Source organism: Perissodus microlepis, chromosome 3 (genome assembly GCF_051167445.1).
Source record: "Perissodus microlepis isolate ML-2025 ecotype Zambia chromosome 3, ASM5116744v1, whole genome shotgun sequence".
NCBI lineage: Eukaryota > Metazoa > Chordata > Actinopteri > Cichliformes > Cichlidae > Perissodus > Perissodus microlepis.
The window spans coordinates 26,920,599-27,052,688 of record NC_140463.1 but is presented as its reverse complement, the minus strand read 5'-3'; the positions used below and the strand labels follow the sequence as shown (position 1 = coordinate 27,052,688).

Genomic DNA, 132,090 nt, shown 5'->3' with positions numbered 1-132,090 from the left:
CATTAAAAAAAAACAATAATTGCTAAAAAAAAAAAAATATATATATATATATATGTATATATATATATATATATATATATGTATATATATATATATATATGTATATATATATATATATATATATATATTTGTAGTTCTAAACATATTCTAAATGCTTTTGGGTGTTTTTTACTCACTTTATGTCTCTTCCACAATGTTATTTCTCTCTCCTACAGTGTCTGTTACAATTACCTGCGCATGACCAATTATGCAAATTAGGCGATTACGTCATTTAGCGAGTTCTAGCGACTTTTAGGACAGCCAATAGCATTTTTCTTACTGAGGAGTTGGCAACACTACAGCTATCACTTCCAACATAAATGAAGACAGAACTAAACAGCAGTGACGTTTGTAGGGTTACTTAAGTTGGACTAGCTGGTATATAATGATGTGCTATGTGATCGCTAGTGACACAGCTGTGTTAGCATAACAAACAGGTGAAGCTGGAGGATGAACCTAACTTTTTTCCACTCAATAAAAGTTAACGTGAAGGTTCCCGATGGTTAGGGACAAATGCAATCGCAGGTCAGGATGCTGTAAAAAGACCAAACTTCAGTCAGAAGAGCAACTGAAATAATCAACACGAGGTTAGTCATTAATATATTGCAACAACATGGGAATAGAGCAGCTGCGAGAGAATTCAACATTAATGAATCAATGGTACGGAAGTGGAGGAAGCAAGAATATTTATTCACTGGATATGAAAGGTGATCTCTTCAAAAAGGAAAGTCACAACAAGCTCTCCTCAAGGTAGGTACGACTTTTTTAACTTTCATCACTAAGCACCCCGACCTAATGAAGCACACAGGAAAAATCAACAGAAACCGAATCTTATGTCAGACACCAAAATCTGCAGGGAGCTATGGAGCCTGTTTGCCCAGAGCTTAATGAATAAGCCTCAATGCTGCTTCCTTGTTAATATATGTCACACAGCTTGGAGAACTTAAAGCTCTGTGATAAATGGAGGAACGTGAAGCCGGCAGGGATAAAGAGGAGGAACAACTATTCAATAAGCGCCGGGCCTTGTGGTGAAGGGTGAATAATGGGGAGGGTATGGCAGACAAGCAGGGTGAGACTGATAATGATAGTATAGATGATGGATGGATGGATGGATGGATGGATGCACAGGTCACAGACGAGTGGAGACAGATGGAAGAGGCGCTAACAGATGGAGAGATGACAGGAAGAGCGGAAGAGATTCTGTGGCGTGCACAGAGAGGGAAGGGGACGGGAAAATGTGATAGTGGTCTAACAGTTAAACAGTTAAAGTGAGTGATTGCAGAGTGGTTTGAGCTCGGAAGGTCCTGAAACACTGCTGCACAGGATGGAAGATGGAAAACATTACTTTTTTATATCGGAGGCTTAAAGTTTTTCTGAAACTGTACTTCCGGGCCTCCGTTTAGATAATCGACTGAAGAGAATATCAAACAGTCCCATTACCCAGCAGGTAACACTGTTGCCCTTGTGTTCTCTGCAACAAATGACAGCATTTTCAAGGAAGCTGCGTCACTCACCGCTGCAGCTGCGACAATGAGTTGATCATCAATGCGTTTTTGAATGCCCACTCTCTGTTCGCATGCATGCACCACACCCTGTCTTCAAATCAGTTAAAAATTGAGGTTAAAGCATGAACTCGCATGACTTGAGTACCGTTAACATGCTGTTATGTTATAGATGCCTTGAAAGCACTTCAAATTGGTGCAGTGAAGGTGAGTATGTCTAATAACACACGAGGTTCCCGACAATACCTGAAATTGTGTTAAATGAAGCAGTTCAGGTGACGATGTCCGTGTGCACGACCTCGCCCGCATACTGTCTGGGCACGCGCCACACTGTATGACTGTAACTAAGTGAGCATGAATGAAATTAAAGTGGTGACATTGCAGTGGGTTGTTAACACTCTACAGAGGTGTGAGCTCTATTATCTGGGGAACATTTCCCAGCCCAGCAGACTTGGTGGGCCTGCAGCACAGAAGAGCTTCTTCACAAGCAGCCGCAGTTGTTCTCACTTTCTGGTTTTGTCATTTACGAACATAGTCCGCAAAGACTTCACGTGTTTAGATCGTTGTCCTTCACACATTTGGGTGGCACTTTGTGAAAACACACTTACTTCACTTTGAGTTCCTAAAATCTTTCTGCAATGCCGTTTATGACTGATTTTCTTACATCAGCTCATTTTTATGCGGTTCAAATACAGTGGAACCCCGACTTACGAATACCCCATTTAACGAAAAATTCAAGTTACGAAGGCACTTAACGGCAATATTTCTGCCCATGTTACGGCAAAATGCCCGCGTAACGAAATCTGCTGGCTCTGATTGGCTAAGCCCAGAATGCCCACAATGCCTTCCGAGTCATGTGACAACCTCTTGGCTTTCGTACTTCGCTGTTTCACTTGAACAACGTATTGTTGTTGCAGTTAGCAATTACCCTATAACCTATCGTTCACTCAAAAGGCGCGATAGGTGCTTCGACTTACGAAAATTTTCGACTTACAAAAGACCCTCGGGAACGAATTAATTTCGTAAGTCGGGGTTCCACTGTATTTGAATGCGCACATGGTTAATGGTACAGTTGCAGGAAAAACTGGACACCATCGCACAGCCATAATTACGGCGTCTGTGGGTGATGAACTTGAGATTCAAAGACAGATCTGCAACCGTTAACGTCAACTGCCGTCTTCAAAGCAACTCTGATGACGATAAAACAGCAGTAATATAAATTCAGCCTGCTATGGGTTTGCAGTGAATTGGATCAAGTTAGTTGCATGCAATCTGTTTGAGCAAATGCGTCAATTAGCCATGAAAAATCAGCAAAATATTGCAGCTCAATCGCAGATTCAATTTTTTTCTTTTTCCAAACAAAGGGAATTAAAATAAAGAGTAAACATGTACTGCTTCATGACCTTAGTAAACCATGTGCACTAGGTCGCAGGTTTGATTCCGGCCCATCCAGAAAGAAGTCTCAACACCAAAGCAACAGCTAAATGAGTAGCAGCCTTGTTCTCAATTTAACTCTACTGAAGCATTTAGTGCCTGATAGTTCATTAAAAATGTACCTCTGCTTTAAACCATTAAGTCACTGTATCCTGTGACTGTACTGAGAACAATACTGCAGACAAGTCACCAGAAAAACAGCCATAAATCATTGTTGTAGTGGTCATTGTGTCACGTACAACAGGAAAGGTGTTAACAGTGTTCATAAAAGGCTGTAGTGCTTTCAGGTGTGCCAGCTGAGCCCACCTAGAACAACCTGAACCAGCTTTCACAACTAAACTGTGGCCAAGCGATCCATCTTTCTTTTAGCATTGCTTATGCACATGTTTTGTGTTATGCAGTCATGCACAGTCATGCACATATGTAAATATCGCTGTAACCATTGGCCGAGCCAGTAGCATTGGAGTTTTTTGGGTGAGATTTACAGATTAAAGGGGCTCTGGAAGTCATCCTGAAACTCTGCGGCAGTTTGGGTTGGGTGTAAAAACCTAACAGAGACATTCTCCAGTGGGAAAAGAGAATCTGCAACAATTCAAAAGGAAATAAAAGTGACACAGGTATGAAAAAGGAAAAGACTGAGGGTGAGCGAGGGAAGGGAGATAAAACCAAAGAAATAATTTGAGCCACCGAGAGGTCGTGTGGAGAGATGGGAAGGATGAGAAGGTTGAGGAAAGAGAAGACAGAGGAGAGAGATGAACACGAGCGGCATTGCAGGACTGCACAGAGGTCGTGAGGCAAGGAGAGGTGGGGAGGGGGAGGAAAGGAGGTACAGGGATGGAGCTGTAAGTCTCCAAGGAGATTTCTGTGTCACTGGGAGCTCTGTGTGTGAGCATAAAAGTATCTGAGCCGGTGTGAGTCTCAGAAAATCACACCAGGCTGTTCATAATGTGTGAGCTTATTTTTTCTTTTTTTTGAATATGTGAGTGTGTGTGTGTGTGAGAGAGAGAGATAGTGGGGAATAGATAATGTGTCAGGAAAACAGAATGAAATACAAGTTAAACATCAGGAGAGGAAAGTTCACTGCCTGTGGGTGTATTTCACTTCGGTTTCAAGAAAAACAGCTAGCTTTACGTGTGTGTGTGTGTGTGTGTGTGTGTGTGTGTGTAAAACAGGCACCAGTAGCACAGTGGAAACTGTTTTAATTGTCTGATTTACACGTAATTCCCCATCCATTAGATGCAGTAATAACTGATGCACTAACGATCATCAAGGCTCTACACTGTAAAAACCTCCTGCCCTGAAAATATTCTCATTCTGCTTTCAGTTTTGGCTTTTCAAACTAAGAAAATGTGTCCATATTTGACCTGCTTCCTCTGAAAAAACACCAAATGTACCCCCCACCCCCGCACCCCGTCCTTCAGAGATTCTCTAAAGTAAATTAATCTTTTTTTCTTCTCTTTTTGTTTAAATTCAAGTCAAGGTGTCCCTATTTTAAATACGCTGCTTCTAAAGGGCAGATTTCTCCACCTCCAGGCTCAGTCTTGTGAGCATAGTCAGTGACCTTGAAGCACATCTGGCATAGAAGATGTAGCTATATAAGGCCAGATACGCTGCCACATGTGCCTTAAAATTTATAGATAGTAATAGGTTGCGAAAAGCTCGTCGTCATTGTGAACAACCAGGATAAAAAGTCCTCATAAATTTATTGTAATGTCCCAGGTCTTTGGCAACAGCCTAAAGACCTGTCTAAAGAAACAGTCCCACCCACAGTGTAGGAGACTAGCTCTGGCCTTCAGTGGGATTAAGGACAGAAACAACAATTTAACCAGTCCACATTTTGGATGTTCAGATTTCCCGCTGACTCAGTCTGACTTGCTTTGGCCCAGATCTATGTGGGGTTAATTGGAATTGGTATGGATGTGAGTGTGAATGGTTGTCTGTTTCTCTGTGTTAGCCTATGATGGATTGGTGACCTGTCCAGGGTGCAGCCTGCCTTTCCGCAAACATTGGCTGGGGAAACCTACAGCCAGCAATCCTGTTTGGTTAATTAATTCATTAAAAAAAACTGATAGATGGATGCAATAAATTACATTGAGCTACCTTCCTTGTTTCTGCTTTTGCTCCTGATGGAGAAATAGTAATTCCTGCCTTAGTAAGATGGATTAAAAGTAAATGTATAGTGCTGTGCAAATGTTTAATCTCTTTATATCTTGGTAGGATAATTAGGAAATAGGTGCATTGGCTTATTGAAACATGCATACAAATATTTGGAAATGCACTGTATAGCCTCCTGAGAACCAGCCTATTCATTTGTGTCCTCTGTGATGGACATTTGTTTTTGGTCTATACCTTTGACTTATTTGAGCTATTCTTATAAGTCCTTATGTACTAAATAGAGAACATTATGGGCTTTCCATTGTTATCCCATGTTTGGGTGGCCTCTTTTAACTCCAAAAAAGTTCAGTGGAAAGATTTTTTCCTCGGTTCTCATAAGGTTAAGGCAAAAACTGTTTTTATCATTCTAATGAGCTTGAAAGTCACTATTGGTATGCCCACCTCTATTCTTTAGCACAAGGTTTCTTGTAATTTCTTTAAGTAGTCTTAAGGAATAGTACTCCAGGCTTCTTGAAAGACATTCAAAGCTTCTCTTTGGATGTTGGCTGCCTTTAGATGATCCCGCACTGCACACAGTGTGTTGAGGTCTGGGCTCTGGGGAGGCCAATCCACGACTGATGGTGTTTCACTGTGTGTTTTTCTATCCAGGTATGATTTTACTGCACTGGCAGTGTGTTTGGGATCACTGTCATGCTGAAAAATAAAACTACTGCCAATCAGATACTTTATCAATGATATTTTATGGTGGATCAAATCTGATGGTACTTTTCTGTGTTCAGAATACAATCAGTTTTGACAAGATACCAAGTTTTACCATTGGCTGCCACTGATTTTCAGTTCAGGTCTTGTGTTTTTCCCTTTATTCTGGCTTCTTCACCGCCAACCGAGACCATTCCTGACGAGGCCTCGGTGAACAGTAGATGGATCAACTATTGGTCCAGATACATTTCTTGGGTTCTGTCTCAGATCTTTGCTGGATTTCTTAAGAGATGGACAGTTTTTTGTTGTTGTTGTTGTTTTAGGCCTGTCACTACTACTTTTGTGTCATTTGTTGGCAGAGGCAACATATTCTGTCCATTTTTCCTTGAGAAAATGACAGTTTCTCACTACTACCTTCTGGGAACAGAGCTTTGAGCAGGCAGGTGAGTGCCACATTCAGGCTGATTGAAACTGATTGCTGGCAGTGAAATGTGTTCAAGACTAAATGTGAGTCGGCTCTAGCCTCGTGGTTCTGGAGTCTGCTATGATTTAATCACACCAGAGAACTGGCACCACCTGAGCCTGCACTATTTATGACTGAGAGGTTTTTTCTCCAAGGAGGCATTATGAAGTCCCACGACCTTGAAATGACATCTCCCGAAGACAGAGAGATTTATTGAAAAATAACTGAACAAAGATATTGATTTTTACTATTACTGACATTTTGCAAACTTAAATAATTAATCTGTTGTTATTTTCTAATATTTTGAACCAAAAAAAGAAGAATACTACTTTGAGTTTGTTTTTTTCCTTCAGTTCAAGTGGCTGCACTTGGTTGCCCTAAATTTAGCTTTACAAAGAAGATTCCAACCGTGTATTTGTGCGTATTCATGTGAGTTTGTGTGTGTGTTTGGAAAAGTAGTATTGTGTGGTGATTGCCCCCTGTGACTAGCCCCCTAGCTGCTGTGAATATAAATGAGAGAGAAAAGGGAGGTTCCCATTGGACACAAATCGGAGGGAGAGAAGAGGAAGAGGAGGAACTGTTGCTTTGAGCTTATTGGCCTCCATTTTAGCAGGAAAACTTGGATTGTTTTCCTCCTCCCATTTCTTTTCTTTCCCAGAGTGTCCCTCTTTCTGTTTTCCTGATGTGTGCAAGCTTCTCTAATTACTACTATCCCCCTGTCTTTATGCTCTTGCCCTACATCTCTCCCTAATCCTTACCCTTTTTATTTCCACCACACTTCATCGCTTTCCTTCCATCCTTCTGTCCAATCTGTAAATCATTAAAGACTCTCCCTCTCTTTTCCCTCTATCCTTCCTTCCCTCTCACCCTCTCACTGTTGACTGATCTGACTGTAGCCTCAGATTAGATACGACCCTGCAGGAATAATCAGCTGCCAGCTTTCCTGCTCCTCGCAGATAATCTGCTTGTGTTCAGGAACACAAAAATCTGCCGATAAATCTGTTTTCCACTGTAATACATTTATACATGTACACCACACTGATGCTACTGCTAGCGGCAGAGAGCACCGAGTGGAAAATACACCATCCTACTTTGCTGAGGTAAAACTAGCAGCATCGCAGTATTGAAACACTGTAACACACATTCTCCATTTTCAACCTCAGTGAAGGGAATAATTCAGCTTGTTGCGAAACATGCTTCTTTGCTTTCTTGCAAGTTAGTTAAATGAGATAACCGACACCACTCTGATGTCTGGAACTGCAGCTATGGGATATTTCTTGACTGGGCAAGAAACGTCCTGCAGTAAAACATCAAACATTATTTTACAGCTTCCTATTATTACATTTGAACATAGACAACATACCTGTCCTCTTCTGGTTTTGGGATAGCAGAGTGCTGAAGTGCAAAATGCGTAAACGTCTACAACACTCTGCTGACTAATAACTTCAAAGCTCCAACCTCCTTTGACATTTACATCAGCAAAAAAAACAACAAAAAAACTGCACCCATGGGATCGGTTTCAGTGGCCAAGCAGCTCATGTAGGTGTAATGTGTAAGGACCAGAGATGGGCAGTAACGCGTTACTGTAATCCGATTACTTTTTTCAAGTAACGAGTAAAGTAAGGGATTACTATTGCAAAAACGGTAATTAGATTACCGTTACTTTCCCGTAGGAACGCTGCGTTACTGCGTTTCTAAAACCGTGATTTTTTTCGAGAATGTCTCATGACAGTGACGTAAGCGAGTGCGACGTTCGTGACAACAGCTGTGTGCAGATCAACAATGGATAATATATTGAGTGCGGGAGAGAGTATGAGCATGCAGCGTTTAAAGCGTGGAAGTACTGACCTTACTTTAAGTTTGATTCCATAAAAAGTGACAAAAACATTAGTGTCTGTTGTGCGTGGGAAGAAAACTTCTTTTTACAGCGAAAAAAAACCCCCCTAAACTTCCAAGCAAGCACCGAGTGCGCAACGAAATTCACAGAGAAACTCGCGGATTCTTCCACTGACCGCTGCAGCACACCTGCACCCGGGTAAACCTCCGCCTACCCTACTCCTGCTTTACAGGTGAAAATAGAGCAAAAGGACCGCTAGTCTGTGACTTTATTTATTTTCTGCTGTGTTTTACTTGCATCTATTTGAAAGAGTGAGTGTAAACACACAAAAAAACAATTATTTTATGTGCTGGAATGTGCAGAAAATAGGTTTAAATGTTAAACAATTTCTCCCAGTCAGAGAATGTTGCATATAATTAAATTTTTGCTTGATGCATAAAGTTAAAAGATTAAAACTAATAAAACAAGTTTTAAAAAGGGACTTTTCTATTTGATTACATTTTGTATGATGGATTATGCAGAAAAAGTAGAATTGGGCTGAAAGATCTATCGCTTTATTACCTATTCAGGTTGTAAATCGTGTTTTTAAAAAGTAACTAAGTAATTAATTACTTTTGAAAATAAGTAATCAGTAAAGTAACGGGATTACTTTTTGGGGGAAGTAATCAGTAATTAGTTACTGATTACTTTTTTCAAGTAACTTGACCAACACTGGTAAGGACTTCAATATCTTTGTCTCTATACTGTATTCTCTTTACAGGCCTACACGTAGAAGCTGTAACTAATTTGTTTCACTGCTTTTAACATGATGAAGGATTCCTGGTTTAAATTAGGCTAAAGTTGACTGAAAAAGTATCCTTTTTACTTTTAAGAAGCTTTTAAGCAGATTCATTGTTATTTAACTTAGATATTCATATACACAGTAAACAACCTCTAACCTTAAAACCAATAGTATATCGAAGACAACTTTTGAATGCAAGTAAATGCAGCTACTTAGTAGCTTCTTATGTCTGTTTGTTCCAGCAAAAATTGTATGAATGACACACCAAGTTCTTGGAGTAAATTATGTTTACTGTCTGTCATTATATACACACACATATGTGTGTGTGTGTGTGTGTGTGTGTGTGTGTGTGTGAGTGCGTGTGTGTTTGATTCTAGAATACTTTGGTATAAAGAGGAGTTCATGGTCAATTCAGTGCCCGCAAGGTGCCCAGGTCCTTTGACTCCAAAGCAAGTCCAAATTATCACCCTTGCACCACTGTGTTTGACAGCTGGAATAAGGTGTTTGTATTTAGATAAATTTTTACAAAATGAATAAGAGAAGAGTCTTTCTCCTGGCAACACTTCCAAGTAAGATATAATTGTTTAGTCTTTTTCTAATTATGCTGTCATGAACTTTAAGTTTTCGATGTCCATAACAATCACAATGAGTCTCTCTCTCTCTCACGTTTTTTGCAGTTTCTGAGAATTGCATGGTTTGACTTTGCTAGGACATCCATCCCCGTGGGAGTCCTGTGAAAACGTTATGATCCTATTGTATAAAATATAATGGGGTCATAAATGAGCCCATCCTGTCTTTCAAACCTGGTCACTTATAGGGTGAGATTAATAGTCTCTCATACTGTGACAGTAATTAACTGTACAGTAGTGAAAACCTTTTGACCTAACCTGGGCTGCTTTTGTCATCCAGATGTCAACCAAATGCTAAGACACATCTGACATGCTAAATGTGGCCCATTGGAGAAATGCAGATGTGCAGATGTAACGTTTAGGGCAAACATGCAGTGCATTCTGGTCCCTGGAATATAACTATATATAAATAAATATAAATATTTTGTAAATCTATTGCTTTTACTGTGCTGGATTAGAATATTCAACCTCACTAAAATCGTTGCACAACCACAGCATCCCCCCCCCCCCGCACCCCCGGTTATATAAAACCATCACTCCAAAACAGGGTTTTGAGGTCCCACAGTGCCTTTCTGTCCATATGGTGGAATCTTGCCGCCTCGTTTTGTCACGTCATCGGGGCCAACGCTGCTTTCCAACACATTAAAATTCATCAGTATAGCTTTAATCTCCAGATATTGGGTTATTGGCAACACAGGACTACTCTCATCTCTCCTCTGTGTCTCATTTTGCTGATGAACTCTTCTCCCGTGTGTTTGCCTCTGCATAATTACAGAAAGGCTGGGAAAAAAGTAATAAATAAGGACCAGAAAGATGTGAATGAAGGAGCCAAGATGGTAAGAGACAGAGAGAAAGGGGTTGTATAACAGACGGGGTATAGGGGACAATGGATAAAAAAAGAGACAGACTGAAAGAGACAGCTGTGATGTCATGGCCACTTTAAGTAGGTCAGGCACGGAGTTGTGATGTCACTCACGCTGGAATCAACCCACTGGGCCAATGGCGTGCGGGGACACACCCCCTTTTTCCAACACCGCTGCCACCAGGATAATAAAATGCACCCCCCTCCTCTTCGCCCCTTCTTTTCTGCAGCTGTCTCAAATCACACATATGCACACACCCAGTAACACACACGCATACATTCCTGCAGCTATAAACACCACTGCTGACTGTAACAGTACACTACTGTAATTCTCAAGATGCAGCAGCTTCTATTTGTCTCATCTTTTCTTAGTCTTTTTTCTTTCTTTTTGTACTTGCCCCCTTTCCAAAAATGAAAAGCCTTTTCACTCAGTCAGACGAGACTGAAGGAGGCATCTGTGCTGCATGTAACAGTGGAGCCGCTTCTGATGTTCTTTTGACTTTTAGCATCAAACAAATCCACTTCCCCTTCATCAAGACTTGATAGCAGATTCTCACATTCTGTTGTATAAGTGTGTGTGTGTGTGTGTTAGATTCATACCAACCCCGAGGCTGAGGCACATTATTTGTGACAGAAGATAAAAACTTGCCAGTGTAAAAGCCTAATTTGACAATAGCTTTATATTCCCCAAGAAATCTATACAACATTTGACAGAACGAAAAAGATTACAATAAAATAAATAAAAACAGATAATAACTTGGGAAGGATTCTGGTGTAAGCTCCATTAGCGGAGGTCAGACAGGCAGGAAAGCAGTGTGCGGTATTCTCAAACAACATAATGAGACAGTGACACTAACATGATCCTAATTATCACTAAAAATGCACGGCTGAGCTGATTGGTTTTCCCTGTATAAATGTCCTCATTTTCACCTCCTGCGCTCAAGAAAATGAATCACAAAAAAGTTGCTTGATTGATTGCTTGTGTTTCTTGTTCTTTAAAATTAAAATGTTGTTTACAAGGCTTCCAGTCGGAAAGATTTTTCTTTTGTCATTCTAGTGAGGAAGCTACACTTGGCTGAACTGTAAATCAATCGGGAATAATGGAGAATAGAGTAAGCAGAAAGATTCAGATGTAAACGGTAGGGCTGGGCCAAATTATACTGTTCAAATGAAATATCGCAATAGAATATGGGTAAAACGCGCATGCGCAGTGCCTTTGCATGACGGAGAATGAGAATGGTGAAAGCGGATCGTTGAATGAATCGGATGAACCAGAATTGGTTTGTAAAAATGCTGCAACTTCAGTGGTGTGGAACTGGTTTAGCTTTCGTCCATTAGATACCCAACAAAGCACTATTTTTGGTAGAGCATGCTAGCGGGCTGTCGTTATTACCGTGTTGTTTGGAAAATACAGCACACTTAAAATCAATCCTTTGATTTTTCTGAAAATCAACAGTGCCCCTTATAATCCCATGTGCCTTATGTATGAATTCTGGTTGTGTTTACTGACCTCGAAATGATTTTATGTGGTACACGGCGCTCGAAAATCTGTCAAATGTTTTAGTACAACTTTGCTAAGCTACAAACCCGGACCGCTTGATGGATTGTCGGAGCATTACGGCTATCGTAGTCAGGAGCCTCGCGGAGTGATACGTACTGTGCTTCGACATAATATTATATTGTGTGTGTATGACCTCTTTGTAAGTTTTGTGGATATTATACATGGTTATGCTGAGGATATGTCGGCCAATTTCCTCTGGAAATGCCTTTTGGTTCATCTGTCAGCAAGGAATTTGCATTTGCACTGATACATTTTTATATAACTTTAATGCACATAAAAAACAGCTGCTTGTTTAAGTGAAAATACATTGATGTTTGTTTTTGTTTTTTGCACAAATAAAGTTCTAGAGTTGTAAAGTATTTTGTCTAGTGTCATATCGTCAGTTATATCGTTATCGCAAATTTTCAAATGTATATCGTGATAAATATTTTTGGTCATATTGCCTTGCTCTATTTAAATGTCTTCGTTAGTACTTCATACTTTATCATTACTGTTCTTTTCTGATTCCGGTGTTGATTTAAAAAAAGAACAAAAAAAAGAAATTTAACAACCTATGGAAGTTTGTTAGCGTCACTGAAAAGCCCATCCGTAATCATGATTTACTGAAAAGTTTGAGTTAGTATTTTGAAATCTTGAGGTAATAACTCAACATTTCAACTTAGCTCTGCTTGACATGTTTTTACCCAGTCACAGAAACAAGCTTCTATAATAACCTAAAAAAAGAAGCCAACTTTAAACTGCCTTGATTAAAGATCGAAAAGCCTGCTAAAGCAGAAACAATTATGTTGAAATGCTAACTGTTTTCTGTGCTTTAACATCCGTAATTTGAGTCGCAACTGGGCATCTCGACAGTGTTTGGGGTGTTGTCCCATTTTTAAGCTTTTTAATGCAATTATCTGACAAATGACATTCTTTGCTGTGTGGTTAAGCATACTCACTTTTCTTTTTCTTTTTTCTTTTAGCACGAAAGCACCTTGCTAACCTAGCTAGCTAGCTCAATCTAATAACATAGCTAGTTAATGGTGAGACCGCACCCATTGGCTAACAACTTGTCAGCCGCAAAGTGTTAGGCCAGCAGTCCCAATCCCCGGGCCACAGACCGAGAGTTGAGGCTTTATGGTTTATGGTTTTATGGTTTTTATCGTTTATTTAATCATTTTTATCATTAACTTGGTTTCCCTGGGTCTTTTCCTGTGTGTTATGAATAAATCTTCTTTCTGTTTTTTTATTTGGTACCAGTACTGGTTTTATTTTATTTTATCTTACCTGTTTTATTAACAAGTGACTAAACTCCTCAATTCAGCAGATAGGTGTTTACTGCCATCATTGCAAAGGGTCATTTTTACATAATTTCATATAGGACTGGATGTCTTGTTGCAGCCTTTAATGGTGGTCATTAAATAGCAGACAGCTTTAAGATGGTTCACTTTTTAGGCACAGAACTTGACAGCCAAAATTTTACTATCTATTGTAGCATAGCGCTCTACGCTCTTGTCATGAGTGGTGCCTGGTGCCGTCGGTGATGGACGTCACTGTGACAATGTTAATCGTTTTATTAAAAGTTGAAATTTAGGGAAAGGTAATCAGACATTCTCTGTGTTTGAGTACATGCTTTAAAAGGGTCTCAATTTCAGTAATAATATTAAAATGAATGAGGTCTTCATTGTGCATTATTTACAAGCGAGATCAAATGTGTGCTACAACATGGCCCGAACCACTGGACTGGACATATGATATGAAATGTGCAGACACACAGCACTGCGTGGGCGCATATTTCTGTAAGTGAAAACAAGGTGAGCATTTCACAAACAGAAAAACTCAATTATATTATTAAGGTCACATGAGTAATTCACACAGTTATATAAGGATGCAGTTTCTGCATCTGTGGACATTCGCCTTAACGGCAGGGATCTATTTTTTTTTTTGTTTAAAATCCTTATAAAACATTCCAGTTTGTTTTTGCCCTGATAGATTAAAATTTTCACCCTTTACACTGTTTTATATCCTTTATCCTGCACTATTTGGAGAAGAAAATCCTCCACCTGAGTTTCAAGCATTCATGCAGACCAGATGGTGTCCTTAACATTGTAGGGTTATAACACATAGAGAGAAGTCTGTAGCCCTGACCAGTGTCCCTGTCTTATTACAGACAGGTCACATGACTCAGTCAGGGAACAGGACAAGGTTTCCATCAGAGGAGTAGTATGTTCCAATTGTCCTTGAGGAAGAAACTGAGTATCTGCATTGTCAGGTCTGGTGTCTGCAACTATTTGAATTTTATTTACAAGGCGAGTACAGTGTAATGCAAAAACAGTGTACTGTACGTTTTTGCAATTACTTTCACACCGGCTAAGAACGTAATCTTACCAACATGACAAGAGTATGATGTGACAATGGGCGAGGCACACATGAATGTGTATTTGTAAAAGAGGGCAATATAAATCATTCTGGATACGCATGCAAGAAAATCAAATGTTATTTTGGAGAAAAGTCTCTATTGTGGGTGTTGATGGGAAGAGATGGGATTTAAAATTGTAGTTTAATAAAATTGTTTAACGTTTTATTCATTAATGCATCTTTTGTATCTGTCAAGAACCGTACTTGCGGGATCCAAAAGCAGGAATACGCTTAATGCGAGCAAGTACAGATTTTATTGAAAAAGGTGACCCGGAACAACCAAGGAAGCAAAATCGCGGAACTGAAGGAACTGGGAAGACAAATTACACGGGGAAGCCGTAATCGGCATCGTGGGAGGCTGCAACAGAAAGGGGAGAAAATTACTAGTGAGCAGGAAAATTGAGGGACACAACTAAACAGGGCTATAGTAATTTGGCTTACAATCTGAGCCGGACCGTGGGGCTCGGAAGGGGGGAAGCGTGTCCGTGGGAAGCGAATCCGAGGAGGCAGGGATGAGGACAGATGGTGCAGTTAGAGATCCGAGCAGGCCATCAGGGTGTACACCTCACCCCTGGCATCGTTGCCCAGCTCTCAATTTTAAATAAATGTAGACATTGAGGGCTATCAGGAGGGGCTATGCGCTTACCTGCTGCTCTCTGGCAGGTAGCTCCATGTCCTCCTGGGTTTTAAAAGCATGAGGATGGGAATGGATGTTCGTATCTGTGTGTGCCTGCATGTCTGTGTCTATATGTCAGGTTGGGTATCAGACGCCACCTCTCTGGGGACATCTCAGGCCCTCCAAGGTATGGAGGCCTATCTCCCCCCACCACTTCCCCTGCCAGTGGCAGACGCCCTCAGACATCGGTGCGTTGGTGGTTCTTTGTGTCCGGGGATGGGCGTCCAGGTACACACCGGCTCACTCCTTGGTGGCAGCTTGTCGGGGCCTGGAGCCTGGGGCTCGCTCGGGCGACTTTGGGGGTGGGGTGCCCTCAGCCTCTCGGCCTGAGGCTTGGTCACTCTGGCACAGCTGGCTGCCGGCGGAGCTCACGGGCACGTCACTGCAACCCCCCCTGGCTTCTGCTCCGCGGCTGCTGAGTGAGCCCTCATCTGGGACTCTCCTCAGCTCTTTCTGGGATAGTGGCGCAGCTGCCCCTCTGTTGGTCTTCCTTGGTCTCTTGTGTTCTGAGGGCCTCTGGATGTCTGGAGTTTTGATCTCCTCCATACCTGCTTCACGCCCTGGAGGACGAGGCTATGGCTCCCCACACCCTCTAGCAGATCATTACATGAAGGAACCTTTTAAATACAAGCGTGCTCATGCTCACAGGTGTACACACGGGTGCTCACACACACAAACTACACCCTTTTTGGCTCCTACCTCAAAGCACACTGTGCGCTGTCCATCTTACGTGCTGCACAATAATGTTTAATATTTAGTATTTACTGTTATATTCCCATATATCATCGTGATGTTGTTTATTATATTGCGCTCTTTTTTTTTCTTCTGCTTGTTTTCTCTTTTTTCTTTCTCAACAGGTGATCCAGGTGATTGATATATGTATTTTTTGTCTGCTTATTTTGTTGGTTTTTGTTTTTTGCCCTTTATCCTCGTCCCTCTTCCCCGATGTTTTTCTTTCCCTCTTTCTTTCTCCCCTTTCTTTTCCCCAGTCAAATCTGTTCCGTATTTACAGGTGAAAATAAAATAAAATAAACAATAAAAGGTGAATCAAATAGACCATTACGACAAGGCTGGGAGTAAATCCGTTGGGCATCTTTCTTCACCTTTAGACAATAATTCTGATGGCAAAAGAGCCAAACGGGACAGGCAAAAAAAAAAAGAAAAAAAAAGATCAGAGCAGGCAGGAGGACAGGCAGGTGGCAGACACAGAAACGCCGGATAGTAACCTGGGCACACGGAGGCAGAATTAACACAGTTGATGTAACACTTACATATATACAAAGCTTTGCGGGGAGCCTAGTTACCACTGAGGGGTGATTAACGGACTGGTGTGGAGCGTCCGTCAGCGCCGGGTTAAACAGTCCTCCTGGCCATTGCCTGGAATGGGATGCAGGTGTGATGGCCCAGCCCGGGGGTGTGGCCACCGGGGCATCCCACACACTCCTCAGATACAGAGCCACGGACCATGACAGTATCACTGTACACAATAGATGGATGCATCTTTGGGGTCGGAGAGTGAACCTACTGTGAAGGTGTGTTCTTTCTAATGGCCAGCAGTGGGCGACTCCACTGGTTGTGAAACAAGTCAGTATGAATGGAAATCTATGAGAAAATGACCCTACTTCTCACTTGTAATATATACGTAAGCGAGGACTTTCCTTTAGCAATTGTGGTCTCAGCTGCTAGCATAATGCAGCCCCATTTCCAGCATAATAGAAAATAGAGCAACTTATGGTCATAACACAACTTCAGATCCTAATGGGAAATGTTGCATTAGCTGTGTCCATCTTACATGTACAGTCTATAATTGGGCAACAAATAACAGGAACAAGTGTTAAGACTAAGTGCAAAAACATGAAAACTAAATTTTTTTTAAAAAAAAAACTGCTCTCTGTCTAATGCAAAAATGTTTTTTCTGTGGAAAACGTTGCATTGTTCAAGGCATATGCAAGGCATAATAAAAAAAAAAAGCCTGGCTGTTCCAGGGTCATTAACAATGACAATTTTTGTCCATTTTTATTTTCTTCTCCTTCCATCAGCATTAACCAGGCAGACTGCAGTCAGCAGGAGGCTGACCTTGGAGGGTAAAATAGGGAGGATGTATTTATGAGGCTATATGGGAGAATGTGTGTGAGTGTGCACAGGGAGAAGACGGGGTCACAAGGTCAATTGCAGTGATTAAAAGGAGCACGGTTTAGCCGATGAGGACCACCAACTGAAGCTGCAGCACATTTTGTAGTTGTACTTGAAATCTCAGAGTGGAAGAGACAACTGATCAAAGTAACTTTATTCACAAAGAATCATTTTTTCCCACAAAACAAGGGTAGAGGAAGAACAAAAGGAAAACGAAGCTGCTGTAGAGTAGCTGAAATGGAGGAGATGAAAGTTTAAATCTCCAATTCTGGGTTAGCATCCCCCACAGGAGAGCCAAAAGGCCCATAGCCAGTTAAAATGTGGGACTAACAAGGAACGATGCAGATGTTTGATCAGCTGTTTTTTGTAAGTCAATTCAAAGGGATCAAAGGCCTCTATATTGCTGATACTCTGAAAACATTTTTAAAAAGTAAATGCAATGAGGCCAATCTGTCAGTTAATCTTCTTTGAGTTTGTAATTGTTAACCTGGAAGGACACGGAGCAGTGGACGAGAGTATGCAGAAAAACTGATGATGGTAATGAAGGCCAGCGTCAGGCTGAGGGAGTTGCTGATTGTGGCGCAGAACATGAGCTCATTCATTTTAAACTGACAGCGATTATGTGAAGAAATGTTACATTTCAGGAATAATGACACATACCTTGATGTGAATACAGCAGTAATTTCAACACGAGCCACTACATTAACGAAGAGTATTCTTATTCAAATACACATCAAGTAGTACAGCGCCATATTTGAAAATGCTTCAGTTCCTGGTATATTTTCTCTTCGATGATCACTTGGAAGCACCTACAGCACATCCATCTATAATTTAACATCCATCTCAGGAGGAGAAGAGAAACATTGCAATCATAATTATCATCATTGCAACAGCTGTAGTTCAAAGAAGGCAGTATACCCACACATGCATATACCCACACTCACAGAATACCCACATATCTTTATTAGTCACTGTGAAAAAAAGGCTCTGAAATCAGGGATGCCACAGTCAATAGATTAGATGTTAGAGGGGGAAAAAAGAATCCGATATAATTACATAATTCTGTTTCTGGAGGAGGCTAAACTCCAGCTAAAAGGACAGTGGATGTTGGAATTGATTAGGTGGGAGGCCACATCAGCTTCCTGGAGGTTGCTGGCTCCGCTAACTACTAGCCCAACTGTAGTAAAACTTCAAAAAGTCTTGACAGTGCAGCAGACAGCATTTTTCAAAAGGTACAATTTTAGCTTTGAAGACAAAAATAGTCCATAATTTTAATTCAAACACTTATGCTAACAATTGCACGTAGGTTTTTGCCAACCAGTTGGAGTTATAAATGTTTTCCTTAGCAACAGGTGGTTACCAGGGGTCTCTAAACCTGTGAGGCTGGGGCTATTGTAACAAATTTCCCAACAACTGCCAGCAACCTCCAGCAACCATGGTCAGAGAATACTTTATTCTCCCCTCATCACCAGTGCTTAAAAGATGGTTGCAGACTGGTCTCTAGGTCTGTGTCTCTAGGATCTTATTCACCTGATCTTATATTGTCACCATTATTGTCACGCATCCAAACAGTAGGCATGTTGATGTCATATAGTTATTGGTCACATCTGCAAAACCTAAACAGGCTTCTCCTTCTGCTTTAGCAGACAGTTACCGTGTCTCTGCAAGCTGCTTTGCAACCCTACACCTCATTTCATGGTATTTCTGACTTCATCACGTCTGTCTTCCCTGAAGTCTTTATTATTCTGTGCAGGAGTGCATGCAAGGACAGTGACGTCTGATTTCTAGACCTTTTGTATTCTTTGTATGTGCCCTTGATGGTTTGCTGTACCCAGAACTGCCAAATATAAATTACTGCAGATGGAAACATCAATCTTCTTTTGACTACAATGGTCTTGATTGAATTAAAGTTGCTGTGGCACTCTATTTACTATACACTACACCAGGCTGTTATGCAGTTCACATGCCTTTGTATGTACATCAGGAATTAAAGTGCATTCTCAGTATCTTAAATTTCATCTGGCTTTAATTTGGAAAGTAGTTCGCCCCATGACTTATCAAAAACAGGCCCAACTGCACTGACGCAGCTACACGGGCTGTGTTTTTTTCCACTGGTAAGCTAATAGTACTTGGCCTTGTGCTTCAGTTAACACCAATAGTCACTGACCTTTCTTGAATTCCAGGAGGTTTTTTTTCCTCTTCAGTGTTTGGTCACACTGGACAGATTACGTTTACACCTGGCTGTAAACTCCAAGTGTAGTCTGGCTGATGTGACATGAACCAGAATACTTCTAAAAACAGAATTTGGGAACACGACTGAACCGACTGAGTGGCAAACGAGTTGCTGGAAGTGTAAAAAATCTCGGACCCAACCACAGCTAGATTTGTGTTGATGCTCAAACATGTGACAAATACTTTCCTGCCCATGACCGGCTACCCAGACCTACTGTGGCTGCAGTTTAATCATGATAAAGCTCAAATCTCATTATTTTAAAAGCACTAGAGTGAATAAGACCACACAGGCAAATATTTAATTGGAGCTGTGGGTGAACATGATTATAATGGAAGCCTGTGCCTTCTGCTTCATCAGCAGTCCAAATGAGAAATAACCTATTTTTCAAATTGCCTGAAATCCACTCACAATTCAGAATTAATTGTTAAATTAAATTATCCTTAATTTTAAATGTTTTTGAATGCAATACTGCATGCAGTGTCAGATTGTGCTCAACATGTAGCTGCTGGCGTGTCCTTGTAGCTCAGCAGTCAGTGTTTTATCAGAAAACAAACAAAACTAGTTCCAGGCTGATTGTTCTCTCTGTGTCGTGTAACACGCTGTGCGTCAAACTTTTTTTTAATGTAGAGAGTTACTGTACACTGGAATAATTCAGTCCTCTCACTAGCCTTTTTACTGGCAGTAGTACAAAAACAAAGTTCCCCGCAATGACATGTTTACACCAGAAGGTATCTGTTTGTTACAGTGTTGACCGGCTCCAAGGGTGCCAGAAATCCCCACAGACCACACACATACACACACGTATTTTATCCTCAGGACCGGTATATGTAATAGATGCCGAGAAGGAGAAGATTTTTCATGGGCCAATCAACCTGCCATGACCTCAGTGACTCACTATTGTTTGGTGGAGCGAGGCTGCTCAATCACTGGCTCCTGCTGTGCTTTAGTGATTGCAGACACAGTAGATTTGGCCTGATTTAAAGTTCGAGTTCATTTCAGGTCACACAGAGGTCGGGACAAGATGGAGAGAACGTCTCACATGCTGTTTCAGCCCGTGGTGCAAATAAGCTGACCTGGGACAGCTTTGAAAAACACATCTGGAAATGACTGCTGACACCTATACATTTAGTTGGAAGACAGAAAACATGCACCAGTTTAATACTGGCTGTCCAATTCAATCCAACACCAGCCGAGTAGTTGGCTGAGATAGGCAAACAAATTCAATATCCATCCATCCAGCCAGCCAGCCAAGTTTTACATAGCTATGCACATGTATGATGTAATCTGAATCTGCATGCAGGTATAAATCATCCATCTGCCTCCCACTCAAACTAATCTGCTTCTCTAATCTATAGACCTGGAACTATTACTATTAGTTTTCAGTGGAATGTGCTGTATGTAAGCATAGTGACATGATAAGAGTACCATAAATACTGTAGTAAGTTTAGAATAAATCAAAAAAGTTGTTCTTTTATCATTTGTTGCATGACGATCTGAACTTGTCGGACTCTTACAAATAAATCTTTTCTGTCAGCATAATAAGTTCAGGAATTCTGTTATATCTACACGAGGTTAATTAACACGTTGTGATAAGTTGTGAACTCCAACGCATGAGCTCATGAGTTTGAGCCACTGGAGCGTTTATTTTTTAATTCTTATTCTTCTACTGAGAAACTTTTTTAATTGGAAAAAAATTCTAGAAATGTAGAATAGAGTTGTTAAAGAAACACTTTTTTTTTGTTAAAAGTCTAACATGAACATCCATTAATTTAAATTCATTAATTTAAGTTCACTTTTATTTGTTGTCATCTTTTGTACCAGATTGTAACAATAGTTGGCCTCCTCAATAGTTGCCTCAAGGCCTCAATAATCACTTTCAGCAGCAAAGACCTGCAAGCACTTGGCAACAAGAGAAACAAAGAACTCTATTTAACATAAAGAGTACAGCAGCAGAATCAGGCAGAGCAAGGGGCAGCCCTCTACTTTGAAAGTTTGGAAGGGGCACAAAAAAGACACACACGCAGACAATAACGATTTACGCTGCATAGACTCTTAGTTTACTGTTTGTATGCAGAGAAAATCATTTTATCCAAAACTGAGGACATTGATTCGTGTTATGTTTGCAGCAACAAATATTATCAGACGTCATTGGGCCTCTAGTGAGTCCACCACAGGGTGTGTTATGTCACCTGACAGCCCTTTAATCCAGCCTGTCTGCACAGCTGGTGGGTCAAGATAAGCAGTGGCCACGGATATATAAGTGAGGCAATTGTAGCAGTTGCGACAGTGCGTGTCTTGAGTTCTTTCCATCTCAGTTTTAAATGGAGCAAATGCTGTGTCAGCTCACTAGAGTGAGCCTATCTGACTTCTGTAACGGAGAGTTTGAACATATGATAAAATGAGTCAGATTTTCTTTACACAGTGAAGTATGAGGGCATTCGTATTGTATTTGCCGACTTGGACTGAATTCACAGCGACACTGTAACTTGTTTAAATGGGCGTCAGTGTGTTCTGGTGGAACAAATATCTGGCTTACAACAGCATGGCAGAAGCACAGGCTGGAGGATCATTATGTAATAGGGTGCATTTAGAGCTGTGAAGAGATTTTTAAACCGCCAACTATGATGCACAGAACATATTGATGAAGTTTTATGCCAAATCTATCCAAAGAGCACAATGTTTGAATGGATTTGGGGAAAAAAAATCATAATACCACTACAACATGCAGCATTTAGACAACTTGTCTAAAAATTCCCTCATGCAGCACCATTTAGTTAGGATAATTATCTTTGAAGGATAATAATCATACAGCTACAATATTTATAGGAACTCCTTTACATTTTAGAGGTGGAAAAATAAGGCCATAGTATGGAACCACACATTCCGTATGAAATCCCACCGGAATAGTTCAGTCATTCACTTTGACTGTCGCTGTGGAAAACACATGAGGAAATAATGTAATTGAGTGGCAATATAAGTCTTTGTATGTGTCCCACTTGGGGAAACTCTAACCTGACTTACACAACCACAGAGCCGATGAGCGACGCTCTGGTTCTCAGTAGTTGGGTGTAGCTTACAGTACAGTTTTAGCTGGAACTGCATGTGTCATATTTATTTTTCCTTCCGTGGGTGAAAGAGCCCACTATGAGTTCTAGCGCAGAACACAGAACTATGCAACTGGACTAAATTGTAGCTAAATGCCATTAAAAGATGTGTATATATACAGAAACATTTACATGTCAACAAGACACCGCTATACAACTTTAGTTTGCCGAAAGGATATAAAGACTGCATCACATAGCTACATAACCAAATCAGTTAATCTGCCTTTAAGTTAACAAACAGGGTCTAAGTACAAAGTTAACGTTCAGTGCAGTCATGCAAAATTTATTTAAGCTTTTGCCAAAGTGGGACTGCTAACTGCTTTGATAACCTATGCTAACCTTTTCAACCTATCCACACCTCAGTTGCAATTTGTTGGACCTATATAGGCTAGATGTCGATTATCAAAGACATGAGATCCAACAGGATAGAAGGTAGGAGGAGAGGCCCGGACTACCTCAATGTCAGGAGGGCTCTTCCACATTAAACAAAAATTAAATGTGTTATGGTAAAGTGGGCCGACGGTATGAGTTCCACTAATATGTTTACGTCATAATTCTACCTTGTGAAACCAAAGCCTAACTTTTTATTTATAAAGCATACGTTATACAGTTTCCTCAAGAACTGAATTCCAGCTATGCAAATATTTACTCTGTCATTTTACACTCCACGGATCATAATCGGCACCTTTTCTGAAAATCTTTGATGGTGTAGAGGCACGCTGTACTTCCTGACCATGCTCTCTGTCATTTGTGGATGATGACCAAAACGCAATTGAAACTGATTCTGTTCATCTGGACGTCGCGTTTTCAGTGGGAGAAATGTTTCATCACTTGTCCAGTCTCGGCTAACTGATGGAGATGTTTCTCACACTGACAACGCAACATCCACAGGAACAGAATCAGCTTTCTAGGATTTTTTTTTTTTACCTGGAATATCGAGCATGCATCAATTAGTTTTTCACAAAGTGTCTTATAGATTAGTTCATGGGCACAGTGGCATCTGTTTAAAAGTCTCAAGTGCTTAAAAATGGATGAAGAGAAGAGAGTATTGTGAGTATATTGCCAGGAGTTTGGATTTGAGCAGTGCTGTCAATGACTTTGCTGGGTGCAAGATGAAGTTCTGATATGCCCGTAGTTTGTGTTTGTTGAAAATATGCATTCATACTGAACAGTGTGCGTGTGATATATGTACCTGGTCCACTGGAAATGATTGTTGAATGAGGAATTGTAGAAATAAGTGGTTTGTTTGTGAGGATCTGTGGTTAATAAGCTTGTCTCATTTGTTCTGTGCTTTTAGACATTACAGCTTTCTTCGTTACTTCAGCATGACAATTAAATCTGTTTTGGGTTTGTGGTAATATGTCTGAAGATGTTCACATGAATTCATACACCTATATAAATTTGTACATTTGCCAATCTCTCACTGTGGTTGTTGTTTATGGAGCTGATAAAAAGCCAGCCAAAAATATTATTGGATTATTTAGATATGCAGAATAAAAAACAAAAAGAAAATGTGCCCAGGGGCCTGTCACAGAGTTGTTTTTACTCTACGCTTCACTCTCTTACTATCACTACTGGGATGTTGTTGGCAAATAAATGGAGCAAGGTATCTAATTTTTCTACTTGAATTTTTTTAATTATTAATAATTTTTATTATTGTTATTATTATGAATCAGTACAGAATTCACAGAAATTACTGTCAATAATTTGTGCAAAGTGGGTGATTTAAAGATCTTACACTTTGCTGAATCTCTCATCCATGCACTGGCACTTACATGTAAAATCTGCATTTTTAAAATTACTCTAATTAAAAAGTAATTTGTTATTACTATTTTGATTTTGCACTGATTAAACTATTAAACTGATTTTGTAGTGTAATTTTATAGTGTTGGGTCTTTAAATGCTGCTAATTTTGATTAACTTCTTTGCAGATTCAATAAAACCAGTTAAGAGTATGATTTCAGAGTTATTTCTGTATAGGGTGTGTTTATTTACCTGCTGGCTCGAGCCCAGGCGGGAATGCTCGGCTCCATTCCACAAGCCCGGTGAGGGTGGGCCGTACCACTGTGGCGTCAAAACAGAGGGGTGAGCCAGAAAATAGAAGCCCGCTGTTTTTTTTCTCGACGTCTCGTCAGCTTTTATCACATCCACACCGTAGCTGTCACCATCTTTCTATACATTACCCTTTGTCTGAATGAAAACAGCCCACTTCACCGAGACCCGCTGTTGACTTACCGGCAGATGACTTTAAAAACACCCCTAAAACCTCAATGGCTCCATCTTGCCTTTTGAGTGACCGCTGAGTATTTTTCTCTCCCCGTGTGTTGAATGTTCCTCCTGCTGGAGAAAAGGAGAAAAAAACCCCAACGCCAGTGGACACACAGAGAAGGAAGGCGCAGCGGAAAAATAAAGGAGGTGGAGGAAAAGTGAAGTAACAGGAGATTAGCGGGAAGCTTGGAGGGACAGGCTGGGAAGAGAGCGAGGAGAAAATTACGGAGAGCGAGACTTGTCGTACAGATACAAATATATTTTCTACAAGTCCCACAATTTTGCTCGAAGATTTTTTTGTATTCCCCACTTGCTGAATAAACGGTGAGTTTATTTATATACATTATTTTCTTCTATATTAATAAATGAGTTATTGCCGTAATTAATTATTTAAAAAAATCTCTTTGTGTCCTCCTGGAGAAAGTCTGGGAGTAGCCTTTGTGGTTAGTCAGTGTTCATTAAACACCAGTGCAACAACAAAAACAAAAACAAACAAAAAAAAAACGAAGAAGAAGAAGAGAAAAAGGGTGGTGGGATTCGGGGGTATTGTTTTGTGTTGGTGGACTCGGTGCCAAAAATGCACAGAGATGCAAGGATGTAGTCCGCACCGTTCAACAACAATACAGCAACCGAACAAAAACTCAACAAACGTTACGCCTCTGGGCCAGATATGTGCTCACTTAATAAGACGAGTGCTAATAAACGCCAACAGTATGCTTTAAGTTGTAGTTTGGTGAGAGTGAGCCCGTGACAGAGGGAGTGCAGTGCGCGTTATTGACACGCACATGTGGCATAGCCAGCGGGTCTTTGTTGCCCCCCCCTTCTCTCCCCCCCCAGACATGACTGCTCAGTGGCACGGCTCGAATCTCCCGTACACAGAATTAAGGCCACTATTGACATGTTCATATACATACCCCCTACCCCGCCCCCCACCTTTTTATTTTTGTCTACGCCTTTCAGCAGAGAAGCATCAACGCTCTTTCTTTGTGGTGTTTTCCAGTTAGGTGTCCTTACTGGGCAGCAGCAGTGGGAATTTCGGGGCTCATACTTTTTTTTCTTAGATGGAAAGCTTTGGGCTTGTCTGTGTGAACAGGGGGATTTGGGCTTTTGTGGAGTAGTAATCTGCTGATAAGAGGGGAGCGAGGAGGGTGTTGTGGTTCTTTGGAGAGGGTGTGTAATATGTGTCAATGTCAAATGGAGGTGTGTCTCTTGTGAGTGTGTGTGTTCACGGGCCGTGTCATTGCGCGAGTAAAACATCAGGAAAAAAAGGAGTAAAATTGAGAAATTGAGTGAAAATGTGCGCTTTGCATTCCTTTTACTGAATATCTTCGAGCGCGAGTGGAAATGTTTTGCTTTAGTGTGTCGTGCCCAAACCAAGGACACGCACACACACACACACACACACACACACACACACACTGTTCTGTCTACACACTGCTCCAGAGACAGTTCTTTTCTGTCTTTACTCTGCCGCGAGCTACACGAACGCACGCACGCGCCCAAGCAGGCTCGCGCGCAGATTCTGTGAGTCATACCGCATTTGGAGACTCGCGGCCTCGCTGCTCTTTGAGTGAAGTGGAGCCCCCTGCTGATAACGCGCGCGCGCAGACAGGCTCATCTTCTGGGGGGAAAAAAAAGTGAACGTTCGTTCCAGAACTGTTCAGGCTCTGAGACGTGGACATGCAGCGTTACGCAAGCGCACCCCGACTCTGCACGTATGGGGTGCGCGGAGATGCACATAGCCAAGAAACACGGCAGGAGTGTATTGTTTCTCTTTTGCTGGTGGGTGTGGTGTTACCAGGAGCCAAGTCCAAATTTGTGTCGCTGTATTCAAATAAAACTAAAAGAGAAATGATGGTAATGATGGCAATACCGATAATCAGCGTTGCAAAAAAAGTTACTTCCTCCTTTTTTCTGTTTTAGAGTATTTTAAACGGTTAGTTCACCCAAATGTCAGAGTTTTGGTCTTATCTGCTGATGCTTTGTGTTTGTGTATATATATATGTGTGTGTGTGTATATGCCTCTTGGGGGTTGGGTGGTATATGTGTGTTTGTCTTTTTAAAAACGAGCCCTTTAATGCATTTGATCTGTTATTTTCTGTGGGTCTTTTATTATTTTGTGGAAGAGTTTTATCGTTATTAATGAAAAGCGTTATGACGCCACATGTCAGCACTCTGAGTGGCCTCATCCACAACAACAGCACTCCACACCAACTGTTGTGCTGGTGTGGAGGAGGGCAGACACAAAATGATATATCAGAAGTGTAGCAGATGAAAGCTGAACAGTGTGCGTGCCCAGATAACACTCTGCCTCAGCAACTCCAAATTGATGGAATTTCATACTGTTTGCATTTCCCATATTGACCATTCACCTACAGTCAGAACTGACACATTTGTGAGAGCTGCAGAAAACAAAATCCTGGCGCGTCCTTTCAGGACTTTGAGCATGAAATAGTTGTATTTGAAGGAGGAGATTTTAAAATACAGAACGATTGTGATATCTGAACATCTGTAACATGCTAAAAAAACAAGTCAGTGTTTGTATTTTGATAATATTCTAGAAGTTCAGTGTGCTAGGAATAAAACAAGCATTTCCTGCATTTTTACTGCACTAAAGATAGCAGCTGTGCACTTGTCATTCATGTTTAGGCTTAAAAATTAAATTGCAAATCATACACTGTAAGCTCATGAAACAGGCGCGGGTCCAAGCTACATGTGAATATACATATATACACACACACACACACACACACACACACATATATATATATATATGCGCACAAACACACACACATGCATACATATATATATATTTATATTTATTTAGAGAGAGAGAGAGAGAGAGAGATAGGGAGAGAGAGTGGTGAGCTGACTGGAGCATTAAACATTGACCTACCCGGTAATAAATCAACACTAAAACATCACTAATGAAGTGCTGTTTTGATTCTGCAGCTTACTTACTTCAAATGATTTCATTATGTTTCTTTATGTGTCTGACGTTGAATAGACTTATAGATCCATGCTGGTGTGTCTGAGAGCAGAGTGCTGTGTTGGAAGACTTGCTTATTGACTTCAAAGTGTTTCTGGTGCTCTAATCTGTTCAGCGTCAGAACATTATAAAACACTGGTTATTTATAGAGGACATGAGAACAAATTGTTCCGCTGTACATCTTTTTATATTGATATAGGTTCCACAGCTGATGAGCTGCAGACACTGTGACTGTGAGACACCAGTAACATCTATTCTCATTATATATTCTATATATATTTGGTAACATTTCTCTCAGACTATGTTAAATGTCAGCCTCGTGATCCGCTCAGTTAAGCAGCAGGATGGTGTTACTATGAATGAGCGGGGCTGTTGACTTTTCACAGCGGACATTTATTAATTTTTTTTTTTTTTGGAAGCTGTGTCAAACACATCTGTCAGGGCCAAAAATAAACCCTTCAGCTGGAACGGCTGCCCTTTGATCTGATGGTACAAGAGTATTTGTGTTCTGGACACACAAGTAATCCAAGGAGATAAACTTGTTGACATCATTAAACTGTGGTGAACAGTGACAGTCTGTGTTGCACACACTTTATTTTGCTCAGTGTTGCTCTTCTGTAGCTTGCAAGATGCTCGCCACTGTAAAAACTACACATGGTGACTATTTTTCCTGCACCAGCAAACCTGTTGGCTACTGAACAACTTGACGTCATTATAGATTAGTTATTCTGTGGGGTTTACATGGATTGTCAATAACAATTTGACTTTTTGCCCTTCTGGGAAGTCAGCTTAAACATGCTCAATGTTTTATTAGTTTACTGTTTTTAGTTTATTATTATTTAAGTTTATTGTAGATGGAAGGCGTTAGACAGGGATCAGCATTTGGACAAATAGAGCTGGTAGTTTTTGAGGGTGAGTTTTTTCTGAATTTTGTGTATTTTGAAATTTTAGCAGTGTTGTGCAGTAGGGCTGGGCCATATCATACCGTTCAAGGTAATACCGGTATAATGTAGGTCAACAATAAGAAAATGAAATATCGCTATAGAACATGAGTAAAACGCCCTTTGTTTTCATACGCACATGACGGAAAAAGCTTGGCGGTGACGGAGAATGACAAGGGCGGAAGCAGATCGTTGAATGAAATAGATGAACCAGAATTGGTTTGTAAAAATGGTGCAACTTCAGTGGTGTGGAACTGGTTTGGTTTTCGTCCATCAGATACACACCAAAGCACAATTTTTGGAAGAACATGCAAGTGGGCCGAATAACCTGCACCGCGTCAATGCGTTAGTGCCGTCCAGCCCCACATCTCTGTTAACTCGCTAACGGAGATTTGCCGCGTTACCGCCATAACCGCGTTAACGTCATTTTAACGAAGTTAACGCTGTCAGCACTAGTTTTAATACGACTTTGGGAAGTTACGAAGCCGCACTGCTTGATGGATTATCGGAGCATTATGGCTATCGTAGGCAGGAGCCTCGCGGAGTGATACGTACTGTGCTTCAACATAATATTACCGTATTGTGTGTGTATAACCTCTTTTTAACTTTTGTGGATATTATACATGGCATCAAGTGCACAAAGCACCGACAAGCCTACCCCCGACAGGGAACTAATCCCCACCCGGGATTACTCCGAAAATAATAAAGGCAAAATAAAAAATGAGTGCCTGAAGGAGGAGCTTACGCTCAGCTAGACACCCCCCTTTTCTAACTGGAGAGAGCGCAGCAGATACAATACAACTAAACAGGCCACCGGCAAACAACTCACTAAAACTCAATTGCTGTTCCTTCCATTCATATCCCGGACGAGCCCCCACATTCTTACGTCCCCCCGAAGGGGTCTAGGCATGCAAGTGAGGGGACCAGTAACAAATGAGTCCAGAACAGAATGAAAGGAAAACAGACAGGTGTTTTTAGTAAATAAAATAGTCTTTATTATAGATAATCATAACATAAGGAGCCGGCAATGCCGTATTACCAATAACACGTCGAAAAAGGGAAAAAAAGGTTGCAACAACAAAGAACACAACAACCAAACAAAAACTCCACACCACGAGGAGGCACTTCCAGGGGCCCACAAGCTCACCCTGTCACTAGCAGCAGCTAACTTTACTGCTGCCGAAACCCACACTACTCACGTAAAGCAGCTATACTATTTCCACAACTCCACACTTCAGGCAGGATAACTACACACCAAGAACACCTCACCCTGCTCACAGCTCATCCCCAGCTTATATGACCTCAGAGAGGTGATTGCTGACTGGACCCAGGTGGTAAATGAGTCCAATGAGCAGCAGCTGTGTCCTGGGGAGAGAGAAGAGCAAGAGAGAGACAGAGGGGTGGAGCAAGAGAGGAGGAGGAGGAGAAAAGCACCACGCCCACACAAGGGCAGTATCAGGAGGCCCAGCTAGGGCCGTAACAGTTATGCTGAGGATATATCGGCCAATTTCCACTAGAAATGCCTTTTGGTTAAACTGTCAGCAGGGAATTCGCATTTGCACTGTTAAATATTTATATAGCTTTAATGCACATAAAAACAGCTGCTTCTTCAAGTGAAAATACATTGATGTTTTTTTTTTGCACTAATAAAGTTGTGGAGTTGTAAAGTGTTTTGTCTTGTGTCAATTATATCATCAGTTAAATTGTTATTGCAAATTTTCAAACATATATCGTGATAAATATTTTTGGCCATAGTGCCCTGCCCTGTTGCACAGTGACTTTTACAAAATGACAAACATAAACGGTGACCACCCCTTTTAGAAAAAGAAAAGAAATCTGACACATGTCAACAATACAAACTGTCAGTTGACAGCATGCCATTTTATGATTTTGTTCTGTCTTTCATTATTTTATGATTGTTTTTCATGATTTCATCTTTGTGCCTCTTGCTGTACTGTTCGTGGGCATCTCTCTCTGCAGTACTTCCTAGCCGAAGAATTGGAAAATATTATTACATTTATCATTAGTATCAATACAGCATTATAAAATACATACTTACACATAAAACTTTGAATTATTCTCAAATTGTATATAAAGTATTAAAAATAAAAGTAATTACTCTGCTAAGAAAATGTTTCCCATCACTATTAAATGAATCAATAATACTGCTGCACATGTTGAGCTCAAATAATTGGCATTCTGCTTAATCTACAGTAATGCATCATACTGTATAAAGTCAAAAGGGCAAGTACAAGAAATATTTTAAAAGAACAATGTATAACAATATAAGCCAAACTAACTAGTATGTGAGATATATTTGACAGTTTAACTGCCAAAATCTAGCAGTAAAAAGAAGAAAAGACAAATTAAGGTGGTGTATTAGCGAAAAAGTTTAGTTCATATTCTTAACCAACTGATCTATTTTACATGCTAATGGGAAAATGCTGGTGCATCTTGCACCTGTTTACCTTTTCTGTTTTATTAAACCAGACACGGCAGGAGTTGTGTCTACCATCAAAGCTTCCTTACTAACGTGCCAAAGGAGTTTTTAAAAAGCACACAGAGCATGTTTTTATTGGATACAGACACACCCTTGAAAATGACAGAAACTACAGATCCCAGTGGCTCCTACTCAAGCAGAGACAAGCCTGCTTTTAGAGACAATACCCAACTGATAGCAGTAATTTACTGGATAAAAGCAAAGGAGATGGAAGGAGAAGCTTCGGTACATGTTAACAACAATGGATGTCTGTTGTTAGATTTCGCAGGGCAAGCACTGCTTGATACCTTGCATGCCCTGAAGGAATAGCACTGCTATTTAGTAGTTTGCCTCCACTCAGGAGGTATCACCAGGTGCTGGAGTGATGGTAACCAGTTGGAACGTTTTACCCAACATTTTGAAATTCAACACTAGTGTTGTGCAAATTTTTATTATTAATAACTACAAGAAGAAATGTGAAGATGTAGATAATAGAACTAGAAATAGAACACACTTACGAAGTTTTGTAATACACAACATTGAATATTGCATAAATTAAATTTGCTTTATAACAAATAGTCTTCCTGAGCTATCGGTGAAAACTCGGTCAAGCATATTTAGACTGTCACCTTACCTGTTTACTCTACCAATATTAACATTTACTCTTGCGGTGTTTGAGAGTCTATCAGTGCTGACCGCTGGGAATGATGATATGCCTGAACTGTCAGAGTTGGAAGACAGACCATTGTTTATTTCTTACCTTGAATACTGCAGAAAATTGATTCATATCTGGAAATTTCAGAACTTATTTTCAAACTTGACACCACTTCATTAAAACAAATATAAAATGATTTGTTTTTCATCAATTTGATTTAAAAAGAAAGGTGTTGAAGATACTCGAAGTCATGTTATGATTTAAACTGAGGGACACTGAAATCGTCACCAAATACCCTACATGTTTCATCATCTTAAATTGTATGTCCCTAAGGACTCATGCGTGTTTCCAAATAACTAGCACTGATAATGCTGGAACGGGGATGAATGTGTGTATGTGCAGCAATGTGGGGCAGTAAACAGCTATAATTGGACTCTGAGTATTGCTTCAGAGGTGCATTCATGTCCCAGAATATCAGGAAAGTAAATGCTCTTGTCATCTCCACTGCTCAGAAATAGCCTTTATCCTTATGTTGAGTCGTTGACAACACTGAAATGATCTCCGCTAAAGTACATGCCAGCTGTTGGGTGAATACAGTCTTTCTGTAAGAGTGTAGCTGTGTTACTAATGCTTAAAATTTAGGTGTCATTGCAGCAATGGACTGTGTTCTTGTGTTTGATGATGTTTCAATGCTGATATGGAGCTGATGTTTACATCTGTGGGTGTAACTGCCTGTTAAGTCTACGAGTTTTATTTTACTGTGGAGTTTGTGGATCACTCTTTGTTTATAGCAGAGTTGCCAAAAAGTGTTGGATGGCTTATAGCCAGTTGAATCTCTTTGCCACTCGAACAAAAACATAAACATTGTAGATCATTTTTAAATAAGTGAGAAGGAAATCAATATCCATAACAGAAAAGCCACAAAGGCAGTTCTCACTTTACACTGCAAATGTCAAAAGTTCTACAATTGCTAAGAAGGAAAAAGCTGCTCAGCTTTTAAGAAAATGCTAACAATTGTATTGGCTAGTCGGTGAATATATTGTAGATATTTCATCCACGAGTGGAGATAAGGAGTAAATTATAAAAGCAGTCTAAATATAGGACTGGCACATGGGTTAGCAGATAGCTGGCAAATACCAGTATATTGTGCAATGTGTGATGTGTTTCTCATGTGTTTCGAGTTGTTTTTAAAGGGAAAATTGGCAGTCTGATGAACAACACGGTGCAGCATCTGCATGGGAAAAAATCTGGGGATAACATACTGAATTAAATTATACAGGTGCACTTTCAGTGTGTAGGGAGCTAGTGAACGGTTAGCAGAACTGGGATAGCTTGTTAGAGAATTTAATTTTACAACTGCCAAATGGTATATCCATCCATCCATCCGCTACCGCTTATCCTTTTCAGGGTCGCGGGGGGTGCTGGAGCCAATCCCAGCTGTCATAGGGCGAGAGGTGGGGTACACCCTGGACAGGTTGTCAGTCTGTTGCAGGGCTAACACACAAGGACAGACAACCATTCGCACTCACATTCGCTTACACATTCACACCTAGTGGCAATTTGGATTATCCAATTAACCTATCCCCACAAGCTGCATGTCTTTGGATGGTGGGGGGAAGCCGGAGTACCTGGAGGGAACCCACGCAGACACGGGAAGAACATGCAAACTCCACACAGAAAGACCCCGGCCTGATGGTCGAATTGAACTCAGGACCTTCTTGCTGTGCGGCAACAGTGTTAACCACCGTGCCACCGTGCTGCCCCAAATGGTATAATTAATGTAAAATCTTCAATCACAAAATAATTCTTAATGACCTCATAAACATGAAGCAATATTTTGAGTCAACTGAAATAGCTTCAAATAGATTCAAAGGATTATTCATTAAAATTATTAAGGAAAATACAAATGAACTAAATTTAATTTCACGAGATTCCATTAAATGTAATGTTTTACATTGTACTTATATAAGAAATTTACATGAAAAATGTAATGTAAGTAATGTAATCAAATTACATAGAGTAATAAAGTAGAATTTAATGTCAAAAATTGTTGTGTTTTTAGCTTGGGATGCATCCATGTGATCAAAAATATCATGAAGAGAAGTCTTAGTGGAACTACTGTATGTTGATCACTTAGTAAAATACTTAATAGATAAGCAATCACAACTTTAGAGACCAGTTGTATAATTACAGAAAAGATTGGATTGTTATTTAACAACAATGATTAATTTCAGATTGAGATTTGAGATTATGTTGAACATAGTGAAGAAAATACAGTTTGTAATAACAAGACAGAGCTACTTTTTTAAAAGAGAGAAATTAATGTGTTACAAGAAGAAAACCCTTCCTAGCCTTTATATACAGAGTATGGCCCAGCTGAGTGCAGCTTCTGCCTTTTGGCACCAGCAGAAACATTGATTCTTCTGTGTTGACAGATTCATCTGTGTGTTAAAACCCAGCCAGCGTTACATGAAAGACAAAAATACAAAATAAATATTGAATTTTTGCTCACAGGCTGCTAATTTTTTTATTTTTATTTTTTAAATTAATCAATTTATTTATTTTGGATGGTAACCAAATTGCGCTGAGCGCAGCTAAAATGATTTCCTTACTCAGACCTGTATTTTTGGCTGCGTACTGGGATTATTTTTATTTTTATGATTATTATCCGTTTATAGCTCTTAAAGAAGAAGGGAAACCAACAGCAGAGCATTTCATAGTTTCCTGAACAGCATAATGACAGCCTATCCATAAGCATAATGACAGCCAAAAGCACATAAAAAAAGAACAGAGATTTTTTTATTGAATCTTTTTAAATGTGTTTTTACAGAAAGCCGAAATCTTCATCTACCACCATTTCAGATTAATTTCTACAAACTGTGAGATTCATTGTCTGCTTAAATTTTAAAATCACACGGGGCTATCAAAGCACTTCTGTTTTTAACATTGCCTGTGCAACTGCAGATGGGCCGGTTACTGCTATAGCTGTTTGGCAGTAGTGCACACTAGTACGGGCATTAGTAATATGAGCTTAGTTGTATTTTTACCGAACTGCCTGGAACGACACAGAGCGACGCTTAACTTCTGGGAATTTAACATCAGGCAAGTGAGATTAAATTGGGACAATGCGAGTGGCACTTTGTTTATAATAACAATTGTTATTGGCCGATGTTGGCATCTAGGGCAGATGAGTATGTGTAGAAATATGGATTTGTATTTTTTATATCCTGTGTAGGTGTAAACGAACGTAACAGTCTCGGCATCTGGGTCAGCGTGTATGGATTTTATATGTGTAGGTGGGTGAGATTACAGCAGCCTGCATATAGAAGCATCTAGGCCAGAGTATGTGTGTTTGTTTGTATCAGGGCAGCTCAGTCCTTAGCCTGATGGTTAGAGTCCTGATACAGATAGGCCAGGCAGCACAATGCCCTGTCTGTTCCCACAAGTCCAAACAGGCCTTCACAACACCCTATTTATAGACAAGCGCCCTGCCTGAGCTCATTCATATTTCTTCAGTTGGACGTTGGGAGTAGAGCGTGCTCAGATGTATGTTTTTTTTCCCCCTCAGCTGAACTCTGTGGTGAAAATTTTAAGCCTCAACCTAAATATGTCAAAAAGTGCGTCTGGTGCTGTCAGAGGCGTGTTACATAATCTGGGATGTTTGTCAATAGCTCCTCAGGCAGAGGAAGAGCTGAGCTGGGCAGAAAATGAACGGCACAAACATGGCATCAGGGGTAACGCTCTACCCTCTTGGTATGCACAGTTTCCATGTGAGGGAACGAGCACTACAACATAAATCTTATTTAGAAGGGAATCATTTAGCATGGTAGCAGCATTTACTGATTTGTACTTATTCCAGTGTAACCGTTTACAGGAGATGCTAATCAATGAAAATTTGACACCTGCTGTAATAATAGCTCCAAATCAGTCATTCCTCATCATGTCAATTTTCTCCAATATGCTCTGTGACAAACAGACATGGTAACAGGGATGAGAAGCTTTTTGGCATACATTTGGCTTCTCAGGCGCACATCCAATCTATTATTAACTTAGTCATATTTCATTTAACTTCATAGTCAACCACAAACATGGTAATGCCCTCATTAAATGTTCATATCTGAGATGATAATGCTGACTGACTGATGTCATTTCATAATCTTTCTGTGCAGCCATTACGGTTCAATAATCTCGATTATTTGACGATATTTATTTAACAATAACAATGTATTGAATAATGACTTTAAAGATTGTCAAAAAATAATATAAAATAGTGTGCAAATACTGATAACAGCGCAAATGTTTGCAATATAAAATATAAATGAAAAATGTAAACATCTACAGGGAGTGCAGAATTATTAGGCAAATGAGTATTTTGTCCACATCATCCTCTTCATGCATGTTGTCTTACTCCAAGCTGTATAGGCTCGAAAGCCTACTACCAATTAAGCATATTAGGTGATGTGCATCTCTGTAATGAGAAGGGGTGTGGTCTAATGACATCAACACCCTATATCAGGTGTGCATAATTATTAGGCAACTTCCTTTCCTTTGGCAAAATGGGTCAAAAGAAGGACTTGACAGGCTCAGAAAAGTCAAAAATAGTGAGATATCTTGCAGAGGGATGCAGCAGTCTCAAAATTGCAAAGCTTCTGAAGCGTGATCATCGAACAATCAAGCGTTTCATTCAAAATAGTCAACAGGGTCGCAAGAAGCGTGTGGAAAAACCAAGGTGCAAAATAACTGCCCATGAACTGAGAAAAGTCAAGCGTGCAGCTGCCAACATGCCACTTGTCACCAGTTTGGCCATATTTCAGAGCTGCAACATCACTGGAGTGCCCAAAAGCACAAGGTGTGCAATACTCAGAGACATGGCCAAGGTAAGAAAGGCTGAAAGACGACCACCACTGAACAAGACACACAAGCTGAAACGTCAAGACTGGGCCAAGAAATATCTCAAGACTGATTTTTCTAAGGTCTTATGGACTGATGAAATGAGAGTGAGTCTTGATGGGCCAGATGGATGGGCCCGTGGCTGGATTGGTAAAGGCCAGAGAGCTCCAGTCCGACTCAGACGCCAGCAAGGTGGAGGTGGAGTACTGGTTTGGGCTGGTATCATCAAAGATGAGCTTGTGGGGCCTTTTCGGGTTGAGGATGGAGTCAAGCTCAACTCCCAGTCCTACTGCCAGTTTCTGGAAGACACCTTCTTCAAGCAGTGGTACAGGAAGAAGTCTGCATCCTTCAAGAAAAACATGATTTTCATGCAGGACAATGCTCCATCACACGCGTCCAACTACTCCACAGCGTGGCTGGCAAGAAAGGGTATAAAAGAAGAAAAACTAATGACATGGCCTCCTTGTTCACCTGATCTGAACCCCATTGAGAACCTGTGGTCCATCATCAAATGTGAGATTTACAAGGAGGGAAAACAGTACACCTCTCTGAACAGTGTCTGGGAGGCTGTGGTTGCTGCTGCACGCAATGTTGATGGTGAACAGATCAAAACACTGACAGAATCCATGGATGGCAGGCTTTTGAGTGTCCTTGCAAAGAAAGGTGGCTATATTGGTCGCTGATTTGTTTTTGTTTTGTTTTTGAATGTCAGAAATGTATATTTGTGAATGTGGAGATGTTATATTGGTTTCACTGGTAAAAATAAATAATTGAAATGGGTATATATTTGTTTTTTGTTAAGTTGCCTAATAATTATGCACAGTAATAGTCACCTGCACACACAGATATCCCCCTAAAATAGCTAAAACTAAAAACAAACTAAAAACTACTTCCAAAAACATTCAGCTTTGATATTAATGAGTTTTTTGGGTTCATTGAGAACATGGTTGTTGTTCAATAATAAAATTATTCCTCAAAAATACAACTTGCCTAATAATTCTGCACTCCCTGTATGTTTAGTGAACTTTGCAGTGTTGCTCTGTGGTGCAGCTACGACACCGCAGCAAAGTTTACACACTATGCCTACTTGATCCACGTCTGACTCCGCGAACCCATAATGTTTCCACACCACTGAAGTTTTTTTTACCTCTCTTTTCAACCAACGGCAGTCACTCTCCTCTCCAAATAACTTCTGCTCAGCTTTCCGAGCTTCCCTCGGGTCCTCTTAATTGTTGTGACGCGTGTTCGAAACGCAGAGAGGTGCGCTCGATTTGTTACACGGAGCAGCGTGAGAGTAAAGCACGAGGGAGGTGCTAATAATCGGCTCAGTCATTTTTAATGATCGTTGAAAGCCCAGATCGTAATTTAGATCAAAATTCGATTAATTGAGCAGCCCTAGTTCTTAGAGGTGGGAATCACCATACATCCCACGATACGATATTATCACAATACTTAACACACGATACGATATTATTGCAATTTTTTAAAATATTTTGCGATATTCAGATTCTGTACATAAAGGTAAACTTGATCAATATTCATTTTATCTAATATCAAAGTCTCGCACTCAGTCTTTCTCTCATTTCAGTCAGTTTTATTGTTGACAAACTGAACGGTTTGTATTACAGTCTAGTCCAACTTAACTGAATGCAACCATCTGGTACAATTATAGCTATTCTGAACTATGCAATTTATGAAAACTATGCAGCCCATTCAGCAACTGAAGAATTTGAAAGTAAATTAAAACAAAATATAATTTTACATTAAATAAAAAAGTTTTAAACTTAATTAAAATAAAACATGTCTTAAATTAAAATAAGTAAACTGTCATGTTTATTGCTGCCAAAAAAAAGTTAAACACATTTGGACAGTGAAGGAATGTCAGGATTCTTGCTCAGAAAAAGGATCAACATGCTCTGAAGTCAGAGCACAAAAACTTTTTTGTAACAAAATATCGATTTCTGCTGTCCCTGTATCGATACATTATTAGCAAACAAAATATCACGATACTACACAGTATCGATTTTTTCCCCCACCCCTACTAGTTCTACTCTTGGTTAAAGGTTTTGTAGTCCATATCTGAGATGATAAGGATGATAAGACGACAGGATTTTAATGAATAAATCCAAAAACATGTTCAGAGTCTTTGAGCGAAATTATGTTGAATGTACTGGAGTAGTGTTTTAGTCACATTTTTGTCTGTTCATTGTTTTGAACAAAGCCGAGTGATGTAAGTCACGTTTGATGTCCACATTCCTTTTTTTAAAATTATATATTAGAGACTGGTGATCTGACATGCTTCCATAGTAGGCAGATTGTCAGATTTTCAAATGAATACCTTTTACTTTGAAGGCTCAGCTGCTGCTAATCAACAAACTCTGTCCCATCATGTTTTCTTACCTGCAGGCTAGCTGTGCCACTGTTGTTGTGCTCTATGATGTCATTCAGATCTAGTCATTGTCACATCCTGTAGATAGGTTCCATTGTCTTGGACGGCAGTTGGCGATGGTAGTCCCTGTTCTGCTCTCCAAGCTCTGTGGGCGTAGGAACACATGAAGAAGTCCTCCACTTGGTGGTGGTTGTAGCTGGAGTGGCCCACCATTTTGCCAGATATCTCTCAGAGAGGATTAACCCAGGGGATAAGTGATTTACTGGAGAGGTAGCTGAATGATTCCAAGGACATAATACAAGATGGCTACGAGTTTGCTTTTTAGCAGCTTTTAAATGATGAAAAATAAATACAACATCTCATGAACAAGTATCGAGGCTGTTCAAACCTTTCTTTTTAACCAAAACAAGCAAAAGTGTGATTGGCTGCAAAATGATTTGTAAACAGAAGACCAAAATTAAAGATTCGTATCAGTTTAAAACATGATTAGAGATGTGTGTTCGACATTTATTCTTGAGATAAGGTGATGCATTTTTTTTTTAAATTGAGGCAACTGTGGTTTAAATTTTGCAGGGAGAACTGTAGTTAGATGATTATTCTACCAAAAGAAAAACAATTGTGATGTGATCGTTTGGTAAGATTATCTTCCACTGTTTAAAGAAAGAAGCATGAATCCAGAGTTTAAAAAGTGTGTAGAGTAAATATCCTTCAGTCAGCCTTTGAGCAAGGCACTGAATGGCTCCTTGAACAGACGTCGGAGGCCACTTTAGGGGTCTGAGCTTACGAAACGCTCCTCTGTGTGTATCTGCTACAGAAATCCGCTAACCATCACCAGGCTATTTATCTCCATCAGCTCTCAGCCAATTGGTCCAACATATCAATTTACCCTAGCTTGAAGGTCAATTATTTTGAGTGTGTGCCTGATTGCATGGTTCTCTGTGTGTCACGGGCTTGTCTGCTTCCTGGATCAAAACAATTGATTCTGCCCAGTCTTTTTTTTTAAAATGCTGCTGAAATACACTCACAGACCGGACCTTCAGAAGATGAAATGCTGTCTGTTCTATAGTCACATCATTATTCAAGCTAATTACTGGTTTGCTTCATTTTTCACTTTCATACTTTCTCACAACTATTGAGTGAGCAAACTAAAAGCCTTTCAGTGGACTTCGAGCGCTCTCTGAGGGGTGAACAAAAAGATAAGCAATTCTGAATTTCACAGAAGAGAAAGAAAAGATGAAATGTGTAGTCTCCACTCACATCAATAAAGCCATTAGCGCTTATGTTCAGTGCATTAGACGTCTTTGAAGTTGTTCTTCATTTTGGCCATAAATTAGCCAAAAACATTTTTGCAGTTACTGATAAATGGTATTGACAATATTATTGATATTTGAAAGGTGACATTTTCAAATATTAGCCACTGTACATAAATGAACACCTTTTTTATTTTCAGCCCAAATAGCAGTGCTGATGTGATGGACCATTTAGAGTTGCGTGACTGGGTTTGCAGAAGTCAGTTTTTGAGGGCCTCTAGAGTAATACGATGATTTGCCTTGGTTGATAACTACATGCACCGTTTGACCAGCCAGGGACCAGAATCAGATGACTTACAGTGTTCTTGGCCTTGACCGGTGACCCACCAGTCAGCCTCCCATATGACCAGTTATTAGCTGGTCCACACAGTGGAGCAGGCATACACACTGTTAACATGGAAGTCAGTGAAACACAAGGTTTGCTAGAGTAAACTGCAGAGGAACTGAAACGTTTGTAGCAATAAACCTAGTCAGATGTTTAAACGTGAACATTTTAAAGAAACTAACAAAGGAAAAGTGGCTAAAGCTAAAGCTGTCCACAGCTACAAGCCAGTGGGAGCCTCGGTATGAGCAAAGGAACAAAACAGTTCTGAATTATCTAATCAAAAGACAAAGCTTTTATAAAGTTATGAACATATTGGAAAATGCTATAATCACCTGACATTTATTATGTTGCACCTGCTTTTGTTTGTTAAGGTGAAATATTTTAGGTAAAGGTGGGAATAAAATTGGCAGAGCACTTTGTTTACAGACATTTAACTTACTGCAGTTTATGGGAAAATTGTCAAATCTACTAAGTTCTTTATTATGAAAATAATATTTTTCTTTCAAGTAAAGTTTATTTTTCTTTGTATATGCTGTTAGTTATAGTTGCAGTTTGTAGAAAGACATCAGAATCCACATAAACAGTGTGAGCAGATCACACTTAAGAGAAAAATGAAAAACTGGAATGAGGCAAGCTCTCTATTAGAGCTGAACAACAGTTTAGAAGGAACGTCAGAGGTCAGGAAAACTCCTGTTTCACCAAAAGTATTAAACAGTTATAAATGTTAGCTGTTTAATTATTAGCAATTACCTGAAAGCTACATTAGCTACCTGTTATCATTAACCTAGCAAATACAGGATTGCTGTTGGATAAAAGATTATTGCAGGCTGCATGCGTACATAAGGAGGCTTAGGTAACTGCTGCAGTGGCTGTCTGGCCTAGATTTTGTCACAAAACATTTTCTTCCTATGAATTTGATAACAATACAACAAATCAATGATTATTTGTTATGTTTTCTATTCATCCAGTTATTAATAATAATGACCGAAATTCAAAGAAACATATACGACTTTAACAATGATCTCTCTGAGGATGTGATCTGTGGTGAATATCCTTTTGTCAGAGTGTTTAATTACCTCCCAGGACAGATATACAGAGACTGGATGTCTGCGTGGAGGTGAGATCATGATGGAGTGAATAATAGGTGTCCTGAAAATGAAAAGAAGAAACTGAGCTGAGCCGCTGAGTGATGGACGAACGAGAATTTGAAGAGACAAGGGCCCAAAGTGGTCTGCTGAGAGACAGCGAGAGAAAACAGGCTTTTCACATGGGATGAGAACGAGCAAAGGCTTGGCTCAGCAAGGAGACGAGGGGAGCTTTGGCTCCTCTCCGAGTCTCCATGGTGGCTGCTGTTGGGCTTCCTTTCTCAGCAGACAGTCGTCGCTCATTTTTTCCTCTTTTTTCTGCTGTTGAACTGCTTCTGGTCCAGCAGACTTAGCAACAGACCCCCTACAAAACATCTAAATAGTTTAACTGACTGCATGAAAGTGGCCCTGCTTTAAATGAGCAGAAGTCACAGAATGTTTACAATCTAATTCTCCCTCATTGATAAAGTGAACTTTGATTCTTGTGGTTTCAAAGCACAAATTGAATTATTTCCCAATCAGTTACTCAGACCTCTCTTAGAAGCCCCTCAGGTGCACATATAACATCATGCTGAAATGTCTGCAGTGTGTAGTAAAAGGACGATCTAATGGATCCTCATGCATTTTTTCCATGTAGGTATTAGGTTAATGCAGCTTTAAAACTAACTGAATAAGAAATTGTTCTTTTTTTGTACTTGCATGCATGTTTGAGGATAGAAAGAAAGTTTCAGAGTGACAACAAAACTCCTGAAAGTCACTGTGTCCGGCCAGAAAAAAAAGTCCCTAAAATAGCCCTCGCCTCCCATCATTTCCACACATCAGGTTTTCTAGGCTATCACTAAGAAAACAGAACTCAATCTCCAGATCTAAGTGTCATTATAAATCAGGAACTTCACCTCCCTGGAGCACGTCAACTCATTTGTTATTTTGTGTTGCGTAATAAAGGCAGTAAAGCCAAGAAAAGTAAAAACTTTCCAAAGCAAACCTTCCAAGTTATGTCAGCATTAGCTAAAATTCTTTGCTGTAAGGCTGTCAGATTTGGGGCATTAACATGCGTATTCATGTTATAAGCAAAAATTTACATAAAAATATTTCATAGTGGCTCCCAAAACGTGATCTTCATATTTTAAATGGACTCCTAAAGCTGGTCCCTCCATGTGTTTACCTTTGATATACGAGTGTGCAGAATTATATAAGAAAAAAGGGATCCAAGCACACCCGAGGTAGAGCAGTGTGTCACTCTGCATACATAAAACTGGAAAAGTGGTACCCAGGTGTGACAGCAGTGAAGTACTGCACACTAACGTGATTTGTTTCAGGACAGAGGACAGATTTGGTCCTGAGAGTGTTTATGTCCTCGGCACCTGGGTCTCCTCGCTGTGCAGATTTGTGTTAGCAGGGTGATAAATGTGTGGGATTGCATTTTTTGTGCATGTCACATGAAAACTGCAAATCTCCAGTGACTTAAGTTTGGAATTGCAAAAAAAAAATGGGGCAAAATGTGCTTTACTGCATTCAACTTCTTTTTATTTCTTGTGAGATAGTTTACTTTTACTCCCTATGACTTTTTTCTGTGTAAGGAAGAGTCTGCCATTGTACATGTTTTATATCAACAATGCACCACAGACTGTATATAAAAGATTGATGTAGCTTTTTGACCTGAAAAATTAAACCAAGGGTGAGTTCCATTCTTCCCAGGAGACCTACTGCTTACTGCCTGAGTCGGTTACTTCAGGGAACCGACTGAGTTGACTGTGGAGGGTTTTTGAGTACAGTGAACTCATTGCTATGTTCAAGAAACCAGTTTGAGACAATCTGAGCTTTGTGACATGGCGTGTATCCTGTAGCCATCAGATGATGGGTACACTGTGGTCTTAAATAGAGAGACATGGGTGGGTGATATAGCTTTATTTAGCCTTGCAGCTTGCAGGCAGCATCATTTATTAGTGCAAGTAAATGAAGGGCATTTTCATCCTTCTTTTCCAATGAGCTGCTCTTATTAGTGACACACTTGTTAATTTGAAGAGAGACTCTATTGAAAAGAGGTTCCAGCAGCAGCAGTATTACAGCACGACAGCCTGCACAAACGATTACTTTGATAGTCGACTAGTCACCGATTATTTTTGCGATTAGTCGACTAATCAGATCATGCATCCATTGGACGTACAGCGTACAGCTTATTGCACCAGCATGCATCTGCTCTTATATAACTATCATTAGCTTACAGCTTTAAGTGTTTAAGGTATGTGCTAACTAAAAATAAAGACAAGATGATAGTTTATTAAATTTTAATTAAATTTGCAGATTGTTTCGGTGAAGTTTAATAAACTCCTTGCTATCTAAAATATAACAGGACACCGGAGTATATTCTCGAGCATCTCACACTTCTGATAATCAGTTGTCTGCTTGACGTTTATTCAGCTGTGTAAAAACTATAACTTTAATCTCAGCCAAACCGATTTACTCAGGAACAAATAAAATACTACAAAAAGCCAAACAATAACACTTTTAAGTTATCTAAGTGACTTATATATGTTTAACCTGAGTAGCGAAAGACGGCGGTGGGTTTGAAAACGCTTTGCCGGGAGTCCGGTGTTCTCACGGGCTCTAGCGAGCCTTGCCCCCGGCTAGCTATCGAGCTAGTGGGTAACAGACGTCTCCGAAAACGTCGGAGCGCTTTTTAAAATATGTGGTGTCTTGATAAACTGAGCAGATATTTGAGGTTTAAACAGTTACATTCTCGCCTGAAAATATGTTAAACGTTTATTTTGTGACCCAGAAAGAATAATAAGAGTAATATTAAAACTAACTAGCTGCCGCCATTGTTGGAAACTGAGCTGGGCCGCGCTATGAATTCTGGGACAGAGCTACTTCTTCTTCTTCGGGGTTTAACGGCAGCTGACATCCTTGTACATGCTGTGCTGCCATCTTCTGTTTCCGTCCGTTATTACACTCTTAAATCCTACTACTTATTCCTGCGTCTTTTGTGATCTTACAAAGCTTAAAACGACGCGTTGACTATTAAATCAGTCGTCAACGATTCTGATAGTCGACTAATCGTGACAGCCCTACCACAAACCTACACTGTTATAGCAAAGCAGGGTGGATCTATGCTTTCATGTCATTCCACATACTGACCTTACAGTAAAACAGGGTAAAACAAACTCCCAGTGACTGAATTATAATTTTATTTGAGTTATTCATTTGACTGGTAGATTATTTTCGGCAGTTAAAAAAAAGGGTTTTAAAATCCTACATGAGTTTGAGCACATGTATTATGCTGTTCCTGAGTCATATTTCCCCAAACAGCTGTCTTTTTTAAAAATGTCACGAACTGTGAAGAGACAAATATTAATCCCTCAACCTCCTGCCACTCATCACCCTCTCATGTTTTCATCTCCTCGATAGCGACGCCTTCACACATTGAAGCGGCCGCGCATGTCCGCCAGATACCACTGGTTTAACCTTTCAGAATTTCAACCTTCAGCCTACATTCCCAATATAGGTCACCTTAATGCTCAGCGCCCTACTTTCAGTGTTTATGTGTCTGGGTGCGTGTGCGAATTTGAGTGTCTGGTCGCCCCTTTTTGTTCAGAACTGCAAACACTGGTGGCAGCAGAGTGAGAGCAAATGAAAGAAAAGAGGGTGCCAGAGGAAACGTTTTTTAAACTTTCCCACTTGCTGTTGGGTGGTGAAAGAGACAGAAAGAGGATGGGAGAAATGAGACAAAGACCTGCAGTGACACAGAACGGGGAGCGATGATTGGAGATGATTGGAGATTAGAGTGATGGAGAAGAGTATAGAACTGTGAGAAAGAGAGAGTTTAAATTAAGAGAAGAAAGAAAGAGGGCAGCTGGAGCGAGGGAAACTTTCCCTGTTGGTCAGCAACTTGGTTTGCCAGCTCAGCAAACAAAATTTGACGGTTGATGATTGATCAAAGCAAAAAAATCTGCTTTTTTATTTGTCTTTTTTTATGTGGATGCTTTTACTCTATAAGATTCTCTTTTGTGTTTATGATATAAGAAAAATCCACCAAATTGCTTGTTCTGATGGCATGAGTACAAGCTTCTGTGTCTCTAACTTTGCTGGCAGCTGAGTCTGTTGGCAAAAGCTTTTTACTCTTGCAGCGCCGCAAACTCCATTTATAAATACGCATCGCTGTTGGCTGACCTTGTTCTCATGATATTTTAATGTTTTCTTTAAGTCAAAACATTGAGAAGACGTGATTTACTTCTAACTAGCTGTGTGTAAAGGTGTCAGTATAACCCAGACTACACCTTGTAGTCTTCTAAAGGAAATAAGAAAAGCAGTAGGGATTGAAAATGATGCTGACAGAAAACAGTTCAGTGGATATATAGACAGTGCACTGTAAACTTACCAGTATTTCTTGAACATCATTGTCAGAAGGGGTGTTTTTATTTGCCTCGCTATCAGCAGGCTTGGGAGGTTTTATGTATTGTGGAGGTGTTTCACAAGTTTTTTGCAGGCCAGCCTTTGTAGACACTAAAGTGTGCATACAAGCTAGTAGCACATGCAGCTGCACTGGAGTAGGAATATGATGAAGTTTCATAGTGCCTAACAATGTTAGCATCAGGTGCATACAGCTAGAGGACGCTTGAAGTACTCTGGTTTGTACTTTGCATGATTATGTTGTTTTTTGTTCAAGTGCTGGCAGTTTGTTTGGTACTAATGCAAAAGTTGAGTAGGTGGAAAAAGATGAGGACGGGCTGTAGATATTAGAGTTGGTGCATGCCAAACTTAAAAAATGTAAGTTTGCCAGCATTTTCTCTGATAATGTTTGTTCCAGAAAACTTTTACCATGCCAGGATATTTATCACCATTATCTCCGGGGAAGAAGGTTATTGTTATTCCTTTAGCCCACATTCAAGTCCATTTAAAGCTCTTATTTGGCTGTTGGCTCCCTTTAGATGATCCCACTTTGCTTTAGTGATGTTGAGGTCCGAGCTCTGGGAAGGCCAATCCATGACTGATTGTGTTCCACTGGATGTTGTTTGGGATCATTGTCATGTTGAAGCCAATCAGATGCTTTGCAAATGGTATTCCATTAAAATCTGATGGTACTTTTCTGTGTTCATAATTCCATCCATTTTGACGAGATCTCAACACCATTGACTGAAATGCAGCCCGGAGCAATGACAAAGCCTCCACCGTGTTTTACAGAAGGCTATAGACATTTGCTGTTGTACCTCTCTCCAATTTAGAAACCAGTACTGATCCATTACAAACCCACTGATCTCTGATCTCTGCTTGCAAAATTCAGAAACTCTAATTTTTTACTTCAGGTCTCTTTTTTTGGTCGTTTATGTAACCTTCCCAAATCCCAAAGTGGTCACAAAGGCTTTTCAGTGAAACCTCACTGGTGTTATGTAGCTGCAATCAACCTTTGCTGGCAGCCTCAATCTGAAGTCACCGCGTGGTGACATTGCATTGTGCTGAAGGACGAAGAGATGGAGTCAGTGTGACAGAGCAGGATGAGGAAAAGAAGGGGGGAAGGGAGCAGGAATGACAGCAAGGATTGACAGAAACCCAACGTGACACACTGGACTGAGTGGGCCCGCTAACGGTAAACAAGTGAGCTGCCATCGCGCTGCATGATTAGGAATGTGTATAAAACAAGGTTGGATTCATTTAGTTGAAGCAATTATGTGACACAACCTGATTAGACAATGAACCTGTTCTGAGCAACAACCAAACAGCTGTTCTCTGATAGCTGCTGGGTGGAAGCAGAGTAGAGGCAAATGAAAGGCAAGCTTACCACGTTCCCTCACTTCTTACTCTTCATGCAAATCTGTCTGTTTCTCTCCATCTTTCTCTTTCTATGGTGACAGACGCTGCCTCCTGTGCAGTTTAGCAGTTATCACACGCTCTAAAACACAATGAACACACTGACTCGGAGAGGCACAGATAAAGAAAGATGGATGATAGTAGAGCGTCGGGAAGCTGTATATAAAAAGTGTGTGTATGTAAGTGAGATCAGATTAAATGTAAAAGTGAGTTACATGAGACATAATGTCCATTTTTACTGATGCACAAGGTCGTCATGTGACTGCTGTTTTTGGCAGCTTGTATTCCTGAAGATCATTTAGATTCCTCTACTACTGGCTGCTGAGCACTATGTGATGTTTCAGCAGTATTCAGCCACAGCGGTCTTTATGCATACAGTGCTAAATATATTATCTTTAATTGCTCCCACGGTGCGTAATTAAAGGCTCCAAATACCAGATTTTTGATCATTTTGGACAAATATAGTAGCAGACAACTACTTGCTGATATAGAGCGGAGCAGCGGCGTGCTTAATGGAGAATGAAGGTCTCTCTAAGTGTGTTGTAATCAGAGTGTCTCTGTTATATGCTGTGGTAGCTGTTGTTGCTGTGTGACCAATCAGGCCTTTGCATATTTATAAAATGACAGCTTGCAGTCCAAAGTGTTAAGATGAGATTTTGCTCCAGTGAAGAAAAAAAAAAACTCAGTCTTTGATTGCAAAGATCTCCAACTAAGTGAACAGCCATTGGTTTGGGAATCTTCCCCAAAAATAAAAATAAAAAAACCCCAAAGCAAAACAAAAAACAGTACTTACCAGCTTTTGAATTTACTCTTTTGTCATAGCAAGCATGGAAGACCTGTCACCACACTGATGTCCTAAATGTGTTCTGTGCTTATTTGATTCATTATTCAACTGATTAATGTTTGACATTGAGCTTGATGACTCTTTTAAAGCTGTACTAATCTACATATTTGCATCAACAATGGAAAAACGACTGCATGAAATATGAAAGACATTTCCAGAAATGACAAGCCAACAGAGAATTAATTATCAGCCCAATGTAGTGAGCAGTGGAGAGAAAAAGAAAAAGGAGCCAAAGGCTTCCACATATAAAGAAATCTGATACACATTTTTTAGCTAATCAACATTTCAGACTTGTATTAATAGACAGCAATATTCTTTGCCATGTCTTTGCATGACGCTGCTGTAAATCACAGAATTACATGGGGTCATTTTCTGTGTGTGTGCAGATCATTAATCGAGTGTTTTAGTGCTAGGAACTCTGTGTTAGAGCTCGTCTGATTTATCATGCCAGTATCGGTTGATATTAGCCATTTGCTGATCGATCAATAAGATTTATAACAAAGGCAAATATAAAAGGTAAAAAAGAAATTTAGAAAACACCCTTCAGCCAAGTCTGGAAAAAAATATGTCAGTATCTATATCGGAATATGGAATTTAAAAGTACCAAGTGTTGTCGGTCTAATCCGATAATGCCCTATAATATTCCTATATAGTAGGGCTGTTCGATATAACGATATATATCGGATGACGATATAAAAACGTCTATCGTTTCATTTTACGCTATCGTTTGTTTCGTGGTGTCGCAAAATAAACTGTTTACGGCAATATTTTTTCATCGTTTTGATGGTCAATGTAGTGGCTATATTAATTTCTTAAAGTTCTCTCTTTCTCTTATATGTAATATAACCACACGTGCAAAGCGCCTGTTTTTATGCGTTGTCGTTAGCAACAGCGATGGTAACACCTTCACGTGTCCGCTTGTTTATGTTCCACATAAACCTTTCACAATAAAGCTCAAGATCCTGTTTAGACTTTTCAAAATAAACTGAATCACGTGAAAGAGCAGATTATTTACGGATGAGAAGTAAAAAAGAGCCGCCAGGTGCTAAAAAATAGACCTTAGACTCAAACGTTAGAACAGGCTTTTCCCCGCAGCACGCCGTGTAATAAATACTCACAAAGAAAACGGCGGCCGTTACAACTTATGTCTAAAAATGTATCGTTTCATGTATCGCTTAAAACACTCGACTCCAGCTACATGACGCGCAGCTGGAAACACTTCACGCAAGTCGAGCTGCCCGAGATTCACAGAATTTACAGAAAATGTTACATTTTTGTGATTTCTATCGTTATCGGGACGATAGAATTCTTATATCGGGATATGAGATTTTGGTCATATCGCACAGCCCTACTATATAGGGCTCTAATCAATCAGTCAGCAGACCTATCAGTGGGAAAAATGACTTGGTCTTATACAGTTTTTGAGAATTGGGCCAGGTTCATTTCAGGCAAAATAAAAAGCTATGATTATAATCAGAATTTTATTTTTTTGATGCACTGAGACATGTATTTGCTGTCATGCAGACACACTTTTTCCAACAATTGTGCATTTCATGAAAAGCTTTTTGGGCCAGTGAAAATCATATGAACGTGGTGGTTAACAAACCCGACTCTACTGTTGATATTGTAAGTTTTACATTCTTGACGTAATACATCAAGGCTTTAACGTCATTCCTATTTTTCCGTTATGGATTATTGGATTAACAAAACAGCTAAAGCAGTTTGATTCACTAAATGATTATTGATCTAGGAGGGCAATAATAGTAAAGCAATCGTTGCATACAGAAGTTATCTTTGTGCTAAATATGGTATCTGTCTGTGTGTCATGGAAAATAACTACTCTGCATACCTGCTTGTCATCTCTTTTATGGAGAAACTCAATACTTTCCCTTAAAAATACAAGAGACCTATTAACACAATTAAAGACTCACAAAAACAAATATACTTTGCAGGCGTATCCGGACATGTCAGACCAATGATAATAACATGGGACAAGCTGTGGCACAGTAATCTACATATCAAGCAGGACAGGATTAAGGCTAAGCGCGGTCATAATGTGCAAAATTACAAAACAGAGACTTTGGGCTTGTGTGTATGTGTTTATATTGTCATTTTAAATTCCTAAGTCTGCCCTTTTTTTAGGTAACACACTTCACTAATTTGAGTCCTATCCTGTAGTTGCTTTTGGGATCAGGTTGTTTCTACATAGAATATTCCAGTTCTGTTTATAAGCCTCTCAAAATAGCCTCATGGTGCCTCTTTTATAAATACCATAGTACGCTTAAGACTCACAAACACCATTTCCTCTGTCATTTCAGTCAGTGTGGATTTGATAGCAGTGAAGTGAAAATACCCCAGATGAAGTAGCTTCTAGTCCAAGTGCTCACATCCTGTATTTGCATCAGTGCATGTGTTATTGTGCCAGATGCTAAAGGCATTAAATCCCCAGTGAAGCAGTCAAAGTCTTTGGCAAAGCCACAGTCCAGAAACAGGCTTGATATACCCGCTGGACGTCTAAGAGATGGGGGTGGGTTGGAGAGCTTAGTCTTTAGTACTTCTCTATTATTTTTTTTATTTTTTGCTTTTTGTAAGTTAGCAGCAAAATTAGCATTCTTCTGATGTTCATAAAAATTCCTGGACCTGCATTAAAGTTGACTAAAGTGTGTTCACATCGATCTATGAAGACCTGATCATTTTCACGATTCACACAAAAATACATTCTTTTTAAAAATGTGAAAATCACCTATGTGTTGGTTGTCTTTTTTCTCCCTTATTGTCTGTACAAAAGTCAGTTTTTTACAATACTTTTAGAACTATCTGCAGCATCCTGAACTTCTGGTCAAGCAGAGCCAGCAGTGTCTCACTGTTTTCTTGTTTTTAAATATGTTGCTAGAAACTTAATGATCAACGATCCCGTTATTTTCTTTCTAAAATTACTCCTCACATACTGAATGTGTATATTAAAGATAATTTCCTATATATTGATAACAAGAATAATCAACCTTACTGATTAATGCCAGTGTTATTATTTTCCGATCAATTGGAATCGGTATTTTTAACAGCTGATAAATTCAAAATAAAGACCTTTCAGATTTTCAAATGAACAAATATCAGTACCCGATATTGGTCTTAAAATTCTGTATTGATCAAACTCCAGTACTTACCGGGAAATTATCCCAGTATCAGTTGAGCTCTAATTAAAACTAACCTACTTTCTTTGTCTCAAAGTGTAATTCACTGAACATATGTGGCTGATTAATCCACTCGCTGCAGTCTGTTGGTGTTCTTGTCTTTAAATGTTTTAATTGCTCTGTCTTAATAATCTGCCTGCTGAATTGTATGTTCGCTTCAGCACTGCCTTCATTGTAAATTGATCGATTCTTCTGTGATAATGGCCTAAATTATGTTCTTATTGATTAATCAGCCATTTGTGTTCTTCATTAACTGACACTTATCTTGTCAGACAAAATTTCCATGTTAATAAAAGGAAAGCAGCAGATAATTAGGAAGCTGGAGCCATAAAATTCTGGGCATCTGTCTTAGTTGTTAATGATTTTTCAGTCAATAAATGGCATTTTAATGAATTAGTTATGTGTGAAAAAACAAATCCACATTTATTTAGGTAATTGTGGGCTAGCTTGGTGCCAAAATGACCAAATATTAAAAGACTCCAGCTTTTATGAGCAGTTTATGCAGTTGTCTGCTAAGCATAGGAAGTATGTAAGACATTGTGCATTGCATGATTTTACAGAATTGCATTTCAGGAGCAGTGAAGAATGGCTTGGTTTTTTTTAATCTACAGACTGATTGAGTGCCAAATACAAGCTGCCTATATAGTGTCACATATAGCACGAGGACACACATGGCAGGACGGTATATGGAGCAACGAGGCGAAGAAGCAGACATGTGTGCCTGCCCAAACCGCAGACAGCCTCCGTTCAGTGAATAATTGATAACGACAACAGCACTGTAGGTAGTTACGGCACTAAAATGGATTTGTATACAATTTTGTAGACTGTTGGCTCACAGATCAGTTGACTCTAATCTGTCTGCAGGATTTTCTCGCCATTAGATGATTAAAATTTTTTGTTCATTTTTTTTCCCTTTTCCTCTTCAGCCAAAACTATTATATCCCAGTCCAGCATCCAGGAGGCTGGTAAACAGATGCTGCTTTCTCTGAAACACAAATGCTGAGGAGGACAAATCTGAGTATTTCCAGAGGCTGAAGTGATGCAATAAAATCATAAAATAAATGAGTGGATGCCTCCACTGAGTGGCTGTCAGTGCGAAACTGATACTGAGTGAAGGAAAGGGAGAGAGAGACACAGGCACAGTGGCAGGGGTGATAAAAAATAAGATGCTGATAAACGCAATAAACTAATACACAGATGAATGTAAAGGGAGTGGAGGCGAGATGGATGGTCAACAATGGAGGAACTGAGGGTTTGTATTTGTGTGTGTGTGTGTGTGTGTGTGTGTGCTGGGGCTCTTTGGTGACTAATCATTTCCGTGCGCGACACAGAGAGAGACACACAGCTCCCTCGGGGCCAGCAGTTCATTTTCTGATGAGTGCACACATGCGAGCGAACACGCACACAAGGACACACACATGAACTTGCAATCTCCCCCACCCCCACCCACCCGCTTCCTTTAATAATCTGCAGACAGAATACAGTCATCGGTTTATGGGAGCATGAATTGCGCACGGGCACGCTCGCACAAAAAGTGATGTCACAAGGTCCCCTATTCCACGTTTAAATGTCAGATTGAGCACAATGCTTTCAGATAGGCACAATAACAACCTGAGCGCGCTCACTTCCTTTCAGCCTCGGTAAATGCTGCAAGCCAAACCACAAAAAAATCGCTGCTCTGTGGCACTTGAGATTCTCAGTGTGGGTAATTTTCCAAAATAACAGCAAATAGTGTAAGATGACAGCATGGATGGTAGTAATACAAAGCAGTTCTTGCTGACAGACCTGCTGTCCACTCTGAAAAATGTCCCGCTGTGTGTATGTGCAGCTGTCATCTCCACATGATCCAACATCAAATGTCTTAACTTGGTTTCTGAGCGACAGTTTGTCAGTTTACTTTGTCCCAGTGAGGAAGAAAACCCCAAACAGTTCAAGGCTGCAGACCTTCAGTGTGTATTCCAGCTGCTGCTGGTTTTGTGCCATAAATCAGGGCAAGCTGTGATTAAAAAGTCGGATTCTCACAATAATGTAAGGAAGTAAAATAGAACATGGCTGCAAGCGGCAAGTCAAAGTGTGGAATTTCTCCCACTGCACAGATCTGAGCGTCGTTTGATGTTATTTGCATGTCAAAGGTCCCTATATATGTGCTGCTGCAAAATGCAGTCTATTAACAGGTCTTGCAGATAACTAAAGTGTATGAGAATAAATGCAAAAGCCCTTCAGTTGCTCCAGATCAATCTCAGGTGACATACTAACATCTGAATGAATGAATCGTGCAGATGAACCGTTATTTTGCCATTTCTTTAACCATGAAAGTAGCACCTTAAAAATCCTGTGGCAGTGGGATGTCTGGAGTCGTGACTGGGAGGGCTTCTGATTGAATTCCCAGACCAGTACAAAGATCAATGCGGGGAAATTAAATAAGCTTAGCTTCTCCTTCCACCTTTGCGATGCCCGCGGGAGCAGCTTTTAGCTCCTAGTCGCTGCGGTGGAGCGACAGTAACGTGCAGTAACAAACACTGTCGTTGTAAAGGTGTGAAGGTGCCTGAAATTAAGCGGCACGCTTGACCAAGTTTCATTTTCCCCTTTGACAACATTGTTATCAGCCGCTGGTTTGTTGGCTGTCGTTTCTCACAATCGCACAATGGTGCATTAACTTATGTAAAGTGCTTAGGAAGAAATGTTGATGCACTTTCTCATTTTATTGTTACTTTATACAAATATCAACACAACAAAGTGTTTTAATATAATAATATAATTTTGATATAATGGATATAAAATATATCATCAGTAGTACGCATTAACACTGGTAAAAAAGCCAAAACTTGGCTGATATATCTTATTGTTTTTGTTGTTTTCTGTACTAATAAACAAATGAATAAAGAATATTTACAAAATATCCTGAACACTTGTGTTTTTTTTAAGTGTACCTCGACTTATCCATCTGTCCTTTTGTCTATTAGCTCCTTCTCCCTCTGTCCCACAATCCATTTCTGCTCTACTGGGACTAATTACTAATTAACTTTCAGTCCCACAGCGCAAACAGAGTCGCAGAGGGCAACAGCGACATACAGTATTTAATCACTTGTTGTGCGTGTGCATAAATGCCTGCATCGGCCCTTTTATGTGTGCTCCATGCCCCTATAACAGTATCCAGTATTTCTGGAGGATTGACTTCAAAAATAAGAAGTACTCATTGTGCCTTTTTTCTCCGTGCAGGAGGCAACACCATGACAACAGAAATGCAGGAGATCGCCATCACGGAGGATAAGCCTTTACTCACGGGTCAGGCTGACACCACCAAGGTCTGAGATGGAGCTCTTACAGATACATGCATGTTATACAAGACTAAATCTCCAATATACTATGATTTAATGTAATCTGATCAATAAAGAACATCCGCACACACACACACACAGTGAGCATGACATGACAGCACAAGCAAACCAAGAGAAAGAAAAAGAGGGCTGGTGTATATGCAAGTGTGTCACTATGTGTCCTTGCTGTGCATGTGTGCATGAATGAAAGTGTTTTTGAGTCTGAACAAAGCCTACATGTGACAACATGTGTTCCAAACACATTTGTGCATGACTTTGTGCGTCAGTGTGTACTTATATAGATGTGTGTGTGCGTGCGCGCAGCTGCAGCGCTGGCTCATATCTGCCAGGTTGACGTCAAAGCCCTGAAGGATCGGGAGCAGATCCTCTGCTCTGCTGGACTGATGTTGCCGTGCAGATGCAGCGCTGCAGAGCAGAGCCCCCTTGTGGACAAAGAGCAAAACACAGTAGTGAAACAAAAACAACAGAGATTTTTCTGCAGTGGTTCTCCTGGTGTGAACCCCAGCTTTGGCCTTTCTCAGTCGAGTTTGCACGTTCTCTAGTTGACAATGTGGGCACTCCACAGTGTGGCTTCCTCCCATGCTCCAAAGACGTGCATGTTAGGATAACTGGTAATTAACTCTAAACTAGCCATTAATGTGAGGGACTCTGCAGTTTCTAACTCGATCCAGTGATTTTTTTTAATCTATTTTCCAAGCTGTGACTAGCATTGATCTCTTTTAGTAACTAATTTCCTGATTTTTAATTGTTTTTAATAATTAATTAATACTTCTTCCATCTTGATATATGCTTCAGGTAAAATGGTAAACAGCAGTTTTATCAGAACATGACCAAAAACACAAGAAATAATGCTGAGACATGATGAGATTCACAGAGAATTAGAAGTGAACAGACAAACCAGTAATGGACAAGCGAGATCCGGGACTTTATATACACCACATGGTGACCTATGACCAGCCGTCATAGGGAGAGAGGCGGGGCATACCCTGGAGAGGTTGCCAGGCTGTCTCAGGGCTAAAAGATGACAAATCAGTCTCACCGATTAATCGTGGGAGTGTGGAAGGAAGCTGGATTACCCCGAGAGAGAACCCAGGCAAGCACAAAGAGGACATGACTTCACACAGTATTCAGACCCAGGACCTTCCTGCTGTGAGGCGACAGTGCTAAACTCTTTATATACACACAAGGAGCTCATGGGGAACAGTTAGAAACAATCAAGAAGTCAGGGTTTACAGGAGGATAGTACAAAAAGCTCCTGTGTCTTCTACATACAAGTCTTTGACCTTAGTGGGAAAATAAATGAGGTCAAAGAATTAAATCAAAATTTGTAAAAGAGGACAAAATCAGCCCAGAGAGTCTGACCGCACTTATGAAACAGTAGCTGTTGTTGCCGTGGTTCTGCTGTGGACTACCGGACACACTTGGCCCTGTCGGTTCTTCATGCACCCACAGCGTCCTACCAGTCACAAAGTTAAATGAAGTGCTCGCCCTCAACTTATGTTTTCTCTTCCCGCTGAGATGATTTAACTCTTAGGCAAGACCCACAGCATCCGCGACTGAAGCCAGATTAATTAATGATAATCATAAAGTCTGGCAGTACAGCCTTCATACTTACTAAAGCTGGGCTGCCAGACAGACGAAATGAGTTTTTAACCAATGCAAAGAGAACTACACCATCATGACTTTGATCATTTTAATATAGCAGTCTTTTTGTGCATAGAGTATTTGACTTTCACAGGGCAACAACTTCAAAACAACTTGATAACGAGTAGCTTTTACTGCCGTAGTCTGCCTGTGGGCTTATTGCTTATTTTTTATAACTCTAAATATATGACATATGAGAACTGGAATGCTTTTCAGCTTGATGATCTGCATCATGGTGTTCATTTGTGCTTGTGATCGGTCTAAGGGTGCGTCCCTTTGAGTTTCCTCTTTCCTTTTTGGATTTCAGCAGCAAAAAAAATGTATTGTCCATGTAACTCAGAGACCTCTGAGCAAAAATGACAGAATAAAGAAGGGTGATGCAGACAGAAGCTCTAAAGATACGGAACATATAAACTAAACTGGAAATAAAAAGCAGCAACCTGTAACAACCTGTAATAATGTGTTTTTCACCCTACAGAGTAAGGGTGTGAGATGTGGATCAACTTTTTTGTGGAAAAGGTCACATAATGGTTCAACTTGTTGACCATTATGTATCACTCACTGGTATCTACTCCACCCAGGTCACAACCTCCACAGTAATTGATCGACAGTCAAGGTTTTCAATAATCAGGCCCCATCTCATCCTAACGACCTCATAGTACCGTATCACCCCATTAGAGCACTTTGCTCTCAGACTGCAGGCTTACTTGTTGTTCCTAGAGAATTTAAAAGTAGAATGGGAGGCAGAGCCTTCAGATCTCTGGGCTCTCTTCTGTGGAACCAGATCACAATTTAGATTCAGGAGACAGACACTGTTTCTACTTTTAAGATTAGGCTTAAAACTCTCCTTTTTGATAAAGCATATAGCTGTGGCTGGATCAGGTGACCCTGAATCCTCCCTTACTTATGCTGCAATAGACCTCAGCTGCTGGGGGCTTCCCGTGATGTAATTCTTCACTCTCTGTGTGTTTATACACCTCTCTGCATGTAATCGTTAGTTAGATTAAAATTTTCTCCGGCTCTCTTCCACATCATGTCTTTGTCCTGTTTTCCTCCCCTCACCCCCAAACAGTTGCGGCAGATGGATATAGTTATTATAGCTTCGTATTTTCCAATTCATTTGTATTTTTATATCATTTTAACTTTGTTTTTAATTCAGTTTACTTTCAGTTAGTTTCTAGAGTGGATTTTCTAATTTCACTTTAGTTTTAAATGTATGAAAATGTTTAGTTTTAAGATTTAAGAAAAATCAGTTTTGATTTTAGACACCAGTCACAATAAACACGTCTCTCGTTTTTACTAAACTAACAGGTACTAAAACTAATGACATTTCCTCTACCTTTTTGACTTATTTTATTATCAAAGTTCAGTTTTTTCTGTTTGTTTTATTTATTTCAAGTCATTTGTTTCAGTTAACTAAAGTGTTTTTTTCAAATCTAGTTTTAGTATTTAGTTTCATTTAGTTAACTATAATAACCCCGCTCCCTGAGCCTGGTTCTGCCAGACCTTTATTCCACCGTCACCAAGTGTTACAGAGACGATTGTCCTGATCATTGGGTTTTTCTCTTTATTATTTTAGATCTTTACCTTACAATATAAAGTGCCTTGAGTTGACTGTTGTTGTTATTTGATGCTATCTAAATAAAACTGAATTGAATTAATCGAGCCAGCAGCCTCTCTTCAGTCACCAACCCTCTAGGACTTCCTCTTTTCTCCTCAGCGATGACTTCCATCTGTGCCCACGCCCATCTCCACTTCAACTTCCCACACTGTTAATTTTCTAAGAGCTTGTGATGCTAGTAATTCATTAGTGGGGGTAAACGGATCCAAAGCTGCAAGTGAGCCACCCGTTTGAAACCCGCTGTCAGTACTTCCTCTGTTTAATGCCAGGCATGTCACAACCACCTGCTCCTCTGAAGGGGCTCTCTGCTGGGGTATCAGCCGCGTAATGCTACCCATCCTGCCTTTGTGGGTGTCAATTAGGAAGCAAAGCCTCTCTAGACATGAAAGAACAAAGAAATGAAAGAACAGCAGGCTGAGATGTCACTCCTTTGGACTCAATTGTCAGTAATGCACACTAAAAAGATACATTTAAGGAGTCCTAATTAAGATTTTTTTTTAAGAAGCAAAGTGAGAATTTATTCTGATTTGTTCAGCTGGTGGGTAATGAGTCCTTCTCAGTTTTTAGCTTGATTTACTTTTAAATAAATCTTGTCCCTGTAGTACCCAAACAGGCAGGACATCACTTACTTCCAAATGTAAAAAGAAATCTTTGTGCACATTTTGCTAATGAGACTGTCGCTCTTTTTCTAACAGGATGCTGAACTGGCTGCTAGGATACTCCTGGACCAAGGACAGGTGAGACTGTCTGTGAAATGCATGCTAATGTGTTTGATTAAGCATTGCATTATTATTATTATTAAATGAAATACACAGTTATTTTTATTCAACTTTATTCAAGTATATTTAGTAACTCTGCAGGGGCTTCTTTTCCAGTCAGTAGTCGATAGGAAAAATATAGAAGCGGAATGAAAATCGCTGCACAGAAGAGTTGTTAGTAGGGTTTGGAAACTATTAATAATGGATTTAGCTGTATTTTACAGATTTTTGCAACAAGACAGGTTTCTGTGAGTGTTTTATTTCTTCATTGTGCCCCTTTTCCATGAATATGGTGCCCATCCTGTTGTGTCCCACTGACTTTTGAAAATCAGCCCATTTTTTGACCAGTTGAGAACTAACTTTGCATCGTACAGTCATGTAACAAGAACATTTTCACTGCACTCTCTGCGATTATGTAAAAAAAATTAAGTGCACTCTTACTGCTTCCATAGGAATTACGAGGTGCACTTGATTAACTCATCATCAGCAAGCGTGAGCAGAAGGTTTGGGGGTTTGCTGCTCTGGAGCATTCATACGTGTGTTAACACACAATGCCACTGTCTTTCTAGGAGTGGACATTGGAGAAAATTCCCCCCAGTTTCTGTATGTGCAACACTCAGAGATACCCTAAAAAAATACAAGAGCTACATCTCAGACTCTAAATGTTAGGATTTTAAATGTTAAAGTTCATGACAGCACAATTAGAAAAAGACTGAACAAGCTTGACGGACTGCCAGGAGAAAGCCCCTTGTCTCTACAAAGAACATGCCAGCATGGTTTAAGTTTGCAAAGTTGCATCTGAACAAACCACAAGACTTAGACAGATGACACCAAAGTGGAGAGACCACGGCTGGAGAAAACCAAACAAAGCATAACAGCACAAACAGCTCATACCAACTGACAGGTGGTGGAGGGGTGACGGTTTGGGCTTGTTTTGCAGCCACAGCAGTTGGGCACCTTGCAGTCACGGAGTTGACCGTGAACCCCTCTGTAGACCAAAGTATTCTAGAGTCACATGTGAGGCTGTCTGTCTGACACCTAAAGCTTGGCCTAAACAGGGACGCCAAACACACCAGCAAGTCTACAATCAAGTGGCCCAGTTAGAGTCCAGACTTAAACCTGATTGAAATGCTGTGACCTTCAGAGAGCTGTGCATAAATGAATGCCTGCAAACCTCAATAAAGTGAAGCAGTGCTGTGAAGAAAATTGAGCTAAAATGTGTCCACAATGATGCGACAGACTGATAAAGTCGCACACAAAAAAAGTGATTGAGTTATTGCTGCTAAAGATGATTCTACAAGCTGCTGAATCAGGTGGTATGTTTAGGTTGTCAGAGGACGGTAGTTGAAATGAAATTGCATTGAATTCCCATGGACAGAAAGTCATGAATAAATCTATGAGCTGCATCTTGTGAATCATCACAGATCACAGTGTCCCAAAACTCAGGGCTATTTGTTCCCTTTTCTTTTTTTTATGGATTTATTTCTGCTACATTAAACCTTAGTACAGTAATGGTTGAAAATGTGAAAACACATCTGTATCCACTTTGTATATAATTTGCTAATTAAAGACCAAAGGCTGTCAAGGACTCAAGCTCCAGTCTTTATGATGGCCCTTGGTCCTCAAGGGCCGCGTACTCAAAGACCGCTAAGGCCGGAAGTGCGAGGCTTGTGAAATGGGACGGTCTAGCCTCCGTCGCGCTGCCCAGGTTGCCTAGCAACCATGATACTAACAGCTGGAAACGTTTCATACAGCTTTGTTTGACAGAAATGAAGGAGAACATATTTTGTACATTTGTTTCTACATGAGCTCTGTGTGATTTGATAAGTATCTGAGGCTGAGACCACAGGACTGTAAAACATGATTGTTGGGCTTCATTTCTGTACTGAACAGTCATTTAAGATTAGCTAGTAAATAACAATTAGCTAATGTTGTTCATGAGACTAAAGTCATCTCACTTTGGTAATGTAAATATAATATGGCCAATATTATAGTTATTATATTAATCATTATTAGTTATTAGAGCAGTGAACATGAACTCTGTGCCAAACACTGAGCTTCAGTAAAGATTCAAGTTGCATTTATTTATATTTCCTATCACCTTAAATCTTCACTCAAAGACAAGTATCTTTGACAGTGTATATATAGATGTATTATATATAAGAGACAAATATTGTTCTTTTAATATGTTGGCATTACTAAATTTGGCTCATTGCTTACATATATGTGTAAAAAGAAAATGTACGAGCTGTGAAAACTGTTTCTGATAAAATGAAGAGTAGACTGATATATTGAATATTCCTTTATTGGGTGAGAAAATCAGACCATGTCATAACTGCTTTAAGTCATACAGAATAGATATCAGAGCCTTAAACAGGCTGACTTCTGCTAAATGGGTCAAACTGGGCAAAAAGTATACAAACACATAACATCCTTATAAAATATGATGTAACGCTATAGATCAACTTACCTCAGAATATATAAAGCATATAAACAATTACAGCAATATGATGCAACAAACACAGCAGTGCTACTAATCCAAAATACTCAAAGCTTCATAGAACTGAAACAAACATTTATTTTTAGCTCCATTCTGCTGCTGATACATACTTTAGGTTTCTGAACATTAAACTTGTTGCTGCCTTTCATAGTGTGTAACTTGAAGGCCCTGAGTACTTTCTCCCACACTGAAAACACTGGGAGGATAAAATTATTTGAACATTACCTAATAAGACTGATTCAGGACAGACAGTTAGTTATGTTAAACTTTCCTAGCAGTCCTTCACAAACAGGGAACAGTCTGTCTATTCTCTCCATCTGTCAGCTGCTGCTGGCTCTTCCTCCTCCTCTTCCTCACACACTGCTGAGTTTGTCCTGGTGGATCATCAGGGGTGCAAAGCCTCACAGATGATGTGCAGCAGTGGGTCCCTCAGTCTGTCCTCACTCTGGACACTTGCAGTTGTCACACATGGAAATCAAATGTGTGATAAGCTGCAGGATTCAAACACAAGTGTAACTTATAAATACATGTTCATACTTTTATTCCACAATCAGAGAGAAAGAAACAGAGAGAGAGTGCAGGACAGACAGACAGGTGACAGTCTCAGGTGTATACACTGCTACAAAACAGCACAAAAGAAGGAGGATTTAGTTTGTGTTATTACGAAACAAGAAGAGTTCCCAGATGGTACAGTGGACACATGTGTGACTCCTGTGATTAAAGCATCTTTCTTTCAGCTTAACGAGTGAACCGTCAGCTCGTTCAAACACACGTTAAAGTCCGTTTGGCTCGACACCACCGAACAGAGGCAGCAATATAACATAGCTAACATTAACAGTGCAGTGAATCCTGCTTGTGCTGTGATATTCAGGACTGCAAACCGAGCAGCATCACTGACTTTCAGCTTGTTGTGTTTGTGGATATATGACTGACTTTAATTATCCATAAAATCATCAGATTCTGCCGTCTCAGTGTGGACGGGAGGCCAAAACGGAGAGAAAACGATGTTTTTGTACGAAAACGCATTAGTGTGGACGTAGCCATAGATAGAAACATCCCCCTGTGACACTCTTATCTGTCAGCCTGTCTCAAGTATCGCAGTCTAGAAAAATTGGATGACCTGAAGTGGAGGAATGGATATAGAACTTGCAATTTATTAACTTGAGTGTATACAAGGACCAGATTCATACAGAATTTGCAGACCTAGAGAGGAATACTCAGTTTTTGGAGACAAAATAAGAGGCAAGACATGGTTTGGACATGTGCAGTGTAGCAGTGGTGGATATCTTTGACAAAGGTTGTTGAATGTGAAGAAAAAGAGAAAGAACTTGTTGAAGATGAGTTGGTGCAGGGTTGGTGAGACAGGGGAGGATGCTAGGGACAGGGTGAGATGGAGGCAGACGATCGGCTGTGGCAAGCAGCCAAAAATAAAAGAAAGTTCATGCACCGAAAAGGTTATTTTTTTTGTTTTCCATGCCAGATGTTACCATCAGGTTGACGTTGTTAAGTCTGTGTTTGTTCGTGTTGCTTTCTCTAGGAGCACAGTGTTGAGACTCCACATGGCGTCCTGCACGTGACCCTCCATGGCACACGAACCACCCGTAGGCCCGCCATCCTCACCTTCCACGATGTGGGTCTGGACAGTGAGTAGCTCTCTCTCCAAGTCAAACAGTCTCTTACTTGTTACCGATTGCGTTTTTTCCTCATTATCTTCGTTTACTCTGTTTTTGTTACCTGGCAGGTAAGAGCTGCTTCTCGCCTCTGTTCAAATTTGAAGAGATGCAGGAGATTGTCAAGAATTTCACCCTGATTCACATCGACGCCCCAGGACAAGAGGAGGGGGCCGCCGCCTACCCTGCAGGGTGAGACAATCATCGTGTTTGATAAGGTGTCCTGCAGTAACCTTGCACTTTTTAATTTTTTTTTAAGTAAACTTCTGAGAAATGGAAACAATCTTCCGTACAGGCCTGAACCTAATCTCTTCTAAAAATCCTTACCATTCTCCTCTCTCACATCTCCCCCTGCACCATTTCTGTTCTCTAATGCGCTCTTGTCAGAGGTTTAAACAAAATCCCTTCTTTTTTCTCCCCGTACTTCTTATTCCTTCCCCCACGAGTACTTCTCTATCACTCCCTTTCCTTGTGAGATTATTTTAGTGGCTCAGCAGGATTTTGTTTCATGTATTGTGACAGATTCTCAGCTCTGACCCTTCGCTTCTGCCGCTGCTTCTCGAAATTGAAGCTCATTCTCTTTGTGGTCTTAAATCCTTGTGGATAGAGGTGTTAGCCGTCGTATTTACTTATGAAATTTATCTAATGGATCAGCGCTGCCCAGCCACCATGAATAGGTTGAGGAGATCTTAGATAAGAATGAGTATTTCCTGGGTAACATAACATTCTTCACATATTTGTTTTCATGTTAAGCCGCTTAATTGCATTAAGCTCATTTGTGTGTGCTGTTGTAGTTACCAGTATCCCTCCATGGAGACCATATCAGAGATGATCCCAGCTGTCCTGCAGTTTTTCAAGTGAGTTAACCGTATTTATTGTGATGTGACCGCAAGCAATTTTTTTGGATTTGTGTAACAGAGCTAAGTGGCCTTGAGACACACAGCGCTACCTGCTGTGGTGACCTTGTTAAAACTGTTTTGCCTCATATGTTTGCATGTATTTCAGTATATCTTTGCAACTATTTCCATTTTCTTGTCAAAATATAAAGAAAAAGGTGGTTCAAGAATTTTGCACAATGCTGTAGATATATAAATAACCAGAGTGTTCAGCAACAATTAACACTGTGTTTGCATGCACATGTGTATGCTGTAGGTGTTAATAACCTTTATCGTTCTGTCAGCTTCCGTACTGTAATCGGAGTGGGTGTGGGAGCAGGAGCATACATCCTGGCCAGGTTTGCGGTAAGCATCTTTTTCTTTTTTTTTGGTAAAGCTGTCCTGATGAGTCATTTCAGACCCTGCTTTAGCACTCTACAGAGGTCTTATTTTGCATTAACACAGGATGGTGTCAGTTCTTGTTTACAGTTTTGCGCGGGGCTGACTGTAAGAGAGAGGAGTTCAGTAGGAACACTTTGTAGAATAAATATGTTAAACTGTGACGCTTGTGGACATTTATGTGCAAACCTCTTAAAATAAGAAAACGCTGAATGCTCATTAGCTTTGGTTTAAATGTGAAAATCAACATCATCTCCAGACACTCGTAAACGCGTCCACAAAATTAGTTTTCTTCTGGGTCACTTCCTGATGTCGAATAAAGAGTTCCCAAATAATTGAAATGGTTTTTAATTGATGTTAAAACTTCAACACCAAAGTGCTTTTTATTAACGAACATTAAGTGCAGAGAAGAGGTTACTCGACTTTCTTATAGAGAGTTCTACGGTGGCCCTGAGAGGCCAAACAGACTGCAACTTAAGAAAACACCAGCAATAATAAAAATGCTGCAAAAACACACAAAACACAACGGAAATAGGAAAAACAGATTTCCAAAAGCACAATGGAAGTGTTTCTGGGGAGACAATAACCCGACGGACCAGTTGCAGGAACCCAAAACATGGTAGATGTGTTTTATCATGATTCATATAATACTGATGACGGATTTTTAGGCTTTTCTTTCTTTTCTTTCCTCACAAAACCGATAGATACTCCACTTCTTTTAAGTGTCTCCAGCACAATTCTTAGCATATTTTGGCTCCTGCAACTAGTCCGTCAGGTTATTGTCTGCCCAGAAACACTTCCCTTGTGCTTTTGGAAATCTGTTTTATTTCTGTTTTAGTTTTTCCTATTTCCGTTGTGTTTTTGCAGCATTCTTCTTATTGCTGGTGTTTTCTTAAGTTGCAGTCCGTTTGGCTTCTCAGGGCCACTGTAGAGTTCTGTGCCGTTCTCCAGAAAACAGCAGATCTGGCAGAGCTGCCACCGGTGAGGAGCTTCTTACTGAGCATGTGTGACAGATATAAAAGAGTCTGGACATAATGCTGCCTGAAACTGCCTGGTTTATTATACCCTGTTGTTCTTGCCCTAGCTAACGTAGCGATCGAAAACTGCTTCCAGTTTCGACTTTTCCTCCTGTACCAACCCTGATGTGGAGGTTTTGTGTGAATTGTAACACCTATCGCTCAGGAGAATACTATTTGTGTCTTCAGCGGTGGTATAACCAGTACAGAGCTGTGGCCACATCACTGTTTGCGTGCAGCTCGACCGATGTGACTAGTTAAACTGGCTCATGACAGGTCTGGCAGTGGGTCAGTGATGATCTGAGAAAGCAAATCCTTTGAGGGTCACACAGGCATCCACCTGTTAACTAACAGCACCCTGACTCCTGTTGGGTACCAGGGTGAAATCTTTAGACCTTAGCCTTATCTTTGTGCGGTGGATCCTGGTGTAAGACAGTGTCTGGCCTCGTAGTCACTGTACGTAGGCAGTTCCTAGAAAACGACAGCAATCATGTCACTGACTAGCCCGTGATCTGAATCCAACTGAGAACTTCTGGGAGTATCAGATTCAGTCAAATAAAGCCACTTACGGTCCAGGAGATCACTGAATCCCTGAACTTGGACGAGATCCCAGAGGACACCATCCTGCTTCTCATCAGGATTGTGCACACACATTAAAGAGTACATACATCCACATGGGAAGCACACATTCATATTACCGAACCACATTATGCCTCTGATTTTAATTTTTAACTGACTTTTGGTGGGATTTTTGAATCCAGCCTTCAAAGAGTTGATGGCTTTGGTTGGTTTGGTTAAATAATGTCAGCAAAGATCTTCATCCTGAATATTTCATTCATTAAGGTCCGATGTGCGGTTTGTTTTCCCTTCACCACGTGAGCCATAAATATAGATGTATATGAGATAGTGTCACACTGTCAGTGAACACTTCTGCGTTCTCTCCTCAGCTCACAAACCCAGATGCAGTGGAAGGTCTGGTTCTGATCAACATCGACACTAACGCCCGAGGATGGATAGACTGGGCTGCTCAAAAGGTTTCTTTCTCTCTCTCTTCCTTCCTTCCACGTCAGGGCTGCAGTGGCCGTGTACACAGAAACATCATTTAATCTTGTTAGTCCTAATGGGAGTTACTCATCAATGTAAAAATAGCTCTGGATATGAAATTACGTGACTTCACGCACGGTCTGTGTGTTCTGTGCTACTGATCATGTAATTGTTTATAGTATATTTCATCGCGCTTGATTAAAATAAATAAACTGCCTGAATGATCCCCCCTCTTTCCTCTCCAGCTCAGCTCCGTGACGTCCTCCCTCACAGAGCAGATTCTGTGCCACCTTTTCAGTCAGGTACATTATTAGATCCATAAGTGTTTAAATGACAGATTTTTTTTGTAAGTTAAATAAAAAATTGAGAAAAAAGGATCAAATGTTAAACCGTTTTTCTAGGAGGAGCTGTCGTCAAGCACAGATCTAGTGCAGTCTTACAGAGAGCGCATCTCCAAAGCTCCCAACCTGTCCAACATGGAGCTCCTGTGGAAATCTTACAACAGGCAAACATAACATGCTGTCGTGCATCATGACATAAATACAAATAATCGACCTTACATCAAACTACCACTGACACCATTTCTTTCTCCTTACAGTCGTAGAGACCTGATCTTTGACCGCAACAGCGCTTTCAAGTAAATACCCACTCTCTGATTTTTTTACTAAACGTTAATCTCTCAAATCTTCAAACTTCTAATCAGCACCTGTTTCTGTTTGACCCTCAGATGTCCTGTAATGCTGGTGGTGGGCGATCATGCTCCCTATGAGGATGCTGCTGTAAGTTTCTTTTATTATTTGACACTTACCTGAACGGCTGTTTGCACCGATTGTACGTTTCTGTGCAAAAAAGGATCTGATGGGTTGTAACAAAGACTGTGTTTCTTTCTGTAACCACCAGGTGGAGTGCAACAGCAAAATGGACCCGACAACAACCTCGTTCTTAAAGGTGATTTTCATGCCTGTGTCCTCAGTGTCTGCATCGTCTATCTGTCTTTGTTTTTTTTCACCTTTACTTACGTTTTCTGTTCTTCTGCAGATGGCTGATGCTGGTGGTCTGCCTCAGCTGACTCAGGTAAAAACACCTTAAGATCTCTATAATAACACACATGTGACATAGGTGTGGATGTTAAATCCACCCTGGGCAATATTTCAATGTGAAAAGAACATCTTGATACTTTTCCATTGTATCGGCACTCACAGGTGCCTTATTAAAAAACAAGCCAAATTTTGGCTTCTGTTCCCACATAGCTGTCATGAAAGGAAGATTTAACTACAGAGATCAAGATCCATTTAAAACAAAGCAGTAAATATATTGATGTCTTGTTGGTTTGTGGGGATTGACTCATGTTAAGAGTCTGCTACAGGTAGCCACAAGGCGAATTGTAGTTTTTCACACATACGTGGTAGCTTTATTGTCTTTTAGCCCCAGAGGTTGGTTTTTAGGTGTCAAAACTAAAACGGATACCCTGGGCTTCCACATGGGGTCCTCAGTGAGCACCATTATTCAGTGCAGCAAACGAGTTAAACATGTTTTTGACCTGATATGTAATGTCCTGTGTTTTTGTTGCAGCCTGCTAAACTTACTGAGGCTTTCAAGTATTTCATCCAGGGCATGGGCTACAGTAAGTTCACTTTATCAAGCAGTTATCTTCCTTATTTCTACAGAGACATGGCTTTAGTATTGTTTCCTATTTGCTTCATACTTTTATTTCGATACTTTTTGTGTCAGTTAAAGGATAAACTGCTGTATTTCTGATGTACAACTCTGTTTAGTTACATACCCTCATTATGAGCATGAATGTTGTGGTCATTTTGGGCTTTTAATGATTTCTTTGAACTGTTTTTTTTTCCACGGTGTAATGATTGTACAGCATACATCTGACTTTAAAAGCTTTGACTTCTGGAGTGGACTTTGGGAAGGCCATTCCAGAAGCTTAATGTTAGCCAATTTTATACATTCCAAAACCAGGTTTGATGTGTGTTCGGGATCCTGTTGGAACACCCAACCATGTTTCAACTGTCCAGCTATTGATCTAAGAGGAAGTTGAAGAATTTGGAGGTAGTCTAGTGAGATGTTAATAGGTCTTGGCCTCATCTGACCCTGTGCAGATTAGAGAAAATTCAAAATAAATTGAAAATTGCCCCCCTAATCCTTGTTTTTTTTAACGCTATTAAAGATGTGTGCTGTATAGTCTTTCCATGCTGGAAAAATAACAATTCAAGTAAATGATTAAAGGCCACAAATTGTCAATCATGTCCATTATGAGTGTGGATGACCACAACTATGTGTTGTCAGCAACATTTCCTTACCTTTTGATACCTGACTGTTTCCATGACTTGTACTCTTACTGACCGTTTCTCTGTGTTTCTCCACAGTGGCTTCATCTTGCATGACTCGCCTGTCCCGCTCTCGTACCACCTCCCTCTCCTCCTCCTACTCCATGGATGGCTCCCGCTCTCGCTCCCGCACCCTGTCCCAGGGCTCGCAGGGCGGCCAGATGCCGCCCAGCCCCTCCCAAACGATGGAGGTGTCTTGCTGAAGAAAAACAAAATGATAGAAAGAAAGAGCGAGAGTGGGATGAGAGGAGGGTGGAAGCAAAAGGAAGGGAAAGATGAAGCATGACAATAATGCAGAGACAAGATGAATGGGTTACTTATTTGTCACTAAACAACGCCTTTCATTCCCCACAAAGAGCATAGGAATATGGATGGTTAGAGAGAGGGAGGGAAGGAGGAAGAGGAATAGAGTGACTTGAGTGGAAAATAAAAACCCTTCTCTTTACAACCTCAGCCCAAAGCAAAGTACAACCGGCTGTTCTGCCATAAACATGAGTCTTTAAAAGGCATGAAGAGATTATTAACGCAAAGGAGGGGGTGACGAACAGCAACTAGTCCTCTCTCCCTCTATTGTCAGCCAATAGAGCCCTTTAATTTAGATTTACAGTGCAGCGTACGAAACCAATAGTAATAATCCTGAAAACGGTATTGTGGATGTTGATGCTGATGATTCTGATGTTCTTGATGATGATGATGATATTGAAGCTAATGATGATAGAAAAAAACAGTAACTTTTCTCTTTATTACATAATGACTTAAAAACGACATAGACAAAAAAAACGTACTATAGCAGAGATACTTATAACAATGTGTGTCTACTACTTTTAAAGCTAGTTTTTATTGTGTTCTTCTTCTTTTTTTTTATCATTTCTTTTATGGGATTTTTTTTTCTTCTTATATGTAACCTGTCTCAGCAAGGGGCTGAAGATACTGATTGGCTGACCCCATCATATGGAGACAGCCAATGAGAGCCATTGTAGTGACTACTTCCTCCTTGATGTTGCCAGATTGTTTATGTCTTCCATTTGGCCCTCGTCTATAAGTGACTGTAATCTTTCCCCCCTTCCGTTGGATTTTGATGTGATGGACAAGAAGCTTTTATTTTATTTTATTTTTTCTTCTGGACTGTTTGGAAGTTGCATGCCTGCTATCAACTCATGTTAATATTGAATGGATAATTTTGTTGTTTTTTTTTTCTTTTATATTCTGCTAAGTTGTGTGAATCTGTGTTCGTGTGTGTGCTGTTTCGAGTTATGACCTGGAGGTAAACATAGGTGAGACTGAGGGTGTTTTGCGCGCTTTAATTATCACCCTATTGATAGTAGTCGCCGCACATTCAGAAGTGCTTCCAATACTGCTGGCAGTCTTGCACTGCGTGTCTTAATATCCACACTTGTGTTCTACCACTCACCAGGGAGCATCCCATCATCGGTAGCATGCTCGTATGGATATTGCATTTCAGTGCTCGGTGTGGCCAGAAAGGGATCACTGTGTTCATCATCTATCTGGGTTGTAATCGCTTAGCCTTGCCCATGCACGGATACCTCCAAACAAACCCAGCTAGCATACTTGACTTCATGTGTGCTGCGGTGGTGGGGGGATGCGGATAAAACCAATGCGTACTCCTCTCCACCCACTTTATTCACCAACGGGGACAACAGAGTCATGTTTGCATATGTTTATACTGATATGTGTGAGTGTGAGAGGGAGTGTGTGGGGAGAGAGAGAGAGAGAGAGAGAGCAAATGTCAGTGCTCGTGTCTTGTAAGCACAGTTAACCAATGAAGATGGAGAAAGGCCCAGGTTACCTACAAAAGTTTTAAGACCAATAAAACCCCTTGTGACTTATCAGTGACAATGAACCAGCCCCTTCACTGCCACCATGCTCAGATAATATATAAGAATAGAAAACAAGAGTTTCTTCAGCCACTCTCTGAACTCTGAGCCAACCGGTTGGAGCCAATAAGCTTAAGCGTCCTGCCAAAACTAAAAGCCCCTCAAGAATCGAGGTGTTTATTGACCAAATTCTACCATCAGAAGTGCTCCGAGCTAAACGTGCACCTTTAAGCATCAGTTATCATAAATAAATTCATCCAGATTCTCACTGAATTGCTAATACTTAATAATTGCAAATAAAGTCAAAGCTTACCACTGCCCTGTGCCAAGTAGCCATTACACTGACTGTGCTTTTAAAGGACCATGTTTGAGCCCAGTCCATTGCATGTGTTTATATTCTAATGCATGAAAGCACGACCACTGAGTTGGAAGATGCCTGTTTCATTTAAATGCTATTTAATTCTCCTTTTTCCAAACCTGACTCATGAAGCGGACATGGTTGTGATGCGATGGAAGGCCTTAGATGTGAGCTTGGAATTATAATTGATGGTCGGAATGATGACGGCAACCTGTTTTTGAGTCACTCCCCTCCGATCCATAATAGGCTGCTTATGCAGTGCATAAACGGCCTATTGTACCATCAACATCTTTTGCAGAAGATGTGGAAAACACAAATACTGATGATATCATGCGGCATGCTTGTGCATGATAGATTGTGGCATTAAAGCATGTGGGTTGCAGACCATTGTGCTGGAGTGTACAATGTAATTGCTGGGCTCATTTCAGGATTAAAGCCTAGAAATTTTAAAAAGGCCAAATAAGGAAATCAGAGTGGTTGAGCAGGGCTGTGTGATTGTAAATGCTTGTCCATTTTGTCTTTTTTTTGTCTCTTAGTTTTTACAATTCAATTACATTTTTCTTTCCCCTTTGATTTGTTTTAATGATCTTTCTTTGTTTTATGTATGTGAAGTGTTAGTTTACTGTCCCGATGTGCTCACAAGTTAGTTAACCGTGTGATAGTTCTGGAGTAACTTTTTTAGCATTAGCGCTTATAAGGGAGAATAATATAATTAACAATAAAAAAAAATAAAATTAAAGAGAATCAAACTTGTGTGGCTAATTGCTCTGTGTAACACAATGAACATCCTAAAAAAAAAAGCAAAGAAAATAAAATTAATAGAAGCTTAAGAGAACTGTCTTGTCTCCTGTCTTTTTTTTTCTGTGTTGTGTTCAGCATGGGAGCTTGGAGCTTGTACCCATTGGTGACACTGCTGAGCTCAGAGCAGCTGAGCAGCAGTCCAGTGAGGGCACAAGAAATTAAAAAAAAACTTTTTTTTAAAGATGTTTCGTATTTGTTCTGTGCTAACCAAAGATTTTTTATGTTTTTATTTTTGTATTATTCTGGAACTCAATAGTTGATCACCTGGAACTGGTGGGTTCACATGGTAAGCAGAGTAGTGCCATCAAAGGACCAACTTGCTAGCATATAGTAGTAGTCTATAGTACATTTTAAGCTAGCCGTCTTTTCACTTTTCTTATTGTTACTGCCTACTAACATTTGGAAAGATAATTGAATATTAGGTTCTGTTCCACACAATTTCCTCTACAAACACATTGCAATTTTCACATAAATGGATAAATAGGCTGGTGCATGCTAAAATTTATTTTGAGCTCAAAGCTTTAGCATAATAGCATATTAGCATTTAAACATGTACATTTTAATAGATCTCATTTCTGAGGTTTATTTTCCCTTTATGAAAAGTTTTGAAGTAGATTGTACATTCTTTTACTTTTGAGTCCAAAAACTACACATTGGAATTTTTAACCAGTATCAGCTCTTTCACTTACCTGCAAATAAAAATCTATGATACTGCTTTACTGAGTGAAGGGCAGGTAAGCTTCACTACTACATTTCACCAGACAGTGGCAGCAATGAAGTGTCTTGTGCTTCTGGATGTAGTGCTGCAATTAAAATGTGATTAATAGATAAAACTACTAAGCTCTAAACAGCCACAGATAAAAGAGGAAATATAAAATCTTTGCTGTTGAACAATTTCATAGTGTTGTTTATAAACGGATGTGAATACAGTGGAATTTTAAGTATATCAGATAAGTAGTCATTGACTATCATGTGGGCTGATATTTGTTTTGTTACACTAAATCACAAGTATCTCTAAGTAATAAATAAAAAGAGTGCATGTCTTTACAGTGCCTCAAAAATGTGTCCAAAAATTACTTCTGCAATCCTGCAATTTACATTTCCATTGTTTCCTACATTTAGAAGCGTTTTACACCTGTTCTTACAAAAAAAGCATAAAGATGTTGAAAGTACCCAAACACCTGCATAGATGAGAGGTGAAGGTAAAGAATTTCACATTTTGTAGCTGATAATTCTAACCAATACTAGCTTTTTTCTCATCTGTCAATAACACTAATTTCTAAACTAATACACTCTGAAATCTATAAATGGCCTGTATTTGTATAGCGCTTTACTTAGTCCCTAAGGACCCCAAAGCGCTTTACACGTTCAGTCATTCACACATTCATTCACACACTGGTGATGGCAAGCTACATTGTAGCCACAGCTGCCCTGGGGCGCACTGACAGAGGCGAGGCTTCCGGACACTGGTGCCACCGGGCCCTCTGACTACCACCAGTAGGCAAACATGGGGTTAGTATCTTGCCCAAGGATATTTGGCATGTAGACTGGAAGAGCCTGGGATCGAACCACCAACCTTCCGGTGAGTAGGTGACCCGCTCTACCACCTGAGCCATAGCCACCCCCAAATATATATAGTTTTAAAATGATCATAACATTGTTTGATTATAGTGTCCAGTGTCTGCAAGCTTCAGTATGATGTTACACCAGAAAGTGGCAGCAATGAAATGATTATCAATGTTATGATTATCCCTGTTCAGCCTTTATGCTTTTGCCTCTAATGCTGAAATGATCTCCTGAACAGGGAGATCATTACTCTGGCTCTAAACAGGAGGACACAAAAGAAAAAGTGTAAGTATACACTACCAGGACATGAGAATTGTGATACAAAATTTTATAGTAATATTTCTAGAAAGTTGTGAATACAGTGTACTGTTAGATAATTTGAAGTATAGTAAATAGTCACTGAGCACCACACTCGGCGTGGTTATATAAGTGTTTTGTTGAACAAATTCAGATTGACTAAGTAATAGAGAAAAAGTGCATTATTTTATAGTGCTTCAAAGTTGTGCATAAATTACTACTTGTAAGATAAAAACACATTTAAAAGTGTTATACATTCAAAAAACAAAAGACAAACCCCAGACATTTTGAAAACACATACATTTGAATGCCTTGGTGCCTTGGATGAAGCTAAATGCATGAAAATAATAAATGGAACTCCACAAACTGTCTCACTTACTGCTGAACTTTATTTACATATTTCTATGGTTATAACTGAATTCATCAGGTAGGATCTCAACACTTAAAGGGACTAAATGTGTTAATGTCACTATGATCTCTTTAAACTTGGTCAAAACATATGTCTCAGCAGTCAACAAATGCTGGTAACTGGATGCCAAATAACTCAATTTAACAACAGCATAAAGTATTAAGTAACATAACCTTATGGTCCATAAAGCAAAAAACCCCTGAAACAAAACCAAATCTTAGAACGTTATAAACCATATGACATCTTTTCTTTAGTAATAAAAAAAAGGTTAAATTAAGATAAACATTTCATCCATCCATCCAGTTTCTTTCTATTTCCTTGAGTTCAAGTCATGGGAGTAAGCCGCCTAAGCAAAGAAGCAAAGACCTCCCTGTTTCCAGCCACCTTTTTCAGCTTCCTTGAGATATAAGGGGAGTGTTTGGGTAGCAGTCAAGGACAAAGGTCCTAGAGGACCAATAACTAGCTATCAAAGATAAATGTTTCAATTATACAAATTTGCAGTCATTATATTTTAAACATATCCATCCTCCATACTGATTCAGATACCAATACATCAGTAATTTTATACAACACGTTACAGGCTCAGACTCAAATAGTGCAAACAAAGCAAAACAATTGGTTTACTCAATGCATGCCATATATTACATATGATATTCATAGTCATAAAAACTGCTAAATAGAATTCATGACATTAGTGTTTTAATCAGTACTTTAAAAATATAAATAAATGCAAGTAAAAGAAAATCTTAGGTAACTTTTTGCTCGTATAAACTGAAAACAAATAATGGAAGGGACACCTGCTTTTACTAGTTTCTTTAAAATAGCTCGTTTGCTCATATTCATATTGTTTTGCTCATGCGTTGGAATACTTGTCTTCTAATCAGAACTTTTCTTTGTTTTTAGTGTCCTTCCTATTTTTGAGAAAAAGCCTCCCAGCGAGAAAATTGTGTCTAAAGTATAGATACAATTCAGGCCCAAAGATTCAAGACACCTAAGTTCATTTAGAATATCAAAGGAGGGGTCACTGATGAGTTGCTGGCGCTTTAGAGGGTTTCTAGAGTGGGTTACACAGAGTGTTTCCAGTGAAAGGTTAAATGAGGGCAGGAGATACCCCAGTGGAACCATAAAGTAGATTAGACTCTCTTCCACTTTTACATTCCCACCCATGTCTCTGCTCCTCTCCACCTTCTTTATGGCCTCTGTAATGTTTTCTTTAAAAAAACTTAACACACTGTATCTGGCTATGAAGTGTTTGTGAATTCTGCTGGGTGAATCACTGCTGTGGTTCTCGGTGTGCTGTTTGGAGAATCTATAAGTGACCTGAATTTGGTCACAGTAAAGCTGAACAGACTTGAGTGCATTTTTCAAATCATCCAAAGCTTGACTGATGCAGTCTCGACTCTGAGCCCTGTTTTGCTGCTTCAGAGTTGTAAAAGCTCGGTTGTAATATGCAATAGCTCCCCAGCAGGGGTCTTGCTCTGTGGCTTTAGTGTACATGTCAATGCTCTCTGCAAAGTTCCCCTTTTCGCGTAAGTCATTACCAAAGCCAATGTAGTGGTAAAGATTAGAAGAGGGTGATTCTCTTTGCCTGAGTTTTAGCCTGGCTGCGTCCAGGTCTCGCTTTAGTCTGCCTTTCAATTCCTCAGTAGAGTCTTTGGCATTGAAGCTTGTGAGTAGCCACATACCCCAAAACTCATTCAGAGCAGACAAATCTGAAGCTGCTGGCTTGTTGTTGCTGCTTTTGTACAAATCATCAAGTTCATTCAGATACTGATTGAAGAGCTCCTCCTTCTTCTTTATGTTTGGGATGTCAGACTCCAAGTAGCTTGATAGTTTGTGAGCCACTGAGCTCTCTCGGCCATCTTTAGCCAAGTTTATTTCTGGATCTGACTTTAGAGTCAAAATTAGTTCCAGTATTGAAGACATGTCTTCAAATCTTTTATTATTGGGGCTTTTTTGATACATCTTAATCTGTTTCACAAAAAGATGTTGGTTAAATTTAGTTAAATTCAGTAAATCATCCATTAAAGAGAGAAGATTCCTTGTTAAAAGCAGCATTTGAACTGGATCTGACAGATGACTAGAAGAGATGATGAGCTGAGCAGATCCTGGAGCTCCTTGTCTGGCACTGCGACCAAAAGCCTGCGCCTCCACACGAGCGTTCTCAGGGAGGAAGGTCTGCACAACAAACAAACCTCCAGCTCTCTTTACTTCTTCAGTAATCTGAAGGTCAGTTCCACGACCTGCGAGGTTTGTTGCAATTATAACTTCTCCTGCTTTAAGCTCCTTGGAAAAGATTGAACTATTGTCCATGTTGTTGTTTATATAAAGACTTTTCTCTTTGACTTTATCACCTAGAGCTTGGTGGATAATGTTTGCGCAATTGATGGTCTCACAGATGACCAGCACAGCTCTTGGATCCCTGTATGATGTAGGCGTTATTTGTGCAATGACAGCATGACAGATTTTTTCAACCCATTCTTCTTCACTGCTCACGACCACGCCTTCAACCTCAAACAGCTTCCTGCGTTTGAATGAAGGGATCTGACAGGTTTTGATACCATCATAGATTTTCTGCAGAGTCTTAGTTTCCATTTGTTTGCCAAGAGTCCCAGACATCCCATAGATCTGATTGCCATACTTCTGAAGCAAGCCAACATTGGACATGTAGTTTGTTATGGCTGTCATGTCACTCAGCTTTGACTCGTGCTTCATTTCAAGAAACTGTTGTAGTCCATCACTCCATTTCATGCAGTTTTCAACAACACCTGTGCAGCTGTAGTCTACAGGCACTATCCCATGTTTCTCTATGACATATTCATGATCCTTTGTCATGGTTTGTGCATAGAATGCATTTTTAATCCAAACATTTAATTTAGATTTGACCAGATCTGAAAAGAATCCTGGGACATAGCAGATGATTTCAGCTAGGCTCAGTTCACATGGAGTAAAGCGCAGTGCACTTCTTACTTCTTCTTCTGCAGCTCTCAGTGCGGTGCTTTCATCAGAATACATGTACTGACAGAGGCCGCCACTGGATAAAAGCAGTGACACTCTTTGTGCTTCTCCATCTTCACCTTCTGCCTCTTTGTTAAGTTCCTCTATTGTGCCACTGCTGTTTATGCAGTACAGAGCAAAGTGGCAGGATGGGAATCTCTGTTCTACTCTGTTAAAGAACTCAGCCAGCTCCTTAACAGTAACACTACTGTTGACACTTAGTAGAGTTAAGGAGCTGTGACTCTTTCTTAAGTTCTCGACTGAGCCGTTCGTCAGTATGCCTGTGTCTTCAGCTATCTGAAAAGTAATAAAGTCATTATCTTCACCCTTTATGCTTTCAAGCGCAACTTGACAACACAGGTGTTTTGGGCCTACAACTGTTTTTGTATCAATCTTACCATACTGGTTAACAGTGTTAGATATGAAAGCCAGGAGTGGGTTGAGATGCTGCAAAGCAGGTATGTCACTGCTTAAATAGACCATATGATGCCCCTTGTCCAACATCAGTGAATCCACTTCATCCACTATTGCACACTGAAATGTTCTCTGCCCAAGTATGTCCTCCCTGTGAAAGTGGTGTCTAAGCCAGTCACCAGCAAACTGTTCGGCAGTGCCATAAACAACTTTACACTCATAGCACTTTTTTAATTCTTCATTTAATTTGTTTGTGTTGCAGTCTACGCTGATCTTCAGAAGTTTATAAAATCTTTGCCATTCCCCAAAATCTCTTTCTGCAAGAACTGATGAACTTGACATGATGTCTACTTTTTCACCTCTCAGAGCTCTGAAAGCAGCAAACATGGCCACTATACAGGACTTGCCCTCCCCAGTCCCAACCTGAATTAACCGCCCTGTTTTTGAAAGAGCCATGAGACACCAGCTCACCATCTGTGTCAGTCGTGGCTTATATTTAAACGTTTTTTCCACTGCCCAACAGAGCTTCTGCAAGGTGTTTTTCAATTCCCTCCTCACAGAATCATCATTGCGATCCTGTATATGAAATGTTGATACAATGTCTCTGACGTCTTCTAGAAGTCCATCAACCTGGTTCAAATGTTCTTGGCGGATTTCATCAAGTATTTCATCCAGGGTCTTCTCTCTGTCTTCAGCCAAAAACTTCTTTAAGGTTTCATCTGTTATACTTTCATCTTGGACAAGTTTCAGAAGTGTCTTTCCACCATTGCATTTCCAACATGGAGAAATATAATGAATCTCTATGCAATGCAACATTTTTATCATCCATGACACTAGATTTGTTAATTTGTCATTTGTTGATTTTTCATATCGTTTCAGAAGAGCTTTGAACAAGTCACTGACTTCCTTTGGGCCCCATTTAATGTTTGTAACCAGACTGTCCAGCTTCTTGAGGAGAAGCTCCTCATCATTATCCATTTTCGAAAAAGGAGTGGAAAAATCTGGTCAGAAAAGAATTTAAAAAGTTGAGGTTATCTCTCTGAAATGAAAAGAGCTGCAGTCATTCTCAACATTGCATATTGTGAAGTGACAATCAAAAACTAAAACCTGCAACAAATTTAGCATTTTTACGTTTTTTGTATTTTATGTAATATAGTTTCAGTCTGATACTCGCCTGTTAATGAGATGAGAACACAGTCGACTTGTGCTTGTCAACTCCTCGGATCAACTGCAGCCTCTGTGTGTCATTCCAGGTCTTTATTTAGTTTGTTTTACTTTCTCTTTCACCTGCCTACAAGGGAATTCCCTGCAATTCCCACCTTTATGATGCATTTAGTGTAATTTATTTACCTTCAAACTGTGTCCTTCAAATACAAAGAAGCAGATCTTGAGGAACAAAAAAAATGTATTTTATTTGCTACTTAAAAACTCATCTACAAAAAAATCTATATGTACAGTCTATATTTTTGCCACAGCAAAACTTTTATCTGCATTTGAAAACAATACTTTCAAATCACATCTCTCTCTCTCTAATATGGGGGTTTTAAAAAGGGAATAAAGCTTTCATAATCATTTTATTTATTTGCTTTATTTATCTGCTTCATCCTTTCTAGACTTGGTGCCCTTCAGGTCAGGTCATTGTAACTTTAACTAGACACCGCAGGCGTTGCCTGTTTGGAAAGAGTCATGCCACATCTTTGGCAAACTTGTTTGTCTGCAGTAAGTAAGGTTGGGCGATTGGATGAATATATAAACTATCGATTTATTTATTAAGAGCGATTTATTTGCCCATGAGTAAGCTAATAATGTCAAGGTCAAGGTCAAGGTAACTTTATTTATACCCATAGGCAAGGTAAATTTGCTTTACAGAAAAAATGACAGCATTTGGCATCCCTTTAAAAAAAAAAAATGTTGGTTGAAGCTAAGAGAAGCAGTCAACATAAAAAGTAATAGCGCTGTTTTGACAGCACCCTCTTCCTCGTCAGAGTGCGCAAAATGCAGCGATTGATTTAAAATTGATTACGATTACGATTGAGTTATAATCCAAAAAGTAGCTTTAATAATACTGAAAGAAACAAGAGAAGGCAAAATATTCCCTCCAAACCAAACTTATAAATTCTAAACGAGCAAATCAGTCGTGCATGATCACATTGCTCCACCCATCAAAAAGTCACCTGAGTGAATATATCACCTATCGTAATTTAATGGACTGACGATTGTCGGTTGGAAAACTGTTACATATCACCCAACCTTCGTCTGCAGAATGAATTTCATCATATGTGTTACACATGTGTGTAAAATACATGTTATTTTAACATGTGTAGGTTTTTTCCATCCCTTTGACAATCGTGGATTTTCTTGAAACTATCAAGTCTAAAACACTTTATCCTCTGATTAACTGATGCAAGCATTTTTAATTTAATATGATTAAACATTGAATCAGATCTAAATCCCTATAACTATTACAATCAATCAATTATAAGTATAAACATGCTCCTATAGCATAACAGAAACATGGGTTCCCTTAGGGGTCAAACATTCATGGGCAATGATTTTTTTCTGCACATACTATTTTGGGCTTTTCCCTGTATGTGTATCTGACATGCCTCTCGCTTGTGAAATATTTCATCTTCAGAACCTCTTTAACTGTCTCGAAAGTGAACTGTGAAGAATGTTCACAGCAAAAATGCATAATTAACATCGTCAGAGTTGAACCCTTCAGATGCATTTTTAATATTTCCATGATATTTTAGATATAGTTGGACATGATAAGTATAAAAATTGAGCTTCCTCTAATAAGAGTTCTATAATAATAAATAAGAGTTAGATATTCTGCCTCAGACTTTTCTACTTAACACTTCTAGAACTTATTGCTCTGTAGGGCAGGACATGGTGACTATAAACAGCCTGCCTGTTTGGCTAAAGTCATGTCACTTCTTGGCAGGCTTGATTGTTTGTAGAACGAATGGCACGATACGAATCATTGGTTTTATGGTTTTTCTTTCATTTCTTTGACACTGTAACAGTTTCTCTGTAGCAAGTATTAAGCCTAAATCAATTTGTCTGTCGTAGACTGGCAGAGCACAGTAGAAATTATTATTAGCAGACTAAACAGAGGGGAAAAGGCAGTAACCACAGAGTGAGCATTTGACATTTGAGCTATTCCAATAGTGGCAGTCAGGCATTGCATACTTCACAGGGCGCACACAAACACATGAATAGAGTTCATACCTGGCTAACACAACATTCTGGCTATGAATGAATGTTTGTTCCAGCCTTACGTAGTCAGCTTGATCACCAATGAGCTGGAGGGGAGTCAGCATAGCTGAGCATAGAGACACGACAGGACTCAGGGAGGTGACCACAAATGCCACACACACTGACCAAGAGAGAGAGAACAAGAGCAACCATGACAGTGTCCACTGATTAGCTGGTGTTACGACCCGGCTCAAAAGCTGCAACATAAAAATAGGAGACGAATACCAGAGTGTTAGTAAGAAGAGGTTTTATCTTAAAATGGCATAGCAGGCTGGCTGAACTGGCTGGTGCCACCAAGGCAAAGACTAGTGAGCTCCCTGAAAAGCCTGCCTCAGGTATGCTTTCATCCACACCTGACTAGGTATGGCCAATTAGCACCAGCTCAACACATTGAGGAGATAAAAGCATACCTGAGGCAGGCTTTTCAGGGAGCTCACTAGTCTTTGCCTTGGTGGCACCAGCCAGTTCAGACAGCAGGCTATGGCATAGCAGGCTGGCTGAAATGGCTAGTGCAGAGGAGTGTAACAGCTGGTGAAAATGTGCTTTTCTAGCATGCTTAAAGATATCATTTTTAGATGTAAATAACAACAGTATGACTACCTTTTGAACAGTATTTACTTTAGATGGTCTATCAAAGTTGGAGAAATCAGTTCTCAGACTTTCAGTTTAACACTTCTTGGACTTACTGCTCTGCAGGACATGATAGCCATAAAATACAGGTAATTCCAGCTTGGATAAAGTCATGCCATGTTTTGCCAAGTTTCTTTGTTTGTCTGTGGAAAGAATTGCATGATGTGTGTCAATGGTTTTCCTTTCATTTCTTTACAAGTATTTAATTTATTGGTATTGGGCCAAAAATAGTTGATCCTATGGTTAACTGATACAAGCATTTCTTTGTAGCTTTTGATTAAACATTTATTAGCCACGTGTTAATTATTATGAATAATTGTGTTGTTTAGCTAGATTTTTGAAAGAAATCCATTTATAAAGTCTCTGTATTATTTTAGAAAGTTTACTCATGTATAGAGAGAATTCTGGTGGCATTTTACTGTTTGTTTACAATGAACTGAATAAATGATACAGGCATACAAACAAAAAAGGACAGTAGCATGAGCCAACCAGAACCATCACTGCTCATGTTGTGTCTTTTAATGAATGTGCTGGACAAGACTACACAGCATTGTCTTTGGGATGGAGGAAGAGTAACATTTGTGTGAGAAAGAGCACACAAAACTTAAAAGATCCTATAAAGATTATGTATTAGAAAATAAAGAGTTACATTTGAATATGCTGTGTGTTGACATGCATGTGTGTCGGTGAAGCTGTTAGTTTCCAGACCGTATTTAGAGTGGGCGTGGGAGAAGATTGAAAAGCTGATGAGCTTTTGAGCTGTCTGCGAGCTTGGTCTAATGAGTCATTTCAATTGAACTTCCTGTTTGAAGGTTTTGCAGAGGCAAGCAGGTGTCAGCACATTTTACAGTCGCACATACACTTTGTTATGCTGTATTTTACAGTTTTCCCATAGAAATAAGACCATTTCTCACAATCAGATTATACAGATCTTCTATAGAGCTTCTGCCATTTGACACTTCTGACGTTGTTAAACTAAGAATCCAGTGTCTTCAGTCAGCAAAGGAGGCAAATCTTAATAATCTCCCTGAGTGTCCACATACTGCTATTCTTTGACATGACCAAAGCCCTGGAGTAACAAGGGGCTCTGGACATGAGGATGGCTTTTGTTCATATGGGTTCACTACTTATATAACAGTTCAACTGAAGACGAAGATATGATGTATTTCCTGTTATGCATTTCCAAATCTGAACAATAAATTGTTATTCAGTCAGTCTGCGTCTGCTTTCATGCCATTTGTTACACATTAGAGAGCTTTGTTGTATTCAAAGTAGGTGTCATAAATAACAATACACCGTCACGTCCGCCTGGTTAAGCTGGGAGAGGATAACCGGTCGGTTCGCACTGCAGCTAAAAAAAAATCAAGAAGAAAAGCAGCTACGACAAGCCGGCCGAACAGGTAAGAGACCGGAAATTTACCTTCAAAATAATTGTGAAAAAACGGCTCTTAATTTAAACAAATTGAGAAGCATAATTTTTTAGCTGTGGTTGCTCAACCTTGACATGAAAGAGCGATCAAAGGACAATAACAACGTTTTAAGGCCGGGAAATTAAACAGGTGCTATCAAATTGTAATTATCGTTATTATTATTATTACATTCTTGGCTTTTTAAATGGCCGTGACAAAATTAAAGAATTAAAATATAATGTGTAGAGGTCGAAGGCACTCTTAAGCCGTGAATTTTGGTGTTATTTGGGTTTCAAGCGGACGGAACAAGATTCGCATGTGCAGAAAATCCTCTTATTTTGAAAATCCTCAGACCGGCCGACCTGTCACAGGTGAGTGAGACTCAGAGCTAATTATAAACGTCACTCCAGTAGGTCCAGAGGAGCTGCTGCGTTTAAATGTAATAGAAAGTTGATTGTGTAAAGGATAACTCACACAGGTGGGGAAACACATACCGGTTCACCTTCAACATCAAAAAATTAACCAGTTTTGCTCATCATGAGGGAAGATGCGGCTGTGAGTATTAAAGAATTTCAAATAAATAGCGAATAATCAGTGTGAGACTGTTGCAAACTAATTAGAATGTGCAGGCTGACGCTTTGAGGAGGTTTAAAACTTTCCATTGTCAGAAACTGCAGCTTCATTGTTGGTAATCGGTTACTTTGATTTGTTTGAATATTGTAGGAAAATATCGAGGGAGGGGACGAACACGGAGAGGCGACAACATCAGAAGCTGCATCTGGAGAGAGACGACGTGTGAGTACTTAAAAGTGCACTACTCAATGAACCACTCAAAATATACTACAGTTTTCACATTATGTCCTCAGACTGGTAAACACTCTCTCTTCATGGTTTCATGTGTCATCGCCAGTTTCCCTGTACTGCTGCTGGCATGTTGTGCTGTTTTTGTTGAGGCAAACGAACTAGATTGACATACCCAGAATATCAAGATGCCTCCTGTCATGCGTGCCTTTTGCACAGCAAAGCTAATTTTGTGCAATCACTGCTGTTGGACTTCTCAATCACAAACATACATTGATTCATTTAATCTCTAAACACGAGATTCTACAGGAGGAGTAGGCTTACAGGATTTCATTTTAAAGTAGATGTTGCGTAACTTCTTTATGTCATGCAACAGTCTAGTCTAAAAGTAAAGCTGCTTTTAAGCCTCTACATACTGTATGTACTGTGATTAAAAGTAAAAGAACCTTCTGCAGGAATACATCCTTAAGTCTCAGAAAGTTACATGTAGCTGTTTTGTTTAGATAATCGTCATCATTTTAACTGCAATCTGAAAATATTCCATTGATACCAAACTATCACTGGTATTGTACTCGCTGGCTCACAACAAAGAAAAGCGGACCATAATCCACGCATGTTATCTTTACAGAGTATTGCGGAACTGCAGAATATGCTGAAAAGAGTTCCCCAGAGTCCTTTCCATAATCGGTACAAGGTGAGCAGACACACAAATGCACGCTCTTGCTTTCTATCTACAATCCATACTTTCTTTGGAGGAAGAAGCGAGGGGGGTGTCAGAATTTCAGGCTGTCTAAGAATTTTGACGTAACAACTAAAGTTTGGTGTGTGGTATTTTTTTTTTTTTGTTGTTTTTTTTGTTATTTTCTCCAAAGTTTAAATGAGAAAGTCACAATTTGTGACAACCTGAAATTCTGACTAATGAATGGCACAAAACAAAACACAGAGGGTAGAAAGCAGTTTTTCACTTACACAGAACTGCAGGTTGTGTAAAATTTTTGGATGTGCCTCTGTCATACTTGTGAGTTATGGTTTAAACGGCACCAAAATACGAGTTTAATGGACAGGTGTGGAAGTGCATGTCGCATGCCTGGAAAAGTGTATTTACTGATTAGCATGTCAGGCAACAAACACATGATACGTCCTGATAATGTCATTATGTAAACACTTCACTCTAGAAATCTCTTTTTAGTGTCAGTGACTTTTTGCCCACAGGGTGGTGAATGGTCAGATGTGACTGACAACGTTGAACCACAGGTGAGTTTGTGAGATTGTGTTAATTCAAACTCATCTTTGTGTTTTTATAAGTCCTCCTCTTCTGTCTGTGTCACAGGTTAAAGCTGCACCCTTTGTCTAATCACGCTGTTGTCAAGAGATCTTGTCTGACTGGACTTTTCTATTAATAAAGTGCCTTGTCAGCATGTTGTAGCGATTAATATTAGACTGTCATTAAAAGAAGCATTTCTTAGCGATGCTTTCCAAATGACTTTGCGAGAGGCACTATTCTGGTGTGTGGCCATTGAAATGTTAAGAAAAGATCAATTGTGGGCAATACTGAAGCAACTAAAGTTAAACTTGGCATAAATACTACCCTGCCACCATGAAACAATCTGTGTAATTGTTTGAGGAACATTTCCTGTTAAGCCCTGAGATGTTTTTGCATGACATGACTAAAATCACTTCCTTTTCTCTCCTTTTAAAAGAGGAATGGAGTCAATGGGAGTTCTTCCAGGATGAACCCTTTCTATGCATATTACTTGGTATGTATATTACACTGATTTCATGCTTTTAAACCCAGATGACAACATCACGTTTTTGTTTTATAGTTTGTTTGTTTTTTTTTTTTAAAGAATAATCTTGTGCTCCACTATCAGGAAAACAAAGGTGACATAACAGAGGACAAAAGAAAGAAAACTTCGGAGAGCGTCGACTGTGATTCCCTTTTTGTGTCTCCACCTGACTTTCGGAGCTCTCCTCCGGATCTTCCCTCTGAAAATGGAGGCATGTTTCCTGAACCCAAGAACAACCTGTTCAAAAGCCAAAATGACAACAATGACCAAGACCTCTTCCACAGATCAGCACCAAGTCATAATGCAACTGTGAATGGTTTTCATGATGTGACCCTGAACTCTCCACACTTATTTAAAGCAACTCCGGCTCAGGCGCAGAACCTGTCTAAGAGTTTTCCGTCCAGAAGCTCTGACCTCTTTAAAGGCGAAGAGGACGATCTTTTCCAGGCTGATAAAAAGGAAGATTTATTCGAAACTGCATGGGCTAAGAAGGCGGACCCTTTTGATAAACCTGCCAGTACATTTGTAGACCCATTCACATCTCCTTTAAATAAGGAGGATGATTTGTTCCAGACTCCAAAATCTACTGTGGCAAATCCATTTTATACTGCCACTGAGAAGGTGGATGATCTGTTTCAGTCACCACAGCCATTTTACACGGCCCCAACCAAAGAAACTGATTTATTTCAGGCAGATTCAACAAAGAAAGACAAACAAGATACTAAAGAGAAGGAACTTGTTGGCTTGTCTTTTAAAGAAAATTTGAGTGTGTTTTCCACTTCATCGACAAATTCAGTTGATCCATTCGCAAGCCCGATCGCAAAGGATTTATTCCAAGATGTCTCCAGTTTGGATGACCCATTTGGTTCCACTCCCTTTACAAAATATGACCCTTTCCAGGATGTTTCTAGTGGGACCCCAGACATTTTTCAGCGACTTCCATCACAGAGAAGGGCCTCCAAAAATATTGCCTCAGATTCCTCATACTCTTCTCTTAACAGTCCTTCAGAATTGAAATTGGATGTGCCAGACGCATCATCTTCACATGTATTTAAAAAATCAAAAGCTCCGCCACCAGTTCCACCAAAGCCTTTCCAAAAGCCACAAGAGATTACCTTGACAACTCCTCGGGGAACCAAGCATGACATTCTTCAGCCGACCCCCATCATTCAGGCCGGGGATCTGTCTGACTCACCTGGCCAATCTCCAAGTAGAATGAGCAACGTATGTAACAACCATCATTCATTATCTGTACATTCAAGTGTGCTGTGATGAAGTTCCCTTTGTGCAGTAGGTTGTATATCAGCAGCAAAGTTTAACTCTGATTTATACGACATGCGCCTGATGGCTTCTTTTATAATCAATTTCGCAGATGCAGTCTTTTAAACGTCCGCCGAAGCCGCTTCCTCGAACTCGACATCGAAGGCCAGAACGGCCACCACAGCCACCACAGCCAGAAAAGCCACTAAAACCAGAAATGGCACCACAGTTGGAATCCCCTGTAGGCTAAAAACTAAGTTTCCTCTTGTTGAGCTGACAAATATGCTGGATTTACTGTGCTTTTAACTGCCTTCTTTGTCTCCTCGCTGCTGTGTTTAGAGTGAACCTGAACCAAGTGTACCGAAGGTCTCTCCCAAACCATCCTTCAAAAATCTAAAACCGATTACTCGCCGTAAACAAAAAACTCCGGTACGCCATGGGGTTCAAATTTCAAATTTATTTGGGTAATTGGTTTGCACATAAGAAGAGATTAAAACAGTAGTTTTTTTTTTATGATGCTCTGAATAGGAAATATTATTTTTATAAATATTTATTTATTATAATTGTGCAGGAAATGAAACCAGTGGAGCCTGAGAACTATGTTGTCTTTGAAGACATCCTGTTTATTGGGCAGGTAAGTTTCATTAATCAAATATGAGACTTTGATCACAAATTTTCCAGAGATTGCGATAAAGATGAGGACTTTCTACAGAAAGACCGAGGCGACACCGTTTATGAGATCCTATGGAAATGTTGGATGGAATGAACATTAAGACACTTTTACTACTGGATAATGTCAGTTGGCTTAATATGCATTCCATATAAAGATACAAGACCAGTGAAGTCAAATTTTACCTTTATGACTACCAATCGATCACATTCAAGGCAGTTTGTCTATTGGACAATGTTATTATTGAATGATGAACTGATGCTGTATATTGACCTGATGGTAAAGAGAGACCATCTGAAATGGAAGCCAAACCTCACTAGGCGCAGGAATGTACTCTGTTTAGGGTGGATATGCATACTAAAACTAAATGGCACCACCACTGCGTCACATAAGCTCTTATGCTGTTGTTGCACAAACACATATTGTAACATGAATTATTACAAGAGGGTGGGCAACTGGCAATATAAAGATCTGTTTTATTAACATCTTAAAACAGGAAAGGTGTGTGGAAGACTGGCCCGATGACAGTCCTCAGCTAGACCCAAACTTCAAACCTGTAAGAACACATTTCTTAAAATTGACCTTGGAGAACATCATGAACTCATGTCTATGCAAAATTATGCTAAAAACATTCAAGCTACTAAACCTGTGATATCTTTTCCCCTAGTCAGGAACACTGAGACTGCGAAGGGAGTCGCTGAAGGTCAGACACCGTTCGTTATTTGACTAGCTTTTATTTATTTTATTTTTTTAATCGTTATTTTAAACCAAAAAGTAGCTAAAAGTCCAAAATATTTTCTTTAGGCAATGGCCGATTCTGATGGAGGAAGTAGTGAAGATGGGAGTCACAGCAAGAGCAAGGTATCATCGATCTCATTTTATTCATTGTTACACATTCCCGGCTGTTTTACATCCTATGTCTTGCATGTAGCTTCACCTCCAGTATTTCTTATAGAAAAAGAACAAGGCATTCAGAATGTCCCACTTGTCCAGGAGAGGGTCAAAGGTACGCTACCAAAAACAGTTTCCCTGCTTCTTTCTGTGTGACTGTTTGTCATTTTAATGCCAAGGATTCTCACTTTTTAGAGCAAGTCTCCTGATGACATAAATAACGGGAAGAGCAACACGCTGCCCCTCACGAGTAAATCGTCCAAGGTAACACTAGATTGTCCAAATTCAATGTTTGTGCAATATTGAAGGATAAAACTGGAAAAAAGGGGAAAGCATTATTCTAGGAAGAACAAATAAAATTATCAGTGCTTTTAGTAATGGTTCAAGTGGGAAACATTCCTGTGCCTCAGGTAACCTTTCAAATGCTAGGCAAATCTGTAAACCACTACACTCCCAATAGTTTAGAATTTCTTTAAAGTTTTATAGTTAAAGTAATAATTAATAAAACCTGGGCATGACGTTTTGCTTCACTGTAAAGTTGGTCATTATTAGATTCCTAGCGAACACGCTAATTTAAAAGTGTCGTTCTTATTTTCAGGAACAGTTTTCAGAGCTGCACATGTCTGCAGGAGAGTTTGAAGATAACAAGGAGATGGACTACAAAGTATAGATTATGTTCCTCCCTCTTTTAACATTTCAGTAGAATTCATAACTTTGTTCATTAACAATACGTTTTTATTACCAGAAGAAAAGTGTGAAGCCAAAGGTTGGTCACCTGTTTAGGAGACCATCTGCCAATTCCCCTGTGCTGGAGGAAAAGGACTTGAATGGACATTCACCTTATGCATCAAAGGTAGGTTGTGTGAATGTGTAGTTGGTATGGATACATGAATTTCCCCCAATTTTTGTGTAAATGCTTTGAGTTGCTGCCATGTGATTGGGGTCTGATATTTGCATTAACAATGGATAATGTGCATTTTACAGGGGGCAGCTTTGGAGCAAAGTAGTGGTGAAGAGGGGGAAGAAGGGGAAACTCACGGAGAGGTTCATGCTCTGAAATTTGTTTGCTTTTGTTATGCTTATGATAAATAACCGAGCCTGCAGACTGCCGTGCATTTTAAGAAATATGGTCTTTTCTCTCTCCAGAAAACCAAAAAGTTATTGAAAGTAAAGTTTGTGCCACGCAGAGGATTCGTCATTGCTCCAGTTAAGGTATTACACACACAGAGCACTATTTAAATTTCAGCTTTTACGGCTTTGTAAGTAAAAATCATGTAATTTGCAAAAAAACTGTTTAAAAAAAATGCAAAAATGTTTTAAACTATTTTCTCTTCAGACAAATGATGATTCAAAGGGAGCTCATGGTTATACACCTCATAAAGGCTCAAAGGTAGGAGTGTGTAAACTAGGACTCCTGTAGTTTGGACGTTGCATGTGATGTTGCTCAAATGTGGTATTTGTGGTATGAAGGCATATCACATTCTTGAGATTGTTGTTTTTCCATGTAGGAGAAATCACATGACGGAGCTTGTGGTGCACATGGCTACACACCTGATAAGAAGGTAACAGTCAGATTTGGCTGGCATAAACCTGTCTTCTATAACTCGGTGTCCTGTTTATAACCAGTTTGCTCACCCTTTAAAAAGGGCGAAGCAACAGAGTTAGCATGGTTTTGTTTTTAAGCACTTTTTATAGTAGAATGAAAATAAGTAAATAGGTACATAAAAAAGATGTATTCTTAACTAACCTAATTGTCATTATTTATAATATTATGTTTAGTTTTTGTAATGAATTACTATTATTGATTACATTCCATATTAATTACTATTTAGAAACCTTGTAGTTTGAAATGGTATTTGATGTAATGAAGCCTTGTAATCATTCTGCCCACCAATATTGTCATATTGTGACATTAACATCAGAACTGATAAATGAAATTATCACATGGATGGGAAATTCAAATTGCAAGCTTACCAGGAGTTGTACCAATGAAAGGGGAGATATTTTCTTCTATCTTACTATAATACATGGAATCTGTTTGCCTGCAATTAAGAGTTGCGCAATAAAATTTGACACACATATTTTGGCTCCTTGAAAATGATCTCTATCACATGTCTTCATGTTGCCAAGCAACCACCTACCTACCAACGGGCTTAAACTGTACTCTTTACAGTATTGTATGATATTAAATTTCACAATGCTAAGATGTTGTTTATTGCCACAAAATTAGGACGATGCCTCCTATGACACGTGTTGTTGCCTAGCAACCACCTGACAATGGACTAAAATCACAGACCAAATAATACTGCGCCATGAGCATGTACTAGTGTTATTGAATGCATGAGTTAAATGTGACTCAATGAACCCACCTTCAATCTTAATAGGACAAGTTTGCTTTGTTTTGATTGGCCGTCTTTCATTTCATACTTTAGAGATGATTGTGTCCTCGAAAGTTTAAAAAGATTATTGGATTATGCAAACTTAAGTTATTGGTTTCCTCTGAAGGGGAAAAATACGCCTTCTGTATCGCCTTTAGTAGCTTTTGTATGCTTTGTGAATGACTTGTCCTCAGCAGGATTTAGTTACAGCTTTAAGGGTGACTTCATAACAGATTGAATATTCAGGAATTTTATTATAATATTTTTGCTCTGAGTAATACTATCTGGATTCAGGATGGTGAGTAATGAGTTTTTGATTTCTGATTTTCATAAAGTTTCTTCTTTTCTTAATCTGATAGACCAGCTGGTGTGCAGAGGAGCTAGAAAGTGAAGAGCTAAATGAAATGGAGGACTGCAAACCGGTATTTTAGATTTAGATTTTTTTATTTAAAATTTCTCAAATTTGTGTTTTGTAACATTACCATTAAAATCTTTGAAACAAGGTATTTTTTTTTATGTTTATTTTTTTTTGCCGAGTGACTTGGAAATTGATTCTGATCTATTCGTGCTGTTAAATACATCTTTGTGCTGTCACCATGACAAATAAAATTGTTTTTTCCCTGCTAGAAAAAATCAAAACCTAAACCTCGCCTTCCTGTGCCACGAAAAGCTAAGACAGCCAATGGACAGAGTGAACTAATCGGATTCAGCTACCACACACCCCAGCTTGCATCAAGTGTATGTTTATCTTACAATCATTAGCATAACACACTATTGCTAACACTTATTGAGCTTTGGGTTTCATTTATTTACTTCCTGCTTCTGCAGAATGTGTTTGCTGAGGACTACACGACAGACAGAGATTTCACGAGTCCCGGAGAGATGTATGATGAAGATAAACAGGATGAAGTGGACTTCTACAAACAGGTACTCATTTCACTTTGATTTACTTCTTCTGATTTCTTTTGCCATCATGTAATATATTACTGAAAAATACTTGTGGTTTTTTTTCTCCCCTGCCAACAGAAAAAGACCTCAAAACTTCAAAAGTCGCCCAAAAAAGTCCCAAAAAAACTGAAACATAAGGTTTGCTAAACTTTGCAGGAGTTTTTCTTATTGCTGTCTGGTCTTCAGGTACAAGACCGCATCATTACTCTGTCTGTTTCATAGAACAAAGCCACACATGCAGAGAGTGAAGATCCACCAGGAGCTAGCGACTACCTATCAGAGGCTGCAAGGGTGAGTTCATGGCTTTTAACATGAAAAAAACCCCTAAATGTTACAAAAGTACTTTGACTTATACAGCAATGAATAGTCTGTCCATAATCCTTATCTAATCACACCAGTATTGATGTCCTAATAAGAAGCATTTACTTCCTCTCAGGTTATTCTGGAATGTGATACACATTCTTGACTTGGCTTTGAGTTTAATAACAACTTCAGGCTCAGTTAAAACATTTTCCATCGAATCATCTTCATGGAGAATTTTACCTTTAAATAATCTTTAAATTAACAATGCTGTCATGATAAACTTGGAACACATATCAGTGCTGGGTACAGCGTTGTTACCAGTTTTACTATTTTACACTAATAACTGTGTTCTAAGCTTGATTTAGTAAATGAAGAGTGTGTTGCTGTGACAGAACCGAAGCCTGAAACAGGATCAAACAAACTGTTCTGAGTGATTTCCTTTCCTTTCCTTAAGGACATTTTTGTCATTATTTATACATGGCAAACTTTAGTTTCTCAGTCGTCGGCTGCTTTTTGACAATGAAATGTTTTGTTCCTCACTGCTGCCTTCATTCTGTTTCTCTCTGAACCACATTCCTTTGACATGTGGCCAGACTGGTTTAGTTGCATAGTCTGACACACCAACTACAACTTGATATGTGCAAGGGCTCAGCTAATGCTATGTTTTGATAAGTCATGTATGAATGTGTGCTGCAGAGACTTGTTGACTCAATCACTGGTTTGTTTTTGGTCATGTCCACCCCTTCTTTCCAATTTAGGCAGAGTGGCGGGCTGCTCAGATGGATGAGCAGGCTTTGGCAGATAATGAGAATGAAGATGAGGATGGGGTCGGTTTTTGTTTTTGTTTTTTTGTTCTTTTTTTAAACACTGCAGATACTCTATTTTAAACAGGCTTGTTTACTGATCTTTCAAGTAAACTGTCACACTTCATTTTCACAGGACACTGATAGTTTGATGGAGTGGTGGAACACAGTGGAGCGTGAGTCACAATCAGACTTGTTCACATTGAAATAAAGGAAGCTAACACTTTGACATATCTTCAAAGGTTAAATAACACCTTTTGCTTGTTTTGCATTACAGAATGGGACGAGGTGGCATCAGACGATGAGGAGATAGTCATGAAAGATGAGTCAAAGTACGTGCAGTAATTTGCAGCTTGATACCAGAAGTTAATGTTGTGGTAATCTGTCATTCAGTAAATAAGTACTAACCCCTCCTTTTTAAAATATTTTTTTCTAGGCAAATGGGAAATGGGTGCAGTGCTTATTTTGGGTTTTTTTCTTTTTTTCTTTTTTTTTTTTTTTTTTTTTAAATGTTCAAAAACGTGTGGAAATACAGTAGATAAGGTGAACTAGTTTGTAATGTGATTGAAAGTTAATTATCAGGTATGGGCCACCTTTATTCCTTATAATAGACTGAACTCTCTTAATGAAGCTTTCTTATAAAAGTGCTTCTTTGCCCTGTTGGCTGCCTTCTGCTCTGTTCCCTGACATTTTGATCCCATTGATGTCATTTTGATTTTAAGGTCACATTACATGCCATGTGTTGTGAATCATTTTGGTGGTGCAAAATTATGCCTGGAAAAAATAGCATTGCCTGTCAAATCTATGTTATTGGTTCACTTACATTCTGGCTAAACTGGAAGCCAGGAAAATTGCCCTCTTCAATGCCAGGTCAGCAGACAAGCTGATGGGATCCCAGATGTTATTTTATCAAGAATCCGATTTTAACTCGCTGCTTCCAATTCTCTGCTTTGGCTCTCAATTACTTCCCAGGTCGTTCACCATATTGGCAGACAAGGTTCATCGAGGCCTGCGTGTATTCAACAAGGTCTTCACAGAGCGAGCCGAGGTCCTTTGGCAGGACATCATCAAGCTCCACGCCATTGCTGACGACATCAACGAGTTCCACCAGAAAGCCAAGATTGCTGGCATCACTGGTCACACCACTACAGCTGTGGGCAGTGTGACAGCTATTGCTGGTTTAGCTCTGGCACCCTTCACTTTTGGCGTCTCTCTGGTAATTACAGCTGTAGGTGTGGGTGTGGCGACAGCTGGAGGAATAACTTCGGCCTCTGCAGCCATCTCGGACAATGTTAACAACATGCAGGACCAGAAGAAGGTAAGCTGCAGTTTTATTTTATTTTATTTTTTTTATTTTATTTTTTTTTTTGTGTCCTGTTTGGATCTTTAGCCATCAGAATTGTTGTCTTAAGGCCAAGAAAGATGCCAAGCGGATTTATTTTACCAAGTGGATCATCATGGCCTTGCCATATTGGTCCATTTGATTGACCTTTATTATAATTATGTATTTATTTTATTTCCGGTTGCTACAAACGGGACAGACGTGACTGGGGGATAGGACAGGGAGAAAGAATGAAAGAAAGAGAGGGAGAGAAAGAAAACCAAAGGGGAGAAGAGATGGTGAGAAGGGGGGGAAGAAAGGAAAAAACGAACAAACAAACAAACCAAACGCCTGGATCACCTGTATGGAGAAAAAAAACAGAAGAGAAAGCAAACAACAAAGAGCAACATAATAAAAACAGCACCATCACAATAAACTAGCTAGCAGTAGATAACAGTAGATACTAAATATTAAACGATATTGTGCAGCACGCAAGATAGACAGCGCACAATGTGCTTTGAGGCAGCAGCCAAGAAAGGTGTAGTCCGCGTCTGTGAACACCCGTGTGTACACCTGTGTGCATACCTGTGTGGATCAGCATGCTTGTATTCCAAAGGTTTCTCCATGTAACGATCTGCTAGGGAGTGTAGGGAGCCATAGCCCCGTCCACCAGGGCATGAAGCAGGTATGGAGGAGATCCAGGCCCCAGATATCCAGAGGCCCCAGAGTACAAGGACCCGAGGAGGACCACCAAAGGGGGGGGGGAACCGTGCCACCCTCCTGGGAAGAGCTGAGTAGAGCCCCAAACGAGAGGTCCCCCCGCAGCTACGGAGCAGAGGCCAGAGGGGGTTGCAGTGGCGTGCCCGCGGGCTCCGCCGGCAGCCAGCTGTGCCAGAGAGGACCGAGCTTCAGGCCCAGAGGCCAGAGGCCTGAGGGCATCCCACCCCCCGGAAGGAGCCCAGCCGGGCCACAGGCGCCCGGCCCCGCCAATCGGCCACCAGGAGTGAGCCGGTACATGCATGAGCGCCCAGCCCCAGATGACAAGGACCACCAACACACCAACGTCTAAGGGCATCAGCCACCGGCAGGGAGTGTGGTGAGGGGAGATAGGCCTCCGTACTTTAGAGGGCCTGAGATGTACCCAGAGAGGTTGAGTCTAAGACCCAACCTGACATATAGACACAGACAAACAGGCACACGCGGACACAGACGTGCATTCCCACCCCCATATGCACAACCAAATACTCGGCACTCACCCAACGTGTAGACAGACACAAATAGACACTGCACAGACAGTCGCACTCCCCAAACATACTCTATATCCCAGGTCCAGCTGCAGTTTTATAAAGCGCAGTGCTGTAGATTACTTGGAAACTTCTCAGAGCAGTGTTTTTACTTTTCATTTGAGGATTTAATGCAACTTTTTTGTAAAAGTTAAAAATGAATATCACGTCTCATCTCATGCTTGAACCTGACTTTTTCTTTTCTGACTCTCTTTAGGTTGAGATAGTGCTGCAGGAGTATGAGACTCACCTGCTGGACATCAACAAAATCCTCCACTTTGTCAATGAGGGCTTGTACAAACTGCGAGGCCATCCGTTCCTCAGGTCTGGCACCCAGCATTACTCAGAGGACTGGGAGATCCGCAGGGCCGTCCAAATAATAAGCTTGGTCGACTCCTCCGTGATGCGAGCGACGGAAATAACTGACGGAGCGGTGGCCTCAGTGCAAGGACTCTTTGAAGGCATGGATAAGTACTTCACCAAGGACTCCAGGGAGCTGAAGAAAAGCTGCAAGAAGGAGATGGTAGCTAGACTAAAAGAAGTTGCAGCCGTGCTCAATGACACAATAGTGGAACTTAACACCTTCAGAGAGGAGCTTCAGGAGGCCACTGGAAGTATTTGAGCAACTCCAGCACATTGCTACTCATCTATAAAAGATTACCAACGCCCTCTCCTGGCTCACTGATGGAACTGTTGATTCATTTTGCACCTGTCATTAAATATGAAGTTTCAGATTGGTTTATTCTATTCGAGGTACTTCGAGTAAATTACAACTGTGCTGCAAGGAATGCAACACATGTGACGCTTGTAATGGTCACTTTGGCTGCAGACAGTACAATGCAGTTTCATGATTGACATTCCTGTCACACATATTAAAATGTTTGCAGTGGAAGTATTAGTAGTGTTGTTTGGTAAATTTTACTCTCGCAACTATTTTTTTTTTTTTTTTTTTTTAATTATCTGTAAGAAAAACTTTAGAAGAGCTGAACTCCTTTTTAGATGTTTATAGAGAAAATGTGACAGTGCTTCATATTCACAATCAAAGAAATGTTTGGGTAATTGTAATTTATTGAATATGTTAATTTATTTTTAATATATCATTGTACTGCTCTCCTAAAAACAAGCCTAAAGTTTATGAAGAGAAATAACCCATTTGCATGCACATTATAATTTTTTTTTTTATACTGGTGATGTGTCACTATAATGCAGCTTTTTACTGGTATTGTTTTTGTTTGTTGTTGAATATATATTACATGGCATGAATTTGAGATGCTCTGTGCTGCTAGATCTATTATAGATTCATATAGATTTTACTTTGTTACTTTAACATTTTCCTTTTCTGATGAGTTATTCTGACTCTGTACATACAGCAACCCTTTTTCTTCCTTTTTTGGTAATCTGAATGAGCCTCTATATTAACTGCTATATTGAACCTAACTATGAATCAAGGAAAGCTTTAGTTTGTGAATCTTCCTGCATTAGTTTTAACCTGAGTAAGATGTGTTTGTCAAGACAGTGAAATAAAGAAATATGCTCATGTAACACTGAACCTGTGTCCTGTTTGGCAGATTCCTGCACTTCTGGTTGCATAACTGAACTGTGATTCCAAAAGAAAAAAAGACAGTGGAGGCACTCATTTTTCACCTCATATAATCTATCCAATATCCTAAGACTCTCCTTCACAGGACAGCTAGTTTATTCCATCTTGTCTAGGTGACTGCTAATGCACACTCTGAGTCATGTCTTTGTCCAAAAATGAAAAATCAAAAAAGCATTAAAGGATTCTGCTGTTAAGAAATATCATTTAAAAGAAAGGTGAGAAGAGCACACCTTACAGGTTAAGAATGTTTTAGCCATTAGCAGCTAACAATAAGGCAACTTTAAGCTGTGAAAATCATGATTCTCAATATTTCTTAATTTCTTAAAAAAACAAAACAACAACCACAGAGAGTAAAATATCAGAAAGTCCCTATCCAACTGATGTGACACAAAGGTGAGTTCATATACTGGAAACTAAAAGCAATCATTTGCATTGACAATTTCAGCTGAAAGCTTTGCAACACTGACATCAAGTGGTATTAGACACACTAAACCAGTGTGCCATTGGGTAGGTAAGGTATTTTAGAATAGAATAGAATAGAATTGAAACTTTTAACAGGAAGAAACCTGCAGCAAAACAAGGCTCAAGTAGGAGCAGCCATCTGCCGCGACCGGTTATTAGACAATCGCACTACCATCGATTCTGTACCAACATCAGTGTTGGCAGTGATACTGTAGATATCGGATACTTCCCCCACATCTATTTGAAGATGGTGGGAAGGATAGTAGAAAGGAGAATTTGAGACACATAAAGAAAAACAAATTATTGAGCATTTTGAGAAAAAAAAGTCAAAATGTGGACATTACAGTTGTATCTACTGCCACAGTTGCTATGACCTCTGAGTTAGTAAAATTGTACTTCAGAATCAGTTTAAGTGACAACAAAGGACATTATTTTCCTTTTATCCCATAAACATAAACTTGGAAAAATGCATTTGTACAAAATGAAACGTTATCGATGATTAGACATTAGAAGAGGATGTACCATTGTCACAAAATATGCGTCGCTGGCCTAGCAGTTTATCTTGAAACAAGAAATGTAATCTATTCAGTTTGATTTTTTTCTCTCAAAGTAAAATTCTGAAGATAAAATTCAAAACAGGATTTTTTCTACAATTAAAATTAGGACTTTAATCTCAAAAGTTTGAATTTATTCTCAAAACTATCAATATTCTTCTTAATGTGGTGCTAATACTTAGAAAACTAAGACTACCTTTTTTAAAAAAAACAAACAAACAAACAAAAAAAAACCCTTTAATCTAATCCTTTTTAATCCTGTGGCAATTGAAGTGAAGAAAACGGCACAGTCTTAAGTTTGATGCTCCAGGCAAAACTAAGTTAACCATGAGTAGGCTAGAGTATGTTGAGAAATAAGGGCTGAAGATTGTTGTGTAATCCTGTGGGATGAATTATGTGTTAATTAAAAAAATAGGTATGACAAATGAAGAAAGGCCCACAAAGGGTGTTTATATCCAAGCCAAACAGTTTAGTGTTTAGCTCCACATTTCTGGGCACACATTCAAAACAAGCCCCAGGGAATGGGTAAACGCAAAGCCACGCCCCTTATAGGTAACACGGTGCCGCAGGTAAAAACTGGTAGGATTAATGAAAGCATGGCGTATCACGTTCTGCCTTCTCACAGCTGTCAGGGTGTGGCGCAGTGAGGCCAAGTAGCTGTTGTTCTCCAATGTGCAGCAACACTGTGCTGAAATCAGAGCACGGTGTGACTGCCTTGACGCCCCACCCTTAATTCTGAAGAGGAAGCGCACCACTCTGCGGTGTACACGTCTGAAAACTCGTTTGTGTTGTTAGGTTAAACACAGGCTCATTTACTGGGGTCAAGCTAGCCTCCAGTTTGACAAGTACAGAAGAGCGAGTCCCCACTTTGTTGTGTGTTTTGTGTGTATTCTGAGTATTATGGTAAGTGACGTCGAGACCTGATTTCAAAATAAAAGCCACCTTCGATTGATAAACCTTCAACATTAACAAATACATCTGCCCATAATCAATAATCAATCCACTCTCTAACGTTAGATCCGCAGGACACACCCTGGTACTCTAGTAGTACCTCGTCAATATCAAAGCTGTCTTCTTTGGGATTTCAAAGTCCTCTGAATTGAACTTTTTGAGGTATTCTTTTAACAACTTTAGTTAAAAAGAAAACTCCAGTTTCTGCATACTAATTGCAGTCTATATTAACAGTACCCTTACACTGGTACCATGTTAATATCAAATCAATCTGATTTTACATTTCAAGTAAAAGCCATTTGAATTTGCCTGTATATGAGCTACTCTTTGAGTAACTTCAGGATGCTGTTAAAAGTAAAATTCCTGTTTCCACAGACTAATTGCAGTCCATATCATCAGTAGATGATTCTCATGCTGGTATAACGTCGATCTCAAGTCAGCCTGATTTTAAAAGTAAAAGCTCTCTGAAATAACCTGTATCTGAGATACGTTTTATAATTAATGGAGGACGCTATGACAAGGAAAATTCCTGTTTCCATTGACTAATTGCAGTCCATATCATCAATACATGCCCTTACAGTGTATCATGTCAACATCAAGTCCATCTGATTTTGGATTTCAGAGTAAAAGCCCTCAGAATTTACCTATTCTTTTAGTAACTTCAGAATGCTGTTAAAAGGAAAATTTCTGTTTCCATGGACTACAGTTCATGTCAACATATATCACATATAATCTAACAGTAGAGTCTGTAAAGGTTTTTATAACCAAAGATGGTCCACTGTGGAGCAGTTTGCCAGACAACTGCTTAGGAACAATAATAAGAATAAGAAAAAAAATGTATTGATCCTAGAGGGTAATTCATAGTTAATCTGATATTTGTATGAGAATTGAAAAGCCTGATGCTGTGAGTGCAAATAAGGTCTTTAGTGTCCATCTTTCCACTACCATTTCCATCGTGGTTCCAGTTACAGAGCCAGTTTTTCCCACTAGCTTGTTGGAAACAAGGATGCTTCCCCAGCAGAGTGCAGCATAGAACAGCAGACTTTCCACCACAGACTGGTAGAATACTTTCTGTGTGTTACTGCAGAGAGAGCTTAGCATTCTGAAATAAAGAGGCAGCGTTGCACCTTTTTGTAAAGTTTGTCTATATTCAGGGACCAGTCTAGTTTGTTATCTAAGTTTAAAATTATATATTTATATATTGTCACCACCTCTATGACCACCCCACAAACCCAAACAATCTCTGTGAGCTTGGTTGGATGGTACTGAAAGCAAATCAACACAAATCAATTAGCTAAACTACAAGCGTAATGCCAGGTTGACCTGTAACAGTTGTTTTCTAAATTCAAAAATAATACAATTACCAAAGACCTTAGAAACAATGTGTCTAACCACATACTTTCTGAAGATGACCTTACCTAGGCCACGGTATTACTGTCAGGAACGTGGTTGTTTTTGGTCAGTATATGTATATGGACTCCCCATGATGTACTGATAATTTGTTCTCCTCTACTCTCTCTTTCATTTACATGTACAGGTCACTATTAATTTTCATTACAGTATAAATGAGTATATAGTATAAATCTGAGGAAGTGTAGGAAGTGTATCAATGTTTTCACATTTCGGCACGGACAACACAATAATTCTAAAACAACATATTATAGCGCTGAAGATCAACATCCTGTTTTTATATATTTTTACTATGTTGGTCTTCCAGTTCATCCAGTTGTAATCGAGGACACCCGGGCAGTACTACTGTTTCAAAATGTCAACATCCTGTCCCAGGATAGAAATTTGTCTTGTAGCGATAACTCTCTTTAAGAAATCAAAGAAGAAATCCAAGAGGCTAATTGGAGCTCTTTACTGTGACTGTTTCAACAAAATCCATTCTGAAAACCGCTTGTGTTTGTATCAGTAAAATCAGAATCTGATAAAGAGACAAGAAGAGAGAGCAAGAGACACCGGAATAGGATCGATGACATGGACAACAGAAAATATCTGAGCCCTACTCGCCCTCTCCCCTCACATGCCACGTGAGGAGTAACCAGATCAGTAAGGTGAAACCACACCCATTGTGGCAATTTCCTGAAGGTGTACTGAAGGTCTGAGACGTAGAAGGTGAAAGGGTTGGAGAGATCACTGTCTCCTGTGGAGCTCCTGTACTACACACCATCAAATCAAACTGAGCTCTGCCCAGTCTCACATACTGTGGCCTGTCTGACAGCTGGCCAGCAGTCCGTGAGATGGTGGATGTGCTTGCTGGCATTTCGTGTACTGTCTCCCTCAGTAGAAGTAGAATGATTGTGTTAAATTCACTTTAGAAATCAAACAAGGTGATGTTGACTTCAGGAGTTCTCACTGTGTGGCCACTGTTATCAGGCTAAGAGGACACTCTTAAACTGTGACGGTGTTGATTCATCAGGAACTGGGCAAAATATGTACAACATAAAATGTGTGTAACATCAGTATCTTCTCCTGCTTCAGAAACATTTTGTAAATGTTGCTCAAGATCATAGACAGCTGGGAGAGTGCTCAGACCCCTGGGGCTAATACCAACCGTAACCTGTCCTTCCTTACCCTAGTGTAGTTTCTCCAACAGTCTGCAACATAACCAGGACCGAAGTCATAGTCAAGCAAAGGATGTTTGTCAGGTTTAAAGCAACAAAGTTTACTCGGGGATAAGAACAGGAGGAGCAGTAAAGAATCATAGGCATTAGTGATGTTTGGAGGCCAGAGTGTGCGGTGCAAGAGGCAGTAGAGAGCTGTAAACTGAACCCCATGAAAAAATTGTTCACCTCATTTGCTCTCTACAGGCTGCTGACTGGTTGCCTGTCATCAAAACAAGAATATTCATTTTAACAGTGTCCTTAATACATTCAAAAACTAGTTCATACATAGGTAAATTCAAATGGCTCCTACTAGCATCATGAAGTTCTTGAAAGGGTACCTCATATACAAGGAATTTCAAAGGACCTTTACTTTGAAATGCAAAATCAGATTGATTTGATATTGATATGGTACCTGTGTGAGGGTGTGTATTGTTGATATAGGCTGCATTTAGTATGTGGAAACTGGAATTTTCCTTTTAACGGGATTCTGAAGTCATTGAAAGATAGCTCAAAAAGGTAAAAATCTGGGCTTTTACTTTGAAATCCAAAAGAAGAGTGCCTTGATACTAACAGGGTACGACTAGAGTACTAATCTATCGTTAGAGTGTGGAAAGGAGACTAATTAACTATTGTTATTATGGACAGATATGTTAGTTAATGTTGAACCTAAATTCACTTGAAGGGGCTTTTATTTTGAAATCAGGTCTCGACGTCTCTTACCATAATACTCAGTATACACACAAAACACAAAAAAAGTGGGGACTCGCTCGTCTGTACTTCTCGAACTGGACGCTGGCTTGATAACAGTAACTCACTTTTCCCACTTTGTGTCGTGTGTTTGTGTGTGTGAGTGTTGGCTGCCTTGTTTTCCAGACTCGACACCGAGGTAGGATCCGTGCTCTTTTCGCCGTGCTGTTTGTGGCTCTGCTGCTGTCAAACATTCCTCCGGACAAAACGCCCACAGTGCACAAAGCTTTGAACGTGGCTTTGCTTTGTGCATCTGTGTTTAAACCCTGACACTTTCGGGCTGTGCCGCCTTTCTTGTTTATGTCGTCTAAAGCGACTCAATAAGCAAAAAGTTGTTTCCGCCAAGTTGCGCAGAGTTGCGCAAGTTGACGCAATAATAACAGTCGAGAGCACGACTGCAACTGTTATTATTAATGTCGTTTTAACTAACATTTTTAGTATTGGTGTTTGGCTTATAACGCAGGCATAGCGCTATAACTTGCTAAGTATGTTGTTGTTTAGCTTTGCCGTGAAAACAGTGAAAGTGCTTTAACGCACTAAAACAGCTCCTTAACAGAATACAATAGAGTAGAATTGCCCTTTATTGTCATTGTATATGTACAACGAAATTATGAAAACTTAATGTGTTTCAGAATGAATATATTCAAACGAGACAAAGGCTCAGCGGCTGCTACTCAGGTAGTCCCACCTATATCCACTAGAGAAGTACAGGAAGTGTGATAACGTCCTGATTTTTTTTTTTTAATACTACATGTCTCCCTGCCATTCAAACAAACTTTCCTTTATCATCAGGAGCTCGGCAGTGCCGTCAGACACAGCCAGAACAAGCAGGATGATGGAGATGGCTCACAGGTGAATGTTCACACTGGGACATTAAAACACAGTTTTTCATATAGGAAGACACCACTGAGGACGCTATTGAACTTAAACCAAAGACAAAGCTGAGAGTTTGTTTTTAGTTGGCATGATTCAATTTGAATTTTGCATTTATTTCCCTTTTTGTAATAAACGTGTTGCTTTGCATAGACACGAGAGGGTGGGGGTGATGGGGGCATGCAGAAAGTTAATCACTTCACATTGACCTATTAGGTAAAAATGCACCATGAAGATGCTGGTGCCTTTCCTGACATAGTTGTGCAAGCAAATCTTCTTTTGAGACAGAAAAAAAAGGTATACCTGAATATGATCACAGGGAAAATTATAATGTTTGATAATAGTTAGTGAAAAACTCTTCTGTGGAAAAGCTGAGTACACACTAGGCAACTATTATGCAAATTGTACAGTATGCAAAGTGACTTCTGCATCAGTTGCTACAAACGTCTGCCACTCTTCCAAAATAATTTCAATTTAAATCAGTGTTTTTATTTAAATATTTATTTTTCAATTTGAGTTAATTGTCTTATGAATTTAGTTTCAACTACTTCCTACAGTGTGTTTGTTCATTTCAGTCTGATCCCGATGGTTTGCCTGTTTGTTTGTAGCTTTGTAGTTTGTCCAGCGTTGAGCTCATTTAATTTAGGTGAAAATCAGGTCAAGGTCACAACAAATTTGTAAATCAGTTGAAACTTAAGACTTAACTGACTCTTCATCAGTATACTAGGCCGTGGGAGACACGAGTACCTTGGTTAGCTAAGCGTTAGATCTCTCCCTTAACCGTTAGCACACAATGTGAGCTGGAAAAAATTTCAAGAAACCATATTGAGTAATATATCATATGAAAGGGCATAGAGAGAGCTGTACAAACACTTTTTAATTTTTTTTATACAACACCACACGACATCACAAAGATCCCATAACAGGCTGACGTCACAATCTACAAACTATGACTTTTTTTTGTTCCTCTTAAGATTCTGTGTTAGTTTCATGTTTTAAAATTTCAGTGTTCTTTGTCAGGGACCGATTTAAGAAACTCAAAATGGCTATTGCAGAACAAACACTTGATTCACAAGCATTTACAGTTGTGTGCAGAAGCTTACATACACTCCTCGTGGGCATGAATGTCACGGGAAGTTTGGGCTTATAATGAGTTCTTTGAACTGTTCTTTTTCCAGGGTGGAATGATTGCACATGACTTAAAAAACAAAAGCAAAACAAACAATAATTGGGTGGAACAGGTTTGAATTTATGGAGTTTAATTAATCCACCAGGGTCAAATGCAAACATATATTTCAATCTTTTATTAAGTGATGATGACCCCTCTAGGATGTTTTTTTTTATTTGACAAGGCCAAGGCCCATTCATTTCTTGTTGGTGAATAAGATCGACTTTAACTGGATGCAGAAAGAATTTTGCTTCTTTTCATAATAAATGTGTTGTTTTGCATAAACATCAGAGGACGTGGGTGATGGGTGTCATGCAGATGGTCAATCCCTTCAAATCCACTGCTCAGGTAAAAATGCATGGACAGCCTGACACACAAGAGCTTCTTTGTTCGGCACCTCATTGAAAATGACAGGACGTTAACTCTCCATGCAGGCCTCCTTCACGGTTAATGCAACTCCCTCCTCAGATTCACTGGAACAACCAGCAGACACAGCTCAGGTGAGGTGTAAAGTACTGCTAATATGTGATATTCTTCTGTGTAAAAAGTACGCCATGGACAATAATTTTGCCAGTTGTACAGTTATGCAAAGTCACTTTTGAAAACAACTACCACTCCTCCAAAGTTATCCATCCATCCATCCATCCTCTTTTGCTTATCAAGGTTGCAGTGGGGCTGGAGCATGTCCCCACTACTATAGGGCAAGAGTACTCCCTGGGCAGGTCTCCAGTCTGTCACAGGGCTGACACAGAGAGTCAGACAACCGCTCACAATTAACCTATCCTCACTAACTGTATGTCTTTAAACTGTGTGGGGCAGCCAGAGTACCTGGAGAGAACCCACACAAACTCCACACAGAAAGGCCCGGGTCAGATGGTGGAGTCAAAATTTAGGACCTTGTTGCTGTGAGGCACCAGTGCTAAACACTGCACCACCCTGCTGCCTATCTTCCCAAAATATTTCACTTGAAACCTGCTTTCTATGCTAAGAATTTATTTTCTTATCAGTGTAGTTCCAAATACATAGATAGCGTCAGTAAACAAGACATTGTGATACCACAACAGTGTAGAATTAGTGAGTGCTGTATGGTTTTATCTTAAAACTGGATGCAGAAAGACGCAGCTTATTTGAGCAATTCAAAACTCTTGAATAAAGCCTTGTATTGGATGAAATCTACTGTGTTTTACTGCGCTGTATTCATCTGTTGATTTAAATTTAAATTATAGACATTTTATATAAAAGAGTCTATGGTACAACTTGTAGATGGAGAGATGGAAGGGATGCATGGCTGCTCTAAAAGTATGAACCCCCCCCCAAGAATGACCAGTTTCAATGAAAAGAGGAAAGCTCTAGTTCCAGCACCCTAAAAGGTTGGTTCTGTTCATCTGGACGTAGCGTTTTCAGTGGGAGAAATGTTTCATCACTCATCCAAGTGACTTCTTCAGTCTCAGCTGACTGCAGGCTTCTGCAACCTTATAAACAGTACATTGCACAAAAACTAGTTCCAGTAATTTATTTATAAAGTTATTCCCATGTTTAAACAAATAAAGAAGACTTATAAAACAAAAAAGACATGACCTCTAAATCGTACAGCTGCTGCTTGTAAACGGTGGATGCAGATGGAGTAAAGCCAGATTTACCAAACACAGAGTTAAAAAAAACAAACAGTTAGTCATCACTGCTCCCCCATGTGATCCTCAGTTGCCAACATAGAGGGAAACAAAGAACCCAAAATGGAGCAAACAGCACCACCATCAGTCAAGGAAGGAAGGAAGGAAGGAAAAACTAAATATAATTTCCAACTCAAGGTCACAAAAAATAGCTTCTTTTTATTCCTAGAAACTCACAGCTGCTTTAAGAAGCTAAGAGAAAGCTAAGAAAAAAAGTAAACACAAATAACTACAAAATTTTAAAGTTCTGTCCTGATTATGAGAATATTCTTAATGTGGTGTCGCTAATTTCATTTAAGTAACGGGGTCTCAGCAGGGATTTCCTACAAGAAATGTGTGTTTTGAAGACTTAACCTCAGTACTGCTGTTTCTTGTTTTCTCTCAGCGAGGTCGAGTCAAGGTGATTAGTTGCCTTCAGTTAGCATATTAAATGTGCATTCCTCTAGTCATGGTTTGGTGCACAGTGGCTCAGTGTTTGCTCACTTTCAGAACCCTGGTATGCTGAAAGGGGTCATGCAGAAGGTCAACCCATTCAAGCCTACCTCACAGGTAATAGGATTGTTTCAATGTTACCAAGAAAATAGTGGCAGTAATAATAGGTCGTCCACTCAGCTGGGTTTCTCACACAGGTCTCCAAAGAACCATATTCAGAGTTGCCGGAGCGGGGAAAGGAAGACTCTACTCAGGTAGGAAAAAGTTGAGAATCTGCATGAATTTGATGTCAGAAATCTGATGGTAGAAAAAAAATTCACTTGATCATAGGTTCCTTCAAGTCACTAGTGACGACCTGTACATCCGCACACATTTCTTGAAACTGGATTTACTAACATTTGAGATGACACTGCTGAAAAGCCCCTACAGATTTTCACAAGACAAAAAAGGTCAAAATGGGGACAAAATACCATATGACCTTTAACATCTGATCATCATGTCACACAAAAATTCACACGGATGTGGAAGGAAAAACCCCCAAAGTCTGATAGTTATGCTGTTGTTTCAGAACTCTGGAATGTTGAAAAGAATGATGCAGAAAGTCAACCCCTTCAAGTCTTCTGCACAGGTACGCAACTCTACGTTTGATGTCTGTTCTCAGCATGCGGCCTCGGAGGTCAAATCATCTTTATATGAACTATGTTTAAAGACACCGCAGTTTAAAAATTGAAAAGCTTTGTATCTTTGTCAGACGCCAATATCTAGTCTATGGACGACTGAATGAAATTTTCTAATTCTGCCTGTTGAATTCTTATTTTAATACAAAGTTTGGGAGTTGTGCCAATTGGCGTGTTCAGACTGATTACAAAGTTAGATACAAAGTCAATGCAAAGACACGCAAGTAGAAGCAAATACTATGATGGATCCTAAAGCCACTGGCAATGGGAAAACAAGGTCAAGCCTGTTGTCACTATTTGCATTCATCTGGAGCTCCTGTGGCGACACGCAAAGCAAAAAACATTAACCTGAAAATGTTTTCATAATAACTTTGTAAGGAAGTGGTTGTCTTGTTCATTGGCTCAAACATTTGTGGGCTGGCAACATTTCACTTCCTGTTTGGTCCGACTCCAAGTACAAACTGAATCTGTAACATTACATTTTAGTTGCTCACTTTGAGACCTTTTTCTGCAAAAAACAAAAACAAATAAAGAAAAAACAGATTTTGAACTTGACACTTCCTCTCATCTCCTTTGACTTTAGAGTGATCCTCCAGATGATTCTGCAAATCATCAAGAGACTGGGAAAGAACTTCAAGACAAACAAGTACTGCACCAAGTTCTGCATAATCTACTACCCTCTGTGTTAATTTGTGGCTTGTTCTTGCAGTGCTGGGCCTCCTTATTTATTGACTTATTTTTAAATAATAATTTAGAATCCAGGAATGATTCAGAAAGTCAACCCATTCAGATCCTCGCAGCCAAAGGTTTCATTTTTAATAATAATTACTGATAATTTAATTGTTGAACGCGAACAGAAAACTGTCCTCTTCTTGCATCTTATATTTTCAGGATGTTGAGTCTCAACACAATGACCTCACATCCAGCGCTGGAAGCCTGACAGGCCAAAGCAACTTGCCAGAGAAGCAGGTCGATCTCTGTCTGTTTCATACTGTGACATATGTTTGTTTTTTTTCTCCCCACATTTAGTATTTTAACAGCTTAAGAAAGTCAGCTGTGTAATTTGGAGTAGAGAAAATATTCCAGTACGCTCTCAGTGTTGTTCTTTCCACGACCACAAGATGTTGCCAAAGCAAAAACAATAGAGTCTCCACAGACCAAATACTTCCTGACCATTTTTTTCCCTTTCTGTTTTATTTTTGAATCCACTTCATGAATAGTGCTTACATTGATTGTTTACAGCTTTTAAAAGACACATAGATTTAAAGGAGTAATGTCTGTTGCTCTTTTCTACTTTTTGTTTTTAGAACCCTGGAAGGTTCAAAGAGACGATGCAGAAAGTAAATCCCTTTAAGTCGTACACACAGGTATGATGTCGACGATCAATTCAGTTTTAGAGTTTCCCACTGACCTAGCTGGAGTTTCTACTTAATATGAGTATGTTTGCCACTGTTTGTTTGCAATTTAGATTCAGGATCAATGTCAGAGAGATTTGACGGTTACCTCTGTCAAGACACTGGTAAGGCCTAAGATGGAAATAAAAAGATGCACATGTCTGGTATTTCTTATGGTTAAGGACTTTTAACATAACACATTTGACAGATTTTATTATAACAGAAGTGTACTTGGTTCTGTCTGTGATTTCCTGCGTTTTTCTCTCAACAATTATCAGGAAAACCAAGCAGATATTCACAGTGACAACTCCACCAGCTCTGAAAGCCTGGATGACAGCACAATAGAGAGACATGTAAGGCAATAACCACATCTCCTTGTCTTTAAAATGAACCCAGCCCTCCAAGCTCAAAGTTATTTCTTATTCACCTGCTACACACAGAAATGTATGACTTCATTTAGTACATCACTTTTACAAAGAAGCAGCCTTTTGTTTACCTAATTGCATTTCTTGTAATGGTTGTTTTATCTTACCGTCTTCTCGCACTTGGTGATTTCCAGAACCTATTGTTCAATGAAAAATACTAGCATGTTGTCAGTCTGCAAAAATGCAAAGCATGTGACCAGGTTGAAGCAGTGCTTACTTAAACGATCAGCATTTTCGTCATGATGTTTGTTGATGTCTTAACTGCAGCCATAACAAGGAAAATGGCACTCATATTTCCCGGACTGGTGAAGTTTGATAAGAACAGTGTACGGGAATGTGTTCAGAGACTATGCTAATAAAGCCAAATGCACTGGAGAAAAAGTGAAGAAAACCAGACAAACAAACACGAAACTTTGTACCTACTGAAAATCTTTGTCAGGTGCATAAGTGTAACATTTACACAGTATTAAGCCCTAAGCACACAGTTCACTCCCTTTCCAAAGTCTGTTTGGTATATAGATGCTGACACCAGCTGTGATGTAAAAACCCAGCCAACACAGGCCCAAAGGAGAAGAACCAGGGTATGTTATGCAGAGTATTGGGTCCTTATGAATTCAGAATAAACTAATTTAATATTCACCATTGATTTACATGTTGCCTGGTTCTTTTCATGTTGATACTGATGGTTTGATGTCACTGTTTTCATGTGGGTGGCTGAAAAAAATCAAGAAAAACATATTTGTAATGACTTTTTTCCCTCTTTCCTGAAGACTTTTAAACTATTTTCCAGATTTCACAGGAATACTGAAACACCACCGGCAGTTTCTTCTCAAACATATCGAGTTCTTATTTGCTTTGTTTTTGACTCCACAGGACTCTGCAAATGCATTTTCTGACACTCAAGCCACGCCCCAGGTTAGTAATGAAGTAAATGTATATAGCACCTTTCTAACTTACATGCTATCTTTACATTAAGCAATAAAGATAAATGTAATCAAATGCCTAAGGAGCTTGAAAGAAAAACATCTGGACTTGTTAGGTGTCTTGAAGATGTTTCACCTCTCATCCGAGAAGCTTCTTCAGTTCTAAGAGGTCAAATGGCGAGAGTGAGTGGGCGTTAAGGCGGGGATTTAAAATCTGGGACTTGTCACCACTTGCTCTTAGAACTCGTGAAGCTTCTCCAATGAGAGGTGAAATGTCTTCAAGAAAATTATAGAAGTCCAGACGCTTTTCTTCCCAAGCTCCCTAGACTACGGTGACCTGGATGGCTGAGAACCTTGACACACAATTTAATCAAATGTTTATCAGTGGTTTTATTTTCAAAATACAATTGGGAGGTGAGCATTCTAATAGGTTTGCACAGTGCTATTATGTCACTGTGTAAATAAAACTACACACGGACATTTCAGTGAGAATTCGGTCTTTATTTACTCATGTAATCTCTAATGCAGTACTTAGGTAGAATATACTGTGATCAAACTGTCAGAATTCCTCTTAAGAATAATTGTTTCATAAACTGGCTAATATAAATGCGACTAATACTGAAATCAGTGAGCTAAATGTGCTTACATCTATTGGAACAGTGCCTCGTATGACAGCCACGTATACATAAGAAGATAAAGCCTGCTCTACATTTGACCCATTGAGTAACGACAAACAAAGGAAAGAGAAAAAGGGTGGTTGAAACTGCTATGTTTAAATACTAAACATATAAAGATGTTGAGGTAGGAATATTATACTAGAGTGACGTGGCATTTCACAAGTTACCAGAAACAGTTGGTGGTTTAAAAGAGAGATGTTAATTGCTTTTCCGTGTTTGGTTAGCTTGTGACTTTGAAGTTGTCATTCCAGTTTTTGGTCCCCATGCTTGACATATTTTACTCTAAACACCTGGTAAACAACACTGCAGTAACCTTTCAACTTGGGACTATTTCTTTTCACCAAAACTAGATCATCTATGCCACAACCACAGGGAAAAAGCTTAAAAAGATGAAGTTAAATGAACTAAAAATGCATTATTAGTCTAATGCATGGGTTCTTTGGCTCACTTGATCTTGTCTCTTTATCGAGTCCTCTTGAGTACAACATGATTTCATGTTTGCAGTTCACGGGTTTCTGCCTTTCATATAACAAAACATTAAGAATTAATCTATTGCTGTCAACGTCATTAAATTTATATAAACACAAACAACATCAAAAACTCTTTTTTTCTTGCTCGCTAACAGAAATTTCTAAGAAGTAATTATAGTGTTTATATAGTTTATAGATTTACATTTTTGCTGTTCCTGATATGATTACGTGACAGTTTAAATGAAAAAAAAGACATTTTTTTGTTTGTTAATGCCTAGTTGTAGGCAGTTTTGTGAAGCTGCTATTTACAGCTTACATTAATATTTCACAACAGGAAGCATCACTGTGTTAAACCTCAGATGATTTATAAGCTTTGCTGAAATCGCAACACAAACGCAGGTTCAATCTTTTTAGATGAGATTTTAGGCTCATTTAGAAATTCTGTCTAGTGTTCCATGTGTCACCTCTTGTTCCAGGAGGTAGTTGAAGTTCAGACATTGCAATTGGCTGAAGTACCAGTGCGCAGTGAAGGAACGGACCTGGATCCTCTAGACGTATGTTTATCTTATTTTTTCTGGTGTATGTTCTGTGTATTTTAAATTTCTTTCTCCATACAGTCACAAAGCAGTAAGTTAAAAGACTGTTTATTTCCAGGATGACGAAGGCCTTTTGTCATGGTGGAGAACAGTCGAAGGTATCACTGATTTACTGTTAACCTTATTTATTGTTGTTGAAAGTTGCACCTCATAACGTCTTTCTGTACCTTAGGTTGGGATGAGTGGAATGAGGCAAACCAGAATGATGAAACTGAAGAGTAAGTAGAACATTTACTGAAATCAGTTTATTACACTCACTGACCACTTCACCTCTTAAACTGCACATTAGTGCAAATAGTTGGCCAATCATATGGCGGCAACTGAGGCATTTAGACATGTTCAAGCCAAGCAAATGTGATTTCACTGAAATTGATACTGATTTTAAACATAGCCTGGTTGTTGGTCCGAGTGTTTCAGAAACTGCTGATCTGCTGGGATCTTCCCACACAACCATCTACAGTTTACAGAGAATGATCCAAGAAAGAGAAAATCTCCAGTCAGCAGCATTTCTTTGGGCAAGAATCCCTTTTTGATGACCGGGTAGAATGGTCAGACTACAGTAACTCAATTAATTCTTTGAACCTTGAAACAGATCGGATACGGTTCATATGGATGCTCCAAAATTGGACAGTAGAAGACTGGAAAATTGTTACTTGGTATGGATGAGTTTTGAAACGAAAGTATGGATCCATCCATTCTTGTGTCAGTGGTTCAGGCTGGTTGTGGTGGTGTGGGGGATATTTTCTTGGCACACTTTGGCTCCTTAATGCCAACGTAACATCATGAAATGCCACAGCCTACCAGAGTCCATCCCTTTTTGAACACAGTGGTGCTATTTTCTGACGGTTGCTTCCAGCAGGATAACACACCATGTCACAAAGCTAAATCATCTCAAACTGGTTTATTGATCATGACAATGAGTTCACTCTACTTAGATGCCCTCCACAGTCAGCAGATCTCAGTCCAATAGAGCACCATTTTGAGATTCTTATCAAGCAGCCAACAAATCTGCAGCAACTGTGTGATGCTGTCATGTCAATATGGACCATAATCCCTGAAGGATGTTTCTAGCACCTTGTTGCATCCATGTTATGGAGAATTAAAATAGTAGCTGGTGAGTGTATAGTACAATTAACACAACTAACTTTAACCAAAGTGTTTCCCACCAACAACTGACTCACACATAGCCACAGAAACAACTTCTCTATTAAAGACTATTGCGTTATTTAGGATTTAGCAGATTCACAAACACAGGACTACAAAACCTTCAGGGAAGTCTGAAGCAGAAACAAACAACAGGCAGAACTATTCACCAACACAAACTCTGAAGAACCTGCCTGAAAGTTACAAACCGTAAAAAAACAAGGGTTTACTTCCCTACACAGCAAAATCTCCAGTGTTAAATTAACACTAGAGAGTGTCTATATGGGTCCACACCTCTGAGTGTTAAATACAACACTGTTGAGTGTTAAATTAACACTTTTGACAGTGTTATATGTTTAAAAGTAACCTAGTCAGTTTTGAAGATTAACAATGGCTAACACTGAGCAGTGCTGATTTTCTAACACTGGAAAATAACTCAAAATGTTAGAAATATTCCAGTGTTAGAAAATCAGCACTGCTCAGTGTTAGCCATTGTTAATCTTCAAAACTGACTAGGTTACTTTTAAACATATAACACTGTCAAAAGTGTTAATTTAACACTCAACAGTGTTGTATTTAACACTCAGAGGTGTGGACCCATATAGACACTCTCTAGTGTTAATTTAACACTGGAGATTTTGCTGTGTAGACTAACAAAACAGGCAAAATAGTTATAAAATGAACAAACGCCAGCTCACACCTGAAAAAGCTGCAACTTACAAAAAATTACTGCTGTAGCTGGTTGGATGAAAGGGAAATCAAATTATTCTCTGCAGATTGTTGACATCTTCACTCCTTACAGAGGGTGTGGTCCTCAGCCTGCAGCCAGTCACCTGTAAGCTGTAGCATTGCTAAACCAACTGCAGGTTCCTGACTCAGGATGTGTAATCCTGGTTTCTAGAATACTGGAACAACAACATTGATGTCTCCCTATCTCCATTCTCAGCATTCTCCTGCCCACACAACTTGTCTTTTCTTGGTAGCCAGAACAAGACGGTCTCTTGTTTTGCATGTCTATCAGGTTTTTGTGAGACACCCTTAGCTTTAAGCCCATAATGGAGAGACCTGAGGCACTGATGGGTGGATCAGATTACTGTACTAACACACGGGATATATGGCCACCCCCCGCCCTTCTTGTGAACACGAATAACTGGTCATTGTGCTTTCCTTTCTTTCTCTTAAAGACAGTTTCCATTCCTTTATCCCATCATATAGTCCACCAGCCATAAAGAGTCGTCCAGGAAGTAGTTAGGAAGTGCTGAAACACACCCTCTCCATGTTAACCAGCTGCTTTGCTGCTGGACTCTCACAGCCATCTTCTTACACAAACTGAGAGATCTCAAATATCACATTTCTTTGATGCTCTTTGAGCCACATCTGAGATGCTGATCCCATTTAAAATCACACATTTGTGTTGAGAAAATAAGTCTCACGCTCTGTTACAGTACACTGCCTAAAACCTCAGACTATTTTGCCATGACAGTAAAGTATTTACCATTCCGTCATTTCTTGCTGCAAGGTAGACGTGTTCTTTATTGTTCACAGAATATGTTTTCCCATAGGAAGCTTTGCAATGTTGAGCTACAGTTTTAATATAAAAACATGTTTCTTGGTTGAAGTTCACTCATTGCTTTCCCTGTGAAACCCTTCCCCTGTGCCTTTTTCTCAGAGTGGTGGAACAAGCAGCTGATCGCGTCTTCATGGCCGCTCGACTTTTTGTTCGTTTTTTTAACCAACGTGGCGCCTCACTGCAGCAGCGCATCCTTGAGCTCCTTGCCTTGGCTGATGCAGCAGACAATTTTCACAAAAAAACGGTCACGGCCAGTGTCGGCGGTGGATTGGCCAGTGTCGCCGGGTCTATCACCACCATCACCGGCCTCATTCTGGCTCCCTTCACAGCTGGAACATCGCTGATTGTCACAGCTGTAGGCATTGGCATAGCTACAGCTGGTGGCGTGACATCTGCTTCGGCCAATATCACTGACACTGTCCATTCAAAGACGGACCGCAAGAAGGTGGAGAAGATGATTCAAGATTACCAGGGGGAGATCAAGGACATCAAAGAGTGCCTGGAGTTTTTACAGGTAAGAACGTACTAAGAAGGGAACACACACGATGGCTGGCTTACAAGTAGGGCTGGGTATCGTCACGTATTTCTACAACTGATTCAATTCTGATCACAAGATCCCGATTTGATCCCCGATTTTAATTTTGACTCAGACAGTCAGAAATATTATAATTCTGATCATTTATCTTGGATATGTCCTGTCCAAAGAACCCTCTAAACCTTTTAAATTGAAAATATTTAATTCTAAATTATTTGCCTATTTCTCTGCTATTAAAAACTCAGTGTAAACTATCTCAGTATAAAAACAAAGCCGACACTTGTGAGACTTCATCAGAGGTGCAAACATCACAGCAGACGCCTTTGTGTCAAAGTGACTGAAATAAAAATATTCAGCGGTAGATGAAAAACTAAAGGAAACCATGAATCAACCTATGAACATTACGTGATACTGCTGATACTGTATAAACAGACGAAACAGCAGGCAGTCAAACGATTTTTGATGGGAAACTGATTTTACAGCATACTGAAAGAGAGCTGTGCAGGAAGTGCAATTTTATCATGGTGGAAGCAAGAACACAAAAGTAAGAGGAAATTCATGACAATGTTTTTCAAAGGCGAAACGTAATTTTGCTCTTTTGTTGTTGGATCAGTGACTTTAGGTTGGAGAGTAATAAAACCTGCAGTTTTAGAATCTCTGAGATGTCGACTTTCAGCACCCGACAGCGTGTGAATTGGGAAATCTATTTTTTAAACCCACCCTACTTGCAAACTCTGCTCACATTGCTGAAAAGCGTTGGGTGATATGTTTACAATTAAACAGCTGTCGGTTCCTGATGAATTCACTGACTGGGTTTGTTAGTCCTTTATGTAAAACCTGTAAGATGTTGGTGAAGAGCTGGCAACATATAATTTATTTCTTAGCTCAAGAATTTGTCATGGGGCATAGGAGTGCATTGAATACTTTCAGCGTACCACGTTTGAAAGGCTTCCATTTACTCAACATATAAAGAAAAATCTGATAATCTGAATGTTTGGCTCGAGGCTGTTGAGGCATCATTTAGCACTGTGGTTAAACCACACCAACTACAGTGTTTACAGAAGCATTGACAGTTCAGCTGCCTTGTTCCTGTTGATGCATAGTTTAAATTGAACTTTCATGATAACCATTTACCGGAGTGAATTCTCGAGAAAGAAACAAGAAACACATAAACAATCATTCTGTCAATGAGATGCTGTCATGCAGCATTATTTTCATTTTTCCATCGTACCTGACTGTCAGTTGACTGTCAGGTACGACTGTTGTTTTTTTAACCTTCTGTTTTTTTAACTGACTGCAATAATAATGCAAGGAAATATAGTAAGTATACATAAAGAGCCAAGTAAGCTTTAACTTTAGATGAGTCTAAGTTTTATGGTGGCCCTTAAAGGTAAAATACACTCCAACTTGAGAAAACAGCAAATGGAAAAATGCAGCAAAAGCATACAAAACAATACTGATGTTGAAAAAAAAAAACCCACAGTAGAAGTTCAATAAAACACAATGAAACTGAAAAAAAAAATGCTGACAAAACAATGAGGAAGTGTTTTTAGGGAGACAAGAATGTGACAGAAGAGTTGTGGGAGGCCTTTAGAAAAAACATACCTACAGTACTATATTAATCATGTGACATAACCTTGCATCTTTTTCTCTCTCAGAAATTAGAAAATCGTTTTTTTAAAGTGTATCTCAGTACAATCATTCACATTTTCTTTTGTGTTTACTTCTGCAGCATGTCCACCTCGTTAATCCCTCCAAAAACTCTCACTGTGCTTTGTGAGATGTTGGTTTTTTCCTACTTCCTTTATTCAACATCTGTGTTTTGTGTACTTTTTCTGAATTTCAATATTTGGTATTTGGAGTTTCAAGGGCAAAAAAAGTCTCTCAGCTAATCTACATTTAGAAATAAATTCTAGTGTTGGTATGGCCATAGCTGCTAATGTAAAATTTTCATCTCACGTATACCTGACAGGAAGGGATGGAGACACTCCAGCAGTGGGACTTTGAGAAGTATGCAGAGAGCATCGCAAAAAACCACTTAAACCAGGACGTCAAGCATGTAATCAAGGAGGGTGGTCGAGCTAGCAAAGCTCTGGTGGTCAACACAGACAGTCTGATCAATACTGTTCAAGTCCTGAATGTTGCTGGTGGTGCTGCCAAAGCTGCCCAGGTGATGAGTGTCACTACCGGAGTAATGTCAGGCCTCTTCCTGGCTCTTGATGTGTTTTTCCTGGCAAAGGACTCCATGGAACTGAAAAAGGGGGCAAAAACAGAGTTCGCTGTCAAGATCCGAGAAGTTTGCAAGGACCTACAGAGTGGCCTGCTGGAGCTGAACAGAATCAAGGAACAGCTTCAGAAAACTATGGATGGGATAGAAGTGGAGGTAGAGGAGGTGGAGGATGAAGAGCAGTTGAAATCTGATCTGAAGAAACTCACTGACCTTGAAGACTGAAGGGCAGTGTTTAGAAAACAAAACAAGGTCCTCATTGTCTTGTGTTGATACCAAAAATAAAGTTTAAGCAATAATTGCCGATAAATAGTTCTCAGTAGTTTCTTATATTAATATATTGTCATTGTTTGTTTTAAAGTCAATTTTAATTAAATGTATTACATTTATTGCTGGTTTGCTGCATTGGTGAGTTGATCTGACTTACACTCTGCAATACTTTTATCAGTGGACAAGGTGAGATGACCTTTTACTCAAACAGGTGGGGTCAAAGGCCAGAAATAAAAGAATGTTAAAGGTCGAGTCTGCCTATCTCATTCCTAAAGTTATAATCATAAATTCCTAGTCTATCTCAGTTTTTCATCTGTCCAGGGTGCTCCTGGGTTAGGGTGCTCCTGGCCATCAATCTTATGCTGACATGTGGCACATGCATGCTGAAGAAACACAGTTTAAATGACAGCCTTTGAGTCCCTACGGTGAGGGTTTCATATTACTTGGTTTTACTTTGGGGATCTTTGCAGGGTGCTGTTCCACCTTCAGATGGGTTTTGAGTGATCAACTTTTATCTTACATGATGATAATAACTTTATTTGTGTAGCACTTTTTAAAGTGCTTCACAGTTTAAATAAAATCCACACATAAGTCGATAAGTACACATGTGAAAACAGAAACACATAAACAGACACATAAGGAACCACATGGTCAGACATTCATTCTAACACACACATATACACCCAAGTATTTTCACTATGGCCAAAAATGATGGATATATGAAAGATTAAGGGAAACGTAACCTATGAAAATGAGTTTTCAGTAGTTGTCTAAAGCAAATAACAGAATCAGCTGACCTGGAAATACATGATCACTTCTGGCTTTAAACATCAGAGTAAGGGACAGTCAGGGGAACCTGGCTGGATGACTGGAGAGGTCAGCTGTAGTAATAAGGTTTTAGAAGCTCAGCTACATAAGCAAAGGACTGGAATAGGTGCAGGAATAGGTGTCATATGTGACCACCGGCTAGTTGTTTTTTTTTTTAGCAGCCTTGCTACTGCAATCTGCACAAATCTGGAGTGAGCTATGGAGGTCTCTGCGATTTCTGAGGTGAAATTTCAAAAAAAAGTTGTTAGCCCGCCAGTTAGTGGAGGTGGACAGTTTGAGTTTCATATTACTCGCATAATCCACCCCCGTGCCCCTTTCCTTACCTAAAAATATAGCACCAACATAACACTTTGATTAGCCTTCCAGCCACTGACATTTTGTGACATCTATACCAAATACAGCCTGTTTGGTTATTTTAATTAGCCTTATTTGATTGCCAACAGGCAACAAAATGGAAAATCCAAGACTGGTAAAGTAGCAAAGCAGAAATATTGACCGTGCAATGACCAATAGGCAGTAATTGTAACTGCTTCCATTGTACAGTACTGTATTCTTGAGCATGTGTGTGTCAAAGTAGAGGCTAATGGTATTTAATTTGAGCTGATGTAATGAGGTGTAGAAGCGTAAGCCACATCCCACAGAAAAGTTAAAATAACCTTGCTGTCAGAGTGTGTGCTCTTTTCGGAAAGTCCAACTAATCCTGGGGATAAAGCTGGTGACGTAGACTGGTCATCAATCTTACGCACACAGAGCATGACAGAAGAGCATAAAGAAGCCTGATAATTATAACGTTATTGGTAAAACTTACAGACAACATCACGGATAACTTAAGAATTAGAAAAGAGTTGCAGCTACTTCTCAAACAGAGATTTTCATGTAATTTTCAGTTGCCATGACTAATGTCGTACGGTGTGTATTTTAAGGGCATATGCCGCTTTCCGAATATCATGTGCACTGTGTAAATTTGCACTCTCGTACTTTGTATGACAGCTTATCATAACCACAAAAGTTGACCATCAAAACCCTACTGGAACAGTGGTGACAGTCGTGTGCAGGTGCTGCAGGATGGCTGCACCGTCACTGCCAGAAAACTGTAATGTTGCCTGGAAATGTAAAGGCACACTGCAAGTGCGTCTGCTTTGCACTGACACAATACTGTGGAATGTGAGTGTTTAGAGAGCGTGAAACATGGACGCCAAACACGAAGTACAACATTTGAACAGCTATCATTCTGAAAGTAATGCATATGTCGACATTTGCTGATTTAAAGTAGAACCTTATCGTCACTTAACACACTCTCAAACATCATTCAACAAAGAACCTGCATGAAACGCAGCTCTCTTAACCTTCAATTGCCCGTAGATTTAGATGTGCACTTGTGATTTTTCATTTATCACAAGAAAAATATTTGGTGCATTGGTGTAGTAAAGATAAGGAGACCTGGGCTGGATGATAACATTTTTTACATTACATCTTTTGTTACATTGTAAAGTTCTGCAACGACCAGTAGTTAGCATCTAGAGTAGCAAGGTTTGCTCTTGCACCTGCCTCAAAGCAGACACTTAGGAATGGTCCTTTTCCTACTCTTTAAGTCACACACTCACGTTAATGCTTTAAAACCGGGCTTCTTGTCCAAACTGATGTTGAAAATTGAAGGAGAATTTCTTGTTAACTCCTTCTTTTGCACGAAAAATAATTACAAATTATAGCAAACCACATGACAACAATTCCTGCAATACACAGTGGTGTGAAAAAGTGTGTCCCTCTCTTCCCAATTTCCTGTTTTTTCTCTGTTTGTCACACTTATGTACATGGCCCTGTGTGAAACAGTGATTTTCTCTTAAACCGAATAAGCCATCTTTGCAGAGTTGCTGTAATTCAGCCTTGTGGGAGAGTTTTCGAGCACGCACCGCCTTTTTAAGATCATGCCACAGCATGTCAATCGGATTCAGTGGCCCAATCACATTAGTTTTAGATTTGTTTTTTGAACACTGTCACGGGTTGCCACGGCAAGCCGTGTGTGAATGATTTAGGACCCAGGAAGCACAGACGTAAAAAAACCCAAAACAAAACAGGAGCATCTGAAGGTCCCAAAACAAAACACAAGTCTAAAATAAAAAAAAAAAAACACTGGAGCCCAAGAAAAACCAGTTCAAAGAGCCGACCAGGAGGTCAGCACAGATGTCCAAAACAGACAGCTCAGGGGGCCGGCCCGGAGGCCGACAGCACAGGAGTCTGAACAGTTCAGGGGGCCGGCCGTGCGGAGGGCAGCGGCGACGACGCAGGCAAAGGAGACAACAGAGCTGGTCCGGAGGCCGATCGTACGGAAGGCAACGGCGGCGACTCAAGCGAAGGGGGTCTGGAGGCCGGCCGCGCGGAAGGCAGCGGCGGCGATGACAGCACTGGTCCGGAGGCCGGCCGCGCGGAAGGCAGCGGCGGCGATGACAGCACTGGTCCGGAGGCCGGCCGCGCGGAAGGCAGCGGCGGCGATGACAGCACTGGTCCGGAGGCCGGCCGCGCGGAAGGCAGCGGCGGCGATGACAGCACTGGTCCGGAGGCCGGCCGCGCGGAAGGCAGCGGCGGCGACTCAGGCGAAGGGGGTCTGGAGGCCACCCACGACGGCGATGACGCCCGACCAGTAGCCTGGAAAGTGTGGACGAGGAAGTGGCAAGTTAACCGCAGAACCAGACGAGGCTGGACCAGGCGACGCTGGAGGCGAAGACACGGAGGCTGGACCAGGCGACGCTGGAGGCGAAGACACGGAGGCTGGACCAGGCGACGCTGGAGGCGAAGACACGGAGGCTGGACCAGGCGACGCTGGAGGCGAAGACACGGAGGCTGGACCAGGCGACGCTGGAGGCGAAGACACGGAGGCTGGACCAGGCGACGCTGGAGGCGAAGACACGGAGGCTGGACCAGGCGAGGCTGAAGACTCTGAGGCTGGACCAGACGAGGCTGAAGACTCTGAGGCTGGACCAGACGAGGCTGAAGACTCTGAGGCTGGACCAGACGAGGCTGAAGACTCTGAGGCTGGACCAGACGAGGCTGAAGACTCTGAGGCTGGACCAGACGAGGCTGAACCAGACGAGAATGGCGCTGCAGGCGACGGCGTGGAAGCCGGAGATGGTGGCGCTGCAGGTGACTGCGTGGAAGCCGGAGATGGTGGCGCTGCAGGTGACTGCGTGGAAGCCGGAGATGGTGGCGCTGCAGGTGACTGCGTGGAAGCCGGAGATGGTGGCGCTGCAGGCGACTGCGTGGGAGCCACAGGTGGCGCTGCAGGCTGGACGGATCCCTTGGACCCTCCAGCGGAGACACGAGACAAAGGCCGGACGGGCCCCTTGGACCCTCCAGCAGAGGCTATCACAAAGCCAGCAGGCACGGAGTCCTCTGGCAGACACGAAGGCAATGGGTGCTGTGCTGAGCACTGGCTCTGCCCAGACAGCGCTGACACGGTGTAGTTCTCTGGGGGCTGCTTAACCTTTGGGGATCCAGAATTAGCTGGGGACTGAAACCTAGTCTCTGGGGAGGCCCTGGAGTGCATAACTGTGCCCAAAGCAGCTAAAACGTGAGAAACACCCTGGGTGGAAATTAGATTTTCTCCCTGCATAGAAGAAACGAGTGAGACTGGGGACAGAACGAGTGATGGAGCTAGCAGGGACACTGGAGCCTGAGCTACGGGTAGCGGGGCTAGGGACACTGGAAGCTGAACTACGGGAGACACTGGAGACACTGAAAGCTGAACTACGGGAGACACTGGAGATACTGGAGACCGTGCTAGTGGAGACTGAGCTACAGGTAGCGAGGCTGGAGACTGAACTACAGGAGACACTGGAGGCAGGGGACTGAACTGAAGGTGGCTGCTGGGCAGCTAACTGAGCTGAAGGTGGCTGCGCAGGTGAATAGCTGTTCACATTAGTATCTCCCACACCAAACACAGCCCCGGAATAAACAGTTCCATAGTCCAAAACAGAAAAAGAGTCTTCACTCACCACAGCCGGCGATTCAGAAGTCCCAATGTCCAGCTGTGGGGTGATGTGCCGGCGGCACAATCGTCGTTTCCTCCCCGTGGACGGCTCCGACGGGCCGGGCAAAACCACATCCGGCGGGTCGGGCAGCGAGGCAGTAGTGGCTGGGAGAAGGTGTGGTGTGTGCTGGAGAAAGGCCTGCATGGTCGGGGGAAGTGATTTCAATAACCATGGAAGGCCGGAAAAGAGCCGTTGTAGCCGGCTTTCAACGGTGCGGCGAAGCTCTTCCGGAGGGCCTTCCAACCACAGCCCGAGGAGAATCTCCACATTGTAGGTAATGTCGTCCCGGAGATCCTCGGACGGGTTTAATGCCGCTGGGTCCATGCTGGCTGGTTCGTACTGTCACGGGTTGCCAGGGCAAGCCGTGTGTGAATGATTTAGGACCCAGGAAGCGGCAGCTCTGGTGCAAGTGAGTTTAATAAACAAAAGTAGATACAAACGGAAATGGCGAGGGTGAACATGAAACTAAGAAAACCTAAACTGGGCAAAACTAACCAGAAACCAAGATGCAGGGAGGCACAGGGAAATACACGGGATGACGACGGAGAGAAACAGACGAACCAGCAACGAGGACGAGGGAACACACACCATAAATACACACACCAGTAATCGGGGATGGGAAACAGGAGGGAAACACACCTGGGAGACATAACAGCTGACGAGGCAGGGGAAACGTAAAGAGAACACACTGACATCAGACAGAGACCTTCAAAATAAAACAGGAAACCCACCGACTGAACACAACACACACCAACTAAACACAGACTGGGGGACACAGACATAGGAACATGAAACGTGAAACAGGAGAGTACAAAAACCCAAGATAACCAAACCACAGAATAATAATAAACTTAACATAAACACGGAGTCACAGACTCCGGACCATGACAAACACCTTCATTTAGAAACTGCATCTTCTTTGTCTGATATTTACATTTGTTTGATGATCTGAAACGTGTGACAAACATATAAACAACAAAATTAGGAAATCAGGAAGGGGGCAAACATTTTTTCGCAGCACTGTATGTCATAAATACAGGAAACAGTACAGCTATGGTAAACACAAACTGACCTTTAAAAGTATTCTTGTTTAAAGTACAATGCAGACCATTCTGGCCTTTTAGTTGACAAAAAAGCTTTGTTGCTTGGTTGCTTCCATCTTTGTTATTAGTTATAGTGTATTCATAACATACCTTCATACCGTGTACATTGTAACATACCCATAATAGACCCATATTCTGTACCCTCATACCTATAACAGACACATTTCTGTTATATATCTATATAGCTATATTATTGCTAATATATATTTTGTAATATATCTATATTACGGCTAAAGCACTTCTGGATGGATGCAAACTGCATTTCGTTGCCTTGTACTTGTGACATGTGCAATGACAATAAAGTTGAATTCTATTCTATTTTATTTTTTCATCAGTTAAGCACACGCTTCAAGGTAGTCAATAGCACCACACACTCTTAACAATAACCCTGAGCAAATGCAGTCTACAAGCATGAATTCTCAGAAATTCTTCTGGCGCCTCAATGCAGCTACTGGTCAAACTTGTTTGACGCTATAGCTGCCACCTGTTATTCAATCCATAGTTTCACTTGTATATTTACTTTTAGTTTCATGGACACATGAAATGAGATGATGAGATGAGATTATTATCTCATTATTATTATTATTTGTCAGTTGCAGGTCTTTTGCCCACAACCGAGATGACAGACCTTGCCGACCGTACATACAATACACAGACATCACATTGGGGAGACAGGCTGGTCATCGAAATGTGTGTACTAATTACTTATTACACAACATGAAGCATAACTTTAAACATGGCTGAAGATGCAGTCACTGGTGTTAAAGCCTAAATTCACAGACTTTAGAATACAAAACAGTTTTTTCTTAAATATTCTCTGCCTTGACTTTGTGTCAGTTTTGACAGGGCCAATACTTCTGACCTACAAATCGAATCAAGTACAAAAACTGGCACGCACACACACACACACAATGATTTCATTTTTATTTTATATTAACATATCTTAGGAATAACTAACTAACATTAACCCTGCATTTTATGAATCCTTCACTATAGCTTTGGGGAAATTATCAATAAATAACTTCTGATATCTTTAATGATGTACTGAGTAAAAAGTCTCTCATATCTTTACATTTAGCTTCCAAAGCACCAGACTTGACCCTGAGAAGTAATTCTTCAGACTTTCTGAAGGTCTGAAAAACTTTTTCTTTGGACATTGAATGATTTTTTTGTAAAACTTATTTTCAATCCATTTCTAGCACTTGACCATTTTCAGAAAAATGTTGAAATCTCTGAAAACAGAGATTTTTAAAAACTCCTGCCAAAAACTCTGTTTTTGCTTTTACGTATGGACGAGGAAAACTGAGATTTAGTCACGCAACGTCAAAGGTGTGCGCCTTTTTTGATGTGATGCTGTGCGCTGCGTTGTTGTTTACATGAGATGAATTTCTACAATGGCGGATATAGACAAAATATTGTTGCAGTTAATCTGACTATCTGCAGTTTTTACACGCTTACATATACACACAAAGTTACTGTCCCTCCATTTAGAAAGACAAAGGCGTCAGAGTGAACTTCTCCATTCAACTATTCAAGACGCTCTCACAACCTAAATCCGTTGTCGTTTTGAATAAACTTAATTAAAAATAATAATAATAATGTATGCATGCTGTATGCTTTTTGTTCATTCTTAAGTTGTGAGTCTACACCAGGTAAAATACTGTTTTTGGTTATTAACATTTGAAATGATGAAGGCACTTGAAAAGTAACACAAAATTAACTAAATTTCCAGAAAAACACAAAAACTTTTCAGAAGTACTCAAGGTTTGCATAAAACCCTGTTTACTCTTTCCTGCCCAGGCTTCTAGACTTCCAATTGGCCAACATTTCAATACGGCTAGGATTTGGCATGTTCTTGGCAATGTTTGACTGCATTTTTGGAGTTTACATGTGGACGGAAATATTTTTCAAAACTGTACGTGTGGATGGGACTTTTTAAAAAATGAAAATGAAAAATCTCAGTTTTCAAAAATACCCATGTACGTGTGGATGTAGTCTTAATCAAGTAGAAAAAAGAGGAAAAACAAAAGAAAACTCTGGAAACTGCATTAAAAAAATATTAACATGTTTCAGGGATTAAATGTGTAATTACACTTTACACTGACAGAATAGGGAGTATCACTAGTCCAGCCAACAAATGGCTCACAATGTAAAATGAGTTTGACATCCCTGTTGTAGAGGTTTCTTCTAATCTGGCATGGCATATTTAGCCTTACTTTGTAACAGTTAATTTACTGTAACAGTTAATATATTTATGTAACATGCAGTGTCCACCTCCTGCATAAATATTATGTTGTAACCCTAACCCAGGAATGGTGAACTTTTTTTTTTTGTTCAAACAGGTAAAATGACCATGTTTAAAGCTTTTACGGTAAAAGAAGCACTGGGAACACAGATATGGGGAAGTTTAGATATTCTATCTTAGTTTCCCGTTGTCAGTGGCGATTATCATGCATGATAATGCTTGATAATCTCAGCAAGAAGTTCAACAAAACCATCAGTGACAAATGGAAGAATCACAACTGTTACCAAGAAATGTAGAAAGAAACCTAAAGGTGCCATTACAGAAACTCTGAAGCCAGACTGCACATTAAAGACAATTTATTTTAAAGTATGCATACAGAGCCATCGGAAAAACCCTGTGAATGGAGGAAATAAATAGAACAACACTATTCATTAATTTCATAATACAGAAGGGCTTTTGGAGCAGATGTTTTATTTTTGCTCGAGTGTGAACTGTTTTGTTTAGTCTTAATGACAAAGTCATTCTCTCTCGCTCTCTGTTCGGAAAACTCGAATAATCGTGGAATTTATTTGTTATTTATGCTTCACTTTCTTTCTTTTGTTATGCTCCAATTTGAATGACGACAGCTCCGAAACCTTTCGTACGTCTTATGTTCCATAAACAAACACCGTCATTGTCAGCATGGATGTGGTGACGTTTTTTTTTGTCTTCTCGTCAACTAACAGAATAGAGTAGAATAGCCCTGTATTGTCATTATATATTTACAACAAATGTAATGCTGAATAACATGTGACAAGAACTAATCCAAAGTCAGGCTGTCTGAAGATGAAATTCAGTCTACTTGTTTTTACTCTTCTGCGGGGTAGTCAGTGAAACATAAAATAGTTCAAGAACAAGGTGTGTACTGTCTGGCAGGTTAGAAATGAAACTGGGGCAATTCATAAGCGGCTAAAGGTCTGTTTCACAGCTAACAACCCTTAAAACAAAGTAGTTTTACCAAGGATGAAGAAAGAATACATTTGCAGGATTGACGTTGAAAATAATTTGTCAGTAAATAGATAACCTTGTTCAGTACTTTAATTTAATGTGCTTACATTTATTCTATTTTTTTTTTTTTGATTTCTTTAGATTTCTAGATTTTCTCCTACCTACTACTTCATTCTCCCATCTGTAAACGAATTTCAGAAATGTGTTGTGAATGTTTTGTTGAACTAAAGGAAAACATACAACATTTTTGTGGTTTTGTTTTGCGTCAACAGCAGGTTTGCCCAGTTTTGCAAAACACCAGCTTTGTTAGTTAGAATGTCCTCTGCTCTAACAAAAACAGGTAGATTACATTGGATAGAGGAAGATACATACAGGGTATGCCTGTGTGTTAAATGCAACCTACAAAGCATCTTGTGGCAGGTCAGGCACTAGATTCTATAAAGCTGTTTTATGATACTATATTTGCTGCTTGAAAACTCAACACATGGTGCCATCAAATGCCTTGAGGCAACTGTTGTTGTAATTTTCCTTTACAGGAGTAAGAATAAAAAATTAATTGAAGTTTTATTGCAGTTGAACAAGCAGAAGAAGCAATAAACTGTTACAAACAAACCCTGTTTTCCCAGTCAGGCCACAATCCAGAGCCATGGCCACACAATAAAGTTGTTCAGTAAAGTTTTGATTGAGCAACATGCTCTTTGTAACTCTGACTAGTCTGCTGACAAGTTCAATGCCGTATGTGTTAAACACATACTTAGACCAACCAAAACCAGATCATGAATGACTCTTTTTATTTTTCTGTTTCTGTGAAGGCAGAAAAATGAATTTACAACCGAAATGTCAATAATAAAGAAAGAAGCAAAAAAACATGAATCATTCACTGATCACCTCAACCGAAAAACCAGCTCACTCTGAACGTCCACATGTTTCATATTAACTTTTTTTTTTTAGTTTATAGTATCGCCAAAGGTATTCCATTCACTTCTACTGCCACATGTGTGTACAATCAAGCACTTAGGCCGGCAGACTGCTTGCACAAACATTTGTGAAAAAATGCATCGCTATCAGGAGTGCGACCACACTGCAATCAGTGAATTGCAGCGTGGTGGGATTCCCGCTGTGCAACAAAAACAATGCAAAATGTTGAAAGCAGTGGTGTATAGCACTTCGCCACTGGACTTTACAGGTAAACCTTGTGGAAAGCCTTCTCAGAAGACCTGAAGCTGTTACAGCAGCAAGAGCTGGGCTGACATCATATAAAAATAATTACGACTAGGATGTCACTCAAGTTCACATGCATGTATATTGATTATTGCACTGTAGAGGCTGGTGAGAAACAGTAATTCATTTCAGCCTGGGTATTTCTTGAAATACCACATAAAATGACAATAAACTTCTTTTTGAACTCTTCTTGAACTTAAGCTCTTGACCTTGTGAAGGTAGATGAGTAAATACTTTGGACGCTGTTGTATATTTTTATACAGACAGATCAAATGTTAAAAACAAACAAAACAAAAACCCAGTTACACAGGTTATGAAAGCAAACAGGTTACCCTGGGAAACATTCAATCTGTCACGCTGAAGGCTCAGAAGATGTTAATGTCAGCTAAGCTGTAATTTACACCTTGAAAATACCGGTTGCTCTTTCCTAGTAAGGTTGGAACATAAAACAAAAACCCTTAGACGGCTGCACATGTACAAAATGCCTCTACATGTGGCAAATTAGGGTGATCATTCACAAACAAAGAAACACAAAAACCAAAAAGCCTTGGTTAATAGCTACTTAGTTTGGGACTTTTTAAATTTTTACTGTTTTGAAAAACTGAAATTTTACTTTCAGATGTTAGTTAACGTCAAAATTGTAGAATTCAAATAATATGAGATTATGTTAATATGCTATTATATGTCAGATATCAGAAATGTAAGTGAAGCATTACAGTGCGTCTGAGTGTAAGAAAAGTATATGAGCTGTGTCGGGAAACACATTACTGACATTTGTACATTTTTGTTTTGCCTGCCTCTGATGACTACCACATTGGATTTGATATAGAGCAATTAAGATAGGATTGAAATGAAGATATTAATATAAACATAATTTTAAATATAGACCCCATAGTTATCCCCAGATGTTGTGTTTTCTCCTTTGCGATGCTCTGTCAGACCTTTACTGTAGCTGGTCTTCAGTTTGTTTCTGGGTCACTTTGTTTTCAGTTTTGCTCTGTTGAGTTGAGATCAGGTGACTTACTTGGCCATTGAGAAATATTTTAATTTCCTTTCCTTGGGAAACTGTTAAGTTGCTTCTACAATATTCTTTGAGATATTATCCTTATGTTCATTAAAGGTTTGTCAGATTAGTTATGCAGCATTTGATTTAATCAAGCAGAGAGTACAGCCACATAAACCTCACATTTCAATCTGCTGCTTCTATCAGCAGTCACATCATGAATAAACACTAGTGACCTGGTTCCACTGGTAGCCATAATGCCGCCTCCACCATGTCTGACAGATAATGTGATGTGCTTTAGCTCATTAGCTCTTCTCACCTTCGTTATATTTATGGTAAAATCACTCTGGTACAAGTTAACCTTTGTTTATCTGCTTGATGAAATCTGTTTTTATCTTCTCTTCAACAGCGTGAGCTAATGTTGCATGACGTGTGGCCATTGTCCACAGTCAGGCTGTTTGAACATCAAGGAAATTCCGTCTACGTATTTGTACTCTTCAAGGGAGTGGCCATCGAAAAGGAAAATACTTCTAAAACAAGGTGTGTATTGTTTTTACTGTTTGTTTGGAAAATGCAGTGATTGATAAGCAACCAAAGGTCTATGTCACAGGTAACAACCCTCAAAACAAAGTAGTTCTATCAAAAATGAGTTTTGACTGGCCAAGTTAAAGACCTGACCTTTGTCTAAATAAACTAAAATGACCTGAGGCAGGTAATAGGGCTGGGCCATATCATACCGTTCACGGTAATACCAGTATAATGTTGGGCAACGATAAGAAAATGAAATATCGCAATAGAATATGGATAAAACGCGCATGCGCAGTGCCTTTGTTTTCATACGCACATGGCGGAAAAGGCATGGCAGTGACGGAGAATGAGAAGGGCGAAAGTGGATCGTTAAATGAAACAGATGAACCAGAATTGGTTTGTAAAAATGCTGCAACTTCAGTGGTGTGGAACTGGTTTGGCTTTCATCCGTCAGATACCCAACAAAGCACTATTTTTGGTAGGGCATGCTAGCGGGCCGTCGTTATTACCGTGTTGTTTGGAAAGTACGGCACACTTAAAATCAATCCTTTGACTTTTCTGAAAATCGACAGTGCCCCTTATAATCCCGTGTGCCTTATGTATGAATTCTGGTTGTGTTTACTGACCTCGAAACGATTTTATGTGGTACACGGCGCTCGAAAATCTGTCAAATGTTTTAGTACGACTTTGCTAAGCTATGAGCCCGCACTGCTTGATGGATTGTCGGAGCATTACGGCTATCGTAGGCAGGAGCCTCGCGGAGCGATACGTACTGTGCTTCAACATAATATTACCGTATTGTGTGTGTATAAGCTCTTTTCAAGTTTTGTGGATATTATACATGGTTATGCTGAGGCTATACCGGCCAATTTCCACTGGAAACGCCTTTTGGTTAAACTGTCAGCAAGGAATTTGCACTGTTACATTTTTATCTAACTTTAATGCACATAAAAAACAGCTGCTTGTTTAAGTGAAAATACATTGATGTTTTTTTGTTTGCACTAATAAAATTGTGGAGTTGTAAAGTATTTTGTCTAGTGTCAATTATATCATCAGTTATATTGTTATTGCAAATTTTCAAATGTATATCGTGATAAATATTTTTAGTCATATTGCCCTGCTCTAGCTTATATGTAACCTCCTTTATTTGTTGATGAAAAAATAAATTCCTGAATTAACACACCAACATTGCATAGATTATTAAGTTCTGAAAAGTAGAAATTAGAAAATAACCACGATTGAAAGGAGTCAGAAACCAAGGTTATCAGAGATCACAAAATAAACATGGGTTTTATTTTATTAAGGTCAAACTACCAACAACTAGAACTCAAAACAATCTCCAACCTGAAGACGCATTCCTTCCTCGGAAAACTAAAAGGGAAGAATCTAGCTACTACCACCACATCGGTGTACACCATTTGCAAAACACACTATGTGGACACCCTCCCGACACAAAAATCCTGCAGAGGAAGAGAACAGAGTTAACCACATACAGGAAGCACCACTGCTGTAGCATAAGTTTGTTTATTTAATTAGCTTATTTTTTTCCTCCGCCTAATTATGGCCCCCTTCACTTGCATCCCGTTGGACCTCATATTAAGTTATCCAGTTAAAAACTATAAAATAAAGGTTAAAACCTGGAATTGACTCCAAATGTGTGTTTTTTTCTTTATGGAATAACAAAGGAACAGACCTCTCCTGGCCAGGAAAATGCATGTCAGTCAAATGCCCAAATACCTTTGGAAAATGTGTAGAAAAACAGCTGTAACTACTCAGTTATCACATTACTTTTTTACACCCCCTTGATTTAAACCTCAAAGTCTGTACTTCAGTCTGATTGATCCGCTGATGTCATGTACAGGGTAACCAGGGTCATCTTTACTCCATTGCAATTCTTATGATGCACTGCACACCACAAGGGTATAACATCTGTGATGTGATGGAGCTGGGATTGCAAGTTTGATTCCCACCTGGTATCCAGTAAGGATCCTGGCTAGACTCCCCATGGTAAAAACAAGCCCTGGAATGGCGCGGCTACGTCTGCAGCCTGTCCGCAGTTCAGGACACAAGCATTTCACTACATGTTCACTAAATGTTGTACTGTGTATGTGACAAATAAAATTTGTATTAAATGAAATTTGTATTGTATTAATGTGACGTTGACAGTATTCAATTGTTTACAAAATTTACATTTCTGTTCCTTCACTCGGAACATTCTGTCGGATTCATTACAGATAAATCTGCACCCACCTGACCCCAAAAAACCCAGGGAAGCATATGACCAGTTTCGTGTGCAGTAACTCAACCAGAACGACCAGTTTTGCATATTAAAGGCATGACGAAGAAATAACTTCACGCCACTGACCCTGATTAATGCCAACCATATATCCTGACTGACGTGTAAGAGTTCCACCCTCATTCTTTCTAGGAAATTCTGAAGTGGAAGTTAAGTAGCAACAATGAAGATTTGATCTGCAATTGCAAAAACCTTGAAGCACCGAATAAAACTTAAGTGAACACAGATATCCGAACTTTAGTGTCTGTGTACTTAAACACAATAAGGGAAAAGGAAACAGTGTATTTTGAAGAGCTGTGTTCATAATAAAGTTTAAAAAATTGAACAAGTCAGATTATTTATTAGTTAATAGTAAGAAAGTGCACGACAGCAGTGTTGCTGGATTTTAGTAGACATCCAAAAATTCTTTTACAGTCAATACACTACACAATAAACAGAATAACATAAAGATCATATCCACAGGAAGCAACTACCCTGCTGAAAACAAAAATGAAAGGAACACTTTGAAAGCACACAGATCATATAGGCGATGGTGTCCTGATGGATCTCCTCCCAGATCTGGACCTTGATCTTAAGTCAAATCTTTTAATTGGCCTTCTTCTCAGGAGGACACTTAAAACCC

General features: G+C 39.9%; 3 protein-coding genes across 9 annotated transcripts; all 3 read left to right on the top strand.

Annotated features, from left to right (window-relative positions):
- Nucleotides 1-24,730: 24,730 nt before the first annotated feature.
- ndrg2 (NDRG family member 2) lies at nt 24,731-71,868 on the top strand. The gene is made up of 16 exons (XM_084923774.1): nt 24,731-25,057; nt 54,856-54,941; nt 58,935-58,976; nt 63,035-63,140; nt 63,239-63,359; nt 63,962-64,024; nt 64,348-64,408; nt 66,405-66,491; nt 66,747-66,803; nt 66,903-67,006; nt 67,100-67,138; nt 67,229-67,280; nt 67,402-67,449; nt 67,540-67,575; nt 68,074-68,125; nt 68,880-71,868. Exons 2-16 carry the CDS (start codon nt 54,867-54,869, stop codon nt 69,041-69,043), a joined length of 1,107 nt encoding a protein of 368 aa, XP_084779900.1. The 5' UTR covers nt 24,731-25,057; nt 54,856-54,866; the 3' UTR covers nt 69,044-71,868.
- Nucleotides 71,869-83,172: 11,304 nt separating this feature from the next.
- Nucleotides 83,173-96,798, top strand: LOC146390781 (uncharacterized). The gene is made up of 30 exons (XM_084923773.1): nt 83,173-83,369; nt 83,538-83,609; nt 84,244-84,309; nt 84,828-84,869; nt 85,316-85,372; nt 85,487-86,626; nt 86,775-86,903; nt 87,002-87,091; nt 87,234-87,296; nt 87,829-87,888; nt 88,000-88,035; nt 88,137-88,193; nt 88,288-88,338; nt 88,419-88,487; nt 88,822-88,887; nt 88,969-89,076; nt 89,208-89,267; nt 89,370-89,435; nt 89,560-89,613; nt 89,732-89,785; nt 90,961-91,023; nt 91,229-91,339; nt 91,430-91,528; nt 91,628-91,687; nt 91,772-91,840; nt 92,611-92,679; nt 92,792-92,831; nt 92,933-92,987; nt 93,628-93,973; nt 95,477-96,798. The coding sequence occupies exons 1-30, from the start codon at nt 83,352-83,354 to the stop codon at nt 95,879-95,881; spliced, it is 3,675 nt and encodes a 1,224-aa protein (XP_084779899.1). The 5' UTR covers nt 83,173-83,351; the 3' UTR covers nt 95,882-96,798.
- Nucleotides 96,799-102,149: 5,351 nt separating this feature from the next.
- Nucleotides 102,150-117,500, top strand: LOC146390780 (uncharacterized). 7 transcript variants are annotated; one of them, XM_084923767.1, is made up of 21 exons: nt 102,150-102,241; nt 102,815-102,860; nt 102,975-103,034; nt 104,515-104,571; nt 104,658-104,723; nt 106,383-106,442; nt 106,523-106,579; nt 106,894-106,953; nt 107,586-107,648; nt 107,758-107,808; nt 107,894-107,971; nt 108,310-108,369; nt 108,471-108,521; nt 108,675-108,749; nt 109,325-109,402; nt 109,695-109,736; nt 111,368-111,445; nt 111,546-111,585; nt 111,660-111,705; nt 114,300-114,714; nt 116,708-117,500. In XM_084923767.1, the coding sequence occupies exons 2-21, from the start codon at nt 102,816-102,818 to the stop codon at nt 117,185-117,187; spliced, it is 1,962 nt and encodes a 653-aa protein (XP_084779893.1). In that variant the 5' UTR covers nt 102,150-102,241; nt 102,815; the 3' UTR covers nt 117,188-117,500. The 7 variants fall into 7 exon arrangements, with proteins under 7 accessions (XP_084779893.1, XP_084779892.1, XP_084779894.1 ...); XM_084923772.1 differs by having other exon boundaries at nt 102,178-102,321; XM_084923766.1 differs by having other exon boundaries at nt 102,168-102,860.
- Nucleotides 117,501-132,090: the final 14,590 nt, after the last annotated feature.

What these genes read in the sequence shown, in the direction of transcription:
- LOC146390781 (XM_084923773.1), top strand. An exon ending in CTTTCCATAATCGGTACAAG is followed by an intron (nt 84,310 to 84,827) that starts GTGAGCAGACAC and finishes TTTTGCCCACAG; the next exon opens with GGTGGTGAATGGTCAGATGT. An exon ending in AAATGGAGGACTGCAAACCG is followed by an intron (nt 91,024 to 91,228) that starts GTATTTTAGATT and finishes TTTCCCTGCTAG; the next exon opens with AAAAAATCAAAACCTAAACC.
- ndrg2 (XM_084923774.1), top strand. Translation starts at nt 54,867, where the DNA reads ATGACAACAGAAATGCAGGAGATCGCCATCACGGAGGATAAGCCTTTA. An exon ending in GACCGCAACAGCGCTTTCAA is followed by an intron (nt 67,139 to 67,228) that starts GTAAATACCCAC and finishes TTTGACCCTCAG; the next exon opens with ATGTCCTGTAATGCTGGTGG. An exon ending in GTCTGCCTCAGCTGACTCAG is followed by an intron (nt 67,576 to 68,073) that starts GTAAAAACACCT and finishes TTTTTGTTGCAG; the next exon opens with CCTGCTAAACTTACTGAGGC.
- LOC146390780 (XM_084923766.1), top strand. Translation starts at nt 102,804, where the DNA reads ATGTGTTTCAGAATGAATATATTCAAACGAGACAAAGGCTCAGCGGCT. An exon ending in TCAGATCCTCGCAGCCAAAG is followed by an intron (nt 107,809 to 107,893) that starts GTTTCATTTTTA and finishes TTATATTTTCAG; the next exon opens with GATGTTGAGTCTCAACACAA. An exon ending in ACACTCAAGCCACGCCCCAG is followed by an intron (nt 109,737 to 111,367) that starts GTTAGTAATGAA and finishes CTCTTGTTCCAG; the next exon opens with GAGGTAGTTGAAGTTCAGAC.